Source organism: Strix aluco, chromosome 14 (genome assembly GCF_031877795.1).
Source record: "Strix aluco isolate bStrAlu1 chromosome 14, bStrAlu1.hap1, whole genome shotgun sequence".
Classification (NCBI taxonomy): Eukaryota; Metazoa; Chordata; class Aves; order Strigiformes; family Strigidae; genus Strix; species Strix aluco.
Genome location: NC_133944.1, coordinates 16,669,698 through 16,813,876, shown reverse-complemented (window position 1 = coordinate 16,813,876; position 144,179 = coordinate 16,669,698). Strand labels below are relative to the sequence as shown.

Here is a 144,179-nt window from a genome sequence, read left to right as displayed (position 1 = left end):
TGCTTATAGCAGATACGCAGTGGGCTGAGACTTAATTCATTTTAGCTTCTGTTGCTGCCAGTCTTCTAGCATGACAGCTAAAATGCTGTACAGTGCCCCCGCTCAGGCCCCAGCCCAAGTGATGCACCATGTCTCAGAAGTGGAGTGGTGCCTGTGCAGTTCTGAAACACGACCTGCTGGGCCCTCTAACACATGCCACTGGTATCCCCTCCGAAGTGCATGGCGATCTACTCATCCAGCTGTTTCAGCTGCAGATGCTAGGGAGAAATATATATAGCCCCACCTCTAGCCTTGTCCATCATAACTAGCATATTTTAAAGGAGATGGGAAAGGGACAGAAAGTCACAAGTGTGTGTATGCACACAGTGTGGGAAGGAAATGGGTATCTTAGGTACTACTCTGATTTCTATTGACAGCTCTGTTCCGTCTATGGTAGTACCCTGGGCTTTCTCCTGTTTCAGTTTTACCTTTACAGCGCTCACTGTGATGTCCCTTCTCTATCAGGACTACAAGGTGCACTGTGTTCAACTGTCAGCCACAGAACAGAGCTTTTCCTGGCCTTTTGCAAACAACCTGCGGTGCATCACTCTGCTTCAGGATGGGCTCTGTATTTATCTGTAGGATTCCAACACCCAACTAAGAAAGCTGAGTAGGTAGAATCCGGATGTTAAAAACACTTCATCTGTGCTTCTCCCTCATCTCTAGACTGGCACTGCTAGCTACCCACAGGCACTTTTATCTCTTAAACCCAAGTGAGAGTGTTATCCTTCATATGCCCCCAGTTTTGAGCCAGCAATCCCAGTGCAAAACTAAGTCAGTCTGCATAAAGACACCCTCTCCATAGTCCTCACTCACTGTGAAGGAGACAGCTAAATACAACATGCAGCAGAATGCACAGTCGTACAGATCAATACTGTCATTGCTTCTCTTTATTCCTTGCCTGTCCATCTGCTTTTTCTTGTCTTAGAAATGGCAGCTTTTGGCAAATGGACTGACTTTTTGTCCTTTCTTTGAACAAGATCTGGGGTTACCAGCCCACAATTAGAGCTCCTACACAGTACAGTACTCCAGGTGACAAGCAGTAGCCCAGAGAAGCACAGACAGGTTACACACACCAAACGCCTGCCTATTACTAGCACATGGCATCTGCTGTTGTGCAGAGGCCCATGGAAGGCCTATGTAGCACTGCAGTTTCATCATACAAGATAAGGGTGCAAGTGATGCAAGTCCACAGCAAAGGGATAAATTTCAGACACGTGGAGAATGTCTAATATAAATAAAATAAACTGTATGAATCAAATATTTAGCTTTTGAAATGCTAGCTGTTCCAGATGTAAAAATCTAAACAATTATCCCTGAGATAAGCATCACAAAGTATATTTATATTTCCCCCTAGGTTTTATTTTATGTTCATTAATATATACAACATTTTCCTTTTTAAAAATACTTTATGAGCCACATGCTCTCCCTGTGTACTTTTATGGAATTGCTATTGGAGTTGGATGAAACTGCATTTGCATTCGAGGCAGAACTCAATTCACTATAATCATGCCTAATTTGTTGGAGCACTGAGTATTTAAATCAGATTATTATAATGTTTACAGCTCCCACAACCCCCAAATTGCATGATAATTGTCATGTCATGCAATTTATAGCTATGCAGACTCTGCATTAAGACTGACAGAACCATTGTGTATATCATTAGTGAAACATTTGTAAATCTGAAGAAATTATGAGGAATCCAAAAGAAAACTGAGGAGCAGTTTCTTGCTACCATGTGCACGATGCATTTTAAAGTAAACCCACTCCATTTCACTACTGAAAATGTGCAGCCTTTCTGCCATTTGAGATCCTAGGGGAAGGCTTCAGCTGACATGTTCAGAGGTTCAGGTGGTAAGCAGCCCCAGAGTAAATAAAAACTGTCAAAAGTTAAAACACTCTGCAAGCACGTATTATTCTACTATTAGGCATGTTTACTTCCTCAGGTTTATTCCTGATATCAGACAAAAATATAAGGACTGGATTGTGAGGTATTCATAAAGAAAGGAACTACTAAGTACCTGGACAACGACTTGCATGCTGCTTCAGTTTCAGCTCTGCTTCCTCTGTAGAAGCAGCATTATGTGGATTTCAGCAGCTGAATTGCAGACTTGTAAGCAACTATGTGACACTGAAAGAAACACACCTTGCTCATTTTACACCACTTAGCAGAGTGTGGTAATGCTTCATGATTCTTGTAGATGTCACTATAAAATCATTAGAATAGTACTTTCTTAAGTATGGGAAGTTCTTTCTTAAGGGAGGGAAAAGAAATGACAAGAGAGTTATGGTTTCTGTCCCCAAACTATGTTTCTCACCAGTAGAAAATGTGTACAGCTGCTAGAAACCCAGTGGTGATGCCACTGCTAAAATTCTCTTCTAGAAAGCAGGGAGAAACGTGGCCCCTGTTTTCCATTTCTCAAATGCAGATCCCACTCCACGGTGCAATAGCTGCTGCTCACTTCCCGAGACACGCAGCCAGTGGTAACACCGTGTTCTCCTTTTTTAACCAAGTAATGGCAAATTAGCGGGGAAGAAAAATGAAGGCACTGTAATGATCAAAGAGGAATTTTTGCAAAACGGCATGTGTGGTTGGTTGCTAACTGAAACACAATGTCAGTGGTTCTTTTTAAAGAGGAAGCAGATTCTCCTGTTACTTACGGAAAGGCTGATGGAAATTTGCATGGCCTTTGAGAACAGTTGTTTTGGAACATCCTCTTTGAGGGGTCTCAGGCACACTGCTAGCAGTGAGATGGAGCAGTGGCAGAAGGGACTTCCTTGTGGCTTGTAAGGAAAACAATTACGAGTAAACCCCTGGAAGGAGGCAGATTCTGTATTATCTACGTGATATTGTGGCAACCATGTGGGCCAATGAGCTGAAAAACAGGTGGTCGGCAGCAACTGCCAAATCACCATCTTGACCTCATCAATAGCCAATAAAGAAATAGAACAGAAACAAGTTACAGATGGCAAATAACTAAATAAAAAGACATTAAGCTGCCAAGAGGAGCTCTTCTGAGGAGTAAATTGGCCCTAATACTACCAGTTCTGACTAAGAAAAATCGATTAAATTGTTTGCATAATCTACTGTATGTATTCAGTGTATGATTCATATGCCCTAGCGTTCAGAAGATAAATAGTTTGAAGTATTTAGATGGTCAATGGTTATCAATAAGGCAAATATTATTTATAAAGATGTAAATATATTTTCATTCAAGAAAACATAGTCAGGGAGACAGAAAAAGAAATAGGTCCTAGAGATCAGCTTGTAGCAGAAGTTGATCCTAAAACAAAATGGAGAGTGGGTAAATAGTAAATAAAAAAATCACAGTCTTAGATTATGTTAAAAATCAAGAATGGAAGTAAAACAACTGTACAGTTTTTTTAGAATTGAAAAAAATTCAAGTTCAAACACACTTGCCAAATATTCAAAATTTAAATTAACCTATGGGACAGAAGCAGCAGACAAGCATGGCCATTGGGATATGTTACAGGAAAAATCTGCAAGATAAATTAAATACAACAGCTAAAGTATCCAAGTCTCTTGTGAGCCTGTTAGATAACCAGCATGAACGTGGTGGACAGCGATATCCAGTGAGCTCAGAAGCTCCAAAAGATGAGGACAAAACATTAGGTTAATAACAGCCATTTACAAAAGGACAGAAACTAAGCGCCCAGTTGGCATACAGGAAGTTGTTAGATGAACACATTGCTATAACAAGTAAGCAAAGAAAGATGAGAGCTAACGATGGACAAGGTGGCAACAATAGAGTTATGACAACATTGCTTCACTAAAATTTATTTGTAAAACAGAATTAAGCATTTCATGCTACATTTTTTTTTAATACAGCAATTCAAATAGAAAAGGAGTGGAAGGTTGTAGGATATGTAAATGTATCCACAATGCCTTAGGGCAGCTACATCAAACAGCAAATGGAAGCAGTGTCCAACTGTATTCCCAGGAGCTAAGGCAGAAATACCAGATCTGGGAAAGTATCCATAGATGTAAACTCTATTATCAATACAACACACAAGATAACAAGTCTTCAGAACTGCTTCATGCATAGAAAAGGTGATGCTGAAGATCTGCCTGGCCTGACAGACTTACCAGACTTACCTCCCTTCAAAAATCTCTGAAATAATAATATTTATTAAACTCTTCTGTTAACATGGGTTTTCTTGCTGGTTTGTGCTTGTTTGTTTGTTTCACCATTCAGCAGAAACAAAACAAGCTTGGTAACTAAGTTGGGGGGCACTGTTAAAATTCAATGGTAAATGAGAGCCAGTCTCAAGAGCAACCAAAAAACCCCTAAAACAACCAGACGCAGGAAACATGGCACAGCATTCTGCACCCGTTGGTTTGCCCCAGGGCTCCACTTCTGCCTGACAGCTGAGCAGGGACAGGCAGAGTCCCTGTAGTAAATGCCAAACTCGAGCGCACACACACCACAGCCCCCCCATTTCTGTGATGGAGAACAGTACGATCTCCATTAAATCACACAGTCCAGTCTCCCTGCGCGCCGTCCAGCCTGGCATTGTAGGAGCTGGGTGCTTCCAACAATGAGCAACCCCACCCTGGTGTTTATGTGAGCGGCTAGGCTGCCACCACCGCACTGCCTGCAGTTCTCCCTTTGCATTTTAGTGATGACATGACAAATCTACAACACTCCTAAACTGAGGTTAGCCATTGTAGGAGGCCATTTCTGCACGGAGCTGTGCCACAGCTGTCAGGTCAGATTGTGAGCACTGCTGCTGGCCTGGGATCAGACTAGAATGGTGGCCATGCAGACAGACTTCATGATTTATAGACATTCAAAAGCACAAACAGTTCCCTGCAGCATGTCATCTCCGGTTCCATGATGCCTCCATGTATCAAATGTTACCATGCTCAGAAGTTCTCTGATTTCCTTTTAAAAACAGGTAACTACTTCTTAAAGGTAATTACTAAATTTTAAGTTTCAGCAAATGTTTAAAATACAATGTGCTGTAGAAGCTCATATAAACTGCACCTGTAAGTGACATCTTTGCAATACTCTTGTACATAGGAGGCTCAAAGCTATTTCTTGCCAGCAGCAGTGATCCACAGACTTTAGATGTTGTTAAAAACCTTACAATATCAGCAGGGCAACTGCTGCCTCCATTAGAAACATGATACTAAGATGCTGATTAATACCAGGAGGGGGCTTTAATCAGCCAAAGCCATATGCTATTTAACTTAAGATGAAAGTGCAAATGATAATCATTATTTCAGAAAGGATGTATTTAAAAGAAGAGCAGAACAGCAAGTGGCATCTTTTTATCATTAGAGCTTCTTCATGCAGCCCCTTTTTTTCTAAAGCTTTATAAGCTTTTATGAACATCTGGATCATTTCTTCATTATATAGGCTTCCAATATCATTATGTTTGATGTAGCATTTTTAGTGGAGCTATGCTAAACTTCTAAATATACAATTAATTCCTATTAATTATAGTTTTCAAACTGGTGAAATTATCCATCATTAACTTAATCACTTGTATTTTATCTTAAAATTGTATTCACTCTTTTATAATCCCTACATCTAAAGCCATTTCTTCCCTAGGCTTTGTGTGATGTTTTGCATGCTGTTTGTATAAAGGTTGCCAGCCATTTTCAACTGCTTGTAGAACTGAAGCTGCCAGCGGCAGACCATTTTAAAATAGAACCTAATTCAGCTTAGTTGTTTTACCAAGAAGTGCTTCAGAGAGAAGGGAAAAAAAAAGAGGTGAATTTGGATCTGTAAAGGGCAAGACTTCATTAGACCTGATGAAACTTTAGTGCTGTATTCCTTACACCAAGGCGGGGGGTGAGGGAAGCTTAACAAGAGGAGAGTAAGGTAAGAGAGTTATTCACTGGCTTCCACTCCATGTGGCAGTAATTCAGCATGAATAGAGCTAAATGATTTGGAAGTCTGCATCCACTGTATCTGAAGAATGAGGAGCATCTTTAATATCAAGTTACAACACATCTAAAGAAAAAAACATCTCCAAAGCTTTTTCTGAACACTGACCTCACTTTAGGCTTATTCTGTGACTTAAACTGGAACTTAAATTATGACACCCCCATTAAATGCCACCCCCAGTTTCCAAGTCTAAAGTTGGATGGATGTTTCCTTTTCTTTGATATAACATTTGCAGAATGAAAAGAGAAAGAATCAGAGGGTTAAAAGCACCAGAACAGACCTGCTTAGTTCTTGTCAGCCTGCTTTCAGACACTGGAAGTCAGAAAGAGTGCAGCACTGATGAGATGCAAGTATCAACTTTGTGGGGTGTGGTGTGTCCAGTATGCAATAACCCTGTTGTTATCATTATTAGATACTTAGTTCTCAGCACTCCTTCTTGCAGAAATACCTGGAGTGGGAGGTCAGGCTGAAAACAGGCCACGGTTTTCACTCCAGTCAAGATGTACTTAAGCCCTTAAGCCCAGTTTGCTCTAGGGCTCTCTCCAACCAGAGCCTCCACAGAACAACAGAGCATGGTAAATTGGGAACTACGCACACTCCAGTACAGCACAAAGTCTGTGCAGCATTGCAGTCCATCCCGATAACCCAAACTTCCTTGACAGCACATTTTGATTAGAGCTGAGGTCCGTAGAAAGCTGTCCACCTTCTGGACTCTTACCCCATCACAGCCCAGAACACACCTCAGGTGCCTGGTTTATATACACCTTAAGGAATGAAGCCATTGGAAAAAGACAATTGTATTAAAGGTTCACCATCCTGAGCAGGTTTTTTCTAATTCCATCACATTTCACTGTTGCAGCTTTTTCTCTGCTGGACCTGAAGAAGCTTAAATGACATTCACATGCATCTTTTACAAGGAATGTAGTATTATCCTGGTTTTGTGCTAAGGGCTCACAGAACGCCTCCTCTGCTTGAATTTACCTAAGAACTGTTAAATACATCAAGAGCACGAAGACCTCTAATTCTCAGAAATAAAGCTGTCTTCTCCTTGTCTTTGCTTTCACTGGCATTCTGTCATAGCAAATATTTTCTGTAACTTCAATCCTTTAATTCAGTTGTCTCCTATAATTTCAGAGACCTCTAGTCACAGCTCTGGATCTCCCATTCTTCTATTCAGGTTATTTAGTGTATTCCTCTCTTTATTCATGATACGATGTGATATCAAATTATCATTTTGGACTCAAGATTCCTAAAAGTAATACTTTTTATTTACAGTTCCAGCTGCCTCGGTATCACAGAACTATGTACTCCTGCTCTGCCTGTCTCCTGGGCTCCCATTTTGGGAAGCTAACATACTTAAAAATATTACAAGGAAGCTGATTCTACGTTATTCTCCCTCTCTTCCATCACATGTTGGAAAAATCTTTCTTCTGTCAAAAAAACCCAGCTTGACTGACACTGAAAATTCTTGTTCCAAGAGAGAGACTGAGCAGGAGCTAAAGTTTGTTTTATTCCTTCTGTAGTGAGACAAGGTTGTTGTTGGTTTTGAAAACTTGTGGCAGCATGTGAGACCCAGCAGCAAAGCTGTGCCGGCTGGGGATGGAATCCTTCAGTCTGTTTTAATCGTTTCTCTTTTTCCTTTCAGCTCCTGCCCCTCTGCTCTCATTTTCACTCCCCTCCTCTGAATGAAAATTTTAAAAAGTAAGAGTCAGGCATCCAACCCATGGCTCACCTCCAGGTGTGCCACAATATGCCTGCTCATCATAGGGGCTGCTTTTGCTCCAGAGGGCAAAGCTTTTACCTTTGATCACTCCAGATGTATTTTCTCCTCATAATAAACTGAAAATTACAATCATCCCTTTTGGGTCTCCGACAGCTCATTTGCCTATTATTTCTTCAGTAAGGCATACAATGAATACAGTGGTAAAATGCTACACGGTCTAATGCAGGTTTAAACCAAAATTCAGAAATGGTGAAAATGAACTGTCTCTCCACAAGTGAATTAGCTGCCAGGTGCTCCAAGATCAAGACAGCAACATCCAGATCCAACAGGACTGGAACTTACAGTTTACTTCAGAAGTTTCTAAATTAGGCTAACAAGGATGGCCCAAAGTTGACTCTTTCTAGTTCTGCATAATGTACATACCTCTCCTTTGCAAATCACTCCCAACTAAACACAGAGAGCAGAATACTCCCAGTTGCTTCTAGGTAATGCAGAATATGCTCATATGGCCACTTTACAAACTTATCCTGGAAAAAGAGACCATGGCTGATTCGAGAACATAAGGAATACTGGATTAGGCCAGTGGTGCATCTAGACTAGCATTCTGTCTCCAGCAATGGAGAAGTAACCTTTAAGCCCAACACTTTATTTCCTGTCTTTTAACAGTTTTCAATAAAATAACCTGTCCACCAACCTCTTGGCAATGTCGTTTCTTCAATAACCTTTTGTGTGGAACCCTGAAAAGGGTTTTTTTGAAAATCGAAGTATTGATGTGCACATGCTTATTGACACCTCACTGAACTGCAGCAGGTTAGGGGCAGGATTCCCCTTTTCAGAAGCTCTTGCCCAGTGCACCACGTTTCTCTATGGACTCACTGAACTTTTTCTATATGACAGACTGCCCTCACTGCGCTGTTTTTCCCAGGATCCCCTCTAGAGCTCATTTTGTACTTCACACCAATTGAGTAAGCTTAGACAGAGGCACTCGGATGGAGTCTGACATTTCTCATGTGCTTCAGGCTTAGTGTACTCACTGACTGCCACAGCTAGGGTTTGAATGGTCTCTGAGCATTCGTACAACCCACAGCACGCAACAGGCTCAGTCCATTTAGTGGTGGTCAAAAAGCTTGCAGCTCCACCTAGTTGTATGATATAAATCAAAAGTCTTGTACCTTCACTGCTGCCCCAAATCAGTCACTTTTGAAGCCCATTTTAATTTTTTCATGGCAAGGATCTTCAGAACTATTACACAGAGCCTTTAAAAGATTAAGGTGCTTGGCTCCTAATGGTCCCTTTGCTTACAGAAGTGGTTGGGGCTTGCAGACTAGGGGATTCAGAGCAAATAAACAAAACAGCCAACTTAGTCAACAGCAGCAAGGACTAATGACTAAGAGGCTCAGTTTGTACCAAGACGCCTTGAGCTGGAGTCCCAGCTCTGCCTCTGACAGGCTGCAGGGCCCTTGGAAGTCTTTCTATATCCACTGTGCTCTGTAATTATCTTGCCTGTTTAGATTATGATCTCTTCATGTCAGTGATTGACATGATACATTTGTACAGTGCCAGTAAAACAGGAGTTATAGCACAGCCCAGGTTAGGACCCTGAGGTGCTGCTTTAGTAACAACATGCATGCTCCTCTTCTGGTGTTGCAGTAAGCCATAGCTACATTATAATATCCACCTGCTTTGGGCCATCTGGTATACATAAATGTCCCTGTGTCTTTTTACATGTAAATATAACTCTTTGAAGACTCTTCTTATTGTTACCAGTCATTGCTTGTTAAGTGCTGTTAGAGTTTTCTGCACCATATGAGAGAGAGGTGGATCCAAGGAGCCTTACAGTCCAAGCAGAGCAGCAAACCATTTGGAGACAACGTGGAGCAGATGAGCCAGGACCTGCTTCCCATTCAAAGTGTTCCTCAGGAGCTGACTGCACTGCAGTTGCAGCAGTTTTTCAGGGAACTGGCAAAGGGGACAGTGTTTGTACAGTCGGTTAACAGTCATGGTTTTGAGCATGGAGGGAAGCTGCAGGTTCAGGAAGCACAGTGCATGACACTGTGCTGAACAAGGAAGGAGATACAGACAGAACGGTATGAAACGGGCCAAAGGAACAAGAGGAAGGACAAAACAAAACCATAGCTGTTCTCTAGGGAAGGACAAAACAGATCAAAGCTCTTAAGGTTAAAAAATTAAAATTGATATAAAAGGAATTAAATGGACAGAAAGTTTCAGAGCATGGGGGGGAGGCTTTTGGTTGTCACATACCTTCAGCATCTCATATATGTCAGAAAATGTAAGAAAGACCCATTTGAGACCCCACCTTTTTCTCTATTGCACAGAGAATCTGCTTTCCTCTGACAATGGCCCTGAGTTTCAGAGCTAGAGTAGGAAAGTGATTCTATAACAGACTATTCTACTAGCAGGGATTATATTTGCATAAGATTTGTATGAAGCACCTCCCACAAGTGAAGCAGAATAGGTCTTTTAGGCCCAACTACAGTACACACGGTACAAAAAAAATCATCATCATCATCACTGCTTTAAGCTGAAGCAGTGTAGCACCCCATTGAAGAATACTGCCGTCCAGCAGCCCGAGAGAGAGAATGTGCTTTGAACAAATTAATCCACTGGTTCTTCTATCTTTTCAAGATTCAAATGCCAAGATCACCCCTTACCTGCCAGTTCTATATCAATTCACTGTGTCTGGAGAAATTGAACTGAGAGAGGATCATAACAAAATGAGGTGATTAAGCCTCCTAGAACAAATACAGTTCCTTCTGCATAAGTGCTGAGGGGTAAAACTTTCTTACTCCCAAAGTCTTTTGAGAGTCCTGAAATTCTTTTCTTCTGTGTTGCATTTTGAAGTTGTTCCCCACGAATATCCTTGTCAGACAATACTAACTCTCCACCTACTGACTGTCAGTAGTTTTCACAGAGATGACTTTTAAAAGATTCAGAGCTTGAAAGCTAATCTCTCTTCTCAAAAGTTATATTTCCCAGCAAATAGTTGGATATCTACCAGACAAATAAAGTGAATGTGGATGTCTCTTTGTAACAGTTCAACCACAAATATAAAGACTGTATAAAATTGGGACTTAATTTGACTAAAAACATACTTGGACAAAATAGTGTCAGTTGCAGCCTAGAGTAATATGTAACTGCAAATTCTTTAAACAAAAAAAAATCTGATTTAAAAATTCACTTCTGTAAATGCAATATTAAGGTGATGCTGTTCGCTAGAACCAGAGTTTCTATGAATAGGGGATCAAATCTGTCAGCAATTTACCATGGCTTACAGTGAAGAAAATATCTACAAAGCCATGAGAGGTGCGATGGCTGCGTTCAGCCTACCAGATTGTCCCTAACCCAGCCTGGCTATGGCTGAGTGCTTTTATGACAGCATAGACTCGAGTACACTCAGCGGCCCAGATGGGTTTTACAGGCTGGGCTAAATTCCACGCTGTGACAGCTTCTCTGCTACCTGCACCAGAGGTAACTAAAGTGAACTTGAGGGTATGTAGGATCCCCTCACTGCACTAAAAATATGTCTTAAGTCCTTGAAAATGTCTTGGGAATATTTTTGTCATCTCTTTTCTACTACACTCTTATTCTTTTTTAGAACTGTCCAGTTCAACTGCACTTCAGATTAGGCCTAAATTTTGAATGGCAACAAAAGAACTCAGCTATTTCTTTTAGATCTTAAGGAGAAAGATCTCAGATGTTGCACACCAGCTTAGCTCCGGACACATTATTTCAGCTGCTCCTATTGCTATGGGTAGTCTGTTTGACCTAATGAATCAGATTATTAAAAAAAAAAAAATACAAAAAAGCATTTCTTTCACTGTGCAGCTGCAAGTAAACCTGAAAGCACAAGATTTGATTGCTGAACTTTGTAAAGCTTGATGCAAAAATAAAGAAGCCACCCTCTATTTTTCTGTTCCTATACAACAGTCAGTTTTAGTTCTGCTCCTGTACCCACTGTTGCACAAAGATCTTTCTTGCTCCCATGATCTGTTCAAACCCCAAAACAAGGTCCTGGATCTTTGGAAGGGGAATGCTCAGTGAAGCTACCTGTGAGCAGTGGCATTCAGTAGGAATTTTGCCAAGAGCTCTCCAAAGGGTAGTGCAGTTGTACAACATCAACAGGGAAGCTTCCCTATGCTTGAACTTTCTAAGGCACTTCTTTAATGGACATGAAATCCACAGGTTGATGATAAAACTCAAAAAAATCCAAGTCCAGAAAAATTATTTAACAGCTGAGTCTTAAAATTATGCCAGATCTCACTTTTATATATCCATGAATCTGTAAATTAACATGTATCATAGCCAGCTCACACTATGCACAATCAGATAATCTCTGTTCACTTTTGTCCCACCTTAACTGAGAAAAATATATTTTGGCTGTTGACTTTGGACTTTCCTTGAGCCTCTTCCACACCTAATCCTCTTCAGCCAAAAAAGTCTCAATCTGGCAGGGAGATCTGGATGAAAGAAAACATCCTCTCTTATCCAGATTTTTTGTCTCTGCAGATTGTTTTGTTAAGGCAAAATAGAGAGGGAGAAGATTCAAGAAATACAAGAGATGATTCTTCAGAGTCATAGATTTTCCAGAGAAAATGTAGGCATCCTCTCTGCTAATATTGTTATCTTCTCAGAAGATGTCCCACATGTAAGAATGAAAACAGGTAAAATACCAATGTTCCCATTATTATAACTCACATTTTTCTTTTATGAGTTAGCATCCAAGGCTGCAAAGTTACCAGGGAGTTTTGGGCAGCTCTGAATGATATGTTTTCTTAAACAGAAAAAGTCACCCCATGTTTATGCATGTCTCTTCCCCATCTTCAAAGTTTTAATAAATATTATTTTCTTATCATTATTCCCAACCAGCAGAAGACTGATAAGAATTTAAGTGCCTTGACCAAAGCTATGGAGTTTTACCTCATTTCCCTTGATTCCTGTGGATATCCATTCCTCAGCTATCACACATCAAACATCCAGTCATCTGTATTTTCTGACAAATACTTCTGATCCTAATTGGCAAGTTTCATTTTAGTGTCATACAGGTTAATACACACAAAGGGAGCCTGTCTATGTCTGGAAACCCACCTTTATGCATTACTTATTCAGATGCCCCCCACCACAACAGGCACCCATTGCAGGGTTTTTATGCCCTGTTAATTAATCAAAACTATTCTGCAGTCTCATTCCAGTTTCTAGTAGACAGACAGTAGTATTAAGACATTGATATATTTCAGACTCAAATCCTGCAGAGCTGCTGCCGCAAAGAAAAAGACTGACTGGCGCAGAGCCCGAGCTCCCTTTGCAGCCCCTGTGGGTGCTCCCTTTTCCAGGGCAGCACGCCCGGTGCACTTGCTCTGCACACAAATCCAGTAAAGCACACACGGTTCATCAAACCAACCCTTTCACCAGCCTCAGGAATAATGAATAGGAAAGATAAATCCGTGCAAGCAGCAGGACCATACAGTAGTAACACCCTCTTCTACAGCCAAGTTTCTAGTAACATCATGAGATGTTCTGTGACTGAAAAATGTGGGGTTTGTGTCCAGAAAGTACCTTCCCCTTCATCCCAAAATTGCTTAGTGTCCCCAGGCAACTATCGCTCCATTACAGTCTCTAGATCATAGGTATGAACTGAGTTAAATAACTGACACCTTCCTTTGTTTAGTTCAACATACAACTTTTGCCAGTGTTGAGACACTAGGCACCACAAAGCAACCCCTATCAATTTCTAAAATATACCGTGCTGGTTTATACTTTCCTCTCTGATGCTCTTCCCGGTATTAACTCTGTATCTTCTCAAAATTACACATTGTCAAATTAAGCACAGTGGGTGGTGCATCTATGATTGTTAAGTAAAACCATTGAAAGAACACTCATTTCTTATAAAACAACAAGGATTTTTACAAAATTCCTGTCTTGGTTCCACACTTTAAAAAAAATCCACTTTTTCTTAATCTCTTAAACTTGAGCTAAGCAGAGTTTTAAGGTTTGCAGAGCTGTTCTCCAGCTGAGTGTTTCCTTTTAGATATGCACACCTCCTTGTTGGACATTCATTATCAAACCTTGTGTTTGCCTTTTATCTACAAGTCCTCTTCAGTGTTCAGCATAAACTACATGGACACCTTGCAGATTGACATTTCTTCATTCATGCTTTACCTTAAACAGCATGCGAAGACATCAAAGAAGAGGAGCCGACTTTGATGTTACAAAATGAAAAACGCCTCATGATTTGCCAAGACCAGGGGAACTTGTAGTTTGCTCTTTTTTCCCTTAAAGAAATACCACTGCTTTCCCCATGAACATGTGAAAATCTTTGCCATTTTCACCAAACTTGTATAAACATTTTGTTCCCGGTAAAAAACCAAGCCACATCTCATTGCAGTCTGTTAAATATGGGCCCCCATGCCTAAACTACAGTGGCTTGAAGGAACACACACACTTTATTTAAAGAGCTTGTTTTGCACCTGTGATTTTACACACTCCAGGTGTCATGACCCCCAGAATCACCTCACTAATCGTGATAATAAGAGTGCATGGTCTCTGTTTTTCATTCACTGGTCACTGAGAGGGATTAGAGGACCGTAGTCATTCCTATGCTGTAGATGAAGAAACTGTGCAAAAAGAGATGTTATTTGGTTGATAGCAAATAGCAATAAAAAAGGGCAGTCCCAATTCCAATGTGGATGCTTGACGACTCAGCTTACTCTGGTCATGAAATCAAAGGCAATGGTGCTCAGCACCGCAACGGACTCAAAAAGTGCCAACAACCCTAGGAGGAGGCCAGGCCTACCTTATCAGAAGGTGCTGCACACCACGATAGGCAAGACTTGATTTGGTTCATAATTTATGTTCCTGTTGTTATGAATATTATTAAGGGAGGGGTTTTTTGCATGTTTTCTTTCATTGTTTGAAGTGAAGAGCTACCCTGTCCTTATAAGGACAGTAGGAATGTGCATAATTAGTCCAAGGCTTGAGAAGAGAGACATTCAAAATGAACATTTGTTATTGATTTCCCAGACTGCAGTGGAACTGAGAAGAATATCATGAGAGGAAAATATATGTAATTAAATGTGATTTGTTAGAATGCTGCCTAGCTAGGTCATTGCATATGTATTACTTGACTGCATTGCTTCAATGTAAGCATACAGTTCTTCTCCCTGGTACAAAATCCTTTGATTAACCAGCCTCCCTTCATTGGTGGAAGGGGCCAGCCCTTTTGTTGTTTTGCTGCCAGCAGTGTTGCTTGTGCTATTTCTTTAAGACTCTTCATCAGATGTGGTTTGTCAGGAACATGCCTAGACTATAAGTCAGAATAGAGCTCATTTTCTTTGATGTGCATTTGTAATGTGCCTGCTCTGCTCCAAAAGGAGGGGAGTGAAAACTTTGGTCACACTGTTAATCTGCAGGAACTACATTTTAAGCAACTGGATGCGAGTAGACTCTGCACATACTGTAGTGTCAGCTACTCCTTTAAAACAGAATTTTATCAATAATTGGTGCCAACACAAGAACATATGTCAAACATTCACCACAATTGATTCAGCAGGAATGTGTTTAGCACAGACTTTCGGCTGTAAAGAGACCTTTTATTTTCAGTTCAGGGCCTGAAATTTTCCAAAACAACATGAATAGCTACTTCACCTCATTTCTTGCTGTATTGTGCTTAAAGACCAGCACAGATATGATCAGTTTGACTATTTGGCTCCAGTGTTATAGGTTTTGCACTCAAGGCTTTTACCCTTGAGCAAGTGTTTTGCATACCAAGAAAGTCTGAAAGTGAAAGGGTTACACTTCCTTGAAGGTCCACTTGAATGACTGTGAGAAGAGAGCCAAAATGGTAATCAGATCCCTATGAGATCATATTGAAAGCAGCCATGCCTATTTCACAGAGTCTTCTGATGTTGCAGGGGTCTGTAAAACATTTAATCACCGGAGTTTCAATAAGTTGAGATTTGTTGTGAGTACTGTAGAGAGCACTCGTCTTAGATAAAATGCTGCCTGGTAATGCTCTTACTGCTACATGAGCCAGAATGCAATCGAATATCCATGGTGATTTAGCCTTGCACCGTCACCCCAGTGAAGGGGATGCAGGATTTTCACAGCTACATAGCAGTGGATTAATATAACTATTCATTACAATTCATGGGAGGCCTGATCCAGCTTCTGTCAGACTCAAAGGAAAAGATGCCATTTGATTTTACTGGGAGTTTGGATGAGGTTTTTGTGTCTAATCCCGTAACTGCCCTCCACTACCACAGAAGCTTCCCCAGGACCCTGTATTACTCTGCTGCCCAGGTGGCACCTGTATGGCTGTTGGCCTGCTCTTATTACCCAGTGCAGCCCAGGTGATCCTAATTCTGTCAGACAACTAATCATTGGTACAGAGAGTTTTAATAGCTAAACTTTGTCTACCTTGCTTTTATTTTATTCAAACCTGTGAAGTTCTGACTGACCTAGAAAATTAAGTCTGGCATAAACCATGTCGATGCCTGTCTCTGAAAGAAGTGAATGAGTGGGATTTTGAAGATGGCTCTGCAAAAACTCACAGATGTGATTGCATGTGGATGAAACCCAAGTAGCTTAGCTCACAACGTACCATCTCATCTGGCTCAAAGTTTGCAGGGAGCCAAGAGAAAATCCTTGTTAGCCTATCTTCATTAAACAGCAAACAACCATTATCCAGTTAAGCTTGCACCAAACAAACCTTTTATTAAACCTAGGTTTTGAGAAAGCCATTCTCCACTAATGGATATGGTTTGCAGCTTACTTCGAAAGATGCAGGAACCGAGCTAAAAATGGATCAAGATTCAAGAGCAAATTACTCACACAGGTCAATCCAAATAACTCCTTCTCGTTTCTTGCAAAAATCCAAACCCGTGGACTGTCAATGGACCTTATAACACTGAAGAAATCTGAAAGGTAGTTAATGTCTCTCAAGTGGTTAAAACAAAACAAACACCTGAGCTCATTTTATGCGACAGTTTCTATCTTTGCTACCACTACTGAGCAGCTGAACAAGCAAGTTTGTAGGTAGCAGGGCTAAATGATGGTTCAGCATATGGTTATATTGTGTTCTTTTTGTCTATACAAACAAAATACCCATTAGATTGAAAAAAAAAAAATGAACACAATGTGCTTAAAAATGCTTCTTTTTGTAGCATAGTTGAGATCTTATAATAACCGAACAGGAAAAATTATCTGGGCTGCTAGAGCCAACCAAATAAAATGGATGCCTCTGATCAAAGAGCACTGAGTTTTCAGAGGTGGCTCTTGAAATATGCCAGGTTTGAAAATGGAAGCCTCAGAGCATCAGTCCTATCCCTTGGCTGACAGGCACTTGTGGAAGAACGGAACAGGTTTTCCAGCAGATATTTTGAGTGTCAGGAAAAAAAAGAAACTCGTGAATTAATGCGGATTTTGAGGAGAATGATATTGTCTAAAAATACCATTGTTAGTACAGGGGTTTTTTGACAGATTTGGCAGATTTCTGCAGCACCTTCTGACTGTATGAAGTTGTGTGTGTGACTTAACCTTTTTACTTCTGCCTTTTGGAGTTCAGTCTCTGTCACTGTTGCCCTCTGCATTCAACTCCTCTGTAGACTCAGTGCTCCCGACACTCATTGTTATTCTGCTCTCCGCTTTCAACATTATTCCAGTGAGATTCCCTCCTTGTCAAAGTACTGACTCAGTCTCTCCTACAGGACTGTCTGTTGATCTTTAAGACACATGTGAATCTTTCTGGTTTTGCTTGTTATTAGCTGGCCAAGAGTGCTGGGATTAAAACATTTAACAGAAAAAATGTTCACAATGTTATTTATATGTCACTTATAGCAATAGAAATATAACAACAATTTAGTGCTCTGCTGTGCTTAAAGGTTGTACATTATTGAGAACTGTTTAGCAGCATCACATTCACTTCCTTTCACCCCCCCTTGCTGCTAGCGCCCAAGTACCATACTACAGCACCTTTTTCAGGCTACCTATCAGATGTTGTTGAAAAGAGTTGTTTGGAGGCATAAGGATTAGCCAGGGGAAATCCCGCATGTTCCCTTTGTTCCCCAGGCCAAACACTGAAAAGCACACCATCTATAAGCCATATTTATCCTCCTTTTTTCTTGAGCCCAAAATAAGGCCTGGTCAAATCACAAATCACCATAAATACTCCCATTAAGCATTAGCTTATTCTTAAAGAAACAGTTGCCAGTACCAACTCAGCCGCAAGAAGCCCTTCTCAGTTTTGTAAAAGCTGTGTAGTGGCAGACTAGAGATGGAAAGGTAAAAGAAGCAGATTAAATTCTCAAGCAGCAGTTATGCCAGTTTAAGATGCCTACATCCCAACACAAACTATGCCTTTGTCTGTAGCAGCAGCAGTACACTTCTCTACCAGTATCAATGCATTCAGGCTAGGGAACTTTCCCAGTCTGAATGGGTCTTATTTCCAGACATGGTTTCAGCCAGGCCCCGGACTTTCTGAGCTGCAGAGGTCTGGAAACAGGGTCTGTAGCCCCCTGCAGCTAGGCTGCAGCTTCTGCTCCTCCTGCACTCCTCGCAGCCTCCTTGCAGTCCTGCCAGGACACTCTGACACCCCAACATCTCGCTGGAGCACACTCGATAGCTCCCCAAGTGAAAGAGCAATCCCCTCCTCCCTGCCTGAAATCCCATCCCCTACTAGAAGACTAAAATACAACCACTAACAAAAGTAGAAGGCTAAATACTGTGCAGTCAATAAGGGCAAAAAGAATCATCAGAGTTATAATAGCAAGACTATCACCCAGCACAAGGGACTGGGAGTTTTGGAAAGGTCAGGATCACCAGTTTGCTGCAGGCCTCAAGACAAGCTCTGACTGCTGAGAAGCCTTGAGAAGTAACTTCTCAATGCTCAGTTTTTTTATCACATCCCTTAAACACATGCAGCACTGGCTGCTGCCAAAACTGTAATGCTAAGCTAAAGTACCTGCTAACATTGCCTATTTCGGTAATACTTATTTAGTGCAGATTTGGGACCTTTACGAGGCATCATGATCTCTGGAAATTTCATAAATAAACCGGTTCACTAGTAGCCTAATTAACTGATCTCATGTAGCTGTAACCCTTGTTAAGGAAACTGGTCCATTTCCTCCACAGTGGCAGATAACAAGCATTACACAGCAGTGACCCGAGCACTTCTGTCAAATCGTTCCAACGTCTCTGAAACCTTCCAGAAAACAAGGGGTATGTTGTATTTTTTGCTTGGCACTACAGCTGTAGTAGATAGTACAACTGTAATGTCAGACTCTCATTTATCTCTCCCCAATTGCACTAATTGTTGCAATTAAGGAGGAAAACCAGTTCATGTATCTTTAAAGACCTAAGAAGTGCTATTGCACTTTGAACTATTACACCCTTTAACCTAAAAATATTATCTACACACTAGTCTCCTTACCTAAGGAGCTCAGAAGTAGGAACTAGATGTGTAAACTCCTTCAGCAGTAAGTGAAAAAGGAAGAGAAAAAAAATTTAAAAAATAAAAAATCAATCTAGAGAAAAAAAATTTAAAAAAAAAAATCAATCTACTGTAAGTGGCCAATACAGCAAATTAGAGCTGATACTTTTATTGCTAATTGAAGTACTACTATATCAAACAAAATGATTAAAGACTTAACTGGGTCTAACCCTCTATGAGTAGAGATATGAAACTCAATCATGATAAAATACATAAGCAATTTAGGCTCTTACTGTAAAGAGCAGCAGTCACTTTATTTGATTCGTCAACAGTACAGCAGCCTTGACAATATGTTCTGTACGTTACAGTGAGGCCTGACAGCTTACAGGACATCAGGTCTCCCTTGCATGAAGATGTAGCTTTGTTAATTCATAATTCCCTCAAGGAGTCTGTTAGTGTGGATAGCAGTTAAACAAGTGTGGGCTGAGCATGTAGATCTCAAAGAATGAAAAATGGGACTGTTAAAAGATTAAACGAGGAATGCTTCAGAAAGAAAGGTCTAAAAACTCAAGGTTTCAGCTGAGAGATGCAGTGTGGAATTAAAATAGAGTTAAATTTAAATTCCAGAGTTCACTGGAAACTGTACTGTAATAAAATAAAATTTGAAGTCAGCCCTGTGCTTCTAATTGAAGCAGCTTAGCAATGCAAACTTAGAGCTGACTATTACACATAGAAGAAAGAGCATCTCTTCGCACTCAGAATTTTCATCTTTCAGGCTCTATCTGAGAATCATTACAAGCAAAGGAGATTCAAACCTGTCACAGCCCTTCTGCTTTACAATTTATAACCTGCTGCAGAACTACAGCCAAGACTTTCTCTCGAACTTGCTAGAGCAGTTCATGGGATTACTGCCCCAAAGTGTCCGTTCTGAGTCCTGTTGGAGCATAAGAGACTTTGAAACATCACAAATTCATTTTCTATGTGGAAGTTGGTTTTCAGATTAATTTTCTTCTTCATGTTTATCCTTAAGGTAATTTTCTATTCAGAACGCTGAAGAAGAAGGGGGTTCTGGCTCATATGCACTCTCCATCAAAAGTTACCAGAGCTACAAACCAGCTAAGAAGCAAGCTGACTGACCTAATGAAGAGTCAGCTGGGGCCCCCTGAAGGAAAAAAGAAATGACTGGAAGATCAGAGAAGGAAAAATAAAAAACTAAAGTTCATACTGTTGTGCTAAGCTGGTCAGAACATGCCCACTTCATCCTGTTTAGGGTGAAAGTGTGTAATATTATAGCTGGCTGGGGAAAAAAAAAAAATCAGGAAAGTAAATTCAAAAGTTCTGAATGTTTTTACGCTTTTTTTTTGTGACAGACAGCACTGCTGACAGGCCCCACTTGCAGACAACAGAAGTTGCAGTCACTCCCTGGTTATGAAATGGCTCCGTGTCCAGGCTGCACCAGTCACCATGAGGGCGGCATCGACAGAACAAGACTGTCTGAGAACACAGGGTGTGAGGGATCCCCTGGCAGCCACAGGGAGCGACAAATCAAGTGGTTATTTTCATCAAAGTGATAGAAACAGAGTTGATCAAAACAAGCAGAAGGCACTGTTCTGTTTGGTCTGTACACTTTGTACACTGCCACTTGGGAAGTTAATTAGTCCGCATGCTTCATGTTTCTATCTTTAGACTGATGGCATACAGCTGTTCTTTTCAACATTGCTGCCTACTGCCCTATCCCTGCTGTTGGGGTACGACTGTAAACAAACTAGGTGAGATTGTCTCAAGTTTAACCCTCTGCCAGCGTGGCCTGGGCTTACCAATGAACTGCAAGCCTGGAAAGATGGAGTGGCACTGGGAGAGGGCCTTCATTCACCCTGGGGAGAACAGCCGGGTGGGATGCCATCGCGGCTGGAGGCCAGACTTTTGCCTGATTAATCAACCCAAACAGCACCTGCTAAAGGTGTCTAAAGGCAGGACCGTTGCTGATTGCCTAAAACATTAACTATTGGTCCAAATCATGAGGTAAACTGTTTCATTACCTCATGGGAGTTTTGTTTAATTGCGGTTAGGGGAACACTGCCTGCATGGGGATGGATCCCACAGCCTCACTGCGCTCATCCCATCACAGGGCCACCCTCCAAAGCTAAAATGCCAAAAAAAAAAATCTACCCTTTTGAGGGCAATCATACCTGTCAGGGGGAGGGGGAGGCATTTTGAGTCACCGTCAGCATGAGGTAAGGGGGCAGAGCTGGTGCTGCCCAGGGGCTGTGGTGGCAGCAACTGCCGCTTCCCACCTCAGCTGAGCTGGCCTCCACAGAATCTGCAGGTGACTTTCTGGAAGGTTCTGCAGAGGCCACCTCAGCTAAGGTGGGTTTGGGGCAGAACAAGTCCCAGACATGAACATGTGTCGCAAAAGTATGAAAGGTATTTCAGGGTATCGAGGCCTGGCACTTTCCCCACAAGATCTCCTGCCATGACAGACAGTGACCAAGACTGTGCAAGGATTTAGGAATTAAAAAATCCAGGACTGAGGCTGTTATGGCCTGTTCAGACTGAAGTGCAGGAAAGAAACATCTACTGAAGATGCCAAGCTGGCAGTTGAAGTCAAAACTTGAGGAAAAACTCAGCAATGAGGCGTGAGCTCCCACTTCTGGTTGCCTATGTGTTTAGCATCAAGATGAGCCTTAGCACCCCTATGCCCAGCAGTCACAGCGCAGGAAGAAATACAAAACTGGCTTTATAGTCTGAGTCTGCCAACAGAGGAAGGGAATGCACCTCTGCACTACGTGCATTAAATCAGTGTCTTCAAAATCCCTTTGCTTCTGTCATTTCTCACACAGGGTGTCAAAGCCTTGCACTTTCAGCTGTGACATTCGTATCTCCCAGCTGGAATGCAGCCAGCAACCCCAAGCCTGGCCGTAACCACCGCCAGTTCAGACAGCAACTAATTTTTCTGAGCAGTTAAGACGTTATAGGTTCATCTACTCCCAAGATTTACCATATCAGTATCCTCCCCCTCCTGTCTCCCCCCCATTAGTTTTTGTCTCTTGTAATCATTTTTTCTCATATCCTAGAACCTCCTGCTTCTCTACATTGACAGTGATGTTAACATCAGGTGCTGCATATCATGCCACACTCATGAGTTTTACATTCCTATAACATGGCAGACTTTGATACAATTACAGCTTGGCTACATATCTTAATTTATGTTACAATATTGCTATAGTGATATCGGAGACAAATGTTTAATTCACAGAACCTCAGTTTTAAACTACAGTCCCTGAACGCAAACAGCAGACTTCAATATTTTTTCATCAATTTCTTAGTTCATAAAAATCAATTTTTGTAGAGTTTTTACACTGTACATAAAAGACTGTGGCATCAATTAGCCTTAATTCTTTTTTTTTTTTTTTCTTTTTTGGAAACCTCTTTGTAGGAAAATCTCATATTTCAGCAATTTGCATTATCCACACAATCTGCTTTGAAGTTCTAAGTTATGGTAAGAAAAGGATCCACTTATCTGCACATAAAAAATGTTCAAAGCTTATAAATTCCCTGAAACAGATGTACATTATCATTGGATTTGCCTTTCTCTCTTTGCTGTTGCATGGCTAATAGAGTTTCATGTGCCCCCTCACATCCTCCCCATTTAGCATCTTTTCTCTACAGAAGCATGCACCCTACTGTGCCAATCCACACTTCAAAGATTTCTGTCTATCTATTAGAAACAAAGCACAAAGTGAGAACATATGGCCCCTTTTAAATTTCCCACATTTAAGTCAATATCGTTTCTTTTCTCCTTTGGCAAAGAAACATAATAAGGTTTATCTTCTCCCTTCCTAAATCTGCTGGCTCTCTCAAACTGCTTGTGCCAATTCAGCAGTTACTTTGCAGTATCAGACTTGGCAGCACATATGAAAACAAAATCTCTAATTTTTTAAATTGCTTTTATTTCTTCAGATCAAGAAGATGCATTTAAATGATGAAAAAGGACAAAATGTAACTGCACACTTTCAGATAAGTGGATTTTAAACCCATGAAAGGGCACAGCAGAGAGTCAACAGCAAAAAATTGTCTTGCTCAAGTTCTTTTCACGGTGACATCTTTCCAAACGTTTCCTATCACTGACTAAAGGGATGGAAGAGCATTTTGGAATCTTACTTACTGAGTATGAGTATCTGCTTGTCCCATGTCCCAAAGCATCCACAGAAACTGGCTTTGAGGGGTGTGATTAGGCAGTACGAGACACTGATGCCCCTCTTGAGAAAAAGAAACAGTTACTTGCCTCAGAATCACTTTGGCTCCTCAATTTACTGTGTCAGGGTTACAGACATAGGGAACATACCTCTTGTGTGCCTGGAAGCAGAAATTTCAGACCATTGCTTTGGAGTGACTCCATCCTGCACATCCTTGGGGAGGTGGGTAACAGGGCATGCAGGAGGCTCATGGTGAGGTCTGCTGTTCAGAGGATTTCCTCCACATTTGTGGGCAATAAAAGCAGTATCTATATGAACAAAAGCTCCAGGTAAAATAAACTTCATTAACTGTCGTTAGAAAGATCAGCGGACACATAGTATCTTGTGAATGCTGAATTTATGATTCAGTCATAAAGAAAGGGGTTGCAGTGATGATTTTTTAGCAGAGTAAGGCATGGAAGTCTTGCCGCACTCCTGAAAACACTATGGCTTACTCCTTCAATTCATAATCAATAGCTAAAATTACTCCATATTTCAGACTGCTAAGCTGCCAAGGTTGTAATCTTTAAATTAATTGATTTTAGCATCCATTTATTAGACCAGGAAAATTCTTGTAAAAACCTGTCCCTGATCAGTGCAAGCTATAAGTGCCCCAGGGTCCTGATTCCAAGCGAGTGCAAATTCAAGTACCTCTGTTTACATCTGCTGATCCAGTAAAGTGCACAAAGTTTCCATTGAAACCCGTGGAAGTCACATGTGCAGAGCCATTGAGGACTATGGCCTTAACAGACAGCATACTCAAACAACAAGAAGTTGTGATTATAGACATGAAAAGTAAAAAATATTCCCTGAGAAGGCTGTAAAGAGACAGGAGGAATGTGAGGCCCACAGTGCTGCTTTCTGCTTCCCTTCATACTTTTGCACTTACTGGAAACTTCGAGTCTCTAATTGAGCTTTTCCTCCCCTCCACTCCTTGCAGGGTGAGAGGGTTAATTGCTTTGGACTGGAACATTACAGTTTTCATACTCCTGCTTCTTAATGGCACGCTGAGTATGCAAGGATGCCCTGAGCAAGGATGGAATAAATAGCTCCAGACCCCATGGCCATGGGTATCTATAAAGCACCGTATCTATGACTTTAAAAATCAGCACTGGCCAAGTGAGACCTTAATGCTAATTGCCATAGCATTTCACTGTTTATCTTAGTTGAACTAGCATTACCAGTCCTGGTTGTTAACAACCTCAAGTGGCACTTTATTCATCTATCAACAGTCTTATCCTGTGAACAAGCAAGCGAAAAACTATAAACACCCACTCCAAAGTCACTTTATAGGTTTAAGCTAAAGCCCACAGAAAAAGACCATTCACAGAACTTCAGTGAGGACAAAATACAACCTCCAAACCAATGTTTTAATCTACAAAGTTTTATTTGTCTTTTTAAACTTGTAAACCATAAAAAGAGCTTATCAAATATCTGAAATTAGTACAAGAAAAAATGATGACTCATATATCAAACTGCATTTGAAGGTCCAAATTCCAAGACATGCACGGGGCTCTTCTGGCTTCCATTTGTGAAGCTGAAGACAAATTTAGCCCAGTTTGTTAGGTGTTTTATTAGAAAATTCACAAAGCCTCTATGTGCTATACTTTGTGAATCGAACACAATGGGAAGGATTAAGTGCAAGAATAAGCACTCAGCACCAGAAGGATCTGAATCCCATACCTTCAACCACAAAGTACTGGCTCACCAAAAGAGTACATCTCTTAGCTGGTAGCAATTACAGGCTGCTTTGTCTATATGGACCAGGCACTCAAAGGAAAACACAAACCCCACTTCATAGGCATGTCATGAAAAACAGAAAGCACAGTGCACCGTAATTACCAGTATGCCTGATATTATTAGTGTTTGCCCATTGCTAAATTTATGAAGACTCTTAACATTATGCCTTCAACATTCTTGTGAACTTTCTGGAACCTCCTACTCTCAGGCCCTGAAATACTAGGCTGATGAGACAGCCGATAAGGTCCAGTCTGCCATTTCTTGTGATATAAAGATTATACTTTGTGTCAGTAGATTTCACAGGCATAGTTAGTGCTTAGTGTTTAGAAAATCAGGACAGACACCGAAGCTTTGGGCAACATTTGACCAACTTACGCGTGTTTGGAATCAAACAGAAAAAGAACTGATTCTAAATATTGAAAACAACTGTAGAAACACCTCCGCTTCTGGAAAAATTTCCCTCAACTTGGACAGGGACTCAGGAAACCAGGGCATCATTTCTTATTCTGCCACAGCCCTTGTGGCAATTATCTACAGCTTTCCTCCCTTGCGCCTCCCATTGCACACTGGAGGTTGACCTCTTCTAGAAAGTCTTTCAAGCTTTCCTAGTGAAAAGCATTTGTGAACTACTATTGCTGGTTTATGAGCATTAAATGTACCATAAGAGATTCAAAAAAGTAATACAAATATAGCTTCTCCATACAGTATTTTCCTGCCTCTTGTCCATCTCCCCCCACCCCTCTGTTGGACAGTTCTGTGCTATCCCTACACTTCTCAAATCTTTCCATCCTTCCCTTGCCAGTCTTTCTTCACAGCTCTAACCCTCACAGTAATCCATCTGAATAGGCCTTAAAGTCCTGCTATTTTAAAATTAAGAAATTAGAAGACCTCATCCATATAATTTCTATCATTTTAGCTCAGTAGGATTGAATTATCTAGAATTATATAGAAATATAAAAGTAAATTAAAGCAGCATTGAAAACATCATTATTTAATAACTATAATCCAAACTTCAAATAAGATGCAGTTCAATGTCTACTGAATAATTTCAATATAAAATTATTTGCTTTTCTACATCTGTTCCTTTTAGCCCATTTTGAGCATGTTTTAAATGTACACAAGCCAAAAAAAAAATCCCAAAACAGTCCCTTCCAAGTCAGATCAACTGAACATCTGTCAAATATGCAAAGAAAATAAGTTATTATGTGATAAATTGAGGCTGGTTTTGCTGCTAAATGCATTAGAAAATAAGAGAAATCTTCTTCCAGAAGCTATTTAGAAAACACATTTAAGTTCAATTTTTATTTTATGGATTTTCAAACATGTTTCTGCTTGGTACATTTAAAAAAAAGTCTGACAACTAACAGGATGTTGAATATGACTTGCTTCCCAGCAAAACCATGAATAAGTCATGTTTGAAAACATATTTTCAGATCTTGATGAACTGCATCAAGGTAATTAAAGGTGAGGCTTGATTAGCTGACACATTTCCAAACATGAACATTCTTGCTTGTACTCCAGGCAAAAATTATGATGAATGTTTTTCAAATTTTCTAGCATGATGAATTTTTCTCAAGTATAATCTAGGCCCCAAGGGGCCTAACTTTCCTGTTAATTGGAATACAAATGAAATCTGTCATTCAATAATTGACATACACAATGACAGATGGAGAACAGTAAGCATTCATCATATCAGTATATTTATGTGGCAACTTGTAGAGTGTTGAGCATACACAGTACTTATCCCTTTATAAAAGACCACCTCTGTCGGAATCCATCTTGTGCCATTCACTAACTCCTACCAGAGGACACACACACACACATATATATATATACACATACATATATATATATACACACACACACACATACACCTTTAAGGTACTTCTCCAGCTGTACTTTGCTGTTCTGTGCTCATGATGACTAGAGTAGGAAGGCAGCTATAGAGGTCATATATGTGGCTTTTTAATTTGGTATGGCCTTAAGGGGCTGGTCTGCCAATACGGCAGGAGAACTTGTACTTCATGATCCAAGGGCAGAACTGGGTCTTAATTTCTAACAGCGACTAAATGACGTGTGGATGTTTCAAAGACATTTGGAAGTGCCTTGAGGTCCTCCAGTGACATGAGTATAAAGCACAGTATTTGCTGCTAATCTTAATTAATTTACCAGCTTGATCTCTTACAGTAAACTTCCATTTAATATTAGCAACTACAAAGCCATCAGCAGTAAGATGCATAAAAAATAAATACTGAAATCACTGTCTGAACATTACGTAGACTTCAAACCCACATTCCTGAAATGAAATTATAGGCACTCTGAAGCCAGTGGGAATCTGGCAGTCTCACCAGAGATTTCACTGGGTCAGAGATTTTACTTCACTATCCTTAGCTTAGTTTACTTTGTATTGGGTGGTCATGAAGTTGTGAGAAGATCTTAGCAATCCTTTTCAAAAATCTGGCTTCCCAAAAATTGCAGCTGGTAGAGGTAAGCAAAATTTTTCATTTGAAATTTTTTCAGCAAATAGTGCAAATTTTGGAATCATCTTCCACTTTGCTGAATTGCTTTGTGTAAAAACAGAAAAAATAAGTTAAAAGGCTGGAGTTTTCATTTTAAATGACTTCATGCCGCTCCATTTTACTTTTAAATAGTAATAATACACTCAACTGATTTTTTTTTTCCCTTGGGAATGAAATGTTTTGTTTAACCAGAAACTAATCTATTTTAAATTTTGATTTAGCCACAGTTTTGAGCAACTTAAAATTATATATATATACACAGATATATATATTAAAAAGTTTTCAGAATTAACAAGCTGAAAAATCAGTTACACAACACAGGTATAACAGTAGGGGACAAGAAATTTACCTTTGAAACTTGATAGTTTATATATAAAACCAAAGCATACCCAGTCCATACCTTATGGCCTGATCCTGTTCCCAAAAATGTTAATGCAAGCTCTTTCATCAGTGGGATCTGCAAGCACTGACAGCAATTGCAATAAGCCCCTGAAATCCACAACAAGAAGAAGGAAATATACTTTCTGAACTAGTAAAACTTTAATTAACAGGGGGTTCTCTTGGCACAGTTTTGCTGTTAAATAAATAAAGTATTTAGTCAAAACCATCTATATTTACTATACAAAATACTGAAAAGCAAACATTTTTAAAAGATACGGAAATTTAAGGTTCTGTGAAAAGAAACTGTGCTACATGTTATTCATACTTAATGCACGTAACACAACTGCAACACAGTATTTAGATACTGTATGTTCATACATGGCTGGTGTAAAGTTTTAGTATGGGGATGCCACGTTATTAAAATGTATTTGTATTTCACAGAATCTGCGCAAGGTAAAATTTGTCTTTTGAATCTCCAAATATAATAAACCAAACCAAATCAATGCAAGGTTTTAACCAATGGTCAGTTGTGTTACATTTCAGAGTCCACTTGTCACAGCTAGTACTGCACACTTTTCAATCAGATGGGATTTTGTAACTGGTGCTGTTATCTTTTCCAGCAAAATATCTTTGGGTGAAAGAGCATTTATGCCCCTTTGCTGCCCTTTCTTAGAAAAACCCACAGTTCTGAAAGCACTCTAGTTTTCCAGAACGTCTTCTGGTTTACAGAAAAAATCTGCATTAAAAAAATTGACCAAGAAACAATTCCCACCTCCCAGACTTTCTGGCAGATGCTCTACTGAAAAGAGAACAGCTTGAATTACTTATTCAAAACAAATAGCATGGCATCCCTTCTTAGATGGAATGTACACTGGTGTGTTTGCATGCGGTATAACATAAGTCACTTGAATACATCAGACTTTGTTAACACTATAATATAAATAAGCTTATTCCTTCTACTAGACATATAAATGCCTTTTTTTTTTCAGTCCATAATTATATATACATTGAAAAAGAATGATACACAAGCAGCAAAAAAGGCTTAGACTAGAACAACTCAGTGGTAACTAACCAAATTTGTGGCCTTTTCATATTTTTAATACAGAAAATTCTGCATATAAATATTTTCGGACTTTAGGAATTTTAAAAATAAACAGAACAGTATAGTTGTCACACAGATCAAACACATTTTAAAAACATTTTTTTTAGATTTAACAGAACACACTGTTGACAGCTAAAAAAAAAATAAAATAAACCAGATTTTTTAAAGAGGACAGTAAGTCTAAACAACTGCTGATCCAAGGATACAAGAGATGGACCTAATTACCATGAAGCAGTGATTCTATTCCAATTCCACAAGAAGGCAAGGCTTTCCACTTTTCTTTAAAAGTTGATGCCTCCATGTTCTTAGAAAGGACATCCCTCTAAAACTGGTCAGCAGTAAAGTAATACCCCATTTTGGATTGATCAAAACTCTAGTCAGAAAAAAAATACCCTACTCACGAAGGGCTTATAACAATGTGGGATAGTTACATTTTATAATATATACTATAGACAAAATACCACAACATTTAAAATAATTAAAACCAAAAGCAAATATGTTTATAGAACAATAATGTGAGGAGTTCTCTACTTTAATGTTCCAAAAGCAACGTAGGTGTTTTTCAGTCACTTTCTACCTGCAAAATGGTGATCTGTACAAAACCCAGCTGAATGTATTATAAATCTGGGCCCCACAGAAATTAAAACTTTGATGTACTGACCCTTTTTTTCACTTTTTCAATTTGCTTTTGACCTTCAAATTTCTCAGCAGCCAGTAAGGTCTTGTGAGTATGGTCTCATTCTCCTTCATGGAATGGAAGCCCTTTAATAAGGAAAAAGTAGAAGAGGCCAGAATGATTGTGAATGATATTTTTTTACATGTTGAATTGTCTCTAAAATGGGAAAAGCACAACTTGGTAGGTGCTGGGGAAATTTAAATTGGAGGCATCTAAGAAAATGCCACGGCATATGTTTCTAAAAAGTCACTGTTGTGGAAAAAAAAATATTATAATGTTAATATTCAAACCACAGATTTCTAAAACACAACAAAATGTACCTGAGAGTGTGCATATTTATATATATATATTTATATTTATATTTTATATATATTTGCCAACATTTAAAGTGAGAAAGTATATTTTCCTCAATTCTTTCTCAAAACAAAGAACTGTGGATTTAAACAAAACAAAAACCCCAAACAACCCCTCTCCTTCTCAACCCCCCATGAATGATACTTACGGCCCAAGCACTAAAGTCTAGTGATGCTTTTGAAAACCCCATTTCACATCCTCCTCTTTTCAAATGGTTACCCCAAACAGAAGGGAGAGTAAGCAAGAGAAAAACCAAAAATAAAAGAAGTATATTTAAATATTACCCAGTATATAACAGACTGTACTGTGTCAGTGAAGAATCTCCAAGAAAATAAAAGTGTAAGTCGTACACATGTAGCTCTGTTGACAAGTATAGCTAATATTTTCTTGTAATTATAAGATAATCTGAAAGGATGTGAACACAAACAGGCTACATGAATGCAGTATATTAAAATTCCCCCCCTGTAGCACATTACAATCAATAAAAAGAAAATAAAATCTGAATAATACTAGAGGTAGCAGCTGTTTGTATTTTCCATTATTCTGAGTATCTCTGGAGTCCAACCCTTCGAACATTGCTCCCCTGATAAAAGGCTTGTGTGCGATCAGCCGACATACAGCAGAGTGGTAAGCTAGATGTCTGCAATAGTGTTTGAAGTATCTTTCCTACTACAATGGAAGTAGTACTTGTAAAGAAGTGCGTTGACGACCTGTATTAAATCACAGCTCAAAAAGCTATGGCTGTTTGCTGTTTTACAAGCCACTTTTAAAAAAAAAATAAAATAAAATCCACAAGGTGTTTAAGCTATGCAGTTCCACAACATATAAATAGGGTAAGTTTCAAGAGTTCCATATAACCTCTAAAATATATGCTAGCTGAATATTAATGGAGTAACAATAATATTAATCATAATAATGCCTTAGTTCTGATATCACAAGAACGCATTTCCTTCATATGGGATGATTCTTGGAGGATGTTGGAGGGATCTCTTCTATGTCTGGTAGAAGTGATGGTAGTGGTGGTGGTGCTCGTGGTGGTGGTGGTGTTCATGTCTTTGTATCATTTGTCCAACTTGGCCTTCATATAAAATGACTGTGGGCAGGTCTCTCACATGTTCCTTTTCCACAACTGTCCCTGGAGACTGGAAGGTTTTGCACATTTGGTGATTCTCCTTTGCCCTCTGCTTATGCTTCTTGTGAACCTGTTGAGATTGCAAGGGGAGGTACGGAAGATTCTGGCCCACCCGTGCACTTGGGGAAGCCATTGGCATGGGCACCCCTTGAAAAGGTTTATTTCTGACTGCCCTTCCAGGATGCACAGGGGCAACGTTTTTGCCCTGGGCCTTGGGAGACCTCACAAAGTGCTTGTTTGAGTCCTGGTTCCGGAGCCTCTGTTGGATTTCTGCAATCTTGGCGTATGAACTTTCAGCCAGATTTATGTGGCTTGTATCCACCACTTGAGATTTCCTATGGTGAGCATGGAAGGTTTCAGGTTCATGAGAACGGGATCTAGTCTGATTTACAACTCTGCTTGGTGGGTCATGTTTTTGAGCTGCTGGAGGAGATCCTAGGAAATAACAAGCTGAGTTAGTCATCTAGTATTTCAAAGTTTTAATTAGTAGAATGTAGTTGGCAGGGATAGCATTATCGGCAGAGTGAATTCTTCCTAAGGAAGGGAATGCAATTATAGCTGTCTAGTTTAATTACATTTAATAATTCTGACTAGTAAATAATACACACGCAAATATACGTACAGATCTATATAAGAGTGACTATATGTGTGTGTGTGTATAAAAGTCTTTACATTACCTTCTCTTGGTCATCATCTATCTGAAATTCACCAAAATAACCATGAGTGGAATAGTAAAATCTTGGCAGAGGTCAGGGAAAGGGAGGAAATCCAAATCCCTTTAATTTGGGAACAGAAGCCAAAATTCCAGGTATGAACCCACATTCTCCTATTTTTGGGTCAGTAGTGAGTACAAAATATGTGCTGGTATCATCTTGGGAATGAGCTCCAACATCCAAAAATCAGTCCTCGCCTCACCCATAGACTAAACCTAATAATTTAGATGTAAAGATTGTTTCCTAGGCTCACCTCCAAGTTTAGCTACACAAACAAGTACTTCAAAGCAGGCTTGCAGCACATGAGCCACTCCGTTGTGATACCACCTTCACCAGTAATTACCTTGCAGTATTCACAGTCCTATTCCTTGTAGCAAGTCACTACAGACAAATCACACAGGTTCACAATTCACTGCCCCTGATGTGGAACATGCAACTGAAGACAAAAAGGTTGCAACATAAATTAGCAAATTACCTGGCCCAAACTTTGATGTGTAGTTTTCTATTCCTGCAAGATCCAAATAGTGGTTTCTCCTTTCAATGTTCTCATCAACACAATGACGATAGCACCCACTTTGCTCTGGATTGTTTTCACTCTGGTGATATCTGTCAGCAGGAAGCAAAATTACAGTTCAGCAGAGCTTCTTTAAAGTTGTTATCACCATCTGCAAACCAACAACTAATGGCCTCTTTGAAGTGACAGGAGTTGCTCACAAAGAAACAACAAATGCTTGAAATTCTGGATGACCAGATTTGCTAAGTCAATAGTCCTGAACTGACTGTTCTTTCCCCTCATACAGATCGACCCTGAAGTTGCAAAGCAAAGGAGACTTTCAAATTGCATCATGCATGTAAAAACAAATAAAAATGCTCCTAGGGTTTATTACATTCTGTCTTAGGGCCAAACCATTCAACTGATTCTCCAATTTGGACATGCCAAAGAAAACCTGCAGTTTGATTCATAACTGTTCCCACTGCGTCAGGAAGCACTGGGGTACGCCTCGTGTCAGATAAACATTCATGTGTATCTGCTTCAGAAAGACAGGCAACAGCACAGGTGTAACTAGAGAGAGCCTGAGAAGAGAAGGTGTTGGTACAACACCCAGAGATAACCACTGCTTTCCAAAATACAATTAATAAGGTCAGATCAGCCGCTGGCTTCAGAATCTCGACTCCTTTTCCTGCTCAGCTTTGCAATTTTATTTATAGCAGAACTATTTCCTGAGAATAAATATCTGAAATACCATTCATTTATGAGGCGGAAAAAAATCAGGCAGAGGTTTACAGTATTGTAGCCCATAATGCCGAACAATTTAATTCAGCAATTTAAATGGATGTCTGCAGATATGAATAATATTTTTCAATATAACAAACAGGATAAGCAGAAAATTCTTAAGTCACTGCCTGTCATTCAGATAGTTCAGTTTCCAAGACCACAAGATAGGCTTTTTGCTCTTTCTCTGTGTGATTGCACTGATGTCAAGCTAAGACCAGAATTTGGCCTTGGTATCCTACACCAGTTGCTAAATATGGGCTCTGTACTGTATGGTGCCCAGCAGTCCGCTTTTAGTCTATTAACACATTTCCAGGTTTCCAGAGGCTGCTGATTCCACTGAGCTTTGGGCACAAACTGCTTTCCTGGTCTAGCGTAGTACTGTTCAGGGACATTACAGAACTGAGGCCCCCGTGTCTCTGTCAGACACAGGTCTACGGTTTCTTTGATAAAAGTCGCAAGACTTGACCTACCTGGAAGATCATTTTTGCTCTACTTTGATAGAGGTAGAGTCTCCTGAGTGGAGGAGAGTCTGCCTGGAAAGCAGGTAAGCTTTAAAGACTCTGAGTCAGCTTTGAACTCCAGAAGTGACATGGGGTACTGTCAAAAAAGAGGGAATGTCCAGATAGTCTTTATTTTTTGGATACATAGCCAAGTCGGTACCTTTCCTGCCTCAGACACACCTTTGCAGGTTGTTACACTTTAGCAGAAAACATAAAAGATCTCTGGGGCTAGAACCTGGCTAACTGAAGTTGCCAGGCATGAATTGCTATGGAAACCACTGGGACTTCCACACATGTGCTGAAAACAATACACAGTTAACCCAGAAAAAAACATCATTGGGCTTGATCCAACACCATTAAGCAACACTGTATACAGCACTGTCTGTTGAAAACGATGTTAACAGGGAACCCGGTTTTTTGTTACTGTAATAAATTCCATCTCTCATCAAGACAGTGAGGAAAAACCATGCCAGTACTGCCACAGCCCCGCATTCTCATAGCTTTCTTACATGCAGGATGACTTCAACAATATTCATGCAAATATAAACAGTGAAGCAATTATATACTGATGAGAGATGTGCTCCACTGTCAAAGAGAACTTCGAGTACTTCTGAGAACTGAAATGTCTGGCATCCAGCTCCACAATGCTCTCCTGCATACACATGGGAAGATACAGGCATGCATCACCAAGCACAGCATGTAAAAATATGCAGCATTGTTACTGTTTTTTGGTTTGGTTCGGTTTAGGTTTTGATAAAAAAAAGGCATCTGCTTAAGTGTTTGCGGAGCATATGAAAGCCCTTTCTAAAATTCCTATGCTGGAGTGCCATCCTGATGGTAATAAGCACACAGAATATAGTAGGTAAGGGGAATAGAGCAGTGACAGAGTGCAGAGTAGGACATTTCCTGAAAGCTATGCTTACTGGTAATACACAGTTTAAGCCCGTCATGAAGAAATGACTTAAGCAGGAAAGAGAGAGTGAGAATGTGTATCTGTGGGTAAAAGGAAGATGTTTTAGAGGCTGGTTGCATCATATTTTCCCTGTTGCACTAAACAAAACACAATCTAGAATGGCATGAAGATACTCAATCTACAAAGTTGCCTGCCAGTGCTCTTCCACCATCCATCTTGTACCACACATGCCAGACAAGCTAGCTGTAAATCTAGCTACTTGATCTTGATACTTGTATTAGCCTTACAGGTGAAAACTCCTGCCTGTAGCTTCCAGCAGATGAAAAATCTAACCCACCTCCCACCTTCAGGATAAAAACATTTCTATCCATTTTATCTTGAATATTAATCACATCTTGCCTAGAATTCCCAAGTGACTGAATCTGTGAAATGTGTGCACTGCTCACAAGTCCTCATTCCTGCATTCAAAAGGGAAGCCTCTGCATTAATATCATGAGATTCTGATGTGAGCCTTGGGGAGCTTTCCTGAAGGTTAGCAATTTGGCCAGAGTGCACAAACACCCCTGCAACATACACAGTGTGAACAGTTCCACATTTAATGAGATGCAACAAAAACTGTCAGATGCTGACAGTTGTCTGATGCTGATCTACTCAGCTCAAGATACAGATTTGTTCTGCCTAGGAAGCCTGTAACCAAAGGGATAAGAAGGACAAATGCAGCAGAGCCAAGATTCTACCCCAATATTGGATGCCGCTATGACTGTGGATTTAAGTGGAAATGGCTGCTCTTCATAAAACCACTACATTTGCAAAACCAGGACTTTAAGGTGGATGGGAGGGGGAACTTCAATCTGAAAGGGGATTTTTGCAATAGATTATCAAACAAAACCAGTCCATTAAATTCACACATCTGCTAATGGGCAGAGGGAATCTGAACATCACATCTAAGCCAGCAAGCAAAACCACAGAGTATTCTTTAGTTCACAGAAGATTTTGTACAGAGTTGCTAACAGAAGATTAGAAGTTATTTTAGTTTTCTTTTAATTTGAAATTTGCTGTACTGGGATTTACTCACTGGGATAAGTCACTAGCAATTTTCCTCTATCCAAAAAAGGGAGGCACTGTGTTGTTGTCATTTTTAATAAGACTGAATGCTCCTTCTCTGATAAATTTATTATGTATTTGGACAAATATCCCTAAATCCAAGGAAAGCCAAAAGTGGATTGTTTTTTTAAATTTGCAGCTGAAGAAACAAACGCAACTAATCATTCAATGTCATTTCAGCAAACACTTCCCTCTGCCTTAGCATGAAACATAAAATCCGAAAACAGATCAAACCTATACATCAAGATGACCTGTTTGGAGCAACTGATCTACACTAAAATGCGTCAAAATTATCTGCTTTTGATTTTTCTATCCATTAAAATACCAAATTCAGAAAAGGAGTAGCACACCTACATGTGACTGAGAGACTAACACTTTTCTTAGCTGTAAAAAAGTTTAATACTTGAAAAATACATTTCAAATTATTATCACAAACTCTGAAGTTCAGTGCAGGTAATATCTATCAGGTAGGCAGGACTCATGATAACAGAATAGATATACATGATTACCCATTTTCAGAGGAAAAAGGCCTGTTCTGGACTGGCATCCAAAATAATATTGTACATTCTGTTAGGGAAGAACTAAAAGCATTTTTTTATCTAATCTGTAGATGGCTGCAAGTGTACCCACAGCTCTCCATAAAAGGAACCACTGTGCTTATGCTTTATTGGAAATGGGTGCACTCTGAGTCACACAGGCTGGATTCTATTGAAAGACAACAGACAGGTATTTTTTCAAGTGGTGAAATGCATTCTGAAACTTACAGGAAAAAAAAGATAAAATAAATTATCCCAATTTTCCTGCAAGATTACATTAAATAAACTGGTTCTAAACAAGCAGGCTAATTCCTACATGGGCACTACCTAATAACTAGTTCTATAAGGGAGAAGTCAACCTAAAGCTGATGTGGCAGTGGGGAAGCATGGTTTCTGGCAGGTGGGAGTCAGCAGAGATGGCCGCTCTGCTAAGTCACTGTGAGGTAAGAAAGAGATTAATTTACTTCTCCTACCAAATATACAAGCACACTTTGCAAGTGGAGTGGAGACACCCCACAGTCGCTATAAGCCAGAACCACCTCAGCAGAACAGAGAGAGCATGGAGCAGGCAGCATGTTGGAAGCTCTTGCTTGTCGCTTACTCTGTGGGATATAGCCTATGTAGACCACTTGCTGTAAAGCTGATTGTCTGCTGCTCTGCTGCAGGCTCCTTTCTTTCCTCCTGCTGGGTACTGTACACCCAGTGCTAGCCCAAAGCTGCTTCCTTTAGGAGGAAAGGTGGTAAGGAGAAGCAGGTCTGGTTATGACCTGGTGAACAAGATTGACTTAATACAGCTTGGAGCTAATCGAGTTGACCAGTGAAAAAGATGGGCTGGAAGGAGGACAGAGAAAGGCAAGAGCTGCCCTCTATGAAGATGTAAAGGTTTTAGGACACTTGTAGCCAAAAGGCTGTGCTATAAACTCCACTAGTAGGCACAATATTTGCAGATAGCATCTAAAAAGATACAGCATGTCCTCCAAAGAGCCAACAGAAGAAAATTTGAGTAATGGGTGCTACATATTTGCCTTTTTTTGGTTTTAGTATACAAAGCGTCCACCCATGGAATCTGCTGATGGTTCCACAGTGAAATCAGTGGTTGAGGTTTTCTCAGAGGAACTCAGTGCCTGTCAGGAGACAGGGTTCTTTCCCCTTACCTGAGAGAAGCCCGCTGCTTCTTCTCAGAGCTTCTCACTTCTTCATTAGGTTTGCTTTCAGCTCTATGCCTGGCACTCTGCAAATCTGCCAAGAGAAAATACATTATTCTCACCTTACTGTCCTTGCTAATCAGCATAACTAATGTGCTACATTGCAAATACATTTTTTCCTTGTTGGTAGATCAAGATGTAATGTATCTTTTCGTGTAGTCTTCTCAAAAGTGCTTTTGTCTGCATGACAGAGTCTAGGCAGATGTAACCTTGACTGCAGGACGTTAGTCAGGGCTAGGCTGCAAGCCATGTGGCAGGTTAAATGGAGCCACATTCACACTGATATACTTGTCCCTCAGGAGGGCTCGGTAGTTTGGAGCTTGATGCTGTACGAATGCATTACATAGCTCCCCAGCAGTGCCATTTGCTTATGTCGGCACTTGACTGAGTGGATGTATATATTAAAACTGAAGTAACAAGGCTGTCCTTTCGGATAAGGTGCCCACATTTTCCACTGAAGTATTACTTTAAATACTTTTAAGTATTTTAATTTAGTACTACTTTACCTACTGAAGTAATTATGCTGATACAACTATTATTAGAGTGAATATAAGGTGAATAAGTCATCAGAGTATAAGCCATTTTACAATGGCAGACTCTGCCAGTACAGAAAAATGTGCCATTTTTATGCATAGATACATAGAGGTTGTTTATGCTTAATTGTTTGTTCTTATCCAGCAGCAGTGACAGCTATGCACTTGAAAAAAAAATTTTATACCACTTCACCTGTTTCCACACAAACTGAGTGTTGTAGTATCAGCAGAGTTAAAGTGGTACAAGTCAAAAAGGCCTTAAATCTGCCTTGCAGTACACAAAGACACAACATACACATATGGGTTATTGTTGCTTCCAAAAAGAAACAACCAATCAGGAGAGGGAACCCTAACGTGCTTAAGAGACACTGAAAGGAGGGTAGGCAACTTTGCAACCAAGATCATAAAGCAGGTTCATGGGGCTTAAAATACCCACATAATTATTTGCCTTTAAGTATATATTTATTTGAATTAGCAAAATACGAAGATGGGTTTTTAAGGGATTCTTGAAGGTTTTCGTACTTTTTCCAGTGGCTGATTGCACATCCTTACCAGTATGATTTAACAAGATACTCTTTTTCTTCTGGCTGCCATCTGGTGCCACAGTAAGTTTCACTCGCAGAGTTTTGCTGGAACTAGGAGAATGGTTTACTGATGCATCAACTACCTCATAGATGGTATGAAGCAAGCTGGTAATATCCTATAGTTGGATGGAAACACAAAAAGACACACTATTGTGAAAATGGTATGAAACCTACAGCTTTGATAATTATAACTATTTTGGACTTGGGACTATTAAATGCTGAAATATCCTCAGAAGTCACTGAATTTAAAAGAGCTGAACTTGCACAGAACCTTACAGGCTTCATCAAATGGCCTAAGATTTATGAAATCGGGCAAGCCAGATCAAAATAATAACAAGAGCGCAAGGTATTCAGGTTTTCCAGACTATGAATCAGCAAATTGTGTTCTGTCTTTTCTTTGACTTCAACAGAACTCAGGGATAACCATTCATACTGTGCTGAAAATTGGGTTCACATGACCAAAATAAATACAGCAATTGAAGAAAATCTTGGACATTACAGTCTTACTAATTCTTGGGGTTTTTTTCTTGGGATAGTTAAATAGCTGATTATATAGGGGAAAACCAGTAAGAGAAGTGGCAGAACTGTAAACCCCGTCAGGTTTGGAAATAAATGATATCTGAATGTCACTCTACCATACGCATTTTGGGGTCTAGATTATTTTGGAAAATTCAAACCAGTTCTAAACTTACATTTTTGAACAGCAGAGATTATCCAGTCAGGCCTATTACAGAACATTCTTCACACATCTCTTTGAAGGCAATGGGACATGAATAAATGCTTACAAGTGTGGCTATATCAGAAAGAACACTAGCCAATTTTAATAACCCAATTGTTTCAAACAGGAAAAACACTGTTTAGCAGCTGGCGATGCTCAAAGGTCTCTCAGTTTGATCTAATCCAGCCAGGCTCAAATAGGGTGCTACCTTAAGCTTCTATCATGGTTTAACCCCAGCCAGCAACTAACCACCACACAGCCACCCACTCACTGCCCTGGTGGGATGGGGAGGAGAATCAAAACCAAGTAAAACTGTGTTAAGACAAGAACAGTTTAATAATTGAAATAAAAATAAAACATAACAATAATAATAATAATAGTAATGAAAAGGAAGATAACAAAACCCAAGAAAAGACAAGTGATACACACTGCAACTGCTCACCACCCACTGACCAATGCTCAGCCAGTCCCCAAGCAGCAATCTGCCCCTCCTGGCCAGCTCCCACCAGTTTATATACTGGGCATGACGTCATATGGTATGGAATATTCCTTTGGCCAGTTTGGGTCAGCTGTCCTGGCTGTGTCCCCTCCCAGCTTCTTGTGCCCGTCCGGCCTTCTTGCTGGCAGGGCATGAGAAGCTGCAAAATCCTTGACTTAGTATAAACACTACTTAGCAACAACTAAAAATATCTGTGTGTTATCAACGTTATTCTCATACTAAATCCAAAACACAACACTATACCAGCTACTAGGAAGAAAATTAACTCTGTCCCAGCCAAAACCAGGACAAGTGCCAGGACCAAAAGGAAATCTCTTGGCTCACTGCTTTTCCTCAAAGGGATTTCACCCAAATTGATCTTGGGCACCAACCTAAGGCCAAGGCATACTTAATCATTCTAGGCTATAAAGATCCCACTCAATCTATATCTGAGAATTTCTCCATGTTGCTCTTCCTATTCCCTGATCTATCCTAGTACCTAAACCCTTTCCAGATGCCTGTGAGCAGAAAGGAAATATCTGAATCATCTTTTGTTAAGTATAACTGGTTTTGAGGATTAAGTCAGGTCTATAAAAATTCAAAACTTCTACAATTTTTCCCTTGCCAGGGGTCACACCCATAACAACAGCAGCATGAAGTTTCGTATGCCCTAATGGGTCCCAGCACTTTACTAGTCAATTTGCCACACGGTTCTCTTTATCTAACCAGCTTTAAAGGTGACATAGAAATAATAATTGCTACTCACACAGAATTTTGGGAAATACTGATCTTATGGCCAGGAGAAATGATTTTACAGTAGATGATTTTCCAACTCAATAGGCAGAATATATAACTAAATCCTAGAGGGTCCAGACTTTGTCTTAACATGTACCCTCTCTTAACTTTTCCTGACTCAGTGGAAGTTCTCCAGACTTGTGAGTTCAAGACAACATGTTCATAAAAAGAGAGCAGAATTTGCAATCTCTCCTTTGTTTCCCCACTGATATATTTTTTCTATCATTACCACAAGCGTCTCTATTCTGTTACTACCATGTCAGTAGCTGCTTTCCATTCTCTTGACAAGAACCATGGTCTAAAGCTTGAATGAGGGAAAGACTGCTCAGTGACAATCTGGTGGACACCTCACAGCTCTTTAACACATCTCACTTCTCACACATCCACCCTAATTTGAAACCTAGGCAGACCTTTAAATAGACACAGCCATATCTGAACAGCCAGCTTGAAGGGCTGGATTTTTATTTCACCTATGAGAAAAACCCAATCAAGCAAGAACACAGACAAACAAAACATATCTGTTGTTTTATACGCCCTCCATAAATTATGTCCTAGGAGCATTATGCTATAATCCTACAGCTTGATAAGCCAAATCTTCCCCTTCAGCAGAATATTTAAGCACCATTTATTCTTAACAGGGCTTTATACACTCAGCACTTTGGTGAATGGAGCCTTTCCCATACATTCCTTAACAAGTGTTGGTTAGCCAGCATGGCATCTTTCCACACAAGGCTACTATCAAGAGGTTATTATCAACTCTTTCATTCACAATAATCTGTCCTCCTTCCTTTTTTCAGCTACACTAGATGTTTGTACAAGCTGATCATCTAGTCTATTTTAACTTCAATAGGCAAAGACAAAAACTCTTTACTCCCACTGTCCTTTTACATGAATTTTTTTGCCAGTGATGAGGTCTAACTTGCTAACTGGCATACAATCTGCCCCTTGTGTTCTGTGAGGGTCTTTCTCAACAAGCCGCTTGACTCAGCAGTTGAAAAAGTACTCCCAAACGCTGTCAAGGAAGGCCAGACACAGCATTTGTGTGACACATACTTGGCAAGTCAGAAATATGTGCGCACACATATCGCGTCAGGACAACTTACATCTCTCAGCCAAACAGGCCCGAATTAACCCAAATTAATGTCCAGGCTTTAAGAGGCTGCACAGAGGTATCAGGACACTTTGTGGCCTCATACTCTGCTGCCTTTGCATTTCATTACATGTTTAATACCCTGCCTCCTCCATGACAATCTGAACTGCTCTGCATTCTGGCACTGAATGAACATGGTCATCAGACTGGATATATACCAAGATCGAGGTTAGGGATATCCATAAGTAACCACTTAATGCTTATGCTGATCTTTTAAATACTGACAACAACATTTTTATTATAGGATCCATTTACTTGTGGTCCTAATTTGAGGTGGGAATTCTAGCAAACTGACAGTTCTGACTTGGTCAAACAAATCTGCTTGGGTCATTCCCTACTCTGTCATCTACCAAGGTCCTGGCTGAGTACGTACCAGCTACAAGGCAGCTTGAACCTCCTGTTGCTTTCCAGTTATTGCTTCACAATTATAACATGCAAATTCCTGAGGCACTGATCTGGTAGGAATGGTCTTCATCACCGAGTTCTGAACTGTGACTAAAACTACCTTCTCACAGTCCTTTTTCGGCAGCTAATATGGCAATGGCTTCTTGTGAAATTAATAGTACTAGACCATTAACAGATATGTAACAAAATTTGGATTTCATAGTTATGTCTGTATCTGCCCCCAAAAGAATTTTCATATTCCAGGAGACTGAGGCAATGTATGCTTCCCTTAAAAGCTGTCCCACTGAACATAGTTATCTGTATTTAAAATTCCTTAAAGAACTGCCTAAAACCATTGAGACAGCTCTACCTTCTACATACCAGCTTGTGTGTTTCACTGTCCTCAAGAAATTTAGCATCAAAGATCAAGAATAAAAGCTTAAACAAAAGAACAAAAGTTAAATTTTCCTCCCTTCTGGTACACCAACCAGCATGTCTCATGGACCACCTACCAAAGAATCTAACTTTTCTGCACAATGGATTACGATTTTTACTAGTCACATGATTTTGCAACTGCTTTGCTTAAGACTGCTTGGCACTTCCCGCACAGAAGTTTCATTCCACATTTCTCAAATTTCCTTCCTTTTTACATGAAAAATAAATAAGAACAAGATTTTTCAGTGTCTCCCGTTTTTCAAAAAATATCATTTGCTCCTTTTTTTAACTGTAATGTACTTTTAAACCATTTCTAGTTAAAAATCATTGTGGCTTTTTAAACTAGTATATTAAATGGGTAAAGAGAAATAAGAATTTTAAAAAAATATATATTTCTCTCCATTATAGCAAACGGATTATATTTAGAGAGGAAGTAGGCTACATGAATCTAACTTCTGAGGGGCTTCTACTGTGCAGAATTTCTGCTGGGATAGCTAGTTTAATCAAGTAAGAAAACTGAAACTATGACATTTTTCCTCAGAGGAAAACAAATGTTTGCTGGGTAGTATCCAAGCAGCCAGCACATGCCATACCCAGATTTATTTGTGTCTTGCTTATTGAACACCACAGTTGTTTTTTCCAGTGCTGAAGGATTTAACAGTGTTAATCTGTGTGTTTTTCTCATCCTATTTTATCAAGCAGCTAATACAACATAGTATATTAAAAAGAGCAACTTTAATAGGTTGTCAGAATACTTGCACTAGAAATATTAAAAAGCAAACAGTTAAAGCCAGACACGTATGGTGCACTCACACATGTATCTGCAGAACACTTTACAGATCTCCAGTAGGAGTTTAGCAGGAATTTAGAACATTCAGAGAAACTAATGGGCCCGCAAAAACTAACAAGAGCAAATTATACTGAAGTATTTTCATTCCTTACAGAACTCATGTGACTGAGAAAGTCCCAATTACAGGTATTAATTTTTTACTTCTAAGGAACATTAGTGGTACAGGAGTGACCCTATTTTTCCTGTATTGGTGTAGCTTATCATCACAGAACTATCAAACTAGAGACTCTGTAGAGGAAACTAAGAGGCTTTTCCAGCAGCATTAATTTAATAGAATGAGATATTTGCACAAAAAAACCCCAAAACAAAACCCAAAACAACAACAACAAAACAAAACCAAAAAACAAGAAACCAAAAAAAACCCCCCATGAGTTTAATAACACTGAAAGAAAACATTCAGTTTGATTCTTTGTAACTTGTCTGGGAGACATGTCTTTGGATCCCCTCAAAACCAAAAGAGAAATTCCTATTTTCTCTTAATATTTCTCTCTGACACATATCCAACAAATCTAATGGCTGAAATGATGGCCCCTCTGATACAGACAGGCACTATTCCTCTATCCGTTGGTTCCGCTGCTCTTTCTATATCATGAGTTAATACAACGTTGACAAACAGTGAAAACAAGAAAATTTCAAGATAAGGGTCAGGCTGATAAATGGTATCCTCTTTTTGAGCCAGTATCTTTCCTTAAGTCAAAGATTAGGTGCTGAGTTCTGAATGCAGAAGTAACCTCAAACATTTTCACTCATTACAGAGGATACAAACAAAAATAACTAAAAAGGGAAAGAAAAAAAAAAAAGGAAACATAAGAGGAAAAAAATTGGGTATTTAATGTATGATACAAAGAACATCTTTAGCATTAAAAATGCATGAAGAGAAACATCAATATCAGTTCATTACCTTTCCCTCAGCAAAAGAAAAGTACAAATGTCTCATTTGTACTTTGTTTGTAGTCTGATTTTTACATAGAGCAGGATGTTTTTATTGCAACATCAGCTTTGTTTGATCACATACATTTTTGAATCATTCTTATTTGGAACCTGAAAGGAGCTTCACTTGCTATCTACTCAACAACCACTCTAGAAGAAATTCCTTTTTTTACTCCTGACAAGCAGCTTTCTTGTGTGCTTATTCCTGTGCAGCCACTCACCAAAGAAACTCAATTTTCCAAGAAAGAACTGATTAAAAAAAAAAAAAAGAGGCTACTGTTTATGTAGTATAATTACATTCAGAGAGCTCGATATAAAACCTCATGGATCAAAACACATTAGTTCAATTATCCAAGTTTCAAGTCCGATTACAAATATCCGTGTGAAGATAATTACAGTGCAGCTGTCAGTTCTAAAAAGGCCTGTAGTATATAATGAATTGTCCTCTTATGGTTTATAGAATGAAGGGAAACATTATTAGCCAAGTTTTGTAATATACATATTAGAGCAGGAAAAGTTATCTCCCACTGCACCAAAAGGACTGAAAAATAGTCATCTTCTATGACAGAAAAAGCAGTAGTTTAATAATATACAGTAATGCTAATTTTATAATTTGCCATCCCAATAATTATGCTTTCATAATGGGTGTATCTCTTCCACAAGCATGACTAGATCTGAATTTCTAATTATAAGGACTATGGAATAAGTCATACAGGCTCTAGGAGGAAATCAAAGCAGTATTAAGTTCTGAAGATGTTGCTAAGATCCAGAAGAAATTTCACTAAGATGGAATTTGAATGCTCTTGCGGTGATCTGCCATTGTGTAAAACCCAAGGGAAATTTTATCCAGTAACTAAATCCATATCTTATTTAGAATTTTCAAACATTTTAATTAAAAAAACATTTAGTCCACTTGTAAAATTGCACCCCACCTACATGTCTCTTACAAACTTAATTTAACACTGTGCATTCCTTTGGAAACTCTCTGGACATGAAGTCCAATGTTTTAAACACAATGACTCTGAATCAAATGAAATGGATGTGGGTGGGCAAGTCACTTCCTTTTACAGTGTTTCACTTTTCCAACTTGAAAAACAAGAATGATAAGGCTGACTTCTTTTTGTAAAGCACCTCAAGGTGCTTTACAAGTCAGATGATAGAAATCTGACTTAAGAAATTTCATCTATCTGTTAAATCCAGCTATAAATCCAGGATACGTTAAAGTGAAATTTTCAAAGGAGAAAAGGTCTGCACTAAGCTTTTCTCACCAGAACACTGGACCTTTGTTTAGAAAAGCCGATAGGTTCTGAAAGCATTTTCGTCAGCTCACTAAATAGCACGGGTACCGATCAGCCCTCTTCCTCAGCCTGTCCATTCTGTCCCTGACCCAGCAATATGCTTCACATACTTTTAACTCAAAGCATGTGTCCCATTCATTTTAATTGAAATTATTCACATGTTTAACGTTAGCCATCATTAAGCCCTTTGCTGGATCAGGAGCAGAGCTGCTTAACAAATGACAGTATCAGGCCCACTATGTTGACTGCCAGTTGCTTAGGGGCTAATAGAGCAAGAAATTCTGTGTTGTATGAAGAGACTTTTTTGTGGCCAAGATTATCTATGAGCTGCTATCGTTAGTTATTCTTGCACAGACAACTCTTAAATTGCATCTGTATTCAACAGAAGACACCCAACGACACGGATTATACAAATGGCACTGGAACAGCTTGCAAAAGTAGTGTGTAACATAACTGGGAAACTCTGCAATGGTGCATACTATTTGTTTCTATCTTTGGTCACATATAAAGAGCTGAAAATTATCATCCTATTTGGTCCCTTGGTTAAAAGAATTTTTTTTGGCACAGGTTCAAGTCTGAACGTAGCAACCTCCAGACCTCAGAGTAGTATAATTTTCAATCCCTGCACAGATTTGGTTTCAGTTAAGCTGCAGTCTGCTCTTGTAGCAGGGAGAGGTAGAATTTGGCTGCAACATATTCTCCAAGTACAGTCAAATTAAGCTCTTTGGTGTACCACATAATCACAAATAATTATTGTATACATACTTAAAAAGCATAGTCTCGTTATGTTCAGCACATGGAACTCCCACTAACATTAATGGGAATTCCATGGCTGAATGTAAAGGACACCCATATGCGTGGGTTTGGGTTTTGTGTGTTTTTCCCCTGTTCTTTCAGAGTCACGATAATCTTGTAATGAAGACTTCGCCTTTGGGTCTCTAAAGATCTAGGTTCAATCTGCCACAGGTTCTTGTGAGACTTCAGGCAAGTTATTTCATTTTTCTCTGTTCCCCATACATTAACAAACACAATACTACTTCCTCACCTCACCCCGCCTTCCCCTTGCCCTCTCTCTATATCTCATCTTCCCATTTGAAAGTCTGGACTTGGCCTGTAACTTTTCATCTGGTTATTCTCTTGCATGAGGGGCACAGATTTCATTTGACTATTCAAAGCACTATGAGTAGAAACAATAAAAAAATCCTAGTAATGATGTTCATATACATGTTAAAAACCCTGAACAACCACCACATTTGGCAGTTTGTTCGTAAATGTCAAAAGAGATTTGCTTCAGTCTTCTAGGAAAAAATTCTGCCCTCATTTGGTGTCTAAGGCCACTACACTTTCAGTATTTACCTTATTCCTTTCAATTAGTTCTTAATAATTTTCACAGACACCAGTGTAGCAACCAAGAGAGACAAAACCTGCCAATTATCTGAAGGCACAGGAGGCAGTAAACACACCTCACAAAAAAACCCAATGACAGCACATGGCAGTAAATCACAGTAAAAGACATTCTTCTAGAAGAAGCATCATTCAACTTGGATAGAAATAGTTCTGTAAAAGGACTGTATTCTAATCTATACATCCTCTTATTTGGCTTCTTATTTGCACAGGAAACACGACTTGAAGACAACCTGATAATAAAAAAATACACACAGGTATGCTTTGACGGCCATTCACTATGGTTCTCCACCAAATATCGTCAATGTTATTTATACTTGGAGGGAGAAGGCAGAGATCAGCCTAATATTCATGAAAACAACAGAACAGTATAGTTAGTTCTACTGGAAAGAATGTCAGAAAGCAACCTTGCTATTTGGTTAGCTTAACTCCGAAAAGCAGAATAGAAGCCAGAACAATATACATTTGCAGGGGTTTATTTTGACAATGTGTTTAGTTGTTCTGTTGTTTCAGATATTTTTCCTCCTCAAATGCCAGTACTATTTTTTAAAGACTAATCCCAGATATTAAACAACAACCAGCTTAAAAAGTGGTACAGTACATCTGAAAACAGTAAACTACTGGTGGGATTTTTTCTAGGAGGGAAGGGTCCATGGAAACTGCTGTTTAAGTTGGCAGGACACCTCTATTTCATAAAAGAAAAAATGTTCCTGTTATAAAACACTTCTCTTGTTAGCAAATGCTGCACACAAAGGGGCAGCTGTACTTTGCTTACCTCGCGTGTGACTCTTCCGTTGTTATCAAAGTCATACAGTGTGAAGGTCCATTCTTGCCTGTTATCTTCCTCTACAGACACATCACATTGCAATTCCTAAGAAACATGCAAAGAGCAGCTGATTACCTAAAGCAAAAGGCCTGTTTGCAGAGGAGACTCTCTGTAGAAGGAGGCTGCTTGCTTTCCTCCTTCCTCCCTCCCTCCCTCCCTCATGGGAGGAAGCTTTCAGGATATGTCCTGGGGAGGCCTCTGTCCACCACAGTGAAGGAGTCTCATCACAATCACATGATAATCCTAACTCCCTTGGGCTAGACTTTGGTGAATCTGCAAGATGCTTTCTACTTCACTGTAGAAAACACAAAAAGGTACAAGAAAACTTCTCCCTGAAGCGCTTGAACTATAATAAGATTTCCCACTAAAAAGTGAGAAAGAAAATTCTGCTTAATTCAGGAAGAGAAAGGTAACAGAAATAGACTCACAGAACAAGGCGGTACACCACAGTGCCGGGAGTAGTCATTAATATAAAGTGGACACATGGCACAAATCCCCACCAGCGAGGCCTGTCCTTGACACAGAAATTTGATACCCAAAGGTTGTCAGAGTTAGTGCAGTACAGCCTCATGCCACTGAAGCTCCTGAAATGGAGCGTGCCTAGGAACTGGCAGGTAAAAACTACCTGGGAGTAGTGCCTGGCCCTCATTTTAACTGTGCTTCTGTTAGTGAGAGTGTGATCTGTGGAAAGCCTGAAAGAATCAATTTGTTAAAGGGGAAAAAAAATCCCCCAAACCAAAACCAAGACTTCAGTGAAGAACAAAGGATGCACTTTGACTGACTCCAGTCACCTGGGTGCAAATCGTTTGCTTTCTCTCAAGACCTGTGCAATCAGAATTATCCAGAGCCACAACACGGCAAAACAGAAAAGTTACAGTGCAATTAAAATGAAAGCCACTGTATGCAAGTAAAATAAACTGCTCCAAATAGCTTCGGCATGATAGAGCTCAAAATACCTGGTTGATCTTCTGACTTGAAACCAATTCCCTACAGCAGTTACTGGTACCCCCTGTCCCCTGCTGAGTTCAAAGGCAGTCTTCTCTCAGTTGTAACAAGCCCGGCTGAAAGCTGCCAAGTGCCCCACACTCTACTGTGGAAACACAGTTTCATATTACATAAACATTCCCGGCACCTTTAAAAGCCAAATCACACCACCTCAGATTTAGACCTCTTGTCTCAACACTTGCGTTTCTGATTCTTTTATACCTTTGAAACATTTACCAATGTCTTAGCTTCTAGCTTACATAGCTGGAAAACTTTCATTTGTAGAACAAGAGCAAAAATATCAATAGTTGGTTTCTTGCCACATATTAATACTTCCCTGTCCCACATTGCCTAACATAACATCTTTATGTGAGGATGTGCTCTGCTTAGTTAAGAGCCATGGCAACCTTCCCTACATTAGTCATGGTGCCTAGTACCAAGTGCTAACCTTTATGGCATGCCAAGAACTACTTGGGAACAAACACAGACTTTGTCAGTACAGTGGAGTTCCAGCTACTCTGGCACCAACCATGTTGACAGGTGTCCTCCACTGTTCAAATATCAAGGCACTGTTAATTGCAATTTATCATGCCTTTCCTGTCTGCAAATGTCTGCTACTCAAGGCAGAATATAAAATGTGCCTAGAAAAAGAGTTATCGCTGTGCAAAAAAAAAAAAAAAAAAATTGCAGGAAAAGTCCCTTCCCCCCAGAAGGCACACAAACACCTAGGAACACCTGAACTGCCTATGGGAAAGCTAACTCCTTCTAATCAGCCTTGAAACAGTAAAAAATAAGTCGTACCAGACTACTAAATCTGCTCTAGAGAAGGAAACAAACACTCGAGCCATGCTGCAAGGTGGCTGCATGGTCTTTTAAATAACAATTGAGGAACGCAAAGCTCATTAATGTGACAGGCTGACAGCACTGAAAGGTAGAAGTTTGCCATGTCTGCTGGAGTGCAGAGAGATGAAAATTCGTGCTGTTTCTTGCCGGTACCAGAATATCTTCCGCCTCACCAAGACAGACAACCCTAGCTGGATGACAGCATGTTTCAATACTCATATTTATTAAATCACTCCCTACATAAACAAACCCCGCCAACTACACACAATGTCTGGCAGTTTTATGATGTTTGTAAGTCTACAAGGAAACAGACCATCAGACTCATTGCCCTCCAGGATCCTTTTCCTCCTGCCATGTGATCAGATGGATTTCCCAAGTAGCAGGTCAGGGTTGTTTCACTTTGGAGGCCCAGGCATAGAAGACATGATCATTAAAGAAGCGTCACAAACATCTTTTACACGAGGCAGACTTAACCAAGTGCAATAGTCCACGAAATTCAGTCTAAAGGTTTGATAACATGGTAGCTGGAATAATAAATTATTAACAAAAGTATCATAGATAAATGCCTCTTCTTACTGTACATTTCAGACCCTACAGAGGAATGATCATAATTTGATCCTCCCCAAACCTGGAAATAAATCTCACTAATCACCTCATAAGGAGCACCAATAGTAAGACACTTGTCTTGGTAACACTTGTGCCAATTCGGCTTCCTCCTGTACCCATTACAATCATTGGGAGCTATATACATGCATCAGAGGACACTATTTGGTCCACAGGTTATTCTTCTACCATAATTATGTCAGCACATGAAACTTTAAAATATAGAGGACTTACTTCAAATTTCAGTTGCTTCTTGGAACCTGTGCGTGTGTCACTTTCTTTTTCTGTTTTCTTTTCATCTCCACTGCAAACTCCATCTGTCTTCTCTGGAGGCAAAGCCACTGCGAAAAATATATTTAAGAAAAAATGCTTATACAAAAATGTCAAAGCAGTCTTATATTTGCAAATCTGTCTTTATATTTAGGTTGAAATTGATTTCAGCAAACTTGTATGAGAGGATCATTATACTTGATTTGCTTTTGTGTTCACTATACATCTGGGATAATTTCAGCAGACAATCTACCAACAGCTTTTGGTACACTGCCTCTCCTACAAACATCACCAGAGTCACACGAAGTTCAAACACAGTATTATAAGAATATAAATCAGCAGAACTGCTACTGTAAATAAGTTGAATAATTTGCAAAATATTGAAAGTTTGTGACATATTGCAAAAACATCAGCAGTGAATGAAGTAATGAAGCTGAAATGAAGTTCTCATTCTGTTCCAAATTCCCTCTTCAAATACACACAAACCTTACTACCTTCCAAAAAGGTAACACTACTTGCCGAAAAGGTTAAACTGCATTTTTTTCAAGTATATATGAAGTATATTTCACCGAAGTTTCAAGTTGAAATATTATGCTTTTGCATAATTCAATAGCACTCATCAATAGGAGCATCAATATTAACATCTATTACACATTTATCACAACATATCATAACATATATCAGCTATATAACAGAAAGATATATATACTTCTCATGTGGATTAGAAGATAAATGCCCAGGAGCTTAACAGTCGTGCCTTTGGCTCCTGCAGAGGTACTCAGCCTTGCACATGACTAAACCCTATATCTGAAGTAAATTAATTCTATATTCATTAGCATTATGAAAATATACAGACTTTTTAACCCTACCCTCAAACTTTTTAGATATGATTTTTTTATACATCCACATACCTCTGCCAACGTTATGCCCATACTTCATTAGGCATAGCAGTAATCCTGTCTACTCCCCAAAAAATAGAAGATAATGCGAGAATGTGGGTCTTAAAAGTCAGCATTTTTTCTCTTGCACTGCAGCATTTGCATGTACCCAAGGCCTTTATCCTAATACTATGTAAGAATCGTTTCTTGGGGATGCCTTTCTAAGTAAGTTAGTGCCGGTTCAGTAAAGTCAGATTCCTTGCAAAAAAGGACACACGATCCCCTTGAGTTCAGGATAACCCATTTCAAACTGGGTTTACTCTGTGACTCTCCTGGTGTTTGGCATTACTGAAGTGCCTCCCAAGCATTCTCCCAGGAAAGCAAGTCACTAATGTGCTAGGAATTAGGATATCGTGTTAACCATTTTCCAGCATTTTCTTCCATATTTAAGATAGAACAATTAGCTAAAAACAAACAAACAAATCTACCCTAATTCCAAAAGCTAAGATTTCTGCCACAACATTCACATTGCCACACTGCAATATACATCACATTTTCTAGTCTTATTTCCTTGTTTAGATTTAACACTATTGTATTACCTTTCTTTTTGGTTTTCAAAACTGTGGCATACTATAAAAGATACTGGATGTGCAGTAAAAAAAGAGGGAATGAGGTAGAAACCCTAGCCTTTGGAATTTCCTGACTTTGATACTTATTTGCAGTTTTGATATTATACTAACGCCAGCTTCCCAACACACATATGTAATTTGCATTGTACAAATGCACACAGACATGGCATTTATCATACGCATATCGACACACTGATACACTTTGATTTCTACTCCAAACTATGTTAGGCTTCCCTATGCTAAACATAAACTAAGCAGGAAGGTCAGCTGAAGGAAGAGAAAGCTCACTTCACAGCAGTTTCTTCCCTTGCCCTTTAAAACCTGACGTTATTTGGATGAGTAGGGACTCTTTCTTAGGAGGCTTTTGTATAGTGTTTATCATAAAGAAAGCACGTATTAAAACTTTACAATACAGAACTTTGATGTATATCTGAAGGAGGGCTTTATGCTCACTTTGTCTGTAAACAACTCCATATTCCTAGAAGTGCAAAGCTAATACCACAAAAAGATCCCCTCCATAAAACAAAAGACAACATTTGGTTGTCTACCTTAGTCCAGACTTCTTGTTTCCTTCTAAAATCAACAAGAAATGAAAAGGTAATGTGGGCCTTCATAGCAACACTGCCAGTGGTTCTTCATAACTATCAAATATGCCCCTAGACCTTCAGTGGCTCATCTGTATCAGTGATCACTTTTCTCACATGAACAGTTCTAACTAACGTGGCAAACATCTGTATGAGGGACTTTTGCAATCCCTCACAATCTCGCTGTAGGGAATGTGAAATAAATGAAAGCTGGGATGGTATGACCCCTAGCTTTGCTGGAACAGTGGACAACCAATCGGAAAAAAAAAATCCACCCCTGTTATCACACGTACTTTTAAATGTACAAAGGCACATAATGGCCAAAAGACTTCTACAGTTGTCTTATCTGTTAAGGGATAGCATCCCACACGACATTGGCATGGCAAACAACATGAGGCTGAGAGCACTGAGGAACAGATCCTGCACAAGGTGACTATTCCCTGCCACAAAGCTCTCTGTTGGGTTTTTCTGGCAAAACGAAGTGTCTTACAGAGTGTTCTCTCCCTGTCACCACCACACTCCTGCACTGTGCTGAAAACTGCCGGCATGTGCAAAGAGCACCAGAATTCCCCAGTCACAGGGTGCTTCAGAGAGGAACGGCACAGAGTTACCTTCTGGTTTCAGGAACTGCCCTTTCACTGGCACGTTTAATAATCTTTCTGGATGTACAGTTTGTGTGTTCAGATAAGAAGCTTTCACTTTAATGTATAATTTATGTATCAGAGGAAAAAATGTGCTCTGACAAATTAGTCTTCTCAAAAAACAAGAGTTCAACTATTGGGGAAGGAGGGGATACATCTTGCAGTACACTCCTTGAGAGAGTTTAAATACTGTATGCCAGAAATTATCCTCTTTGAGCTTCGCTGACCTTTGATCTGAAGAACTCATTGGCCTTGCTGCTCCAGGGAATTATCCTTTGAAATCAGTTGCTCATTTTGGAGCTCAGATGAAATGGGGCAATCTGGTGATCTCATCCTGATGTCAAGTTTCATTCAGCAAAGAAAAATGAAATCTAAATGAGGAAACTTTAAAGGGGAATATGGAGGTATTAAAATAATATTTATGAGTGATCAAATAATGTGTCTGTGCATATATTCTCTGAACATTTAAAAATACATACTGGAGTATGACTGTTTTGTCTGGGAAGAGAAGGATAAGTGTTTGGTATCTTGTTTCTATACTTAGTTTTGACTATTGACATGCGCTCAGTTTCATGAAGGATACAAACACATGCTGAACCTACTTATAAATAAAATGAGAATGTCTGCTTGGGACAGTTAAAACTGGCAGCCTGTAAACAGAGATCCACCAGTGAGCCACATGCCAAGGTTCAGATATATTCACAATGTGAACTTCCTTTCAGCTCTGCCAATGATATTAAAGTAGCCCAGACAAGATAGTTATCTCAAAGGAGTGGGGAGAATTAATAGATTTGTGTTTCCAAAGTCTAGGGCATCAGAAATAGGTCCACGTACAATACATCATCTGTGTAAAAATACTTACTTACCTCCCCACTCACATAACAAGTCCTGACAAAGAGAACGTGCTATATAGACAAATACAGAGAAACCTACCCTTGTTGTGGGAATCCACAACTGGAGGGGGAAAAAAAGTATATTTATTGCTTCTCATGGGAATAACCATATGCTCTCAAAACCAATGTTCTCTAACAGAATGTTTCATGAATTGAAATACTGCATATGTTTTCTTTATGATGTTCTCTTTTCTTGTTCATTATTAATGGTCTTGTATTCACTTCTATAACCTTAAGACACTATAAAAATGCGTCTGGACAATATTTGAAATTGGAAAGACAATAAAGGAAAAATATTAACTTGGAAAAATTGTGAAATACCATTCTTTCATGAAAAACAAACTGACTGGCTTAAGTGTACTAGCAGATGTTTCTCTCTAAGATTGTTAATTACTACCACCCAATTGCTCATAATTGAGGTGGGGGAGGAAGACAGGGAGAGAATGAACACCAGTTTAAAGGTATTAAGACTCATCCCTGAAGAATTAAGGTTTTTTTCAGGGGTTTATTCATTCCTAAGAAAAGAAGGGGGTAATAATTCCAACTGCTCCTTAAGAATCACCAAAAAAACCCCCGAAATGAGGTAAAACCAATCGCTGTGCTGTGTGTATTGAATGAGCATAGAATACTAAGCTTCAGACAGCCAAACCATTCTTCACTCATCTCCATCCTGCATCTGAGAATAAGGGGGAGAAAAAACAGCCAAAATACAGCTCCAGTCAGATGGAAAAGTGACTGTTTAAACTTTCACCCTCACTCAGGTGGTTTGTCATTTCAGATTTCTTAGAGCCTCATTCAAGCAAAGCACCATGTTCTTTAACAAATTCTCTTCCTTCTCAACATAAGGACAGTTTTACTCTGTTTTTCAACTGTACTTAGCATTTTAGCCAGATGGATTAAGAGGATCTTGTGGCCAGAAACAAAAAAGGATGCAACTCTGATGAAAGTTCAGGTCTAAGTTACAGCTACCAAGTCCAAATTTGCACAGCAGTTAGGAGAACTCGGGCTAAAGATCGCAGGGCCTTGACTCAGAAAGCAGAACTATGGGAGAAGCTAAGCAATTCCACAGTGATAAATTATGACTGGACATTACCAGTGACTATTAGCTTAACATCAGGGTCATTACTGTGCAATTTTTGAGAGAAAGCAGAGTAAAGGTAAAATTGGAGAATTGACAAAAATGCCACCTATGAAAGTCAGCATCTGGCATACATGAAACCAAATTCTTTGAAGTGAAATATTATTAGCCTTCCCCTCAAGTCAGATAGGCTGGATTCCACAACAGTTCCTTAAAGCTACTACCAGAAACAAAGGAACAGAATTATCTGTACGTGGGGAAAAACAACAAACCACACACTAGAACCTGAGACTTGTGGGGAAGTAGGATAAAAGGAAAATTTAAAAATGCACAGATGTATCAAGACAAGGAGATGAAATCATAAGCACTTCTTAGAAGCTCAAATTGAACTTCGGTAGCACTATTTGACTGGTGGAATTGAGCATCAAAGAGCTGGTCCAAGCAAGCTCAGTAGTAAAACTCCTACTGATGTCAGTCAATAGGGTAAGAGTTTCACTTCCAATTTACACATCTAGCAGACACAGCAGAACTTAAAGTCAGAGACTATGAGGACCAAAGAGATAGAAAGAGAATTAAATGGTTGTTTTTCCTGGAGTCTCTGATGTCCAAATTATCTGGTTCTGTCAACATTTTTTTCATTGCAAATCAGGTTTGACATGCATAACTGACATTCTTCACTGACTGCACGACAACCACGAGAGCAATAACTATATTTGAAAGTCCAAACTGAGAAGTTGTCCTTTAATTAACAATTACATTCACATTCAGATTTCACTTTTAAATTCTCCTGAAGGCCACGGATTAAGAAATATCACCCCCATTAAGCACACAGTTTGGTTTTATTCCACAGAGTTGATTGAAATATATCCCCAACAAAGATAACTCTGCTTGAGCAAAGGCCCTCATCTCCAGCAGCAAATGAACATAGACAGAATAGGACCAGGAAGGGAGTAACATTCCTGTTCCACAGCCACCAGAACAAGCACAGAGAAAAACAGGCTCATCCTGGGTCAGTGCCAAAAGCGTGTATTCAACTTTCTCTGGCTGAAAGCTGAAGCTGATGAATTAGACACACCCTTCAAAACAACAAAGATCAAGCTGCCTTCCCTGAAACTTACTGTAGGGAAATTAATTGTCCATTTTAAGTCTGGTGGGACAAGTCATAACCAATTTAGCTAGAGCTGTACTAGTAGTACTTTGCACTAGTCTGGGATGGGTATTTCAACCTGAAAATATGGAGAGCAGTCTTTTTCTTCTATTTCACTATTTCCTGTTGATGGTCACAACACAAATTAAAGGCTCAATGGCACACCATGAAGTAGAAAAAAAAAGATTCAAGGTGTCTCAAGACCTACTGCCAGCACCCAACGAGGGGCAGACAGGCACAGAACAGAGGGGTAATGACTCAGACCATGTGATGGCCTGCAAAAAAACACCATCAAAAGCAGACAACCAAAGTATGTTTTAATCATTCAGGCATCAGATAATGATTCTAACTGACAAGTCACCACTAGGACATTTGGGAACTGCTAAACTGAAATTCACTCAAATGTTCAGACATTTTCTCTCCTGAATAAAAAGTAGTTAAACTCTCAGGTCTGTGCAACACCACGTCCCTTAAAACTTCAATTCCTTTTGCCAACCCCAATAATTTGACACATGTAAGTAAGAGTATTTCCAAGCCTTGATACAGAACCACAGGTTTCTGTCTAGGTCTGGTGTCTTTTTTTTTGGCTGCTGGGTTGGGGGAAAAATTTTTTACTATCTCCTTACCAAAAAAAGTTTTGTACTAAAGATGCATATACAAGGGACAATACGGTCTCTCTCTGCTAGCTTGGGTGTAACTCATACATGCTTAAACACTAAACCTAGATTTCTCACACTCTCTCTGGAGTGAGTTTGCTGAAGGGAGGGAGTTTGTTGAATTTTGCCAGATTATGATTCCCTTTTCCAATTAGTTCCCCAACTGGCTGTATTTCATCAACAGCAACTGCCAGATTAAATGCCTTACTTGACCATCTTCACCCAATACACTTTGATGTTCAGTTCTCAAGCTTCAAAATACCTTTTGGATGAAGATCAGACAGCACTAAACAGAATTACTAATTAATTAAGCAAAGTTAAATTTTAAACACTGTTTGTTGTGCTAGCCAAAAGCCTGAACAGAACAGTCTTTTTTTTCCCCTTCCTCATCAGAGATCAAAGAAGATAATTTCTCCCTCCCCTCCCCTATCTTTAAAAAAAAAAAAAAAAGGGGAAGGGGGGGACTAGAAGGAGAGAATCTCCATAAGTTTTGGTCAGAATAGTTCAGGATGATACCTGTAGCAGCAAGATTTGTGTTTGATCAGCGGGCATATCAAAAGCCACATTAACAAAATGCAATCTGCTATCATTATCTGTACCATTTAACATGGGTAAGTACTTCTTAAGTGAAAACTGTCACTGTCATATGGACCACTTACCATTTTCTAATCGCATTATGTGTTTCTAGAGCTCTGAATGGGCCTGAGAAGTGTTGAAGTCTGTTGCTCAACAGTGACAGATGGGGACACCAACTCATTTGTAACTTAAAGCAAAAGAAGACAGACCTCTCTTCTCTAAAGATGGCCATACACTGATTTTGGTTAGTAACTGGTAACAATTTTGCTTTTTAAAAATTCCTTCTCAGTGTAAGTTGCAGATATGCATGTTCACACAGGATTTTCTGTCTTAAATTTCCTTTGTCTCTTTGGATTTCTTTCCCCTGAGATTCACAAGAGAAGAAAAAGAAGAAAAAAAACTCAACCACTACATAACCCTTTATTCAAATGAAGACTGAGTAGGTAATGTTATTAATAATGTAGGCTTTGATATCAACTCACTCCCATCTAACTTAGATGTTCAATGTGAAAATCATGTTTCCACCACCTTTGCTATGGTAACAGGGCCTCTAAAGGTATCTGAACTGTAAGATTCATTTAATCAGAATTGCTTCCCATGAGGAAGAATGTCACTCTGACCCCTACAAAGCTAGCCTTTTATAGAGAGCAATGTTGTGGACCTGTACTGTAATGTTATTTTGGCTGTGATCAATCAGTTGCATATCTGACAACTCTCTCACAGTTAATACTCAGTAGCAGGTTCTGTATTCCCAGCCTCAGAGCCCTACATCTTACTCAGAGAGGTGGGAGGAAGGGAAATTGATCCACAACACAAATGAAAAGCAATATAGTGACTAATAGTCCAGCATACACATGTGTATGCACAAGCATATGTCTCTTTTCCTTTTCATATTTATACATGGTTGTATGGTACTAAGGTGATACATCACAAACTGAAAAACATGCAGAGAAATAAAATTCATCAAGGCTTGACCCCACCACCTTATTTAAAGACTAGAGAGCACACAGGATCTCATCACAAGAAAACACAGAGTGATTTGGGTTGGAAGGGACCTTAAAGATCATCCAGTTCCAACCCCCCTGCCATGGGCAGGGACACTTTCCACTAGACCAGGTTGCTCAAAGCCCCGTCCAACCTGGCCTTGAACACTGCCAGGGAGGGGGCAGCCACAGCTTCTCTGGGCAACCTGTGCCAGTGTCTCACCATCCTCCCAGTGAAGAACAACTTCCTTACATTTAATCTAAACCTAGCCTCTTTCAGTTAAAAGCCATGATTTCCACAGAGCAAATGCAGGTAACTGCTCACCATTATTAATAATTATACTACAGCCTAAAGACCACAATCTGAGATGGAAGCCCACTGTGCTATGTACCGCTCAAAACGTGGAAGATGAGACACTTTGGAGCATCCCTCCTTTACAGTAGGATCCAGCCCTTCCTACTGCTCTAGAGAGCCCATGTGTTTCACAGCTGAAGTCAGCTTCCCACACCCTTTGGTGCAAAATGCTGTAATATCCTCCTAGACAGTGTCACTGTGAATTTGCATTCAAATGTAGTGTCTTGAAATGTTGGTGGCAATCACTACTGGCTAGTGGGGCCTGGACAGCCACCCCTCCAGGGGCACAGGTGGCTTAGACCAGGGCAGGCGGGGGGTGCTCAGTGCAGCTCCCAGAGGGTCCTGCAGCAGGAACAGAGAACGCCCTCCCCTGAACACCAATTTGCCAAGAATATCCTTCCACACCTGGATGGCTCCACTCTCTGTAAAGGCTCATTAAAATAATTTAAAAAAAAAAAAAAAAAAAAAAAAAAAAAGGTCTGCAGCTTCATGCCTCCAAATGCTTAAGAGGGACTATAACTTCTTCTTAAATAAATCTTTTGCACACAGAGTTCAGGGCTGCCTTGACTCCCCTCGGCCACTGCCCCACTGGTGCGGAGTCCTGCACACAGCCCCAGCTGCAAGGTACAGCAAAGCTCTCTGCTCCTCCAGAGCCCTGTGAAAATTCCTCGGGTAGCAGCTCTTTTAATTCTGGATATTTTGTTTTACAACTACTATTCCTTCCCTCTCTTTATTACCTTTACAGTTTTAAATCCTTTTTGGTACAAGGATGGGCACTTTGTATGACATATTTTACTGGTGAAAGGACCTGGATTGCTGGATCAGATTTTTAAAGCAAGAAAAGCCTGATTACTGGTATTTTTAATTTTTTGGTAGGCTGGGGGTTGGGACTTTCCATCTAACAAGAGCAGCTGGACTCCAAGCTCTTTCAAGAGCAGAAATGTTGCTTCAGGTTCATTTCCACAGCCCCATAGTGCTGCATTTATTATTTGCTTTTACTCACAAACTAGTTGTGGTTACAAAAAAAAAATCCTCTTCCAAACAAATGACATTTTATCTTTTTCTCCACAGGAGAATAAGGTTGACTGCTACTTGTGCTTTGAGGTTTGGATATGATTGAGATGAAACATCTGTTAAGAAAAAAGGTGTGGGGGGGGACTTTTTTCTGCTAAAAATATCATGCCTTTTTTTTTTTTTTCCACCAAACTTGAAACATGTGATGAAATTCAACTTTTAAAATATAACCCTGGAGCTACTTGAAACTATAAAAGTCTCCTCAGTATCTGAGGCAAGTCAGAATTTCCACTGTTCAAGCTGGGCTTTTATGAAGAGCAGACTTTAGAAAAAGCTGTAATCTGTCTAGGTAACAAAGGGCACTTGTTCTGCCTGGTGAGGTAAAACTTTGGGTTTCTGTAGCTACTGCAGCAGAAGTGGAGTTGAAGCACACAAAAGCACCCTGACTGATACACACTTTGAATTTGGAACAGCAACTGGCAAAAGCAATATGCTTTTCACTGAAATTGCCTCTATAAGTCTGCATGTACACGCTTGTGTATTTGTAAGGTTCAGCAGGATGACAGGTTGTTGTGTCTAAACTATCCAGCCCGAAGGTTCAGGCATCTGTCTAGCTTTACATCTATCTAGCCATCTATATAAAGCAATGGCTCCTAAGTTTGATCCCAGAAATGCAAGAACTATTTAATCCTGTCATAAACTGTATCCTCACATGAGACACTCTGGGATAGGGATTTCAAACCCTACGGGCAGGAGAGAAGGGCCTTACAGGAGCATGCACATGGGATCTTAACAAAAGCCTATTGCAGAAAGCTCCCAAAAACCCAGCAAAGGGAGCACTCTGAAACTGGGTTGCCTGGCTGTGTCAAGGTCAAGTCAAACACAAGAGAACTGGCAACTTTAGGAATATTCGGGAGTTGCAGCAGGACATATTGCCTATTAAATACAGTATTCAAGGTTTCTAAAAATGAATGTAATGTTTCATGTAAAGGCAAGGGATTTGAAACAAATATATTGTCTTCTGAAATAGCAAGGGCCAAACTGCTTTCAATTACAAGAGCACAAAACTGGAATAATTCCACAAACACCAGCATGAGAGTATTATCTGACCCCAAATCTTTGCCTGGAAATATGCTCTAGTTTCACATGGGTAAAAAAAGAGAGTCAGTCACAAGAGAGTCAGAGAAGAATGGCATTTTGACTCACTTTTCAAAAACATGTTTAATAAAACCTCCACGAACTGTGGTCAAAGCTACAAGAAAAATAACTGGTAATAATCGTTGCTGGGAAATTAAAAGTAGAAAAGAACCTTTGTTCTTCAAGTAGAATAAATGAAACCACTGGTATTCATCATGTTTCCAGAGAGATTGTTTTCAAACTCCTGACTTGTTCCCATATTTCATTCTTTGTTCTTGGTGGTGGATGTCCTGGGGCAAAGTTCAAGTACATTTTCATACCGCTGCACATGTACAGTAATGCAGCTTTATCTCTGTACCATACACACTAGATCAGCTGCCTCTCACAGATATGCCTAAATCCATCAGTTTGCCAATGTCTATCTGATGGTAGACCCTGCCTCCCAGATTAGCTGAGGCAGGGGCGTGGGACATACAGACAGATGTGGCTAGCTGGAACCCAGCCATCCCGGGTTGGTGTTGACAGGCGTACCCACGCAGTGGGCAGCCGGAGCAGCGCTGTGCACCAGCCTGCATTCCTGTGTGCTCAGTGCAATTGTTACCCAGTCTAAGCTAGATGAACAGCTCACCCAGATATGCCTACACATGCTACAGTTCCTTCCTCCTCTGAATCACAACCTTGACAGCCCAAGGGAAACACTAGTGACCAAAACTGACTTGGTGAGTCCCAAGCCCAGCCCTTGGTGAGGCCCAGCCTTTTCAAACCTCATGCACAGAGTATGAGCCTCATATCACTGGCACCCATTTCTCACCCCACTACATGGTAGCTTTCCTTGAGCTTCACCCACTGATGTGAACAACCACTTGGGTGCCCACGGTCTGCTGCCTCAGCTCTGCCATGATGCTTCGCTCACTTTTGGGATGTGGAAGGCAAATGCAAGAGCCCTCCTGCCTTTGATGAGAACTCCCTAAGCTACATCCTTTTGCCCTTTGACTCTCCTGGTTCCCACATGCACCCGGATGGTCTGGCTCTCGCATGTTACAAGAGAAGCAGCTTGAGAGATTTGCAGACAGGTTTTTCAACAGCTATACCCACAGGTGACTTTTTGCCTCCTATCTATCAAACTAGTTCACAAGTACCCCAGAGCTGGGAGTAAATGAATATTCTTATTGTTAATTGATTCTTTTTTTAATGACCACTCAGAAACAGCATTAGCTTCTCTGTGAAAAAAGGAAAAGTTGCCAGTCTTAGGTAGAGGGAAAGAGTATGGAAAACCAATATTGTTATAAATACCAAGATGCATATAATATTATTTTAAAGCTTTCCATGTTTAACATGTTCACTAAGAATCAATTCTGCTTTTCTGAGGTGCTTGTTCACTTCCCTTTTCATTACCTGGGTTTTCTACTGAAATATTTTTTATACATTACACACAATTAAATTAATACTAACATTTGGCTTTCTTCAGCCACCATAAAGAATTGAGAACACTTGTAAGTTTGGAAGGTTTTCTTGTGTTCTATACTTTAAAACCCTTTCTCTGTCATATTGTAAGGGACAGAAATGGACGCAGGAAATCCCAGGCTCTGTTAGCAGCTTTGCTATTATGTCCCTGAACCAAATATTCAACTTGCTTGTGTTCAGGAATAACAACTCTCCAGCAGTGTAGAATGATCTGAATACAGAAATCAGTTTGAAACTATTACTTACAGCAGGTATGATCTTCCCAGTCTAATGGAGAAGATGAGTAACTCAGAACAAAACTCTTAAACCATAGACAAAACACATCATCTATGAAAAACTCTTAGGCAGCTGGTAGGAGCTGGTGGGTTGTTAGCTAAAGAGAGCAATACCCTACATGCAGGGGGAACAAGCACGGCACAGGCAGCAGAGCACATACCCTCTGCACAGCAGTGGCTCAGTGTGAGGAGGAAAGCTCACCCTCCAAGGTGACTTAACAGCCCACTTTTCACTGCCTTTCTGTGCTCTGCTTGCCAACATGGGTGGGAGCTGTTAGACACTGTAAAGGTCCATTTGGAAACACCTGGAGACCACTAACTCATTACATACAGGCCGTGGACAACCATTGGATGGCAACAGTCTTTCATCACTACTGACCTGGCTGCACTTGAAACAGCAGCTCTAGAAGTAAAAGCTTCTGATCCAAATACCAACCCCCCTCAACTGGAACAGCTAATGTTAAGAAACACTTGTACAATTTTATATTTTTTTAAATATTTTTTTTTAAAGTGCCTTATGCCATAAGATTTTCCTCCCACTCATGGCAAAGAGCCTACCTGCTTCTTATAATTTCCTGGATCTGTGCATGACCACAGGAAAACTTCTGCTAATCCTACCAGTCTCATGTTCTTTGGTGACTTTTATTCTAACTGCCAAACTAAGCAGTTTTCTCTTGGCACTCTCCACTGCTCTTTCCCCCCCCACCCCCCTCATGTTCTTTGGTCCGCCTTCCAATTCACAGTAACTAGCTTATCAGCTTCCAGCCTAGGCAGGGACTAGCTGTTTGTCAGATAATGGTGGCTGGTGCCAGTGGGTCACCCTGAAGCTGAAGGTATTTTTCAGAGTAGTTTCATGTCATATTGAGTAGTAGGAAAGAGTACAGCAGAAACCTCTTGACAGACGAAAAAAATACAGCCAGTGAGCAAGTGATCACATAGCATATACTCATGTATAGCAAATCTATGGTAAGTGCGTAGGATTAGCAACAAGTCATTAAAACGCTGAGTTCCCATACAACATCCCAGAAAGCCCACCACAAGAGCACTTTTAAGGTAGAATTATTAAGCCTCTGTTTGCAGTGTCAATAACGAATAGGTATTTGGTTTAAGAACATGACAGAGAAAGGACCTTCATTTGTTGCACCAAGTCTGCATCAACTAGATAGGTAATAACAACGGTGCTGAGATAAAGCAACTTTGTTCGTGTGCAAGATGCAATCTATGTCTTTTCTATAGATACACTGGAATGTCATGTATGTAATACATAGAAAATTATTTAAACCTTAGAAAATAAATTAAATAACCATCATAAGTGAACGCATAACTTGAAAGAAGCATGCAGTTTGAAATAACTGCCTGATGTTATCCGTTCATAGCTCAGCCTAGCGCAATACATGAATTTATTACAGCTAAGAGATTTAAAAAGTATAGCAAAAAGTGTCTCACATGCAAATGGATGGTTAGCTAAAACTAGTTAAAATACTTGTTCAAGTTTTCCTTTGCTGACAAGTATAGAAACAATTTGAGCCCAAGTACCGTTCCTTGTCACCCTTCCTCTGAGTTGACAGCCCAACAGATATTCTTCCAGTTACCAATTTTAGAAACAACTTTAGGAACTAAAGTCTTCACTGAATTTTTCCTGAACGGAGAGACAGAAGAGAGGGAATGATCCTGCAATGCATGAGAGCAGCCTTTCTCCAGGGTGCTGTGAGGGAGGCACGCTCCACCCCATGCCCTCCCCTGCACCTGCAGCCCCAGGACGGGGGAAGCACCGGCACCTCGGCAGCACTTGCGTGGAAGCCAGCGTGCTCTCTTCTCTGGGCTGGCCAGGACATGTATGGTGGGGGAAGCGTGTGCAGCTGGGAGGGGTCTGGGAAGGTTGGCAGCGTTGGGCATAAAATCAGAAGCCTTAAACCACTGGTTCATTTTTTACTATTGGTTCCTTGTTTCCTTATCAGTTCTTATTAAAGTAAAAAATAACAACACAGCTCTTAGTGGTGGAACTCTTTTAACCACACCTCAGCTCCCACTTGACCACAGATTCCCTGGATGCTGGGTGGAGGAAGAGGTGAAGGACTGAGTGGACATACTAGTAACATCTTGAAAAACATATAATAATATTAAGAATATAATGAATTATTTTTCTGCTTTGCTGAATACAGCATGCCTTACTTACAGCTTTAGAAATTCCATAATGTCTTGTAAATGTGTGAAAAGTGCTACAAGTAGCTCTTTTACAGATATGACAGATCTTTTTCAGCAACAACATGTGCTTTGAACTCTGCTGGAGGGCTCTCTAGTATTTATGGGCAAGAAGATGGCCTGAATAATTTCGTCCTTTCTGATACCAGATGAGGCAACATCTTACACCTAGGGATTTGGATACATCTGGTTTGGGAAACATATCAAAAAATGGGTTTGTTGACAGGTCAAGCTCTGTCCCTGCTTTCAGCAGGACTTTGGATATCATGTTCAGATAAGGCACCAGGAAGGCCTGGATCTTCTCCAGTTTTCTGTTGAGAGAATAATAATCAAGACATCACCCTCAACTGACAAATGAAACAGGGAACAGATTGTTATCAGCATAAGAGACAGCTCCTCTGACAGGTACAGGACTAGATTGATCTCACAGAGATGCAAGACTTCTGGTTAGTAGAGACACTTAAATCATACTTTTCAGGAGAACAGTGACATGAGAAATCACATTATCACATAACTTAATTGGGGTGATAGGTTAGGTGTCTCCTGAGCTTAAGAACTTCACCTTGAACTCCAAAAGGCAGCTAAAGTAGACAGGTATATCCCACTGGGCTCTAAAGAGCTTGCATTGAGACAAGCAGGAAATTGCCTCTTTTCCACAATCAGTCTGTGTCAGAGGGAGATTTTCCTGCTTCTGGTTCAGATGTCACAAGCAGGGAGAAGACAGGCTGCTCTGAAAAGCTTCTAAATGTTCAAGTGATAAGATGGAGAAACTCCAGTTCACTTCATAAAGACATGGAGTGGTCAAGATAAGAAAGCTCTCCTGATCTACTATGTCTGTGCTAGTTCTTGTGACTTCTTCCAGAGCCACCATCAGATCAGTCATCCAGTTCTAGCGACCTACTATTCTATCTAGGGACAAGGAAGAGAAAATGCAAACTCTTTTATCCTAGACATGAAGAGTGATGAAGCACATGCTTCCTGTGCAGAAACGGCTGGACAAGAAAGTTCAAGCACGAGAAGCTTGTGGACAGCCACAGCAGATTGCACAAGCACTCTAAGTTAGGCAAGTAGAAGTCTGAAATGCAGTGGGAAAGCACTACTAAACTTGGAATGAAAGTTGCAAATGAATCCATTACAGAACGTATATCCATTATGCCAATTGTTGAGTTATTAATGAAACAAGAAGAAAGAAGAGACTGAGGTTTTCATTGGTGTCTCTTATCTAAGGCAATCACTGACCACGTAAGAGACAATAAAAAAATTTCAATTTAGTGACTTGCTGAGCAGCAAAATCAAAGGCAGGTGCTGGATATAATAGACAATACTGGTCAAACTGTTTCTTTCTGCACAGCACTCAGTAAACAGTCGCCACTATTGAGTTCTAACCTCTTGTCATGCAGCAACATTGAGTCAACAATCCGCTCTCATGGCTTAATGCTTTTGATGTTTACTTTGTTCTTTCTATAGTTCAAAAGAAAGAACTAATGCACCAGTCCTCTTACCAAATACAATCTTAATCCCAGAATCCCGAGCCTTTTGCTGTTGGCCAGTTAAGTCTGTTAAGACGAAAGGATTTGATCAAGCTTTACATAACAACACAGAAGTTAAATCCAGCAAAGAGAGTTCTTTTTATCTGTACTGCTCAGACGGCTAAGAGGGGGGAAAAAAGAGAGGGAGGAAAAAAAAAAAGGTAATGAACTTGGCTATGTAAAACAAAATAAGGAATTCAATTATTTCTTATTGCCACTTTGTCTTTTCAGTGAGAGTCTTCTAAAGAACTCAGATTCATTCTCCAGTAAAGTCTCTGAGTGTGAAGGCTATAACTTTCCCCTAACCCAGAAGAACTGTGGCACCTGCTGTGCTTTTTTGCAAATCTGAGAAATGTTTCTTTTTCATTTTTTTTCATCTCTACCGTGTATTTATGAAGACAGAATATAGTTCATTGCTTAGACACTTGCCTGGTACTTAGTAGAGCTGGGTTCAAGTCTTTGTTTTGCCATTCATGTCCTTTGTGAGCTTAGCCCAACCAACCATGTTTCAGTGTGTTACAGCTCGTCTCTGAAACTAGTTATCAGTGATGTTGATGTTATCTGATGATACATGAATGTATAATCATGCAACATGTATGTTACACCAGCACATATGTAAAGATTGTGAGATAGCAAAATAAAGGTAGAACAACTATTTTGATGGAAAGATTAATTTACTTTCTAGAATATTAATTACATTTTCACACAAAAGATTTCTTTGCAGAAAAGAACTACAACGTGGTCATCTTGTACCAAAGCCACACAAGCTGTGCCCTAACAAAGGTCTCAAATCATGTTTCAGCTTCACTTTATGCCAATATCACAATTTTATGCTAGTACTATCACAATCATCCAAAAATATTATGCCAGTAAAAAGTATGAAGTTATACAAAAAGGGCAAAACCATTCTGCTTTAACACACTGCTTCTAATATCTGTTAATTATAAGAAGGTATTCGATATCCCATTTGAGAGGGAAGCGGGTAACAGTGTCCACAGCATAGAAAGCATGGCCTGGAGGTCTGAGAGCAGAAGGGATGAGGACCAAGCCTCAGCAATCTGCATGTGTTTGCCTGAGCACTGGGAGGGAACAGTTACCTGCCTTCCAACTGGAAAGACACCACAGAACAGCTCTTCCCTGGTGACAGCACATGAAGAAAGAACGACCTGCTGGTATCTAAATCTCGTCTCCACTACTCAGCTACTTCATAAGAAGTTTGCTATGCAAGACAATTCTACGCAACAAAGGAAGAAATAATTAGAGGCAAGGAAAGGTAGAATGAGACTCAGAAAAATGAAATTATTCACCTCACTGACATATAATATCCCGTATTAAGTAAATTCTCCTATAATTCTGAAAATTAAAAAGCCACCCCTTATTATATTTATGTCCTACTATGAGCAGAAAGGAAAATCTATGGTGAATTTAAATACTGAGACACTTTTAACAAACAGTGACTCCATCACCTCAAGTATATCTTGCTTTTGTGTGTAACAGTATCCTAGAAACACCAGCTGAAATTGAGCTCCTATACAGGCACATACAAGGGAATATTCTTTGTAAACTACAGACATGACAGAAACATGGGATTCAAGAAACACAGTATATTAACACATTTCACAGGTAAGGAACGGGAAGACAGACATTCTTAACATAGAGAATCTTTCAAGTTCTGTTTAGACAGAAGTCTCTACCACCAGAAACAGATGACTGGATTATAAAATGACAGAAATTTCCAAGTTAAGCCTGACACGGTTCATTGCTCTAAATAAGTTGGGCATATTGTTTCCACTAACCTATAATGTAAATCTAACACATAGCCCATGCAACCACTTGTTAAACTAGTTTCCCAGAGAGTTTCTGAAGTCTCATTTCCTTTTTTTAAAGAATGAGCAACTATGTCCTCAAATTAATCTCTTCCGTTCACCAACCCCCACCTGCCCAACTGAAGTTCAAGGTACCTCAGATGTGTTCTTTGGCACACAGAATACAGTGTCCATACTCAAGATTCCCAAAGGCCCTTCCCACCACAACAGCGATTCCATCTCCACTGCAAGGAGAGGCCTGATCATAGAGGAAGAGATGAGATGAGCCTTGGAAAGAAGTTATCTGAGGCAATAATGATTCCATTCATATTCAAGAGAAATGTATTGAGTAAGAGTCTCTGGACTTTATTAGAAATTAATGCAGGAGTTTCTAAGTCTGGTTTGTGTAACACAGAAGGGTGTGCAGCACATCACAAAACCCAGCGCTAACATTTTCAGTGATCGCATTTACCACCTCTGCTGGGGACAGTGATATTTACTACTGCTACCAATGCCAAGAGAAGTACCCGGAAAAAGGTTGAGACACCTTGAATTAAAACACTTGGTCCCTATGATACAACCGGATGACTTTTTTCAATACTAGGAGGACAGTGGTAAGAGATAGAGAAATACTACCTTATTCCCATCTTAACAGTTTTGCCAGGCAAACGACACATCAGTTTATCAAGAACTGCATTCTCATACATGCATTCTCACACTGTCTTGTTCACTGACTTACTCCGATATCCCTTAATATTAGCCAAGAAATTTTGTTCTTTAAATACCTTCTAGATGAAAGTGTTCATCACCAATTGTGTCTCTGTAGCCTTCCCCAGATAAATCCTGTTTAAAAAAAACAAAAATTAATGACAAATATACTATATACAAAGTGTTGAGGCGTTAAGAATATGTATTTATTATCACCAGGATTAATTTAAAATGAGAGCACAAAGTTCTTTTCCAGGGAAGAAGTCAATCACTTTATTAGTGCTAGTCAATGCATTTGGTGCTATTTTACAATGCTCTGGACATACTTTAGGACAAAAATTTAATGGAGATTAATAGATTGTACAGGGGAAAGAAAAAAGAAGTGTTCATATTCTAATCCTTTTACGAAGTAGATTAGTATTTAGCATTTCAACGTTCTGTCAATCAAGCAAGATAAAAAACTCCAAATGGAAATGATAAAGGAGAAATAAGCCCTTCACTACCCACAGAGGAATGTTATCACTTGGTTCCACCAACAAACAGAAAACTTTCATATGCCAGAGGTCACCCAAGAAAAGCAGATACCAGACTCTAAAGAGCTGCCTGATCCTTCAGTCCCGAAATTAATGAAATTTTGTCAGCCCCAGTATGTCTACAGCAATACAGAAGCAGATGCCATAGATATGCAGATGATCTTATCTCAGACCCAAAAAACATTTCTCTAATGGTGATGAAGTAGTAATAAAGGGCATCAGTGGGATTTGGAGATAATCCCCCTCACAAAGACCCTGAAGAGCATTCCTACTCTCTTATTAGCAGACCCTTCCAGCTCCATCCCCCCACCCCAGCTAAACCATAAGCAATGAAAGCTATCCTCATGTGTTGCCTTCTCCCACTCATTCCGCAGGCTCTAGCATCACCGTAACGTCACTGACCCTACGTTATAGTCTGGCTCCCTAGATTCTCCACAAACATTCTCTGCCACTGATAAATGGTTACAGTGATAAAGAAGGATATGATCCTAAAAAGCTGGTGTGCTGCACTCAGGGCCATTCTAACTTTACCTGCAAAAACACACCAGGAACACATAGCCAGCATTCTTAGCATCAACTTGTGAACTGGAAGTTGACAGTACAGAGCTTTTACCACACCATAAGAATACCGGAATAACCTGTGAAAACTTATGTCTGGTTGCATTCATTAGCTTTATTGTTAAGTAATTTTATCAGGATAAAAGCAGTTCACCTCTTTTTCTTGAAAAACCTGACAGGTTCTTTTCTGCCTACCACATGCCCAAATGTTATTCTTTGAGATTAGTTACCAGAAAGTAACTAAGCCACAAAAGCATATCTTAGGAATTCTTCAGCGTCAATTTCTGCAGCAGCATTTTAAAAATAAGATTTCAAAACCACTACCGGATAGCTAGCCCAGAGATCCTGAAAATATTGTTCTGTTCATGAGCAGCTACCCTGAAACAAAGTTAGAACTCACAGGCCAAATTGCTCTGAGAAATGCTGGCAACCTGGCCCGGAATGCCAGGGTTCTGCGCAGCACAATGTTGCTATAAAAGCTGTCATTCTGAGTTTAGCTTTCCAAGAAGCAAAAACTATTTTGTTTCCTTGAGTTTTTGTTCCAGTAAAAAAGGTCTCTTCTTTTGAGCATGCGCTGATTAATATCAATCATTACCTTAAAAATTATTGAAGAAATGGACAGTGAACGAAAAGAAACCATTACATGTTGGCGTAAGTTATCACATTTCTGCAACAAGATGGTCTTTCCAAGGTCTTGTAAAACTTTGTATACTTCTGTTTGATCAAATTCCCCCGTGTCATCATTTTCCATGAAGCTCTGAGAGCGCCACCTCTGACTGCTCTCGTAGATTATGATACGCATAGAAGTGACTACATAGGCATTTATGGACCTTTGCTCTCTCCCACAATGCTAAATATTTAACTATTTTGGTTTGGGGTTTTTTTTAATTGAACTCAGAATTCCTGCTCCCTCCTGCTCTCCTGGAGAAAAAATATTGTCTGTTAACCTGACCAGAAAATATGCAATGAGTAGGTAAAATTTTACTTGTGATGTACCTTTGAGAAGAATACTACCTAGCTGGTAGCCTTCATCTCTTGAATTTTTAGCAAAGCAAATAGTGCATCTGGGTATCAAATGTTGCCTGTTAAAATGATGTCATTAATGTCATCCTCTACAAAATCCACAGGTCATTAATTTTTATAATTTTTCAAAAGACATAGCTTAAGAATGAGCTTGTTGATTGTTACATTGTCGATGTAAAATGCACCATCAAGTAACTCAATGGAAAAGAGTGGAAGACACGTGTGTAAAACAGCAGTGAAGCATTAATATTCATTAGTTAGCTTCCTTATTTTCTCACTTTTAATCATTACATGGGTCTTAAGTAAATATGTTTTATATTCATCTAGTTTCAGTTCTTCTTTAGCTCCTAGACATTTAAGTTAAAGTAGTAACTTAATGCAAGCAAATTTCCAGTGTTTCCACCTTAAACAAAATTATTATAAATTACCAAATTCTAGAGAAGTGTTTTTATGATGTTGAACCATGATGTAACTGTTAAATAGCACATAAATTGACAATCCATCCTGAAACTGATGAGAGTATTGTTTGAACATTTTAGTGACACATTTAAGCAGAACTCCTCAGCTCCCATTCAAATGTGTTGCTCTGTGTGTGTAAGATTATGACATGTATCATCTTTGATAGACAGAAGTGTATCTGTGAAAGGTGTGGGCAACTCTAAGATTTTACAGGAAAAAAATAAGGGAGAAAAAGAAACTATATCATTCATCTTATTATCATTAACTCCTCCGTCAAAAAAACCCTGCAAGTGTTACCTGAATATTTTTAGTGCCGCTGAGATAAATGTCACAACGTGGATAAATACCAAAATGCACCTGCTTGAGAAAAAGATCCTGGACAGTGTATGTAAACTCACACTCAACAGGAAAGTACAAAAGCTGAGCAAGCATCAGAAAAACCAATCCTGACTGCAGCTTATACTGTACAATGGAGTATTCTCCCAGTCACCTGTACAAATTGCCTTAATGTGAATAAAACAGTGCATCTACCCCCAGAGACCCAAATTCAGAAAACGGACTAAGGCGAAAGGGTAAATGTGTAAAACGTAACTTGCAGCTCAAGAAATTCTAGTGGGAAGCAAACACTATTGCCAGGTAGGAGTATTTGAGACTGAGGAGAAGCGTGTTTGAGCATAAAGGAAACACAGGCTTGAGGGGATGAAAAAACCCCGCAGCAGCTCTGCCGTTTGGCCAGGCTCTGCGGCGTGGGCCTCCCCGCGCAGCTGCCGGAGCCCAGCCCGCGGCAGGAGCGGTGCCGGAGAGAGCAAAAGCAACAACATTTAGGTCATAGGTAGTTGTATATCACTGTCCTGACACGATGTTTTAAATCACAACACTGCATTTTCAGACTGGAACACTGAGTCATGAAACAACCAAAACCAGATGTACCCTGTGAAATACTATATAACTGAGGTCAGCAAGCACTTGAAAGAATAAAGAAAAGAAACGTTTACGTAGAAGGATTATTTCAGCATGCCGTTTCTATAGGTTGCTAAACAGGAACCCATCTAGAGTAAGTGTCTACCTCACCAGGAGTTTCCCAGATAAGTAAGTTGGCCTCGGTTAGCTACCAACACAAATCACACTGAATGACTAAGACCCAGGCTCAAACATCTGCTTCAAAACTCTGAACAGCTGGCTGCCTGGCCTGGGTAGAAAGGACCTTGTATCCCATATATCCCATTCTGATAGGTGCCACTGCACTCGGCTCAGATTTAAGAGGGTGGGGGTGGAGAGAAGAGTTAATTAGTACAACTCCCTCAGAAATGCTGCTGAGTATATACACAGGAGAGGAAGAAAAACAACCTTTAAAAGCTCCCACACCCCAGGGCTTCTATTTGGCTGGTTACAAGTCAGGCAGTCGTCACTCACTTCCCACCTTTGCTGTGCAACCAGACTCCAATGAATTCTACCTCGCTGGGAATTTTAATTTTTTAACCTCAATGTCAGCCCTAATCACCCCGTGCAGTTTTCTTACTGATACATCTCTGGAGACTAACGGCCAGGCACTCACTCTGGGGCTTCCAGCTATTGACTTCCTTTTCACCAGCTATCTGAAAATGCTGCCATCCAAATCCTCACTCATCGTTCTGCCTACATCACTATATTCCTCCGATGCCTCTGCTGGCTCCCTTTCTGTTTCTACACTGAGGTTAAGCTCCTTGTCCTCACCTTCCAGGCTCTACACAGTTGAGCCCCAGCCCTACCTCCTAGCCGCTATGCCCACTGACTCCTTTCATCTTGATCATCAGTATGACTCTTTCTACCTGTTCTGGTTCTGCCTTTTCATGCTGCTCTCCGTGACACTCAGCACATAAGAGCCAAAGTTACAGAATGCAAACAGAGTGTGTATTTTAGCAACCCACATTCAGACTAACATGGTGTTAAATACAGTTTTTCTTTTGGTATAAGTAGAGGCAGCTACATCCATAGATGTATTAGATATATCAAAGAATAACCTTTGATTTAGGTAGGTTATCAGGATAACAAGCACATTTTTAAAGTTTGGACCCCCCTACTCCCTGTACTACATCACAGTCAATACTGCGTTAATTAACATTTTTCTAGAAGGTGTTGCACTTCTCGAGTAGAAACAAGTTGCTATACCTCTCCTTCTTCAAACATCTCATTAAAATCCTTTGATATAGCCTTAAGATACTAAATTTTCCACATTTTTGGCAAAAAGTATGCACACATTTCCTGGTTTAGTGAAGTTCTTATCAAAGTATCATATCCATCACTTTCCGCAAGTACAATACAAGCAAAATGACAAACTGTCAACCAAGAAAACTTTCCTCCCTATTTTTAACCATCTGACTGAAACGTGGGGCTTTTTCTCTCTTTATTCTCATATTGATGCAATAAAGTTCCAGTACTTTTGGAAAGAGCAAAGTTGAAGAAATGCGTTTCACAACAGGACTGCAGGGGACAAGATATGTGGTAACTAACATCTTGTGGAGCAGATTTTATAATGGTTTTAAAGTAGCTGCCAACAAGAATGCTGTGTCACCTATGCACAAACTTCCATGTAGACAAAAAACGATACCAACAAATAGAGAATGAGGATGCCCGTTGGCCTTTCACCCAATGACTGAGGGCTCAGTCAACTGCTAAGTGGTTGTTATCAATGCTTCAGTCTCACTTACAGGAAACAAGTTTCCAAAATAAGTCAGATTTTCATATAGCAAGTCCTTAGCAGATTTTGAAAACCTAGTCTCCTGAAGAGGCTTCAGGAAACCCATCCAAACCCCAAAGCAGTCATTATTATTGTTTTACTTTATTTTTAACCTTGTCCAGACTTGAAGAGAAAGATGTAAAACACTTTTTTCAAAAAACAGTTGATGGGAAGAACTGAAATTTCCCATGAACTAGAAACAGAGCTATGTCTAAGTATGATCAACTCAAGCCTAGTCTTCACTACTAGGAAACCTATTCACACTTCAAAGAATGGCATCATTTATTTTAGGATAATGCAGGTGAAAGTACATTCAGTTATTTAAGGTGATCATAATTCTTACAAATATAGCTTTACAGACAGGCTTAAAATTCAAAACTTAAATAAAATTAAAGAAACAAATAAACAAGCTACTTGTAGTCAGACATACTTGGAGATGACATTTTGCTAGGTTAGCAGCTTCCATGCATACAAATGCATGCAGTCAAATATAAAAGTGGACAATGCATTTTTTGGGGCATGCATTTGGGTCTTTCTGCATTTGGAAGTGAAGCCCTCATATTAATATTCTCTTTCAAAAATGCTTGAAGATCCCTCTCGTAAGCCTTTTCAATAAACCATACACTTCTGTATTACATTGTCCTATTTAGGACAAGAGCTTCTTTTCCTTCCCTGTTTCTAAGTAATCTATATATCTAGGGCCTTTCACAGATAAAGTATATATTCCAAGCCTCACTATAATGAAAACTGAAACCAGGCTAATACAATTAAGAATTAAAGCATATACCATATAGAAAAACACTACAGAGCAATACACATTTATGCCTTGGTTTAAACCTAATATTGTTTCCCCTACATCACATTTTACTTTTCCTTCTGCAGCCATGAGGTTTTACTTTTTCTTTTTGAGTTTGCCACTCCAGATAATTTAGTAATAAAGATAACTCACTAGGATTCAACTTCCTGTAAAGAATGTGTAAAGCAGCTCACACATGGAGAAATCAAGGTGACTTCAACTTTTAGACCAACATTAAAACATACATTGCAACTGCAATAATGCAGTTTGTTAAGCAGACACAGCAAGCTCAACTTCTATAATGTTTTCTTTCTCTGAATAAGAACCTGGTGCTTTGTGATCCATTACAGACAGGTTTTTCTTCCTTCACCACGCATGGAAGCTTCTCTCAGATAAAATTTCTTATATAATATAATCACAGCAAGCAGAGATGTTAAGAAAACAGATTTCTTCTCCAGGATCTCTGATAGATGATCTTGGATGTGTTTAGCTGCTGCAGTTTAGGATTTTACTGCCTTTATCTGCCATGATGGCCTTTATGTCCAAAGTTACGGTCTTCCTAACAGAGACAGCAGAGCACAATGGGTGTAGCACAACAGATACTGAAATTCATCCTTTGGTACCTTTAGCACAAAGTTCACACTAATACACCAGCTCAAAAACTATGATGGTGAAGTGCACAAATGCATTCAGTTTGGTTGCCTCTGCTCTAGGAGCAGTAACTCCCAGCCATAATAATATGGTAATAGTGTTTGAAATCACTGCATCTGTATCCACCAATCTCACAGAATTGGAACCCCTGCTGTCTCATCTCACAGAAGGTGGCTGTAGAGCAATTCCAGCTGCTGGTAAAATACTGTGAAGATAAAGACAGGATAGCAGAAAAAAACAGTCACAAAGGATCGTGGACTATTAGAGGCTTATGAGGCAAAAAATATCCCCAGTTTCTTTATATCCCTGTTACAGACCCTCAAATGGGTACAAGGAGCAGTTGTACGATATGTTTTTAAGGATATCCCATGCATAGGAACACAAACATGAGGCTGTTGAGGAAGTGAAAGTGCAAAGCAGATGGACACTTACACAAAAGCCTTCATAATGGACATCTGAACAAGAAAGAAAGGAAACGTGGTACTTTTTGCTCCAGGTTGCTTGCAACATGCAGCTGAATCTCTTTTGTCCCAGTCCAATACCTGGAAGAGTCTTTCTAACAGGATAAAACACAAACCCTTTCTTCATTAATCTGATATATTTCTTTTCTCCAGCCTATGAAAACTGGGTAGTGGCAATACTGAAACATGCTCTTTGCAGGTAGCTTTTTCATCTCTGTTGCAGTGGGTAAATGAGCATTCTCTTTTAGTGGTCAGCCACTGCAACGTGCATTCAACAAAAGCTACCAACCTGCTCATTTAACTTGAATCATAAGATTCCTATGTGCTGTGGAAGATAAGCATGCTTACAAATATGTATCTATTTATATCTTGTATACAAAAAAAAAAATCTATAGAAAAAAAACCAGCAGTAATAGCTTAAAATACTATGGATTTGCTTAATATTACTTGTAGCTAGCAAAAAAGCATTAACAGATCAAATTATTCAATGTACATTAAGACCTGTAGATAGTCAGAAGATTCCTTTAGGGGATAGTTTTATTTAGACTATTCCAGTTTCAAGAGAGAACATTACTGTTTCTATGTTTTCACCCTGCATTTTAGGGATATTTAGAAGCTCTTGCTAGCTGTTACAAAGTAACATCTTCCATTAACACTATTACTGGAATTCTGGAACTATTATGGCTTCGACTTTTTAAGGTTATAGGGTGAGACACAGTTTTTGAAGGACTTTGGCCAGATAAGAGGTTATATAATTGAAAGCAACTGTATGAATAGACATGGATTCAGCAGTTACTTTCCAACTGAAGGGTCCAACCATCTCCAGCTAAAAAAGATCATCAGTCTTTGAGATTAAATAGGACTGAAACAAGAAATCACTGCTATTTGCTATATTTAAATTCACTTTGAAGCTACTTCAGAAGGATAAATGAACTCACTCTACAGATTCATCTATTTACCTTACATTGTTCTTCTAGCTATCCTCTAATCTCTTTGCTGATTGCAAAATCAGTTGTCCCATGTCCCCTGAGATCTTACCTTCACATAGATCATAGTGATGAACAAGTCTAAGGACATGAATGAAGGAGGACAAATCTTCATCTACCTTCCAGCCTGGAGAAGCTCGATAACTCCTCCAAATTGCTTATTTTGGGCTTCTTCACCGCAGCAGACAGATGGGCGTAGCTATGTAATAAATCAGATTTTCTGTTCAACCTCCTTTCATGATAGATTTGGTTACCAAGAAACTCTTTAACAGACTTAAGTGCACTGAGGTGATTTTACCCAGGCATACTCTGGGAAACAAGCATGCAGAAAATGGTTACAGAGCCTGACTACAGAATAACTTGCTCATTTAAGATGTGATCACTGAAATCAAGGTTACTCTCTCCACCAACTACAGCTGTAACATACTGCGTTCTGAACCTTTCTTGTGATAACAGCCTGTGTCTTCCTACATAACTCAGGTTTTCATACAGCACAAGGGCTTAAAGCTCTTCTAGAATGATAATCAATGGTCCTCTATTATGTTTATAGCTCTAAGTCTTTTCCTGCTAATGGATGACGTATATTTATGCAGCTGGAGGAAACCTGGATTCAATAACTGCTCCACCACAGACTCACTGTGTGGTGCAGGGTAAGTCACTTAAATCTCTCTGTGCCTTCATTTTTCAACTGTAAAACAGAATTCTTGATGCCCACCTTTGCAAAGAGCTCTGAATCCTCAGGATGAAAACATACCCTGCTAAATAATATTACCTTGTTAGGAAGCACAGGTGTGTGACCCTGGACACATATGCTAATGGTGATCCATAAATCTGTCAACAGGAGGTGCTGGCAAAACAGATGGTTCACATTCCTTTTTAAACCACCTCTTTGTCCCCAAAGCCCAGGTATGTCAACTAATCATTTTATAACTGGTCAGGGTTTTAACAGGCCAGGAAGTCACAGTGAAGCACAATGCCACCAACATTATGGCTAAAAATGGAGCCAACAAGAGGAAAAGACAGACATAGAGGCTTCTTTTACTCTTCTCCTCTGCTCCCTGGCACGTAGGACAAACACTGTAAGGCTCTGCAGAAAAAGATAAAAGAAAAAGCAGAACCCGTCCCCACACATTCCTGTAAGTAGTGCAGCATCACTGATCATGCCTGAATGCTGATTGATGCTGTGTACATAGAAACAGACACATGTTTTTTAATGACAGGCAATAAAAAAACCCCACAGACACACCATTTAAAAACCCGATTTAGATGAACAGTTGCATGTTGATCCACAGGGTCAGGAGGATTACAAGCAAATAAAAAGTTCACTTTAAACGTTTATTTTATTTTTTACTTAAGAGTTACCTCTATTATTATCTCAATAGCTGAAAACTGAGCACCCGGCATTTTCCTTGAAAATGTTACTGCAGCAACAAGGGCTGTGGCAGGATTTATGCTGCAGAGGCTGGGCAGGCTGCTGGGAGGGAGCGCTTGGGTGTGGGGACAGGAGGGGAGGGTGAGCGGGCTGGCGGGCAGGCAGGCAGGGAGGGCAGGGCAGGGCAGGCAGGCAGGGAGGGAGGTCAGGGCAGGCAGGCAGGGAGGGTAGGGAGGGCAGGGCAGGCAGGGCAGGGCAGGCAGGGAGGGAGGGTAGGGAGGGCAGGGCAGGCAGGCAGGGCAGAGCAGGCAGGCAGGGAGGTCAGGGCAGGCAGGCAGGGAGGGTAGGGACGGCAGGGCAGGCAGGGAGGGCAGAGCAGGCAGGCAGGCAGGCAGGCAGGGAGGGCAGGGGAGGGGAGGGGAGGGCAGGGCAGGGCAGGGCAGGCGGCCGTGCGGGACCGTCTGCCACGCACATTCCCATAAAAGGAATCCCAGGGCCAGAGGACCACATCAAAGCTGCGGAGTTTAGCAGATTTCCCCTTCCTCTCCCCCTGAGTCTTTGAGACGGAGACTTCATACTCCAGAATTTAATATCTTTTTCCTCCCTCCCCCCATCAGCCCCTTTGTCTGCGTCTCTGTTCTCTAAGAGCTAACAGATGTTGATGCCATATAGTTTCAAAGAAAACTTTTGATGCCCACATAACTCATTACAACTAATATATTCCAAGAATGCTTGTAGCTCGGGAAACACTGGGGTGAAAAAACAGAGGAGAGGGGGCAAATGGCTACACTGAATAAGCCTTGAGAGAAAATAAATAGTTCACTTCAAAGTCATCAGGGAATTCTTTAACAAGCTCTTTCTTCCGCAAAACACAGAACAAATTCAGCTGAGTCTAGAATTCCCAAAGGAAAAAAATAAAATCAAACCCCACATAAATGGCAAACCAGAGGGAAGCATCAGAGAGGTCGCCCGGCTCACCCAGCAACAAAGTGCAGCATTCTCGAGGTTCGATATTCCCAAGCAACCTGCAGTGTGCCAGGGCACAAAAGCTCTGCTGAAAAGCGGAGACTGTCAACAATAACAATACAGAGAGCCCTAAAAAAAGCTAACACTGTCCCTCTGCATGGAACAAATGCAGGCAGCGATGAGATTGCTCAATTCACAGAACACTTTAGTTCAGCCTTACAACATATGCAGGAGGAGATGTCACGAATGTCACCGTTATAGAGAAGAAACATTTGCTCATTTAGCAAAAGCAGGTGATTGTATTTTTCAGGGCAGGCAGGTCCATGTTCTTAGCCGTTTTCTAGGGTTACATCTAGGATGCGACCCTTCATAAATTTTTCTAGCAGGTCTCCTCCCCTTCCCTGCTGCTTCAGCACACAGCTGCATTCTCCTTTCCGTTTGGTGAGAAGCCCCCCAGGAGTCACCAGGGGTTGGTAGGGAGAAGGGTTGAGAAAAGGGGGGAGGGCGAGAATGTGATTACATCAATTTCCACAGCAGGAGGATCAGATTGCATCATTGTACACAACTTGGGGCCCGCTCTTTTATCCCTGATGCAGGCAAATTTCCTATTGAAATCAGTGGGAGACTTGTCTGTGCAAGGACTACAGAATCGGGTATTCTGTGATCACAGAATTAGAAAGCAGTAGGAAGCCACACCTGGCAGCACCTCTCTCCGTGGTGCCCGGCCCTCCGTCAGGATGGATATCAAATTAAAACAAATGAAAATATAACGATGTTAAGTTCCTTCTCCCTCTCATACACAGACTCCTAAAAATCCACCACTGCACTTATACTACTATAAAAGTCTGTATAAAGGTCCTATCAGTGAACTGCAGGTTTCACACAAAACAAGTAACAATGAGAATGAAAATATTGGGGAGGGGGGGAGTTCTACAAAGACACAGATGGGGGAGACAGGGGGAAGCTAATCTGACTACAAAATCGTAGGCATCTCTCATCTAACAATTAAATGTAAAGAGTTTTAAGGGTCTTAGACAAACAGGTATGCTCTCCTGCTTGGGTTTTTTTCAAGGGTTTAGATGGGAGAGGAGGAACAAAACCAGTCAGCCCTACTTCTGCAGCAGCAACAATGCATGGTCTCTTTTTCTGAAGGGTTCAGATACAAACCATAGTACCATACCACAATATGAGGAATTATTAGTTTTTCACTGCTGGCCATTTCCAAGCACCACACTTTACATCCACACTCATTTGTATAAAAATTTGCCTTGTAGTAGCTCAGTAGTCTCCCCACTTCAGCTGCTGCTACTCCCATGCACACCTTCTTTGCAGAATAATTATCCCCCAAACACATCGGTAAACAGCTTAGGAAAACCAGAACTAAAATCTATCAGGTTTGTCCATGACAAAACGTGGTTCCTTGTAAAATGATTCTTTATTATCTCTCCTGCCTCACTGTTTGGGGATGGATCATTTCCTCCAGGGAATAACAAGGAAGGAGTCCTCAAGCCTTGTGGCTTTCTAAGTAAAATACTGTATTACTGAGGTCATCCACCACATTTCAGGGAGGCAGAAACTTCAGCAGGAGAACAAACAGAAGAGCTGCTCAGGTAACTCAAATCTAGTCTGTGGACTTGGAGATTTCCAAATGGCAGAGCAGGGCCAAGACAAAAAACATCACGAGAAGACAGGGGGCATCACAGAAGCAGAAAGCGTTACTGAGCCCTTAGGGCTAAATGCATGAAATCAGAAGATTTAAAATTCTATTCCATAAATTCAAAAGCTTACTAAACTCTCCAAATAGCACACCTGTAAGATCTGGGTTCCAAGTTTCCTCAAAACACCCCAACGCATCCGGACTAAGAGGGCTATTCAGTGTGTGGAAAGGCTGAGAAGCCCCACCAGTAGAACTACTTGTGTGGTGGCTGTGCTGCAGCAATGCTCCTGTCTCCGTCAAACGGCAGGTTCTGAGTGACCAGCACGCAGCACTCAGGCCAGGAACCGCCTTCGGAGTACACTGTGTGTTTTGCCCATGTTTTTTACAACTGTCAAATAGCACATTGCAGTGGGGGCTAATTACATGCTCCTTCTGTCTCACATACACCAAAGCAAGATAAAAAAGAATCCCAAAGTACACAATATAAAATAAATGTGATGGCCTGATTTTAGTTTCAGCTGAGCCCTATTGTGACTATTTTGTGACAGCAAAATAATCTGTCCTTTAGGATGAAAAAATATCAAATGATAGTTCAAAGAAAAAAAAAAAAAAAAACAACAAAAAACCCTACAAAAACTTTGTAACTACTTTGTACCTGTTACCTACAGTGGCTATTGGCAACAAGAGCTGGAGTTGCCCAAGCATAAAATGAAGCACAACAGCAGCAGCACCACGACTGAGGCTTTACATTAAAAAATACCAGGACTACAATCTGAGGTTCCTCCTAAAGCTGGTGATGCTTTGCCTGATTAAAGACCTAGAAATCTACACCTATAGCAATACTCTTGATTTTATACCATGTTTCTGCTTTCTATACTCAAAACATTAACTACAGAGGAACTGATATATCCAGTACCCTTGCTGGACTCTCTTAGCTGTTTCTATACATTGAAAATTTATATCCAATAGGCTAAGTTGCTTCTGCTGAAATTTGACAAAGAAAAAACCAAACTTCTAGATAAGCCAAAGCACAAATACTTTCAAGTGTATCTCCTTCAAATGGTCTCAGCGGTAGGGATGCAGCAGTACTGACTGCTCTCAGAAACTCATAATTCCTCAATGTCTCAAGCAAATTAAAAGCAATTAAAATTCTTTAAATTTTTCCCAAACTTTTTTTTTAACTGTCAATGATACCATCAATGTATTTTCAACTGTGTCCCCCTGAACACTAAAGGTCCAGACAGAAATCTTTCAGATGTGTGTGGTCTTCCTCAAACAGGACTTCTGCTGATACACACAGGAACTGTGCTACAGATAGGAAGAAAAAAACAAAACTACTTCAGTCTGCCATGATGAAGTAGATCCTCATTTTGATGCAGCTCTGACATTCTGGACAGGCAAAACTCTGAACATTGGGCCATTGGTACGGTTTTGTCTCCTGAACTGGGCAGAATGATGCCCAGAGACATCCAAAGACCTTGGAAGGGCTTTTATGGCTGGTTTTCACCATTTCAGGGAAAATGTTTGGTTTTCTTATTTTGTGTGTGTGTGTGTGTGTGTGTGTGTGTGTGTCAGTGTATGTTTGGTTTTGTTACACTGTAAGAAGAACAGAAACTTTAAGGAAAAAAAAGATTAATTTTGCCAAACATTATGTTTTCTCTCAAGAAATACTGATAGAAGAACATAATCCAGTCTCACAGAATATATATGCAGTCCCTTAGCCTGAAACAAAGGGATTTATCTTGCAGTGACAGCACCAAACCTGGGTTTCTGAAGCACTATGGGAGCTAGTATTTGTAGGACTTCTTTCAATGCCTTTTTTTCCCTTGTTCCACTATCTCCATTAACAACCATTACTGTTAGCTATTGCTGTAGAGTGGTATACTCTAGCAGAAACCACTGCCTGTGCCTCCCAGTGCCATGAAGATCCACAAACCCTCCCCTGGCCCAGGAGGATGCACTCCAGAAGGTATGCAGGGATTTATTTCTTGCCACCTGCAAGTGCTTGCAGTAGAGAAGACCCCACCGAGCTTTACTATCTGGAGATCTCTTGTTCGCTTCTTGCGGTGACAAAGCTCAGAGAAAGATGAGTGCATGGGTCTTGGGCAACCAAACTGTATCTTTCGGTCCAAGTTTCACAAGTGCACGGGTACTCTAAGATCAACTCTGAAGGCCAGGGATCCATCTCCAGGCATGATGTTTTGTATGATTTCAGATACAGTGCATGTATCTCACAAAAGCTGGCCCTGGCGTCAGACTTCACACAAAATGGGAGAGGCCACAACCAGCACTGTGAGAAGCCAACCGAACCAAGGATAATGGATGTTGTCAAAAGCTGTAAGAGCACCATTTCCACGTTCTGAGCTAGGGCTAGCAAGTGCTCAGTGTGTTCCCCTTGGAAGGGCACAGCCCCCCTTTACACAGCTGGCATAGGAAACACAACAGCATGACTAGCACAAAACACTTTTGAGAAAAGTGGCATCACTTGGGATCAATAGACACTGTCTCTTCCCACAGAGGGTGGGAGAAGGCCAGAAGAGAAACTTAGGGTACTTCAGTTTCATCACAGGTCCACAAAGTCTTCCTCATGTGGCTGTAACTAGGAAGTGACATAAACTGGAGTTTTAGAGTCTTATCAGGTTACCATCCTGTCTTACTTTCTTTTTTAAACCAACTTAACTCCATCTTTGTGGCAAGGTTTTGTACTCATTTGCTATGATTTATAACATCTTATTTAAACAGAAAGGCCAGTGGAAATCCTTTACAATGTTTATACAATCTTTAATATTTTCCATGAGGACCAGACACATTTGGGAGGGGAGGGAGGAGGGATGACAGCAGAATGCAGATTATATGCAGAACAGCAGGCTTGACTGACCCCATGCAGCTATTAAAGGGACAGCAGCATCTTAAAATTTACATTTGCCCAGGGAAGTTTTACCTAGTCTTATGCAAACACCTGAAAGGCATTAAAGGAGGAAGGAAACCTCAGCACTTCCAGTCAGTTCACTTTGCTCACTTGACTTTACAAAGATTGTTTCCTTCATTTTTCGATGCAAGCCTGTTGGTCCATTTAATATGCTCCAGTATGAAAGATGCACAAAGAGGAATGGTGCAAATAATTATTAAAATAGAGGAAAATGACAAAGAGACTTTATTACTCCAAGCTACCTTCATTTAAATTTTTAAATATAAACTAGGAGAAACATTTCATCACAGTCATTACTGGCATCTCAGTTAACACTGTTATTTTAATGTCAAATGTTTTTTAATGCTGCTAATTTTTAATTGCTTGTATTTAAAGAATGAAAGAAAATTAACACAAACAGAACAGATCTCTCCTCTCTTGCTAGGCACAACTCTTTAACTTCAGTCAGAAGAATCTGTCAGGCAGCCCAGATTGCATCAACAGCTTCATAAGCTCATGACACACCAGCAACATAGCACAAACTGTTGCCCAAGCTGTCCTGGCAAGACATGCAAGCCTTGATTTTGATCCCAGTTTTACCCTAGTTTCACATTTCTGTAACTGCAGTAGAAGAAAATCAGAGTGGCTGGAAACAGAATTGTGCCTTCACCTCTTGCTGGAGCATTCAGGACCAACTCATTTTATAGTCGGCTATAGCATCAATATCGATATCACAGGGATTTTAACTTAAGTTGAAAACTCTTCATACTTCTTCCACAAGCAAAATATTAAGAACCCTGCCCTAGAGAAAGATGAAAGAAGCCAATCTCCCCTTTAAATTACCAAGCAAGCCTGGGCCTTGACTCCTTTTTCAATAGGAAGTCAAAACGTCTGACTTCAATCAGTTTGTATAAACCAGCTTTTGTTTTTCCTTTTACCCAAATGACTCCACTCTTAAGGATTTATTGTAACTGGATTGCTTTTCTACCCAGCAGGGAGCTGTAGCACTAGCAAAGCTGTTCCACACAGTAGGTTTTCCGCTGATTGAATTTCTAGACTTTCAGCTCTTCGGAAATGTTTGCTCTTGTACAAGCTGTCAGAGGGAAATTGTGTGCAGTCGATTTTGTCTCAGCTAAAGCCAGGCGGGGTTCCATACGAAGCCAGCCAATGCAGAATTGAAAGAAGGAGGATCAATCAAATTGCAAAGGAAAAAAAGGTCTCAGCACAAATAAACAAAAAAAACCCACCCCAAAGAAACAAACTACACAACAAAAAAGGGCAGGGGGAAGCAGATGACAATGAAAACCATTTCTGCAAATGGATGCACTCAAAAGAACCAGTAACATCCTTTCTTAAAAGGAAAACTTTTATTTAAAAATCACTAAAAGAAGGGCTAGGAGCCATTTCAAGAAGCTGTTCCATTGAACATGCACAAGGACAACACCATTATGTTGCTTCAAAAACAAGATGCTGTACAAACCCTCATCCTTTGGAGCAGCCCACCCTACCAGTACTGCCACTGTCAGCACCAGGGTCACATCACCTCGTGGCACAGCATACCTGCCACAGCGAGCACTGGAGTAGCCAGGCCTTTTACACTGCCTACTGTGCTTCTGCGTGGTTCTCTGTAATCAGGAACACACATTGGGAAGATGTAGGAAGCCATTGCAAAGCACCTCTGCTGCCTTGCTTGTCACAGATGGTGGTGGGTGATCTAACAAGAAGGATTTTTCAGCCATCATGTTCTCAGTATCTTACAAAGACTATAGAGTCACCTCCACTTCAAGTGCGCCGTAGCCATTACCTTGCCACACATATGGCCTAATGGTTCAAACTGCTGTCTCTGCACTTGAGGTTTTGTTATTTAGAAATCTAGTAACTGACAAGGGCAGAAGTGCACATAGGGGCCAACACAACCAAAGAAGTCAGAAGCTGCAAGCAGAAATTAGGACATCTGTATTAAAGATCCCATAAAAGGATCTCAGTATAAGCAACACTGAAGTGTGGTCTGGTCTGCAATAGATCACATTTCTAACTCAACGGCAAGGACGAATTTTGGTTCTAACTGCATTACAGGGAACAGAAATTCTTTTAGGCATAAGTCAATACTTCCAAAAGACATAGTAACCCATGAATGTGACAGTACAGGTCAGTATTATACTGGGAGTCTCTGCCCTGCTTCTCATAATTCTCATTATACTTCTCATTGTCCTACTCTGTCTGTTAAGTGGTGGTGGTGTTAGTGTTTGAATTAAATTGATGTTCTTTTTCTTCCCCTAACGAGTCTATCTTTTGCCGGTGACTATAATGGGTGAGTCATCCCTCCCTGTCCTTATCTCAATTCCCAAGCCTTTTGTTGTATTTTCTCGTTCCTGTTCCTGAGGGGGAAGGGCTGAGTGAGCAGCTGCCTGGTGCTCAGTTGCCCTCTGGGTTCAAACAACACCACCTTGCAAGAAGGCTTTCTTAGAGCATGCCAAGCGTCTGCAAGAGTGACTGGTGGCAGAGTCTCAGTGAAGGTGCAAAAAGTGAACTTTCAGTTTACTGTGCAATGTCTTTCCTCAGAAGACACTCACTATGCAGTGAGAAAAGATGACATCTATCATGAAACAAGTAATGATAATGAGGATTTTTGCCTCTATTCTTCCCTAGTCAGCTGCCTTCTATTAACAGTGGTTTTCTCTCTCAGTTCCCACCTTACTTCACCTGTTAAGTGTAGCTCAGTGATTTTCCTGCTGGGAGTGTGTTCAGACACGCTTTCCCAACTCAGCACACTGACAGCCTGACATTCGTGTTCCTAATCAACAGTGCACCTCGACAAAGCCCCGATGATGAAAGGAAATATCCTGGCTCCAAAGTCTTCTAAAGGGCCACCTGACTGACAAAGGCATTTGCACCACTATTTGCACCATATTTAATGAACCTCATTATCTAAACAGTTGTCTGCTCATGCTCATCACTAAAGTTTCCTCATTTTTTTGTTACCTCTTGGGAGGCTACAGTTCCTCTTTGACCATAAAGAAAAACATTGCAAACAAAAACGAAAGAAGGCAGAGAGTAATTCCTGATACACAAGAAGGAAACAAAAGGCTGCAAATGACCTGAAACTTTGATCAGTCTTTCTTCCTGATGATATTAAGACTTACTCCAGCTGTCCCAGCCACTAGTGCTAACAGTGCCCCAGTCCAGGGCTGTAACCATGTACAACAGCTAAATAAAGTATTGCCTTAAGATAGAAATTCATTCATAAATCCCAACAAAGGTTATTACTCTCCGATTAAAGATACACTGGCATTTTCAACTAAGTGCAGATTCGATTTAGAGGGACACAGACTTTAAGATTCAATCTTGCAAATGCATAACCTTCAGTGTCTTATGGGAAAAGCAGAACAAGGATTGGTCAATTCTCCCAACACAGACTGAAGAAGCTCAGACTGCCTGAAAGATTTCTTATCTCATTATAATTTCAATCAAGTCTTCTATTGTAAAATTTGATTTGTGGACACAGGGTTATACGAAGTGCAAAGAATTTTTCTGGAGCTGACAAATGTAACTGAAGCAAGGTAGGCAGAGCTCCAACACACTTCTCACCATCACTTATCCCTAACCAATTGCTTCATTTCTTACATATAGGCCACTTTCAGGTCCTAAAAACAGAGGACAACAATACCTGAACTGTCTATCAAAGCTAGTGTTTTTCACCATGACCAGCCTTAGAGTTTTGTGGGTTTTGCTCTATTAACCTACTTTGAATAAAAGCCTGCCTTCCTCTTTGTCTAAAAGAGAAAGTTATGAAAGGGAGAAAAAGGAAAAGAGAAACAACTGAGTGAAGCAAGATGACATTTGGGGACTTTGGAAAAGGAGGACCACAGCTTGAAGCCTTGCTGCTCACCTCCACGCTCTCCCAGCTGAGCCACCAATAATCTTATCATACTAACTTACCTATGCACTGCACTGGAAAATACATACCTTCCTCAAAAGGTTAAAACAGAAGTTTGAGCGTATGAATCACTCTACTCTGCAGTGTGTAATTATACAATATACACATTGTGGATTTGCTACTTCTCCCATTTAAGTAAACGGAAGTTTTGCCATTGATTTTAATGGAAGGAGACCTTATTTCCATTATATAGCATAGGCCGTCTGCAGATTAACATCCTAGACTATATGTCATGCCTTGCAGGTCTCACTTTAGACTACAATTGTCTTTCATCCCAAACAAACTGCTGTCAATTTGCCTTTATTTGCTTTAACAATTGTCTTACAGTTATTACTGGAAACTACTAACTGACTTCTTTTGAAGGCACAAGGCAGTTTCACATAGAACGAAGATGGTGATGACAGAAGATGATAAAGTAAGAAATTTAGGGGAAGTTACATATATATATCTCTCATTATTTTTAAAAACACAAAAGACGTTGAGGTTGGGTGAACTTAGAGACAAGGTTTAACTGCACAAGACAACTAGAAAACTGATGCATAGAAGAAATTAAAGGCACTCAGTCATGGAAACCTTTGCACAGACACTAAAGCTTTCTCAAATGAACAGTTGTTTTGAAACCAACCTGACTCCTTAATGAGTAAACTGTACAGTGTGCAGGATCAATCATCTAAAATGAATGCTTAAAAACAATGAAAAAAGATCACAGTATTTGTAATAGAGTAACAGCACATGAAATATCATATCACGCTAATACTAATGTTAATTATCCCTCATTAAAAATAAACTTCAAAGTGGGACAAGAAACCTGAATGGTAATATAGGCAAGATTTAAAAGTAATGATAGAAACTAGGCTAAGGTATATAATAGAATATGCAGTGAAAAGGAAGTAATCAAAAAGACTAAAGCAAAACAAGGCAAAGAAGCAAGGACTACAGCAGGAAAGAAAATGGGATGGGTGTAGAGAAAGAATGTGCCCAGATGTCTTTATACCCTATCTATTCAGGGTCACAGCCCACAAACATTTAACACCTGATGAAAAGACTAAAGCCATGGCCATTGCTGTGAATGTCAGTGACCTGGGTCTAACTCTTAAAGACATTCCTAGGTCCGGAGTTGCAGGGGTTTCTCTTCTGAATGAGCACATGCACGTGTATACACACACGTGCAGCTGCAGGATTTAGTCATTAGTTCACAGACCTTTCAGAGTTGCATTTTTCCTTATAATATGGCTTCAACAGCCATAGTCTTATGCAAGTGAGAATGAATTGCTGGGAGTGTGACAAAATGGGGTGCAACACAGAGACAGATATCCAGTGGAGACTAGGATTTCCGAGAAACTGCGGACAAATTCTACTGCTTATCTGACAGAGACAAGATGGGCTGCTGGCTGACACTTCAGAAAGCGCTGAGAACACTGCCCCAGTGAGAAAGGCTCCTTTAACATGTAAATGAACTTTCCTCAGATCACATATATATAAAATAAAGTTAGGTATCAACACCTAACATATACATGGAGCTGCCTTGAAAAAAAAAAATATCAAGAATTCAAAAGAAAACTGGGTATGAAGGAAATAATTCTGTGGGTGATGTCTTTCAGTGAAGCTCTTCTATAACTCTATATCATTGAAAAAAGTCAGATAATTCTTCGTCCATCTTACATTTCTGAAAACAGTGTCACCCTGCTGAAGCAGCGTGGCCAGCTGACAGCACAGTACTTCACCCACCCCAGCCTCCCCTGTGCTGCCATGCACTGTCTGTGCTACCTGAGCAACCATTTTAAAGCAATCCTCAAAGTTTCTACATGAGCTGCTCTTACATCAGTGTTTGTAGTATAGACATCCCCCTCAGATCTGTTGTACGAGGCAGAAAGGAGTAACTGTCTAAGACATTGCTCAAAGGTAATAATCCGTAACAGGGATTCTAGAAAACAATTAAACAAAAATCTGAGGAGTGGGAAAAGTGCATAGAGGTAGGCTAGGAAAACACATGTTGTGATGGAAGTAAAGGCCCTGAAACTTACACTAAGCTTATGGGAAAATGCAATGCTCAGACATTCATTTTAAATCTTACTTGTACAGTTTTTCTAGCGTCTCTAGGGCCAAAGCAGAAGCCCGAGCAGCCTGAGCTAGAGCACAGTGTCCCTAAAAAGGCATCTGCTGCAGACTTACAAGCTCTGCAAATGAGGCACAGAGGGTGTGCCGTGCACAGGAACAGAGTTTTACACAACTTTCTGGTCCATTTCAATTGATGAATATTGTAGACTCAAATATTGCAGGGAAGCCTAGGAGGAGAGTGTCAGTTAACATGTGACAAGCTTTTGACTTCAGGAAATGTGAACGCAACCTGGCTTAGATCATGAAACACAGTGGCTGGAATAGTTTTAGCATATCGGTTCAAAAATTCTTTGCCCTAGGATGGACTGAGGTGTTTCACATAGGCTGGCAGTATATGGAGTCTGCACTGGAGTCTGAGGTATTCTCCATTTGCTTGCGTTGTACTATTAACAGACGATTTAATTTCAAGTTTCTCTGCTTTTATGGCAAATAACTATGCATAGCCAATATTTACCAATTGTAATGTGGCAGCAGAACCCTTGTTGACAGCTTAATTTTGTGAATCTCTTACACAAAGCCTGCAAAGCAAACTTCGCAGCTGCTGAGTTTGTTATGGGTTGGGTACTCCTTTGCATCCTGACTGAATCCTAAATGTGCCCAATAAAGCTCTGTTTATTTTAGCTAGGGATATTTCCATAGGCCTGTTTTGATGGGCAGAGCTCCTTCTCCTCTGCTTTGGTGTCTTTTCCATTTAAGAGTAACAAACTTGAAAGATTTAAAAATAAATAAATAAATGGAACAGGAAACTATCATAGCTTCAAGATCTCACTTTCTGAGTAGAATTTAGGACAAGAGGCAATACTAACAAACACAATTTGTACCAGACTTTAAAGCCTACATGTTCAAGCCAATGATCACACACATACACAAATTCATGCTGTGAATTCTCTCATAAACTTGCTGGAGATAACACACAAAAGCTTGTTTAGACACCTTTGCTCTTTTTTTTCCTAATGTATTATCACTGTATTTATTTTTGTTATGCCCTTGCACATAGAGCCTTAGCTCTCCGCTTACAACGTGCGTTCTGCTCTTCTCACCAAAGCAGGAAGGGAATCAAGGAGAACACAAGTTTCCTAATTATACACAGGGCAAGTCACCACACTGTGACATTCAGCAGCAGTCATGCAGCCCTCTATGACCAGGGCTGCATTAAGCCTTCTGATAACATACTGGATCAGGTAGGTACGTCACTCTGGACATATTAAACTGTACTGAGAGAAAACAGTAGCTCCTTTGAAAAGAGTTGGTGTGCACAGAGGTAACAAGGCTAGCTGTGTAGTTCGGTACGGGCAGCTGTCACAAGCCCTCCTTGCCTGCTCGACCTAGGGAAGAGCATAATGCAGCCAAGGAAAGAACACAGTTCAAAGGCCCAAGTCTGAAAGCAAATACTAAAATAAAAATTAAAGGAAAAATAAGAACAAAGGAATCTTAAGCTGGTTTGTCTGTTTTTCAATTTACACAACTGTAAACAAATTCAGAAGTTTATTAGTTTATAATGCTTTTTGTGGTCATGTAACTCAAATGTGAGCTTTGATTTAAGACATGGAATTTGGCAAGAAAGGAGTTTCAAGGCAGCTTACTCACTTTCTCATTAAGAAGATTAAAAAAGAATTCAAAATATTTAACTTTGAGTAATAAGGTCTGTACTTGTGTAGCAACTCATCTTGTGCTCATGCACATCCCAATTCAGTACTGCACTTGCTTAACTTTAAGCATCCAAATAATCTCACTGACTTCCCACATACTTCAGCACACACTAAGTGCTTTGCTGAAACAGGGCCATGATCAGATTTAAACAGTGTCTCTTAATGAGGATTTACTCGTTAGAATAAGAGGTCTCTAGAAAAGCCACTAAGCCTGTAAAAAGTTAGCCATTCACCTTAACCAGCAACTTTTAATCTAACTTTGCCTTTAAATAAAACTGTCTTGCATACAAGGAAGGAATCTACAAAGAGTTATTTTAAACAGAGCATTTCAAGTTCAGCTAAATGTGGGAAAAATCAGGGCCTGGACTCTTAACTGTATCCGGACTCGCTGTGCCTGTATGTAGAAGGCAGCAGCATATAATCCGTTAGTACACCGCAGCCACTTGCGCATTCAGCGTTAACTCTGAACGTGCTGTCTTGCTTTTGTAATCCAACAGGCAGCATCCATGTTTTCTGGCCTAATTCTTTTCAGTTATGATCTTTTCCAGATTTCAGTTGTTACTTGCATGCAAAAGGAGTTGAATTCAAACCTCTATGCTATGATAGGCTTTAATTGCATACACCACATACTTCTAAACACTAACCTTACTCATGAGCAGTAAACTGAGAAATAACCTTACTTTGCCTTGGGGGGAAAAAAAAAAAACCCCAAACCAAAAAACAACAACAACGAAAAACCAGGATACAGTTAGGAATAAAGGAAAAAGTAGCTGAAGAAACACCACCTAGTTCCCCATCTCCAGCTCAAAGAGAAGGCCAACATTTTACACTGAGAACATTCATGATTTCCTTTAAAGCAGGTTTAGATCTTTGTCACAATTACGATTATTCTGCTATTGCTTTAGCAATATGTCTCCCTCTTGCAGTTGCTACTGCAAAAAAAGTCTTTATTTCACAATAAATTACCCTAAAGAAATCACATATTCCCACATTCAAACATAGCAATGACCATCCATTTACCTGATTATAAAACATAAGCAAAGCCACAGAAGCGATTTGTAGCCAGTACAGATTTAAATTTCCCAATGGCAACAGGGGAGTTTTGCCTGAGCTGGTACATCTGCACTGCTCAGAGGGGCTGCTCTGGCATTAGTCAGTCCCACAACACTACAGGTGGCACAAGTTTGTCTGCAAAAGAAAGCTCTGCTGGATTTAAACTGGAGGCTTAGCTTTAAACCGAGTTAAACTGCAAAAAGCTATATATGCACGTTTATTTTGTGTGGCGTATTTTTATTTGGCTTAATTGATTCAGAATCATGTTAAGCCAAACAGAAAAGAGAGCCAGAGTCCTTAATGCCCACAATAGTCTTCACCATTCAATCCAAATTAAAGTAGCGATTTATTTAAGCTAGAGTTGTGCCACTCTTGTGTGTGGACAAGGCCAAAGTAATCAGGTGTTGTCTCATCAAAATCCCAGCAAACAGTCTGAGCAGAGATAATGGAGGGCTCTGCTCCCCGCCACAGCAATGCGTGAGGGAGGCTCTGCCAGGCCACAGCTCTACCAGCAGCAACTTGGGGTGTATGGGAGAGGGGGAGAAGAGGAGAGAGGGAGAGCAGCTCCCTGCTAGATGGGGCTGGCAAATCTATTTCTGCACCAAAGAAACAATCCCCTCAACGTCCCTCCAATGTGTTGTCGAACCTGACCTGTGTGAAATTTGAGAACGGATATAAATCAAAGGGAGAAAAAGTAATAAAAAGCTCCCGGCAGACTTGATGACATGTTGATAATGTTCTCGTCCTGGAGTCAGGGTGACACCAGCCCAAAGATGATATATAGAACTAAGCCCACATACCGACGATTTACTGGCCTAACGACAGTTTTCATTGATCAGAGGCCAACAATTACTGGATTCCTTCCCACTGCCTATTTCAGTATCAGGCTCTGGCGTACAATCAAAACACTAGCCCTGCTTCTCCACAGTTCATGTGCCAACTTTGCAGTGGATGCTCAAGCCAAGCAAGAATGATATGCAAATCTGGCAGGTGTTTGGGGCATACCAGTGCTGCTCAAAAGCCCAACCATAAAAAAGGAAACAGCAGAAAGGCTAGGGGAGTCCCGATCTGCTGCAGAAAGGCTGCAGGCTCTGTACAGTACACAGTAAACAGGTCTCAGAAACAGGAGATGGCTTTCAGGCAGTAATAGAAAAGCTCAATTATTTTTGCTCAGTATAAACAAAACACATTCTTTATATCCCCTCCAGATTGTCTAAAGGCCTCTCTTGACACTAAAGCTTATTGCAAAAAAGAACAAGAACTTACAGACAAATAGAGCAACTGGTGCTGGTACCAATCATGTAATGTTCCTTTGTTTTTTTGTTTTGCTTTGTGTCTTAAAGTAGGGAACCAGTAGAAAGATATTTCCTTCCCAAGTGTATGGAAAATGGATGTGTCAAATTGAATTAATATCTTCAATGGCACATTCAAATGGCCATGATTAAGCTACTGGAACGAGATGAATCAATGTGGGAAAGGTGCTGGCAAAGAAATATTTTTCCAGTATATTACTGTCTCTTACAGACAGGCAAGTGCATGTAATTTGTCTTGGTCTATCAGGATTTACTGATCTGTTCCTCAGCCAGCATAGGGGAATGCTGTGAATTTCCAAAAGCTTCTATCCACCCTCTTTGGGACCCAAAGAAGAGTTGGGAAGGGCTCCAAAGAAACAACTCCTGTTAAACAAAGTAATTGATAAGATTCCTTACCATAAATTCATGAGATACACACATTTAGAAACTACACAGGAGCATAGACTACAGATACAACAGCATCTTTGTACAACACTCTTTAAAACTAGTGATGCCACTAAATACTTTCCTTCTCTCTTAACGTTTTACCCTCTTCTTTCTGTTAATCTTTCTTTTAAATCTGATTTGGCCAAGTTTTTCAGCAGAAACAAAAGCAGCTCAAGAGTTCAGAAAGAGAAATACTGTTTTTAGGAGCACAGACAATAGAAAAAAATCTTCTTATGATCAATATTTGAAAAAATTACTTTCTGCAGTTTCATGAGACTTCAGAGTTGGGTGATTAATTTAAGGGCAATACAGGCAGAAGGACATATGGTTTTGAAGAAACTCAAAAGGTTGGGGTTTTTATGTTATTTTACATAATATTTGTGTTAAAATAAAGCCATCACTAGAAATACATTTCATCTTGGGAGAACAACAACAACCACCCAGGCCCACCTGAAATTTGCATACTTCCAACCACATGCTCTTTTCTTAAAAAAAGGTTAATATAACACACTTAAAATATTTAACCCTCTTCCACTAAAGGGGAAAGGATGAAACTACAAAGGAAAAATGAGGAGATTGAGTATCCAGAAGATGCTACAGATACTCTGAAAAGAAAGGGAGTTTTCCTCTCTTCAAGAGTCCAGAAGGTTCAAACACAAGTAGATTTTTATAAAGTATTAATTTCTATGTAAACATATTGCACAAAGACCCCCTGAAAGTAGATGAGATTGACAGCCTTTATATGCTCCCCCTATGCAGTACCAGCTCTAGAGTTCTTCCTTGCTGCCTCAATTTCAAACTTCACTTAATATGGTATTTTAGCTTCCATGTGTATTTACTCTTTAAATGTGACAGTCCTGTAACAATATTTGCATCGCAGCCATGCCTACATGTCCTGGCAGTGAGCTGGAACCCTCTCGCACTAAACGCTGAACATCCATTTAAATGAGCCTGTGAGTGTTGACCAAGCTCCTGGCTGTCCTGTGTGCAAGCAACTCCTTGTCATCCCACGCAAAAAGCATTCCCCCAGGAATCAGCACCACCCTGCCTTAACTGCACCAGATTATCTCAGAGGGGAGCAGCTCTACATGAGGCTCTCTAGAGACAAGCCACTGCCAGGGCAGCACAACTACTAAAAATACATTTATTTTTTGCCAGATGGGTTGTTGGAAAGAGCTTCTCTATCTTTTCCATACTAAAGGAATAAATAGAGAATGGGCAGAACAGTACCAGAGCCTGGGGAATATGCTTTTGTTTTCCTTCTTAAGAAAGGGGCAAGTATTATTTGATGGGTCCCCATGGAATACATGCTTCTTTCTGCCTCTTCTCCATTCAGCTGTAGTACTCATCTGGGTCTTCTCTCTCCTGCAACTGCTGAAACCACCCATCTTTAGCAACAATATTGACAAAACAAAATTAGCTCCATATCTCTGACGGTTTTTTTAATTCCTAGAAAAGCATTATTTCAGCAGCAGTATTTCAATGTGGAGGGAGAAGGTGACACTGGTAAACACTTCCCATCAGCAACTGATACTGAGGCTCATTAATCTGAGCTCAGAAATTAAAGCAAAGAAATGTTGGCCCTCAGCCCCACCTGAAATGTTGAATCTGCCTGCCTGCATCACACGTTTACTGGGGGGAAATACAGAACAGAGCTCACTGAGAGGAGTGCCACCTTTGCGTTATGTCTGTTTGAGCAATTCTCAGCATATTTTGACCATGTATACTGAGGCCACAGAAGGTTTTTTAGAGTATGTTTTCCCCCACCCTTTCATATCACTGTTCTTCCCTTGTTTTGCTAGCATTTAGATGGTCTGGTGTTCACCAGCATGCCCTCCTGGTCAGGCAAGCATCTGTTTCAGCTTCAAGTGGTCTGTGGGGGAAAAAAAGCTCTTCTGTTCAAAGAAGCCAAATTATTACCTGAAGAGGGTCCCCAGATAAGAACATCTATATGCAGTAAGTAGGCATGTTTCTAAATATCATATTTTTGGAGAAGAGATTAAATAATCTACAAATACAAAGATTCATACCACATACTTCAAATACTAACCCTACGAATCAAGGTTATAAAGTTCCTTTTCAGATATAACTCTTTCCCAAGGAACCTGCTTTATAATTGCAAGGTAACATGGTAACTGTATGCTGTTCACTATATGTTAAATGCAACGATAGGGTCAAATGACACTATATCAACATATTTCTGTATCTGTACAGAGATAACACCGTGGTAAATAGGCAACTTCCTCTTTCTCAGTTGCTCAAGGTGCCACACTCCCAGAGGTGCACTGCCTCTGGCAGTTTTTTAGAGCCTCCTGTGTTGGATATATTTGCTGTGTTTCACTGATCTTTGATGAATCTGAATTATGATGGTGGACTATTGTATTGCATTGCGTGTCAAAATCTGGTTAATAACGTTAAGTTTAAATTACATCTTTAGCGACATATGAAGGATTTACAAATTTCTCCTAAACAGCAGAAGACTGTTTGGTGCTGTTTCAAATTGTCCTGGACATTTACTGCTCATGCTTCTGAAATGTAAGAGTACTGTGGCAGCGACAAGAAGCTCTGGTGTTGCCTGTAGACTAAGGCAGATATTAGGACATTACACTCAGCAGTACTCTGTCCAAAACTGGAAGGTTAGGTTAACTTTGCAGTCAGGCAAAGGAAGTTTATATGGAACATACAGATCAAAAATTCCACAATAGCACTTTTCCACCCCCTTCAGTTAAAGCTTTTTTTGGCTGATGCAAGTGAAACTTTTCAGGCTTTATTTCAGAGGATGGATTACTTAGTGTAAGTGTGTGGAGTAAAAGCACACGAAAAGCTAGTTGTCAGCCTTCAGAATTTGTTCCTGCATCTTTAACTTGGCTAGTCTCTCCCTTTTCTCCTCTTACCCACTGTTTCTATTTCTCATTTCAGATCTTAGCCTTTTCGCCAGATTAGCTTCTCCTTTTTTGGACAGTTGGTGGATTGTGTTTATGTACAAGAGTCAACATACATCAAAACCTTCCAACCTGACAAATCTCACAGACTTAAAACATATGCCTAAACTGAGAAACACAAGAAATAAATTTGCAGAATTAAACTTCAGTTTAAGTAATTCACCAGTCCAGCTCCTTTCACTTCACCTTCATCGTCCCTTTCAGCTGATGCCAATAATTTACAATAACACAAATGACAAAAAATAGGTCTGTGTGGAATGGTAGTAAATATAAAATTAAAGTGAAGGACAGCAGAAACATAGAGTCAAGGTACATTGTGTAAGTAGGATCATTTAATTTTCTCATTTCACTAAGTGAATGTTGCACACAGGGCTGATCTCTGAAGGTAGCTGTGAAGTAAAAAAGCAAATTTCAAGTATTTCTGCTCTGTCCAAGTAATAACTGAGTAAAAGGTATATAAAATCCTTCTCGTTCATGACTTGACATCATCAGACAGGCCAAGTTTCTCTGTACTGCTATACTGAAAAAATAAAAATCAAAGCAATTCTCCTTTTACTAAGGCCACCAGACTGCACAGCTGGGACATCTTCTGGATCTGCTACAACCTACCTGCCCAAGTGGAATTTCTTCCCTTTATTAATCTCTCCAGCAAGTGGTGGGGTGGCCGCTATATTTAGCCAGCTCATGCAGGACTGGCTCCCGCTGTCTTCAAAAGGCATATCAGGTGCTGACGCCTATTTTTAAACAGGACATCTAAACTTCCCAAGTGTGGTGACCCGTGAGTTTGGACATTCTGCTTTTAATCAAGTGAGTTAATTAACTACAGGGCTCTAAAGGAAAAAAAGGCATCAAAGAGGAAGACCAGGCTACAATAAAGCAGCTCAAGATCTGAGTGATAGGAGCTCCTCCTACTTCAAGCACAAGTATTCAGGAAAGGCGCTTTTTTTTTTTCCCCTCCCCTTATCTGTGCCACTAAAATACAGGCCAGGCTTCTTCCTTCCTGCAAGAGGCTGACATCATCTTTTGTTCAAGAAAGTCTCAAGCACTGGTATTACTCACTCTCAAGTGAAAAGTTATTCAACAGACAAAATCTTGTCCCTAAATACCATGCCATTGAGAAGATAATAAGAAAATATTTAATTCCATGACTGAAAGTAAGTACAAACTGCTTTACAGACATTAACAGAACCTTGTAAAATAAGTATGACAACTAGCTGTGGTAGTAAGCAGTGATGACAGGTGATAGGATGGTACGGGATGCAGTGGGGGTGAAAAAATTTAAAGGTATTTTCAAGACAGATAAAGCATGGCACACAGAAGTTACAGAACTCGAAAGGATCAAAGAACCCAGGACTTCTTATAACCTCACCTACTTTGTAACCATTGGCCAATAACCCTTTCAAAGCAGAGTGACAGGGATATTACTCATCCTTATGCTAGTTACACATACGGTGAAAAAGACGCTCAATATTTTGAACCATTCTGGAAAAAAAATGTACAGCTTAAAGTTGTTCAAGTTATTTACACACACACTTCGTCCTACTGGCGCACATCTCACCTCTAACGTAATGGAGCTGTTATTTTGACCTGTGCTGCTGGGGAAAAAGCAAGGATTTTCTGTCTGTTCAATGTAAAAAGCAGATAAAAAGAGATATGGGATAAGTCATAGTCCTAGCACAAGGCTGAGAAGTACTGTGAGTGCTTATCCAGTTCTGTGACACACAGGCAAACACTGAAAACACAGAGAACAAGATGATCAATGGACAAAAATCCTCTGTCTGTAGAGGAGATGCACCCACTGTTGATAGTGGGTGTCATGTTCTGGTCCTTGGGCCTCTGTTTTCTCTCTCTCTGACACATGCACACAGAAACACACTCTCCCTTAAACACCCACACTTAAAGTGCAACAGAGGCCAAGCTTCACAGTCAAAGGTTTCTAAATCTACCCCTTTTCAGATACGTGAGATTAATGCTTGCGTGTCGCTGCTGTAATTTGAATTTGCTCTCCAGCTTAACGGCCTTCCTTAAGGCAGCAATGAATAAAGAAAGGATAGTTGGCAGCTTTCCTATCTCCTTTTTCTTTCATCTGCTCCTCTTCTTTTATACATATACGTATGCTCTCCGGGATTTTTATTGCAGTTTTTCTTTTGGTAAGTTTCTTCCTTCTCAGCCACTGAACATGGTTGGGTTTTTTGACTTCCCTGAGAGAGGGTGACAATTTTGGACACAGCAGTGACTTCCAGCACACACAGTGGACATGAGTCTGTCCATGGAAACCTGATATATCTCCTCTGGTTAAAATAGCACAACTAACTGTAAAATTTCAAAGCGGCTAGCCACTGAGCAGCTAATCCTACCTTACTTACCTCCTGCTATATATTCAAAAATAACAACGTTCTCAATGCTATAAGAAAATTCTCACCCGTGGTCTATATATAACAGTACCACCCAGAGGAGCCGCCAGAGACAAGGTCTCATTCTGCTCTGCATAACACAAACAGCAAAATAGACATTCCTGCTCACGTGGCTTACCAGAAACAGTCTCAAGTGTTAAAACTGACCTCACTTAAGTCTCTGTTTCTTTCCACTGATGAAAGGAGACAGCATGACTAGCTCAGATGTCAACATTTACCTTGTAGACATCTAAAGTTAGCTGAGATGAACTGAGTTCAAGACATGACAAGTACAGAGTACTCGCACAGTGCCTCAGCAGTTGTGACAAGGGGTGCTAGCAAGACAAAGGGTAACCATAAATTAAATGCAGACTCTGCACACAAGTCATATAAAATCTGGAAGTTTTCCTACGCCCATTTTATTTAAGTAAGATAACAAAACTATTACCAAATTAATAATGAACTTCCTATTTGTAGAAGCTGGAAGTCTTAGAATAAAGACAACTATGGCAATTTATCTGAGCAGGTACTGCAGGTTTTGACCCCAATACTGAGTTGAGCATTTGAAACTTTTCCAGTCTAGTTATAATTTACAAAAGTCTTGATAGCTCAAATCATTAATGAATCCAGAATAATTTTCTGTATTGTGTCACATACAGCACATTTCTCTTTATTATTCATTGTTATAGACAACACTCATGACTCCAGTATCCTCTTTATTGGTGCTTTGCTCTTTTTCCTACTTATTTTCACTCCTGACCTCTAACAGTAGTTCTGCAGACGAATCGCAGCATCACTGTCATTATTGCTTGACTCAGTATGCGTATTGCTTAAAAAAAACCACTCATAACACCCCCATTGCAATGAGGTCTGATTCTCCCAGACAGCTTTTGCTGATATTATTGTATGTTTAGTTTTGTTTAATAGCCTAACCCTAAGGTACCAGTCATCAACTCATTTTGGTCAGCCTCATTTCTGGGCAATCAAGTCAGCTATTTAAACAATATGTTTCCACTTCTCATCTTCAAGGTAAATTACTTCATTGGGAAGCAGAGTATAGTTAGCAGCATCTGCTGTGGTTAAATTAAATGCAGGAGTCAAATTATCTCTCACTGTTTTACAAACACTGAGCAATTTTTTTTGAACTAACAAGATGACTGAAAAATTGTTATATAATTTAGGAAGAAAAATCTTTAATTAAAGCAAAAAAGGAAAAAAACAACTCTCACCCCTATTTGGTTAGAGGTACTCGGGCACTACACGTTTTCTGGCACACCCTGGTCTTGCAGTAAGGTAAGAGCTCAGAGGCTAGCCCACTATTCACCCTAAAAAGTAAAAAAAACCAGCCTGCCTGATTTTTACATACATCCCTCAAACTGATTTGAGCAGTCATTCATACCTGTCACAGAGAAAGGATTATCAAACCTCGAACTTTAAAATGAGGGTGAACTCACACATACCCAGTAACCTGTAGAACTCTTACAACCCAATTTTCTTCTGGCCAACAGCTCTTCTCAGCACTCGTGATATTCATTCATGGATCCGATTTAAAAGAGAACTGTTGCCTCTAGCAAGTTTAGTCATAGGAGAAGGCTGTAACAGACAAATCTACAGCCCCATTCAGCAAAATATCTTCCTAAATGAAAATTCATAAAAAATGCAATCCTTAATACATTTTATAATATTTTTTTATTGATTTGTGTGCGCTTTTGCATTTGTTTTCAGTTTTCCTTTCATTGTGTCAATCATGCAAGCAATCAGATGTCCTCATTAAAAATTAATAAGCAAAGCAACATATATGATAAAGGCAAATTCTGGAAAACACACAAGAATTTACTTTTTTAAATGTATTTATAAAATGCTGTGCACATTCATATACATATACAAATTCAAATTTAAGGGAAACTGAAGTGCAAAGGAACGTCTCCAAGTGGGTATAATCCTGTCATGTAGGATATGGACTCTTGGAAGACATTGCTCTTAGGATAAATCTGTGGCCTTTTCCACTGGTAGTTATGATTCTCCCATGTGATATCAAATGTTATGTGAGCAGATTTGGACAGACAGCCCTAGTTAAACCTTAGGAAAGTGAGAACGGGTTTTCAAGTGAGGGCCAGATTGTATTTGGTTAGCAGGTTTTTAAAAGCATGTATGTAAAAGGATACTGCTGCAAAGGAAGTAGCCCAGCTTCAACTCCCATTAACCCTTGACAGGTATGACTTAAAGCTGAAATCTCACACCTTCCCTGGTTTAGCTCTAAGTGCTCAGATATGTACATAGATAATTCTCAAACTCCCAGGGTTTACAGTTCCCAGCTCCATCTAATGAAGAAACTTCCTCGCAGTGTTTATTTTTTGAACACACTAGCAAGCCTTCCCGTCTCTTAAGCCTCTGAATGACCATTTCAGCAGGCTACCAGTTCATGTCACACTGTAATGAGCATGAAATCTAACTATAAACCACATTTGGCCAAATTCATATTAACAGAGACAGGGGAAGTAAGGCAGGCATAAGGGAAACCCAGTTCACAGCTGTGAAGATCATAACTAAAGTGCTACATACAAGAACAAGATTACATTTCCTATCAAATTCCATAGGGATTAAATCATCAAAATAATTCTGGTAAGAAGGACAGTTAATTCCATTAAACAAGTCTGATATATACAAAAAGGAGTCTATTTCCTCTAAAATGAACAGAACATATGAGAGATCCAAGAGTATCTTTCATGACTAAGACAACACAGCAATTTATGATCACAGAAATGCAGATGATTACACAATTAAGCAAACTTTGAAAGTATCAGTTGCATTTTGGAAGTGTCTAAAAATCCAAATAATATTCAGACTCTAAATACAACTGGAAGATATATCCTGCCCTACACAGTCTTAATAGATGAGAGATGTAAGTAAACACTGTAGTGGAAAAAAGATCCAAAAGAAGTGAAACTACTTATTCCCAGTCACATCAGGGTTCAATAGGAGACCGAAAATAGTGTAGAAATCCCTCCATCCCATCTCCTGAATGATGACCCTGAGGCTGTCTATAATTAAAGAAGTACGATAAAATGTTCTACGTAATACTTTCTCACCCTTCTTTAATGGACACAGACACAATGCCAGGCAATTTCAGCATTATTCAAAGAAAAGTTAAACTTTTATTCTTTCTCACATCTCTATATTGGCTATTGTATGCCTCTGAGGAAGGCAGAGAAAAGGCAGACTCAGGTCTAGCTTTGGTGGTGCTGGAGCAGAAATCTCTTGTGGTCCTTTGCTCTAGGACACAGAAGAAATTCTGTTGTTTCTCAGAGAGCAGAGATGTGGACATAGATGAACATGGAGAGCAAAGAGCAGACATGGAAGAGGAAGTGAAAAAGGAATGTCCAAGTCAGGCTTGGAGGTTAGAGGCTGAGTTGGAAAAAAGAAGAATTAGAAAAAGTGGGGAGAGATAGGAAAGGGAAATATCAAAGACCTAATAGAGTTAAACAAAGTATTAGCCCATGGCTTTAGGAGAACTTCTCTTCTTAATACTAGGCTTCCAAGACAACTTCAGCAAGGTGTTTTCTTTTCTGTGGCACATTTTGGAATGATATGCCAGTAACACCAGGTTGCTGAAAGAAGCAACTTTGCACTGAGGAATGAGCAGTGTCACAGTAATTGAGCTGATGGAGAGACCTGCTGTCATACTGCTAGATATAGTGTTGCACTGTAGTGCAGGGAAGGAATAAGAGGATGAAAAGCCAGGGGAAACAGGCCCAGCTCCGGTTCATTCTCTCTCCATGGAAAGTGGTGGTTTACCTTAGAAAAGTCAGGATGGCATACAAGCATACGCTGGCCCGTTCTGATCACAATTATAGACATTCAAAGAATACTTTCTTTGCCAGACACAGTAGCATTCTAATCATCCACACCAACCACAGTTTCAGACTATCACGCCAAATACTATTTAGACACAATTAATATTATTAGTAATAATCTCATCACCAAATTAACGTGAGCTTCTGCCTCAACGTGGACATCACACTCCTTAGGAACAATTAGAGTAAGTTAAGAATACAATAACCAGATTTTACATAAAACATAGATCAGCTAATGCATTCATTTCTTCATCAATCACATGGAATTGTTTATTGCCTCCAAGAGCTACAGTCTCATCCCAAGGCAACATCTAATAAATACACTAATACGTCCATTATGCAAAGATCTCCTTTGCAGGAGGACGAGCACTGTCCTTATGTTTGGTTTCATAGTCACCAAGTTCTGTTGGTCATTAAGACATGTTCCACCCCAGAAAAAGGAATCGAAGATTATTAACAGCAAAGACATAAGTAAAGAGAAGACTTACTACAGGACAAACTAAACCAACAACCCATTATCTTCTTTTTGATGTTTAACTTGGGGTACGTGAGAAGAAAAATTAATACAAGGTGAAATAAATAAACCTTATCTGCAAAATTGTTTCTCACTGCTGTCAATTTAGAGGAAGCAGACATGCAAAGCCAGCCCATCAGCCTAGCAAGATAAAAGCTGAGCTATCTTGCTACAGTCTCCAAAGCAGCAACTCTTCCCTGACACATAATAGAAGGGTTAAAAGTTTGAGCAGCAACAGGAGCCGCACACAGCTTGAGACTGCTAACTCACTATGGTAGTCTGCCAAGCCAGCTGAGGGAATGGTGTGGTTTCTCCATGGTAAAAAGAAAACCAGAATTTGAGTAAAACATGCCACAGTCTCAACAAGTGCTGCCAGAGAAACAACATGAAGGAAGAGCTGGAATCTGAAATGATACTGGTACTCGGGCTGAGTTCTTGCCCCAGGAAGAACCAGGAGGACTACGACTGACATGGAAGAGAAGTTAAGAGGACAGGTCTGCAAGTCAGGGGTAAGGGCACATACTTCCTTGAACATGACCAAAAGGTTTTCCGAGAGCTGAGTACTCCAAGTTCCCACTGCTTAAATAAACCAAGACCATGGCTATGGCTTCCTGAGGGAGCAGCTTCTAAAGTTCATTTGGAGTTTCAGATTGACCCAACCCAGGAACTCCAAGCCAAACTCAACACTTGAGAAAAAAAATTCATTTTCATCATACACACAGAAACACAGCTAAACACCCTAGTAAAGCTATACCCAGGAAAAGGTAATGATCTGTCAGCATCTCTACAGGGTAGGATCTCCACACAGAGGTGCTGGGCACTGTTTGCTGTGAAGTGTTCGTGTGTGGCAAACCAAATACACATTCTTGGCTTCCCTCTTCACTTCCCAGCTGGTAGCCTGCCTCCAGCTCCCTCCAAGCAGTGAACCACTGCAGTGACCAGCAGCTGCAGCCCTAGCATAGCAGTCCAAACTCTATGCTGTCACTCCAGCAGCTTCTTGCTCCATAAGCAAAAAGTAAAGATGACAAAAAGGAAAAGTGAGAAGTAGAGAGGAAAAAAGAAAGATCTGAGGAAAGGCAGGTACAGAGGAAAAAAAGAAAAATCAGACATATGACACAACCACAAGGAAAGAAAACAACTAGTTCAGAAGGAGCAGGGAAGGCATAAGAGTACACAAGAACTGAAGAGGAACAGTAACAAACAGGTATCTTTTGCTACATAGGGCTCTCCACAGAGATGCAGAGAAAATTTTTGCCTCTAATTAGAACAAACTGCTTCACCTCCACGAACATCAGCTCCCAAGTTTCTATCTTAGTTGTACCTTCCCACTTATCCTTCCATATGTGTGTGCTATGCAGCAACACTACTGTGAAAGTTGAGCCAACTTACAAGTTCAACAACCTGCAGCCTCCCCCCAGCATGCAGCAGTGCTGCAGGCAGCGGGCTACAGCTAGAAAATGATGCATTATAGGCCAATGGGAATGGTTGGGGTTTGGTCCTTTTGAAAGGGCTTTTTCACCTGGTATCACAGCAGGAGATGTCACAGTCTATTACACAGATCTCAGATACAACAGAACAGTGTATTCATTTCTATACTAAAGAAATTGCCATGTTCATTTGGACATGCCTATTAAGTCTTAAGAAAAAATAAATTTGAGCAACTGCCAATTTTAAAGCCTCCTGTTTGATAATAATTATTTTTTTTTCCCCCAAGTAACATAATGGGCCTAATCCATATTGTGGGCAAGTATCCTGTAAAATTTAATTAAAGGCCCAAAGCTAGTAAACAAAGTGATATTATGACACCAGAAATATAACAGAGATTTGCAGGGTTTCAATGTAACTCAAGTCACAGGTGGCTCATAGTATGTGATCTCGTACCCATTTGCAGCAACTACCCACTGTACTTTTTTTGTACATGTTGCTCAGTGGGGCTTAGGCCCCTAAATGATTCCTGGAGGAGGAGATGAAATCATTATCTTGGCGTACTCTAGCCTTCACTAAACAAAAAAATATTTCCATTTTCATCCTTCGGGATTTCATATGCCCTGAAGTTTGATGGTTAAGGGTACTGCACTAAGTACTAAGCCAGATCATAAAAAAGGTTCAGGCTTTTCTCCAGGGAAATGTTATGCTGTGATCTCACTGTTTTCCCAGATAAATTTCATTGCATTGTTTCTTTTGCAGCAGTTTTAGACCCATGTGAATGCCATAGCCAATACCAGATGTGCCTCCATGCACTTGCAAGAGAGCTCTGAACAAAGAAAATCCAGGAGAGCTGGAGTTCTGCTTAATGAGAACAGCCCTGGGACAAAGCTTTAATAGTTTAACTAAAATTACATTCAAAACTTAATTAGCAGAAGCTCTGAACTCACAAGCCGTGGCCCATGAGCTCTAATACACTAATTAGCTAAGACACCCTTTAAAGCCAAGTATAGCTAAACCTTCTTGAAGAGCTGTCACGAGTCCTTGGATCTGAGGCAACATTTGTGCTGCACATGGGAAGTTCAGCATTATTTCACTATAATGCTGTTGCATATACAATTATTGCAGGCCCTAATTATTTTGGGTAACAAACAAACTATAAAATGTTCATAGCATATAGTTCTATAAACCAGGAAAGATCAAAGCAGACTTTAAATATGGACTTCCATACAGTAATGTGAGCCAAAAACCTTGGAGAGCTGGACAGTAATTTTCAAAACTTCAGAAAAATTACATCTTACTGAAGGATAAAAGAAAATCACGAGTAACATATGCATCTTTTTCTAAAAATCTTCCTGGATCAATCAAAGCATCCAGAAGTTTATTTAGATAATTTTCAAATGGTGGTTTCATTTTCCATCTTCTTTGCTTATTTGCCATAAATGAAATATCTGAACAAAAAATTGCTCAAACTTTAGAAATAAAGATTCGTTTCAAACATGCAAAAATCAGATGTTTCATATTTTTCAATAAAATGTGTCATTTTGTAAAATTAAGTTTTATCACACAGTGTGTCTATTTTGACAAATCATACTGCCTGTTAAATAAAAGTCACAGTAGGATTCCAAATCAGCTTTGCACTGTCCCACTATCTTTACTGATATTATTTAAGCAAGATTACTGGTTTCAGTAGGAAATTTGGTTAAGTCCAGATTTCAGTATATGAAGGAATACTGCAGGAATTGCAGAACATCACATGAAATACATGTATTTGTGTTGACATAACAAAAAGGTATTTTGAACCTTTGCCAGGGTTTTTGTGAAAGGGAAATATTTACAGTAAAAAAATCTGTATGTATTTCAGCTGTTGCAATAAAGATTTTATTATTATTATTTTGTACTTGAATTTCCACGGCATACCAGCATTATATCATGGAAGTTTTCAACATGCCTGTATCAGACATACAGCATTCAGTGAATTGATTAGATCAGTTCAGTGCATTATACAGTGGAGAATGGCAAAGAGAAAATTTAAATCAGGAACATCAGGACAATTTGTATGTATTAAGGAGACTATCCTATGATCTTAAAGAAGATGAACAAAAGGAAATTTTACCCTCCCATGACAGATTTCCAGCCAGTGAAATCCATGGTGCTCAATTTTTTTACCTTTGAAGGACAAACACAGATTTGGATCTGTTGTGCCAGGGCATTTCAGTGGTTGAAACCTGATGATTCTATGAACCGGCCATTAGTTTTCCTTTTCTGAGGCCTTGTTTTTGCTGTTGAAAAGGTGTGTTTCTATATTTTAGGATAACTAATTTAGGCTGAAATCAGATTTCTACCCGAAGATTAGGCAACAGAACACCTTTTCAACAGGAAAAATGAGTTAATCTTCTCTTCCCCTGTCCCCCAAAACAAACACACAATCAAAAACCCTGAAATGTTGTTGGATTATTTTATTTTAATGGATCTTGGTCAGTTTATAAACGGGCTTGTATGGCATGGATGTCTGTAACAACAGGGGATAACCTTGACAACCCAGAGGCTTACTCCAGCCCTTTGCCTCATTTTTTCTAATGCGTGAGACATCCTAGACAGACATACAAGGTTTCCAAACACAGGGCAAACTAGATAGAGTCACCTCCTGGCTGCCACTGACCTTGTGTAGCCAACCCTCTGGTAAAGATGAAGCACCTTATCTTCACTGTGCTCTTACCTCGAGATAGCTCATACAACTTCATAACCTGAATTTTAAAAATACACTTTCAAAGGAGTGAAATTCGCTGTATCCCACCTGTCAACACCAAAGAGTAGCAACAGAGTACAGTGTGCTGTAGTAACTACTCACCAGACACACACAGTGTGAAAACTTCAGTTCTCCATATGAGGGTCCTGGTACTCTATCTGATCAGAGACCCATCAAGTCTAATTCAACACAGGCAACAACAGCTCAGCCCACCCCTGCGGAACAGACACTGGGCATCCATTCTGCTTTCACCAAATGCAGCAAAGAGTACCAGGCAAACATCAAACATTACACATTGCAATAAATCCTGTCACATGATGACTATTGTTTTACACATGGAACTGTATAAAACTCACACTGACACAAATCCATAGCATATAGCTATTAGGATGGTTACCATCTACAAGACGTGTCCTTTCCAGTTTTATATAATGTACATGAGATCCACAAAACATCAAGGGAATCTTAACCAGGAGTGCAGAAAAAGTTACTCCCAACAGGTTGAAACTAATAACAACAAAAAAAAGGAGTACATCAAAGTACTGTATTTAGTTCTGCTTGTATGTGTAAAGCACTAAGTCTTCCCTTGAGGACACAGAGTTGTGATGTCTGCTCCTGCACTGTACTGCTTCCATTAAACCCACAGAAAGCGTTCAGGCCTCATGATAACTTTGCAACTGCTGATCCAGTAAGCCGCTTAAAAGACTCTTGATCTCTCAAAGCAAATTTTTTGCTTCCAGTTTCAAGTTACATTCCCTATTTCAAATTACTGAAAAAAGGAAGAATCAAGGGAAAATAAAAATCCAAAAATGAAGAAAAATTAAGAGACATGCCGGCTGTCCACAGAAATCAACCAGCAAGAATTCAACAGCACACTATTCAGATTTCAGTCCATCCTGTTCAAGGTAATATGTGGACAGCAAAATGAGGTTAATCTTCCCCTTTCTCCCGTACATGTAGAAGGGAGACTAGCTGGATCTGCAACACAAAAATGAGTTTCAATTGCATCCACAGGACTGACTGCTGCTGTGCAGTCCTAAGGAAATGCTTCATATCACACTGGCAGAAAGAGATCAAAGAAAACCCATGAGGTTCATCACCCTGGCTCCCTTCCAAATCTTCTTTAGCCCCAAAGAAGAGATAATGCAATCTAAAGTTGGTTTAGATTTTCCAACAACTGTCTAGGAGGACTGTCCCAACCAAGAGGGTACTCCACAGAGGAGCTGGTGAGCTATCAGGGGCCAAAGCTGGGGCAGCAACCTAGCACCTCAATGGCTACAATACATCCTAGCTTCTTTCTCTTTCAGAAAATAATTCACTCAAACCAAGAAGCTCACCAGAAAGATATCTAAGATTTTTTTTCCTCTTTCCAAGCTTCCAGTGAATTTCCTACAGATGGAGAAAATCTAATCTTGGGCCCTGAATCTCCAGTTTGTTTGTTGAACTGTTTGTTCTGTAGACTATGTCATGAACAACACACTCTCCAAGCTAAATGCAAAGTAAATTTATTAGTGGCTTTTATTTCTGGTAAGCATCTGGTAAAGGTTAAAGAAACTCTTAGAGGACCATTAAGACACTAGAAATGCTAGTTGGCTATGTGGTATTTCTATTCATGAAGCAGGACAGCATGAATTAGAGAGTGCCTGTGTCCTCTCAAACTCAAGTGTTTCTTTCCACCCCAGGTGAACAATGAATGAACTGCTCTATAACAGTGATGCCCTCAAAGGCCCTCTAGTAATTTCATTTATGTAATTTACATTTCACTTCAGTAATTTTCAATAAGACAGAGTTGAAATAGTTGTTATTGCCAGCTATCTCGTTCCTGCATGTTATGTGACTAACAGCACTACTTCCTAATATTCAGATTTGCTTTGTCATTAATGTAGTGCAAAAATTGCACAAGTTGTAAGAACAGAGATGAGACATAAAAGCCTCAGGCATGTTGAAACAAATGCCTCCTTTTCACACATTCACTCCCAAAGGGAGGTACTGTGTTTGTGTAAACGTGAAAAGAATTTGGCTCATTTTCACTTTATTTAGGCCATAGGAAACCAGAAGGTTGCAACATTTGGATATTACTGTCATGTTGAAATGATGAGCGTCTGGGGGAAAAAAAAAAGACTATAAATAAAATATATAGTGATTGAAGTCAATGGGAATTGCACATATGCATCCAAGGACTTTATGTGGCCCATAAAATGGAAAACCAGCATCAGCTACAACCACAACAGAAATGTACATAATTTGTCAGGTTCAAATGCAAAAAAATGACAGTGCAAATGGAAATGACAGAGCCAGAACACTAAAACCTCAAAGAGGATCTGCAATAGACTTCAAAACATTTACAGAAATTACAGAGAAGTATCCTTGAAGATAAACAATTGCGTATAAGCCTGTTAATATAATTAAGTCCTCCAGTGCAAGAAAGGTAAAATAGAGTACAGAAGTTGCGATGTGAAAAAAGAGATTTATCACAAGTAGTATGCTCGTGCTTAAGAAACATCACCCCACTCCAAAAAAATCAAACCCTATTCTAATTAATGGTAACCTATTGCCACCTCTTTCCTCCCCAGCCAGCACATGCCCACACCAGGAACAATTTCATATTTCTCCAGGCACCAAAGCCAATCATATTTATGCTGTGCACAAATCCAGCAGGTTACCATGCCAGATAGATTAACAAGTGATGTCTCTCTGATTGTACCAGCCATGTGCTTTTATGCAAAATATGGCTTACAAACCATGCAGCGTGTGGAATGAATTGATAATTTAGCAAATCTGCTCTCTCATGAATAGTTTTCAGATTTCTCTGTGAGGCAAAGCATAAGCAAAGTCCTTTGGCAGTCAGACAATATACCACTGAACTTTATGCAGTCAGAATAGCATTTAAACTATAGTACAGGCAGAGCTTCATCTTTCTCCTTCAAATTGGGGCTTTAAAGCAAGGCTTATTCCTGGATGACATTTTTGAAAGCAGCGGTTGGTAGAAATAAACTTACAGCTGTCCTGCTTTCAGAGCCTGATGAGCTCCTGTTGGAGGTAAGGATGCTCCTTCAAAAACCAGGCAACCCTCTCTTCTGGGAAATGGAGGTGTAGGGAGCCATCACTTCTAGTTTACACTACCAAGTGCCTTTCCAACACTAAAGTGTCAAGACAAATACTGTTTCATTTTAGTTTAGTTAAGTCTATTAGCTATACTCTTACCTTCAGATCTCAAAATATCTCTAGATACAGGATGACTGTCTCTGTCCACCAAGAACTCTTGTCAGTCTATCAAATAGCTAGTTAAGGCTTTCTATTACATAAGTCTCAGCTCTGACAGACACAATATTGTGGCTTCAACCCCCCTCTTTCAAGAAGGCATTCCTACAGGTATCGGGGCTCTCTTTTTTGTGTAAGGGATTCAGACCTGGAAAGAAAGAAATTTGCTGGGATTTATATTCCCTTCCTGTTTTTCTGAAGCTTTTGTTATTTTGTCTTTATCCTTCACGTCTGATGATTTGAATATCACTATTCTGACAGACACATCATCTCCCTTCTTACAAGGGTTTCTATTACTCTTTCTACTTTGAACTGATCATTCTTATTTAAATGCAACATTTCAACTACAACTTGTCTAAAAAGACAATCAAGACTACCTTTCCTGCCTTTTCTTGTCACTTGGTAGCCTGTAATACTCAAGGGCTTCTTTTCCAAAATCTCCTTGAGTTACAGCTCCTCATTCACTTTTGGAAGGCTCAAGGTTGGATTAAACCTCTTATACTGCTTCCTGTTACAATCTTAAAAGGACTCTTTTTTGTCTTACATTACTTGTTTTCCATTCTTCGTATTCTTATTTGTCATTTGCATTTCAGTAGCAGCTGGAGGTCCCAATGAAACTGTAGACAACAGTTTGCACATTACAGCACTGGAATAGAGGGACTCTGCCCCAGGAGTTAAAAATTGAAAGAAACAAATAAAGGATAATAATCTTTGTGGGAAGGATGAACAACATTTAAAACACAGAAACACGACCTGTCCGAACTTACAAGGAAGTCTCCAAAAGACACAGAAAGTGAGGCCAGATCTCCTAAAACTGAAAGGCTACCTAGCTCCTCTATCTGATGCTATTTTCCAGGGCATTTGTGCCTATCTGGTCTATTCAACTATGCGAGAACAACATATAAATGGCTGTCATTTGCCTTTGCACTCTCCAAAACCTGTTTTTTCCAACTGCCAAAGATGGAGTTGCAGTAGATTTAAAAGCACTCAATTTAAAAAAACGAGTGAAGGGAGTTAATTGGAATGTATGATCTCCATTTCCATACAGCAGCACCTTAAGGTACTGAGTGGACTAAAATGACAGTCCAAGAAATTTGATATTAAATACTAAACCAAGAAAACACATGCTCTAAAGCACAGAACATCACTTCTAAGCTAAGATGAGATATTATTTTTCACAAAAATACATTTATTGCTGCATGTCTTATATAAAAAAAAAAATCTCCAAGAACCCCAGCCTGGAGCATATAATGGTTTATGCAACAAATACTTGTGAAATGCCTACTTAAAAAGTTAAACCCCCTGGAGGGCTTGTGAATCTTTTAGTTGTAATGTACCCCTGGAGGATTTTATTTTGTATCCGCCTAGCCTGAAGTTAAAGAGTACTTTTTGAACATGTTTGCTTTACTTGAAGCTAAAATCTGGGTTACTTGGGGGAGGGCAATGGAGAGTCTAATAAATCTTACAATATACTTCTTGGCAAGAAAACTACTTACTGGTGTCATGAAGAAACAACTTTACTGCTCTCTAAAGAAATATTGGTTTCAGAAGTTACTATTGTATTCAAGACACATGGAAGCTGCATTAAATCAAGTTGTGAAACATACTGTGGGTTATACATGTTTTTAAAAAAAAAGTTAAATCCTGAAACGGATCCTGACATATTTAAAAAAGAAAGTTTCTGAGGCTTCCATAAATTTTGAAGGCGGAAGTTTAAAACTTGGGTGTTCCTCTCCATAAGTCACATTCCACAAGGAAACTGCTTGATTTTATGTATATACTTTTACCATTCAAACTTAGTGTTTTTTGTAAAACTTCTATTTTCACCATTTAAAATTGTGTATAGGTATGCACAGTAAGCATGAAGATCTAGAGCACGCTTGCTCTGAGAATAAATATCAAGAGCCCTAGCTGTTGGCTCACAACACTCCCAGTTACTTTCTTTCCCAAACACTGCATCCACAAATGGATCAGCTAATTAATCTAGACACAATTAATTAAGGCCACCAGCAGCAGAACAAAATTGCTTTGCCAGTTGCCTATGCATCTGGATCTCCTCCCACAAGCTGCCCAGAGAAAAAAACTGGGAGGGCAAATCTCTACAGAAAATCAACTGTAAAGAGAATAAAGTGAATTTAGGCCCTTTGAAAGAAAGCAGATTGAGTAGTCAATTTATCCTCAGAACAGACTGCTGAACAAGGTTATGTTCTTCCATGCTGCCATGTTCAATTCTGTACTTGAGGGACCATCAGTACAAAGGAAACAAGGTGAATTCAAAGTCCCTGAATTTCTATGCTTTCTGTTTGAAGATACCTACTAGAATGTGAAGCGAGAGCAGGTGCCACAACTATCCTTCTGTGGCATATTTGGTAGACTGTTAACAAAAAAATGTTTCCTTGGAAGTGGCATTTGTAGCTATATAGCTAGCTATGAACCAGAGCTCTCTTTCCTCACATGATTTATTCTGGACTAAAGTTAACTCAGTAAAATCAAGACAATTTAAAAAAAAAGAAAAATAGATCTGCAGATGAGTTAGACTTTGATGCTTGCAGTCTATGGTACTTCATTCCAAAATACACCTCCTTTCCCAAGCCTATATATGGAAGACACAGTCTGAGCCACACTGTCACAAATTGTCTTGTTAATCCTCTGTTGAATGCAGAGTATATTGCCAAATATATAGGCCAAGTTTGCTTTGGTTTTTTTTAGACTTTGATTCTAATGATAAAGAAAATTATTGCTACAGTTGTTAAAATGCATCCACTTCTAGACCAGAACTGGAAGAAATAGTTCCTAAGAGGTGCAGAACATTTTAAATGAGTATCATCTTCCTCAATGTGACTGGATTCAAAATGATATAAAGAATATTTTCAACATATATATTTCATGCAGCAAAGATTCCTTAAATGGGAAGAATGTTTCCCAATTTAGCCTACTGTTTGGCTGCACTTTCTCCCTCACCACTCCCATGGCACCGTGTCCAGCAAAAAGAAGAGAGGAGGGGAGAAAGGACGGACGGAAGGACGGACGGAAGGAAGAAAGAAAGAAAGCCCTCAAAACCCCAATGCGTGCCTTTCAGTTTGTCACATTGTTTCATGTGCCATGAAGGGTGCTGAAGATTTTCCACAAGCTTTCCAAAACATCTCACTTCCAATGCATCTGAGCAGTAAACTCCCTTACTGGCTACTGAAGAATGAAATTAAGCAAATGGCATATTTTTAAAGTTTCAAAATCCAAAGTAAAGTTTATTGGGAACTTCAATATAATTGTCTCAACTCTGCAAATTAGAGTGAATATTTAATGTTACAGTGCTACCACCACAAAAGGCCTACTTCTTTTGATAAAGACACTGATTTATCTCAGTGTCCTAGGAGGGTGAGGCTGAAATATTGCAAGAGAAGCTGGCTTGGATCTAGGTTTCAAAAATGACAAAAAAATTATCAACCCTCAGTTCTTAACTGCCTTACATTAGTCTTCAAAGTTAAAAGGGGGATTAAAAACATCACTAAGTAAAGCAAAAAAATACCAGACATGCTGGATTTCAAGCACAGTCCAATTTTATCTCCTAATTATTTAAAATGCAAGCTGCCAAGTACACCAACCATTATGACAAGAAAAATCTGATCCAACACTGCAACAACAACAACAAAAAAATGTTTATCAGAGAGGTCTAAACCACAGACTTGTTTTGTAAACTTTGAAGCAATTTCAGAACTAGTGCATTACATCTCAAAGGAAAAGATAAACCCTCACTCACATTTTTATATAAACAACAACAACAAATATAAATGGATCAGCAGTCTTCATGCAAAAAAAATTAAAAGTCTTCACTGTCAAAGCCACAAGACTTCTTATCAGGGACATTTCCGCTAATCTAAGTGCAAGTAAAACCCTTGGCAGAAGTGTCCTGGTTTGTGTGTGTCAAGAGGGAGGAGTGAAGAGCCAAGCTGTCTCTCAAGGGCTCAGAGCATTCGCTTGCTCCTTACAAGCAAGGAAACCATTTGCCTGCTTCAGGAAGAGTCTTGCAAGACAAGGGTTTCATCCCCTTCAGAATCATCTCGGGTTTCCAAGAATTTTGCATGGAAACCTAAGTCAAATTGCACCTGAGAACTAAAGACTAAACAGTGAACCAAAGGCTTTAACATGTGAGAACGAGACACAGGCAAACACATTTAAGCAGCAGGGAAATTTCATGTTCTTACCCTCCACTCACGTTTTTTCAAATGCTTCTGGAGGATGAGCTGGCTCAGCAGATCAGAAAGGGAAACAGTGTCTTTCATTAACAGGCTGCTGTTTCAAATCCAGCTCAGTCTTAGGGTGGCTGAAAGTTACCATCCAATAGGTGGCCAATGTTAAATGAAATAGCGATTTCACTTCCAGTTTCTGTTAAGTAGGTGTCTGCAACACAACTGGCAGTTTCACCAGACAGGCCAAGCTCTGGCTCTCCAAGCCACGACCGAGGTGTGCTGGCAGGGCAGAACAGTGGCTCACACCTGTTTTGTGGCAAAGGACTTCATCTACCAGTGCTGTTAAATATGAACCAGGAATGAGTGTGTGTTTTTAAAAGAAAGATGAAGAGGAGAATTCTACATACATGACTTTTTCCCGATTAATTCCAGCCACAGAACATATATCTAGTGTGTTTACACTATATAAATTATTATTACATCAAATTAAACTCGATACAAACTCTTAAATTTTGTTCCAAGCTATAAGTGAGGAGCTGTAGGACTTTGCCATCTGATACAGTGCTGCTATCGTGGTTTATGGAGCAAATGACTAAAAGCTAGGAAATTTTACTGGATGAACCTCAGCTGAGTACTTCAGGCTAGTCTCTCAACATTAGGACATCTGAGAGTATGGCTACAGGGCAGGCATTCCGCGGTAATAGCTCATATCAACACTTCCACTGAGGTAAATAAAGGCATAAACTGCCTCAAATTACCTTGTGTTTACCATGGGGTATAAGGGAATGCAGACAGGACTCCATGGAGCAGCCAACTACTGGTGTGTCCACAGCCTCACTTACCCAGAGACCATCCGCCCCAAAACTGCAACCAAACTCCCACATCAGCCTTCAAGGTACTTGATCCTGAGATACCTCCACCCTAGCCAGGCACAGTTTCCTACACAGATAAGCTGGGACGAGGTGGGATTTAACTCTTCCAGCACTTTGCCATTCCATTCTTTGCCTGGTTGCCAATACATACTCAGTGCAGACAACTTTAAGCTTCCTCTTGACATTGGCTGTCCCTATATGCTTAAAGGGAAAGGCAAGCCACCACCCAAAAGAAGAGTCCCCCAGGAGAAATCAAATAATTAGCAACACGTGTTTTGGTAGAGAAAGGTGCAGTGCACATGAAGGAAAATTCTGGAAAAGCAGTGAATTAGACACTGTTTCTTCAGCAATATTTAGTCTAACTCAGCCCCCACATAAGTTAACTTTTGCACTGACAGAAGTACACTGTGTAAATTTTTTAAGAGTTTTTTTTCTTTATATCCTATCCAGCATCTTCTCTTGAGAGTATTCAAAAGAGCTGAAAAAGGGCAGTATGCCCTCATGTCACTCTACAGTAGCAAGTGTCTGCTGAGCCACAAGAGTTAGAATTACTATTTCCAAAGCTGTGTTTTCACCTATGTGTTATTGATGACAATGTTACTGATGGCCCAATAACAAAGAGAATAAACCCTACATTGTCACAACTGTGACTATATATATATATACACACACATATTCAGGAAAAAGAAGGTAAATTTAAAACAAGTATTTCAATAAGTGAGTGTTAGAAAATAATATTTTTCCTCCTAAATGCATGGATAAAGAACCTTTTGCTAGTCTCTGAATTTGGCTTTCACAGCTACATCATCAAGCAGTGTCTTACCCAATAAAAATATTTCTGCAGAATTTAATAACTACATCTATAGCACCTTGTCTGAGATTCAAAAGCATTGGAAATTAAAATATGGCAAGAGCAGAATTTATGACAACTCTGTGAAGTAATGTCTATACATACATTCCCTCTTAATGTCATGATTAATTTACTGCTAGGTCTATACTGTAACAAACTTAAAAATAAGTCATTGGTTCTCCCCCAAAACAATGCCCACCCATAGAAGGCAAGCTTTTGGGCCCTGTGCCTGCTGAGCTGTTTTCTGCCTACTGAATGATGGCAACCAGAATAAAAGTCAACAATGCTCAGATGTGTTAAAAGCTTCAAGCTCTTTGCAGCACTCCCAATAAGCCATAAGCAAATGTGATATTGCAAAATGACTTGTCATCACCCTCTTCCTGCCCTTCCCAACACATACATTCCTCATGAAGGGATCTTTTCTCTCCAATAGCACCTTTGAGATACTGAAACCTTACTGCTCTAGTATTTTATTTCTGCCCTATAATAGGAAATAGCAGGGGAAGATGTCTGCTGTTACACAGATAATTCTATTTATGAACTGAAAACAACTTCCAGGGTTGGCGTTTCCAATGTATTTATTATTTCAAGGACCATTAATCCTTATAACGGACAGAGCTCTGAGTTACAACTAACTGCTGTCAGCATAATCTGCTAAAGCCATGTCTACAGTAACAGCAAAGAAACAGCACTTCTTATGCTGAATGGTATCACATACAAGACATTCACTGAAAGAGAAAAAATCCACACATCTCAATTTTGCTGACATAGATGCACACGATTATTCTGTGTTTTCAGTAGAAGAAATTGAAATGGACTGAGTTCAATGGACTCAACTTTGAAGACCCTTTTCCATTACATACTTGAGAAAGGTAGAGATGTAAACTGTGCAGTTTTAAGACTTCTGAGAGAAAATAAAACCTTTACCATTTTCCATTCAAACAGACCTCCATTACCATGTCTTTACACCCAATCTTTCTTAAGTTCCCCCATCACTATTCCTAATTGTACTCCTTCACAGTTCTAAATAACCTTTTTTAAGCTTCAAACAATAGAGACTAAATTTTCATTTGGTCATCGATTCAGTATTATTTACTAGCATGTTTACATACAGAAACTGATTGCAATGGGTGTTCCAGAATAGCTGCTGCACAAACACTCTGTATCACAATAAAAGCATGTGTAAGGAAGCACATAAATTACTGATAAGTAAAAGTACTTTTTATTCTTTCACTCTATGTCTGTAACAAGAAGTCTCCTTATCAATTTCCCTATGTACACATGAAGCAAATAATTTGCTCTTTCAGTTGTCTTAGCTCAACCACCCTTGGCTCTTCTATGAATTTCTTCAAGATCGCCCAGTATCTTTCAGGGGGTTTCTCTGTGAACAAAAGGATATTGTAATGGTGGCAGAGAACCATATATTGCATACTGCTTGCGTGATAAGATCTCTACATGCATGCAAAACACTACCAGACTCGGATTGGCCTCAGCATCTATGCTGAAACACGTGGAAGTTCACTACACATGCTTCTACCCGCAGATCTAATAAGGCTGACAGAGGAGTACTTGCAAATTCAACAAGGAATGAGAAACAGGGAAGAGTAACAAGACTGTAAATCTATGCTAGTTTCTGAAGAAGCAATGTCCCCTGCAATGCTCCAAAAATGACAACTCAGCTGCGGTTGCAGCCTGAACTCATTGAAATTTCCTACTGATTTTCAGTAAGTCCCTAATGAGGGGTTCAAAAAGTCACCAAAAGGAAAGAGGATTTCTCTAAAGGTCACACACATTCAAATGCTTCTAAACAAGTGATTATTTTCAATCCCAATCTCTTTGGTATCAACTGGAACTTTGCCTGAGAAAATGGTTTCAGGACTCTGCCCATTGATTTGTTTGTACAGTGGTACAGGAAATGTGTAAATAGATTAAAATTTATGACAAAGTGCCAAACATTTGAGAACACTGCTATACTCACTTCTGCAACATTCCCAACTACACAATTATGACTGCCAGAGCCTAACTCTACAGAAATCAGCATTAAAATCCTCTCTGAAAACAGACGCCATGCAGAATCTGATGGGCTTGCTTGCCATCATCTCAGGACCATCACACATGTTCACACATTACCAGCCTTTGCTCAGAATGAAGCCAGTCTGAAATTACATTAAGTGCCACACACCAGGCTACAGATACAATGGGTGACAGTCCAGGAGAAAGCATGTTCAATGCCTAGCTTATTTGTTCTGTTCACATTTTGGTACTCATTCCTCACTGCCATTCACAAATTATGTCTTCTGACAAGAATTTGGAGCCTTAACCTCCCACTTCATAAACATACTGCCCAGTCAGACCTAGCTAACAGATCTGAGCAGACAGCTCTTCTACCCAAAGTGAGAGTTGTTCTTGCAATTACATTAGGCTCAAAGTGAAAAAAAAAGTTCAGCTCACTACAAGACCTAAGTCTTACTGTTCACCTTTCTCACTTAAAGTTCTCCAAAACCAAGGATAGTCCTTATTCAGTTTAAACCTCCTCCCATCTATCAATTAATTTTGTTTGCTTGAGTAATGAAATATAACAAGCTATCAAAGCTGAAACAAAGAAATAAAAGCTTTCCTAAAAAGATAACATGATAGGATATTTACTTTCATCTCTGTAATACAAAATCGAGTTTTCATTTCGAGGCAATTTATGAAAGAGAAACATTATTTTTCATAGACAATTAACATTTGCAGCTCTACTACGTCTAGTCAAGTTGTCCTTATTTGCCAGAATATTCAGAATTTGCCCAGCAAAAGAAATTATCCGACTCCAGCAAAAAGAAATATTTTCTAAAATAAAGACATGCTTAAAAAGCAAGACTTGCACTACTAGCAACAGCTCTCAAACCACATGGGTAAATTTTAACATTTACATCCCTGCTAACTAGAGGCAGGCTTAAACCAAAACCACAAATATGGAGAAAGTCTGAACCCAGATCAGACTTTGATAGCTCACACCCCAACTCTTAACAATGGCTGGAAAATGCTTTTCAAAACTTCTACAATATTTGTTCCATACACAGGAAATGAGTTTAATAGTACATCTTCGGGGATTAGCTTTGTTTAGCTGTCCAAGCCTTTGATGCAAAGTCTGTAGATAGTATTGCTTTAGTTACTATACAGAAACAGACATATTTCCTGATGGGATGCCTCCCTTGCTCACATGGTCGTTCACCTTAATCCCTGCTAACTTTATAGGATGCTATACTGCACGTATTGGCTGTAAAGGAAGTGCTTTATACATGTTTCTTGGCCTTCCTCTATTCACAGCATGAAAATGGTGAAGATAAATATATTGCTGAAGCATGGGAATTGGGAAGTTGGATAAAAAGCATTACATTCTTACAGAGGAATTCTTCATTTCTAGACAACATAAAGCAGCTCCCAAGGATGAATTTACTGCTTTTCTGCTTCGGCACAGTGGGCTGTATTATGACCCTATAATCCACTGCGAGCAAGGCAGCAGCTGAGAGCCGCACTGCCCCTGGAGCTGTCTGAGAGATCACTATGATTCACTGAATCACAGTTTCCTTTTCAATTTCCCCACTGCCTCGAGGAAGGCAGCAAGCACTGCCTCTGCACTGTCCTCTTCCCAAAATGATTCTGCTCCTGAGCTGGGCTATGCTCCACCGTCTTTCCACTCATAAATAGGCAAGTAAGGAAGTAGGAGATGTGAGGAGAAATTCTTTAAGCTCTAGAAATACATATATGCGACACATGGTTTCTTTTAGCAATCTGTACAGTGGGTATGGTATGGTTAGGCAGTAGGTATGGCACATACTTGCCTCAAATGTTACAGTACGGTGTGCTGGCCAATGCAAGATGGCAAAAGGATTTTTGATGTTCCACACCCAAACGTGCACCCTGCTAGTAAGACCACCACGTGGCTTTGTTTCTCCACGAAGACTTAGTTTCTGAACAATGCAGCATTTAAATCAAGCTAAGGCAATAGCTGTTAAAATAGAAGTATCTAACACATACCTGAGACCTGAGGAACTGGAAGGGAAAGAAGTACAGGGCAACTGCTGAGAAAGTGTGATCTGTGGGCAATAGGTGGCAAAGAAAACTTTAAGTCTCCAAAGGGAGTAGGAAAAAACCCAACAACAAACACCCATATCCAACACACAGACAAAAGTACGATTTCAGCCAGACTGACCAAACTCTCCAAAACCACAGAGCTGCTAGATTAAAACCATCCTTACAATTCAATATTGAGAGAAATCATCCTTAAATACATAATAATGGGTTTTGAGATGCCATTAAATCCTCTTTAGACAGACAGAATTTGCCTGAATTCTCTTCATATTTATAAGGAGGGGGGAACAGGGAAGCTACAGGCTGGGATGTGCCTGGCTGCAAGCACACAGCTGTAGGGGTGTGCTCACTGCTGCCAGGCTAGCAGGACAATAAGTGCCTCTTCAGCACCATACATTTAACTGTACTCTCTATTGTTTAAAAGAACAAATGACATTCGAAGCAGAGAATTCTGTGGCAAAAACTAAAAAGCTTGGGACTATCCATCACTACCCATCAGTCACCATTTCTAAACATGACCGTGGGCGATACATCACTGCCAGCACCACAAGGAGGAGGGAAGAGGTGTTAATTAACCTGTAAACCTGCTCCACTTTGTGCTTCAGATAGTACAAAGGCCCACCAGAATAGGAGGCATAGTTCACCCTCATTATAAGGCTCTCTGTTACAAAGCCAATGCAAACAAAAGCCTACTGCTTTGACTCACCACTCCACTTCAGTTCATTGTAAACATTTTGACATGCATTTCACTCATGTACAAACTCTGCTGCTCTGAAGAATAACCTTCAAGAGAGGGTAACTTCATTATTCAAGCAAACACCAGAAAAAAAACGTTTCTCTCCCTGCAAAGCCTCAAGTCTAGCTGGTGCATCAGAGCTCATCTTCAGTCGAATTTTTAATGAACATTTTTCTGCACCCTTTAGCTATGTCTGTGTAGTCCATTTCACCTAGTAACAGTGGTAAAAGTCTGGCATTCTCCTCATCCTATATTATTTACCTATTATGATTTATACATATGCTAGCCATACGCTCTATCCCCACATTCCTACTAATCTTGCACTGAATTTATATGTTTTACAAAAAGCAAGGTACAGCAATAAGCAGGAAGTCTACATCAGTTGAATGCACGTGTCCTTGGACAGGCCTCCACAAGGAGTGGAGATTCAGCTCATACATCAAAGACATGTCCCTTCCACCACCTTCTAACCTTGTCCAAACTCTCGTTCAGATGAGTGGGAAGTAAAATGTCTTTTTTCTCCATATGTTAAAGCTGCTTCAATTAATACAAACTTTTTAGAATTAGACTTCTTGGGCCACTGGACTGATGAGAGCTGGACAGTTCAGAAAGGCCCCTTCCCAAAAGGATTTTAGGAAGATTACTGTAGAGCAAAAGAAGAAACAATATAAGAACGTTTTTATGCAGAGAAGGATTATATAAACTCCAAGGGGAATTGAAACATTCTTTTTCATTCTTATTTTCTTACTTTACTCGGGAAAGTAGGTAATAAATACCTGGCTTATTCATAAAAACATAGCAATGACTTAAGTGTACAGCTGGCATTGAAGTTCTTCATGAACTTTAAATTCTGTGTACCTCCACAGCCTATGTAGGTAAAAGGATAAAACCTATCCCCACTTCCCTGACGGGGAAGTGGGAAAAAGTGGGTAAAACTGTAGTTTGAATGAGAAGACAAATGAGACTAAATGAGTGGGAAGTGCTTAGCTATCTTGGGTCTCTGTAAGATTCATGTTTCAGCAACTTGAGAAAGGATATACAGCTAAAGCTAGGGTCTAGACTAGAACACATGGCTCCTGTGTCTCATTCTTAAGCAATAAATTTGGAGTTTCAGAGACCAGGTAGCACCACAGCAATGGCTATGCATCTCTGACCACCCACATCACAAACAGCTCACAACTTCACATCCAAGCCCACAGACCAGTATTCTAATCTCTGATGACTTCAAAGCCTACCTACCTTGTGATTCAGAGTGCTTAAGAAAGCTGTATTTAACCTATTACCCTATCTCCTCGAGTACAACCGTGCTGACGTCCTACCCATGAAAATCCCAACCACTAAGTAGAGACCCAAGGGGCTACACTAGTCAGCCCAGAGAGCAAAGGCACACCCTGTTATCAGAGATGCAAGGATTGCACAGTCAGCCCGTGTCTGAACACTGAGAGCTTTAACTTAGAAGGGATCTTTCTGCCATATACGCCTGTATATAAAATATGGTCCAGCACCACTTGTTAATAGATAAATCTAAGAAGTGCTGCACTAGAACATGCAGCTTCTAACAGACACAAGAGCTACCAGTAATTACTATCACAAGATAAAAATACAAACAGAAATTATTTTATGATTGAAGTAAAAAGGATTAAGGGCACAGCCCAGATATCCCATCTATACTGTCTGTACTTCTGACATGCCCATTCTCACCCCCTCCCCTTAACAACCAAGTCAACAATTTTGTTATATCCTATGCATGCGAATCCTACATTCATTTCTTTGACTGTGTCCCCAATACCAAATGAACCCTAATTTTGCCCTTTCCATCCTTTACAAAGCCTGTCTACATAAACTGAACAAACACTCCATTCTCTGCCACTTTTTTCAGGCCTTCTTTCAGAGGAAAAGTCTAGCCATTCCTTTAACCAGCCCGCCCTTGTCTTCTTTCTTATGAGCGCATTTTCACCCAGTCTGAGAGGATTGCATTTTGCTCATTCCCGTTTGATATATTTATTGTGAGACAGGATCATATGAGATTGAAGGCCCAGAAAACCCCATGCTGTGTACCTTGCATAAAATGTACTTTCTCTTACACTAGAAAAAAGCTTACATGACATATATTTTTTATAAATATATATCTATGAAATTTTGAAAGTAGGCAAAAAACATTATAATATCATAAGGCAGCAAGGAATACAAAAGAAGAAAAAAACCACAGTGAATAGAATCCTTTTTTATAAAAAAGAAAACTATGCTTAACACAAACTCCTTCATGAATTCTCTTTATACTTCCAGTGACATGAATTCACCATTCTGCTGACACTGTTGCTGACGCTACTGAAAAAGTCACTCAAGAAGACTCATTTTAAAATAAAATTTTACAAGGAGAGGAAATGGGGATTTGTAATGGAACATTTCCTTCTACTTAATCACAGCATCGTTACTGTGATGGTATAAAGCCCACTTGGTCTTTTTAATTGATTTAATGATAAAGACATAACATTTTGGGGGTAACTGCCACAAAGACACCCAGTTAAAAGAGAAAAATCTTAAATTATAGTTACCAAAAAAAAATCCCCCCCCCCCCCAATTATTTAATACCAACAAACAAGAGATTCTTGCAGTAACTCTGTGTTTCTAATACAGTTATTAATTTTTAATAGTACCTTCAGATTCCATTGACTCAAATCACACTGAGGAATTCTTAAGTATTTACAACCATCAAACAGGAACCTTTTCAGCTCTTTGCCCTTAGAATCATGACATATAAACTTTCAACTTCCATACAGAAGATATTTTTAAAATGAAGAGTGCATTTCCCAGAATAATGATGCTCTAATACCAAACAGCAGCTCAGTTATTTTGTGTGAAGAAACCAAAGCCCTTCTTACACAATTTCAAAGCAGCAGCTGTGACTTTGGAACTAGGGATTCATCCTGGCCACCTGCTTTAAAACTAGCCAAAATAAATGTAGTGGGAAGGTCCCTGTCGATAACCATGGGATGGCAGGGTAGCACAGGTTGTTTTCCGTTAGGCCTTAGGCCCTAGACATCACTAACTTCGAGGGTCTCATCTGGATGAGGACCTTGGGATCCAGCTGCATCTGAAAGCTGGATTAATTATTAAGTGCTAGACTGCAGTACTGTTACTCACAAGGAGCAAAACTTCATTGCACAGCTGAGACATATTGTTCACAGCATGCCATTCACAGTATGATGTTTTATTCCCACAGCAGATGATCCTTTTCAATCACTCGGCAAACAGAAAGTATTATGGTCTGGCTTGTAAGGTATTGTTTTCTTTAAAGAAAGGGTTTGTTTTGCTGTTGGTTTGTTTTATTAAAATATACTCAAAAACATCAGTAACAGTAATAACAGTAAATTAAAAATGGTGACTTTAAAACCTCAAACCAGCCTACTTTTTCTAGCCTTAATGAAAGCACAAACATTGCGAACACCAGTGCCCACCAATGCAACTTACTCAGTGGAACACAAGACCTTCCCAGATTCACAACCATAGCTAATGCAGCACAGTGTACCTCGAGATATTTCAGGGCCTAATCCTGCTCTGAGCAGAGTTAATGGAGAGTTAATGGACTTCAACATTTGGCCCACAAAGACTCAGTCGTTTCTAATACTCAGAGAGTGTATTTCACATTAACCTGAAAATAACTCCCTTCAGAAAACTATACTACAAAATACTACAGAAGAAAAAGAAACCTTTAATATTTAAAAACATATAAACATGTTCCTAAAAGTATATTTTAATATAAACATTGCTAAAGAGGGAGGGAAAGAAAAACAAAAAAACAAACAAAAGAAGAAATCAGGGCATTGATAAACATACTAGGTTCTTTCCACTTTCTACTCCTTTTTGTCTTGCTTTCCCCCTTTGAACACCCCTTGTATAGAGGCACATTGCAGACAAAGTAACCTACTGTAACACTAGCAGTGCTGAGGTGGAAATACGCTCTTCTCCTTACGGCCAGCAAAGGACCCACACTTTGATCTTCAAGGAAAAGCCTCTGGATGGTGCAACTCGAAAGGCTGCTGCAAGTTTATTTCTTTTTTTTTTTTTTTCTTCTTTTCCTATAAATTACTGCTCCTTTTGATGTCTATTCTTGCTCTTAAAAAAAATACACACATCAGGTTAAGATGAAAACTGCCCACACGACAAGTTTGTGTTTACAAGCTCAAGAGCAAGTTTCACTTGAACACAGGTCAATGCCACTTTAAGAAAACATCACATACCAAAAAAATCACACATGGTTAGAACACATCACGAGCAGAGAGGAATTGTGGACTCAGTCTGTGAGGCACCGAGCCAGGCTGCAAAGCCCTTTGAAGTTAGAAAAACATCCTCTGGTCAGAGCACATTTGTGAAACCGTGGGACAGGCGCTTTAAACAACATTCACTCCGAGATCACCTGCGGTGTGCCAGTGGATTGGCGCCTGTGTAACTTCAACAACGTAACCCTTTATATTCCACAAAGATCACTCACTGCAAAATCTGTCCTATCAAATAGCATACAGTCAAAAAACCGCCTGGCAAAACCTGTACCATTTCACCCTCTGTACATCACAGGCATGTGAAGTTCAGGTAAACCCTTCTGTAAGCAGAACTCGGTCACCAGAAGAAAGGCCGCTCTCCCTGGACATGGCAGCACTGGCACAGAAGGAAGGCATCACCCTGCAAGAAGGGCCACTGCAAACCAGCTGCACAAAACTTACAATGTTGTTTGGTGTGCAGCCAGGTATTACACAAAATACTCATTATTCGTCACCATCACCATGAGAAGAAAGATTCTTGGCTGTGGATGGCTAAGTCCAGGTAACACACACTTCTTTTCCACCTCCCATTTACAAACAGCTGAGACTGAACATAAGGAGACTGCTTTTTCAGCTGAGTTACTTCCCTCCGCCCAGCTCTTCGGTCAGCTATTAGCACCCAGCCCGCTGGCATCACTAAGCTATGCCAACACAATTGAAAGCCAAATGCTATCCCTGATCTGGCATGTCTCTCAGACTGGCACGCCTCTCAAAAGTCTCTGTACATATTTCTAACTGAAGGCAGAACTGGCTATCCATTCCTGATACTACTTGATATTGGAACTGATAGGCAGTAACAGCAGATTTTGACTAGACCCCGTGTCTACTGTGAGCATGGAAGAAGGAAGCCTCACCCCGTCTTTGTACAGGGCTCCTGCTGATATTAGGAGACACTCTGACTGTACAGTAGGCCAGGACTCTTTCCTTGCTTAAAACATGGCCCTAAAGGCATGACATTAGCATTTTTCTTGTCTAACCATTCTGTTGTTCTGTATTTTACGAGCTTTCCTATTTTCCCCAGTGGGGGTGAAATTCTCCTCATTTTTCGAGGAGACCAGGACTGCCAGTGTTGCCATCAGAAACACACATGAAGAGGGTCAGATTACTGTTGCAGAGCTAATAAGGGACCTCACAGTCTTTTTGCTACTCCCACAGCACATTACCCATTGTCTGGTACTCATTTACTGGCAAATCTAGGGGGCTTCCCACTACGGTGTCTTCAGTTTCTGTCTTTCCAAAATGGGGAAAATCAGAGATAGCCATAGAATTAAGGATAAATTGTTCTAGCAGAGGTTTATTCTGTGTTTAAACAGTACATGTATGTTCACTGACAAAGCACAGACAACATCTGCATGCTGCAGTCTAGGTAGTCCCTCCTGGATAACAGCAAATGTCCAAGGACATAGAGCTACTTCAACAGGCCTTACTTTTGTCTTTCATCACACAGTTCTCACAATTTTTTTTTTTCTAAATTGCATTAAAAAAAAGGAAATCAAACAGCATATCTAGAAAAGAGTGCCATAGTAAGGTTGATGACCAAAATCCAATGAAGTCTATGGAGCATCTATGAATACAATAATTCCTTTCCAAATGCTGGGGTTTTTTCATTCTTTTCTGTTACATGTCACCATGTTTTAATCCAAGAGCAACTGCCTTTCAAAGAAAAGCCCTGTACAACAGTTTAGGCAGGAAGAGATCTTATTTACTTCTTTATGCTGTGCATTAGTCCAGAGTTAAAAGATTTTGTGTGCTTCCTATTGGTCATAAATAAACGATTAAAACCAGCCTCAGAGTAGAAGGAAAAAAAAAAAAAAAAAGGGAATGAGACTGTGGTGCAATACTTTAACGAAAACGAACCAACCTAATTAGATAAAAGACACCTTCATACAATAAAAATGTGGTATTCTAATAGGTATTAAGCAGTGCTGTGGGAACAGCCTCTCTCAAAACATGCTTTTTAAACCTACCTGCAAAATTACATTGGTAATTACAAATGGGAATTTAAGTGGCAGCACAACTGGGAAAAACTTTTGTGAACCTGTCATAAAATGATCAGATAAACTGCATCTGCGGGGGAAAACACACTGCCATTCTACCAGCAATGTAGCTGCTAGATAAAAAGACTATTAGTCTCACCACTTGAACCTTCCTTCGTCTTCCACTGATGTGGCAGAGAACTCGATAGAAAACCACCGAAAGCAATGAGAAGTTTCCCCTCTATTAGAGCAGGGCTTTCGCTTCAAAACAGAACAGAGAAATATTGCAGAATTTTTCAAAATGATAAAACCAGGCTTACCTAACTGCACTGAGTTAATTAAAAATATACCTTTAAAAGTAATTTATTTATGGTATTCTGAAAAATGCCTTTTACATACGTATCCACATCAGGAACAAGACCTTGCACATAAGCTTTGCATAAATAAAAATGGCTTTAACTGAGATAACCTATGAAGTTTATCCTCAAAATAAAATTAAATATTCGAGATGGCTAAATGAGGCACAGTTTTTCCATGGGAAAAATATCAAAGTATTATTTATTTTCCTGTAAGTACTTGTTTTGAAAAGCCCTTCCTCCCCACCTGGGCTTCGGCTAAAAGCCACAATCTACATTTAAACAGTGTGTACGCTTTAGAAAACTATCAACCATCTTTTTTTAAAGCAGGAGCATATGAAATTTTTTGATCCACTTTTCATATAGAAAGTCTAGGGCTGACCATAAAGAAATAGGCAGGCTCCCAGTATAAACTTACCAGGATTACATCAAAGACCTTCCTCTAGGATCAGACGATTGATTTCTTCAATGCTTTTTAGAATTTCTTCCAGGATATTTTGGGTTATTGCCTTAGACCTTTGCTCAGCTGGAATGACAGATACTCTGTTTGCTAGACTATGATGTTCTCTCTTTATAGGGGAATTAGTGTCTGTAGTTTATACACACGTACGTTATGTGAACAGAGAGAGACTTGGAAAGTTCACAAGCAAAATTATTATTTATTGTTTCAAAATGAGTAGTTTATTACAGAAACACTGATACAGGCTTAACTGCAGCATCTTATGCAATACAGAGACTGCTTGTTACTCTGTGAGCTCAGGACTGGGGCACTCTATGCTCAGAGAAATTCCCGCTCCCCCAAACAGGCATTTGTTCTTTATATGCATTTAACACATAGGGCTTAGCTTTACAGCTACTACCTTCTTCACCTAACTCTCTTGAAACTAGAATTGTAAAAGATTTTTGCCCTAAAAGATAGGGCAATAAGAAGCAGCATAGTCCTTACCTACCACTATCAAATCTTTGGGGAATCAGACAGCAAACTATCTCCAAGGGCAATGCAACACACTACCCACCATTCTCCTTCCTCCCCCAAGACTAATCTGTCACCTCCATACTACTCATCATTCGCATCAGAGTATGGATCAAAAGATCCGAGGCTGCTCCCAAATCCCATTTCTCCTGCAAGACAGTACTTTGTTCTGTCACTTCCCTACTGAGTCTATCCCCTTATTTTATGCCTCACAGCATGTGTGGCTGCACCCCAAGATCAAACACCCATGCATGATTTTCTTTCACAGATCTTGAATCACAATGTTACACTTTAATAGGAACCTCAATATACTTAATCCCTTTAAAGCTGCCACAGTAATGCCCCCAAATGCATTAAATTCCACCCTAATCGCAAAACACAAAGTATTTCTCTGGATGGACAGTACATAGACTGTTCTGACCACATGCCAACACATCTCCGAGCTAAAGTAACATACACTGCCTGCATTTGTTAGTTTGAAGTCCAAGGATACATGGCTGAAAATTCCAGGCACTTTAAAAGTTCTCTGCTGCAAATTTTGCTCAAAACGTAACTGATCACCTCCCACATTTTAAGGGAGGATCTCACATTCTCAAGGATTCTCATTGCAAATGATACAAGAGACCGGTGCCACTGAGCCTGCACTTAAATCCAAATGCATTAAAACCAAAAGCAAGACTGGTAGATGGCACTTTTCAAGGTATAAGCAAGACACCCTTTCACAGTCACCTCAATGAGTTTCAGAGTTCCGCTGAATTTTCCGATTGAGAAGTGTTAGTGAAGAAAATTAGCAAACCATCAGAGCTTTGACAAAAAGCAGAAAAACTGCTTCCCTTAAGCCTTGTTTCACAAGTATTACATTTTATTAACAACAGCTTCAGATTTAAGGAACAACTCTTTCTCATGTACATTTGGCAGGGACCTTGGGTTGAACCAGGGAACCCCAGGGTCTTCTGTTATGCCTGCCAAGGGGTTAGTGTGGTGGGATCTTTTAGGTGTATTTTTACAGGGCTCTTCTTGGCCATTGAGGAGCTTCTCAAGCACTTGATGGCATTTCAGTCTCCTGTGGCCACAGTCTGGTCTTCTGAGGAGCAAAAGGATTTACTCCACCAAAAGTTTTATAAACTAAAACAATAGCATCATTTATTGCCCTACAATATACAATAGGCCACACCACAGAAACAAAACCAGTGGTACTCAATTTCACAGCTGCTACAGGACCTCCCAACAAGAGACTGCATCGTTCCCTTCCTCAAACTATTAGACTCTGTATGACTAAAACAGAAGTATTCCTCACCTACCATGGGCACATATTAGGTCATGCACATGTACAGGTACTAAGGAATCCGGCTGAACACTTACTTGCAAATATAAGCCTGCTGGAATGCCAACTCCCATGGCAAGCCAACAGACTGGTCCTTATTAAACAGTGACATGCGGTTACATGACAGCAGTCTATTTGGAAGACACTAACTATACGGGACTTTTCAACTCAAAAAAGGATGTCTCACACGTTCAGAAGTGTCATCGCTATTCTGCAAATAACAAGACAAAATATGTGCCATATTGCTCTGATGACAATAAATCCACAAGTTTACAAAAAGCAAATGCACTGTACGGCTGTACCCCTTGCAGAGAGACCAGGATAGCAATAGTTGAACCTACACAAGTCATTTCCCCTCTCTCTTAGATTACGCAGTAGTAAAAACATCTGCGCCAGCACAGCCCTTTCACCACAGCTAACACCACTGGCGTTCCACCACTGCAAGACAAATGTCATGAGATATTCCAACACAAACATGCTTTGCTGGCTCAGAAATCAGACACAATGAAGATTTTGCATTTGGAACTTGGTTAATAATTCTTGAATGGAATACAGTCCAACTCAGTCTCCCATAGCTGTAGTTACTCTGTAGGAGTAAATACAAGCTTAGTTTTGCTGCCAATGTTGGCAGATATGACTAAATAAATTCACAGAGAAAGTCTATTTGACCATTTCTTCACATTAATTTTTTTGAACTAAAAACTATACTTCATTTTCCATGAAAAGATATCTATAAATATCACATAGTATGAAAACTCCCACGTATTCAGAGTAACTAGTATATTAACTAGAAAAGTGTTTCAGTTACAGAAAAATACTTCAAGTATTTTATACATTTCAACATCTACCATTTACTTTCCAAACAGGTTTTGATGCTGACATTCACGAAGCAAAATCCATCCACAAGGGTTTCTGTAAAGGCCAACATCTGCAGCACAGGGAGCAATGTTCCATTTTGATTTAAATATCATCACCGAACAATTATTTCCCCAACTTTGGAAAAACTAACTCTTAGAAAGTTTCAATACTCAAGAGACTTCTCTTTCCTCTGTTCATAACTCAATTCAAAAGAAACTATAAAAGTCAACCAAGATCTTCTTCTGAAGGGTGCCTGCAAATAGGCACTTACCAAGCTTCTCCTGGGTCTTATTACAGATCTCACAAAACCTACAGAAAACCATTCTGTTAATGAATGCTGCTGTAAAGAACATTCCCATATGTCGACAATCATGTGCTACAAATTTCCCATTTTTGTTATAACCAAAGTTTTAGTGTAAAGTCTGGACTACATTATTTACATTTAAGTCATTAAAGAATATAACATACTGTTGTTACTTTTCATCCCAATTTACAGAAGAATACGTACTCCATAACCAGGGCCTTCTCATTCTGAAAAACTAAGGTTTCACTAAGCCAAGAGGGACTATCAGTAGCCCAGGAGACATAACTTGTATCACTTAGATGAGGACTTCATCCAGCTACTACACAGAATATGCTTCTTTCTTACAAACATAAACCTAAGTAACTCCACTTCAGAGGGGGCAAGAGAGAGAGGGTTGTTAGAGATCAAAAAAAGTTACTTTAACAAGATTGTTTGCAGAAACTTCATGGGCCATTCAGCTTTCCAATCAACATGCCAAATTAAAAGTGCACCACATTAAATCTGAAACACCTATAAAACAAGCCCTGATGAAATACAGACTGTCTTCCATCCACCTCTTCCATATGGCTCAAGCAAAGTCAACTTTTAATTTCATAACACAAAATATTTAATTTATGCTTTTCTTCATATGTCAATTTAACCTCCGGCACATAGCTTTGAAACCATGTAAGGATGCCTAACACTTTCCATATGGCAACTGAATTGTGGCTTTTAATTGCACCAACTGGTATCATTCAAGGATAATTCCCTTGGAATCCAGCTTTCTGCTACAGTATTGGCCAATTCACTAATCTCATCACCATGGCACTAATACTTTCAGAGACTCTTTGATTGTTAATATTCATATTATAATTTTCCCAAACCAGAGCTGTCAAGATATACTATGTGCACCACTAATTAAATTATCTTGGTTTGTTGGCACCAAATTTCAACACTAAATAAGATTCTGCTTCTCTCTCTTTCAATACAAAGTTTGGCAATTTTATTTTAAATGCCATACACAATATTTTGTGTATCAAAATATTTTTTTAGTCATACCAATATCTATCACTGCCAAGTCTGTTATTTCTTTTAATCCTCAGAGTCAATACAAATAATTATCTATACAATACTGACATCAATGTACTTGAAAATATTTCAGTTTAAAAGATCCCTGCAGGCAGTCACACAAAATAGCACCCAAAGAAATTTTAATTGCTCTTCTCACCGTATCAGTAAGGCGGCAGTCTTTCAAATGTCATTCTACCCATGAGATGACCCCAAAGTAGTGCTACAATTAAATCTTCCACTTCAACAGCCTTTAGGCCATAGTATATACATACCACTAAAAAAGTCTCTTTTCTGTTTATTATTTTCATTATGGATGAACGACCTACCCAGCTGTGTCTTCCATAAGGCTACGTATTTTTATATGCACACACACACACACATGCTATTTAACAGTGGGGGATTGGGAAGGGCTTTTTTTTTTTTTTAAATTTAAGAAAGATCGTGCTAGAGGAGCAGTGAAGTTGACACTGGCGTAGCCTCCTCTCAGTCATGCAAGGAATGCCCATTAATGTCACTGGCAGTTACAGGCACAGAACAAATGGAGAACAAGCCCCACCTCTGAAGCAGTGATGTGCCTCAGCATTTCATACGGTATTACTCCCAGACCAGATACTCAACTCTAATTAATATCAATTAAGGTTGAACATGAGGATCACTGGCACCAAAGAGCCCAGCAGAAGTGGTAAGCTAAAGTTTTTTCTATTATGCCTAAAATGATTACTTATAACTTGGTTCACTGTGAGCTGGTTTGAAATTTAATTAAAAATACAAGATTTTTTTCCAATCCCAAGCACAGATCTCAATGAGATGCACAAAAAACTAGTAAAATTTCTTATGGCTTTGAAGATAAAAGTAAATTGAACTAAGCAAATGTCATATTTAATATCGCCCTCTAGCATGGAACTACTTCTCAGTTAAATAAATAAATACATGAATATTTGCAAACAATGTTGATCTCCAAAAATATTTTGTAAAAGTAAACACACTGAATAAATCTAAACTTAAGAATTATACAGGATAATCCACAGTGTCAGAAAACCTTTCTGGGCACAAGTTAACTCATTCGTAAAGCAGCAAAAGAAGCGTATTCAGTTGCTCTAACAGATTTACAGCCCCAGTGGTTTCAATTAGCTTTGAAACTAGAAGACGACTCTGGACCTCATACTTTTCACGGATGCAACAGAATTCCTTTTTTCTTTAATTCTACATGATGTGGAAGGCTGCAACCCAGCCCTCAGCCTCCACAGTAATTAAAACATTTAGAGCAGAGCAGCCCCTGCTGGGCGGGTGGCAATGGTTTAATGAGATCAGAGCTCTTAGGCAGATCAGAAAGCTGTACACACACCAGAAGTGCATATTTCAGATACACTCCTCTTCCCCTGGCTCATGCAGTCACCCAACAATTTACTATGAGATCCTCTCAGATGACTGATGCATCTGGCAATAGCTGGACTCTGATTACTGTTCTTCCAGTGAAATGGAGGGGGGAAAACACAGATGGACGGGACACTACATGGATGACACGCCAGATGATGGAAGTCTACTCTAACCAAGAAGCTCTCAAACCTTCAATTCAGGAAGAAAAAAGGTGTATCCTTGAACCCTCCTTGTGTCAAACACCCCTTTTATGAACTAACATAAACACCTTCCCTCCACAACTATTGGAAATCCAATCATTCTAGAGAGGAGCATAAATGAAATTTTATTGCTTTCCTGTATAAGTCACTCATTCCTCTTGTAAAATGCTACATGAATCCCCCTGAACTTCAGTGTCATCTCCCCTGGATCACTAAGTTTATCAAAACAATTCAGTGTCCCTGTTCTTGAGGAAAACAGTCCTCCAATCACAACCAAGACAGAATTTTTGGCTTATATAGAGCAATCTAAGTCAAATTTCACTATTGCATTCAAGTTCTAATCAAAACTATTCAAATCTTTGAAGCTTCAGACTTGGAAGCAACTGAACGCTCTCCTCTCCCATCAACAGGTCTTTGGAATTACACTGGATTTCACCAAATACGGCCCTACATAGTAATGAAACCACCATCAACAAAACTCTGGTTAAGAATTCCTAGGAGGAAAATTATTTCTAGGACCATTATTTTTTTTTTTTAAACTCAACTGTATGTTTCTCTGAAGGCAGATATTTTCATCAGTGTTTGAGCTAACTCTTTCTGCCATAAATCACAAATGCAGCAATTAGGACCTTGAAATAGGTGGGGAAAAAACTCACGGGAAAAAACATGTTTTAATGAGAAGCCAAAGTTTCAGGTGTGACACAATAAAACTACCATTCCACAAAACCTTGCAAACTAATTCAACATTTCACAAGGAATTTTGAAGGAGAAGAGTCCTTGGTCAATTCAAGTGCAACACTACCACATTATTGGGGAATACACAACTGTCCTGCCCAATCCCATGTGACTAACCATTAGTTGAAGGGACTAGTATTTCTAATCTTGAGGTGAATGAAGAGCCAAGAGGTTAGGCTACAATTCGCTTTGTATCTTGGTATAATTATACAAAAGATCAAAGAGATCTCTGAAGAGAAACAGTCGTGCAATGTCAGTTATGAAGTCAATAGCTGTGACTCCATAATCCTTGTCAAAAAGACTGTACATATGGCACATCTGGTTCCAATGTAGGATTAGAAATGCATCCTTCCATATTACCAAAAGTTCGTATTTTAAAAGAACTTTAATGTAGCTGTCACAGTGTGTCTGTGACAGCATGACAATTAAACTAAATCAATTAGCAGGCTATATATGCATGCAGATACTAGTAAATATATTAGGTAATAAATTGCGAATATTTTCAAACATTCAGAAACAGCTCTATCAGGATGACAGTAAAAAGCCTCACGGGAACAGTGCTTTTAAACATACTTAAACCTATTTACAGTTTTATAATGTACTAAAACTGTAGACTAATTTTTTGTTAATGGCTTGCTAATTGCTGAGCTATCATGAGGAGCACACCTTGAGTAAGAAGACAAATGCTGTTCTACTGTCATTCCAGCTGAGCAGACCTCATTGAAGAGTTTTGTGAATACCAAAGTATCTTTGACAAAAGATTTTTTTTCTTCTTTTCAGAAAGCAAACTGTCTTTGAGGAAGGAAATACAATTCACAAAGCTAAAGTCAAGACTTTTTGAGCTTTAACTCTTGTATTTTAAACCTATGCTTAGTTTGGTTCTTTCCTAGAAAGGTAGAACATATCTAAAAAGCTTGACTCCCAAAAATGTGGATAATGAAAAATAATTAGAAGCACATGGTTTTACTCTTTGCATCTGCATTGTACATGTATGTACCATTATTAGCGAGAACTTCTTTGGACACATTGCCTCCAAGTAAAGCACAACAGAAATCACTTCAACCAACCATACCTGCAAGTTGAATGTGGTTATGCTCATCAAATACAAACACTGACATCACCATCTTACCCCCTTCACCTTACTTCCAGTGACTCCCAAACAATTTATCCTCCTCTAAATACAATACTGGTGGAATCTAAAAAGTCATCGTTAGCTTTTCCCATACTACACATCTTTTACACACTTTAACACCCCACCTAAAATGAAGTATTCTCCACTTGCAAGTTAATTTTTCCTGAGACATGAGAAGTCCAGACTTCTGACAATAAAACTGGTGGCTAACAAAGAGAAGAGCCTGCAGGAGGTTTGGTGGCCCTCCTCTGCTTGTGCTTTCAGAGCCACATTCCTTGCTGGGAAGCAGATTCCAATCTCCCCATCTCTCAGGTTACTTTTCCACTGATGAAGCTTTCAGGGCTTGATCCAAGGCTCACGGAAGTCAATAGGAGTCTTTCAGTAAACATCAGTAAGCTCTGGATCATACCCTGAAACTCTATGAGGACCATATTTAAGAATTGTTAAGTTTGTTTACCTCCCATCATGCCTTTTTGTTTAAAGAGACAACACAGGGGGGAAAAAAAAGCAACTTAAGACATTTCCTCCAGGCCAGCTTTACACGGGCAGACTGGAGGAAAGAGAAAGGGTGGAAAGCGACCAGTGTGGTAACAGCCAGGACAAATGACATGTGCAGTAACTCTTAGGGAGAAAGTCAGCCACACATTATTAGCAAAGAGCTAATAAATAACAATACACTCTTCGGGGACTTCTCCTTTCTTGAATTCCTCTGCCAAAATGTCACAGACAAACTTGTGCACCAGTCAGGGTTCACAAGCTTGCGCACACTGGCAGGGTGCTGGGCTTTTCCCTCAGATTCTCTGTTCCTGCTTGTGAAGGATTTTGTTCTCATCGTACTGCCCAGTCACCAGCCGACAGGTCCCCTTACTCCTCCGGCTTTTGTACCAGTACCAAGTTTGCAGCTCCTAACTTCATCAAAGGACTGAAGGAAACCACCCACGGGGCAGCCCCTTGGAGCAGCATTAGGGCAAAGAAAAGCCTGCCTTTGCACAATCGACCCTTGGGAGGGAGAGAGGGATGTAGAAAGCGCTTTTGGTTCTCCCTGTTGCAAAAAGAAGGGGCGGGGGCGGGCAGCGAGGAGCCTGACATACCCTGGCGCTGGAGAGCCTGCACACAGTCCGGTGCTGGCAGCCTTGCTGGAGTCCCGAGCTGCTGCCTCCGCTGCTGCTGCCCCCGGAGTATTTCTGCTTCACCATCCAGTCCTCCAGCCCTCTGCGAGCCAGAGAGGCGTTCACCGCAAAACTATCACCTAGAAAAGAGAAGACAATGCCGCCGCTGAGCCGCCCGCAGAGCCCGCCCGGCCCCGGCGGCCACCCCGCGGCCACCCCCGCGGCCACCCCCGCGGCCGGGGCGGGCACGCAGCGCGCAAACCGCGGCGGAAAGTTGGGGGGAGAGGGCAGGGGGACGGGGGCAGCCACCCGGACCGGGGAAGGCGTTCAAAGTTACTAGCAGCAAGGAGCCATCCCTACCTTCTGGACTTTCTCTGGGTTTACAAACGGCAGCTAGGCAGATCCGGAGGAGAGTGTGTGGGGGAAATAATAAAGAAAGATCATTAGACACCAGTATAAAATCATAGCCAACAAACCGAGTAAATCAGAACAAGGGGAAGGGGTTGAAGAAGTAGCAAGTGAAAGGAACTAACCATGTTTCGAGTGAAGTTTCCCCATCTCTCCGCATTGAGCTGCAGTTACGATTCATTTGACTGTTTTCAGTAGGGTCAGGTTCGCTTGTTGTTATTTCTGCAGACACATAAAATCCCAGCGTGTTTAGAAATCCATGTGCTTCGCTTCTCCCTTCTAACGCACAAGCGAGATCAAATCTTAGTTCCTCTCCTGCAGCACGGTCCGGCGTCCCCCTCTCCGCTCCAGCCTTCCTCCTCTCTCCTCTCTTTCCCAAAGACAGAGGCGGTTACAAAAGACCTTACTTCACCCACCGGGGAACATGATTGACACCTCATTGAGATTAGACCACTTGCAGGCAGCCTCCGCCTTCCCATTGGGCCGCGGCGGCAGATAAAAGGGGCGAGTGAGCCTTTTGGAGGCTCCAAAAAAAAAAAAAAAAAAAAAAAAAAAGGAAAGAAAGAAAAAAAGAAAAAGGAGCAGCCGGGGCGCGTTTCACTTCCAGCCAGGCACGGGCAGCGGGGCCGGCCCCGCTCCGCTCCCCGCGCAGCGCCGGGCAGACAATGCGCCGCGCTGCCCCCGCCGCCCCGGCCCGGCCCCGGCCCCCGCCCGCCCGCGGAGCCCCGCGCTGCCGCCGCCTCCTGCCCTGGCCCGGCCCGGCCGGGGGCTCCCGGGGCCGCCCCGCCGAGCAGCGCCGCCCTCCGCAGGGCTGCGCGGGCCCCCGCGGGCAGCCGGCGCTGCGGGGTGCCGCTCTGCGCGGCCGCGGGGGCCGGCCCCTGTGTTGGCAGGAAAAGCAGCTTTTCCACATGGGCCGAAGGGTCGGTCGGTCTCTCTGTCTGCCTGCCCCCTCCCTCCCCGGCGCGGCTCTGTCCCGGCCGCTCGGCCGCCCCCGAAGGACGCAGGAGGGTCCGGCCGCAGGACGCCCCGCACGCCCTGGGGGGTATTCGCAGCACACCCCCCCCGCCCCGGTACTGGGCTGCGGTGCGGCAGCGCCCCGAGTCCCTGGCTCCCCGCGGAGCAGCGCCGTGGCTGCGCAGGGAGGCAGCACGTCTGGAAAAGCGGTTGTTCTGCTGCCTCAGCCCTGCGAGCTGTTTTTCACGGGCATCTCCGCGCACACAAGTGGTCCTGCTGAAGTCCCTGTTCGTGCCAAAATGCAGTTTGCAGGGTCTGAGCTGGAACCCTTTCTCAGTGATTCAAAATGTTGGCAGCAGGAGGACAACGTCTAAAGTCTATCAGCTTTTTAAAATTCTTATTAATTGAGTAGATGAGATTTAAAAAGAATCTCACCTTCTCCAGTTTACAACTTACATATAGAATAAACTAGAAGGAAACTTGCTGTTTCATAAAGACAATTCTCACAGTCATTAAAAATTTGTTTCCTTCCTCTGCCCGGTCATTAGTTTTCTGTTTATGAAAATCACATCTCCCTTGAGATCCTTGTAGTTCAACTAGGAGAGATAAAAGGGAGTGCATAGTAGATTCAGAACAAGAAAAAATGAAGGCTTCTGAGAATTTTCCTCAAGAAACTACTAGTCAAACTATGTAGGGATTGACCCAGATGGGCCTGGTCCAAAAACTTCAAGGCCATATCTGTGCTTTCAAATCCATACGTTTCAAGCACAGGGAGGAAGGAGTTAGAATTGGGAGCTCATCTGAAAGAAAGATTCAAAGCATATGTAGTAACACTTCTGCAGGGAATTGGGATGGGGAGAGGAGGGTCAGGCTTGGAGCTCATTTTTAGAAGGAATTCCAAAGCACATGGATGTGGTGAAGGTCTGGTATGAAATGACTGCGCAGCACAGCCAGTGGAAAGCCATTAAATGAACCATTTAAAGCCAAATTGTTCTTTGGATGACTGCAAAGTCATTTCTCACATTATTTCAACTATTTATCTGTCTAGCAAAGAAAACACTTGCGTTGTGAAATGCAGCCATTGCCACAGCATCAATTACTTGTCAAATAGCTAATAACATGCATCTTCTGTGAATCTTTTTTTTATGTATTTTAATAATTTATTTGGCCCATTTTCTATATTCTGTATTTAAAGTGACATATTTGTTCCTTTGAGGATTGACTCTTGTTTTGGGGAGAAGAAAGAGATAAAGAAAATTATTTAGATGAAGCAGACTCCTTGGGGCATGGGCCTCACCTAGACTGTGAAAACTTGTAAAAACTCTCTGATGCATATTAAGAAATTTGAAAATTGTAATACCAATTTTATTTTCTCTCCTCAGCCTGGCACACACTCGAGTACTCTCTTTTAACTTCATCAGCAAATGTTTTATTTGGGGTATCACTTATCCTCACCATTTACGAGAAATAGAGAACACCTTAGTGGATGTGCCCCCCAAATGGTACGATTTATTAATTTATTTTGTGAAATGGTGCCTCCATCATTCAGCTCTTGGGAACAAAATGAGGCCTTAGAAATGTCATGAGTTCAGCAGGTCTGAACAAGCGACTGGGGGAAGGAGCCCTCGCTTTCACAGCAATTACAGAGGTCCACTTGTGTCCCAGTTATGGAGAGGAAGGGACTTGCATTTGTGTGCAGTACTGCTTTCACATACGCGACATTTGTTAGCATTTAAAGCGAGCCCTTGTAATTACAGTCAGTGACGTACCCTGCAAGACCAAGGTTTTCACAGGAGACCAAATCTGACAAAAGAATCCCGAATGTCGGTAACTGGCTCTGCAGACAGTGGGATTCATGATTGCAATGCTTGGGCACGGAGAAAGTTTTATCTACTCTTAAAGGGCCAAATCTTGAGATTCTTAGCATGTTTTTGCTCAGACAAATTCCAGTTGATTTCAGGAGGATTTAGAATAGTATAACAACTAAACAGGGACCTCAGGATTTGACTCAGTAGAATTATAATGATCCTCAAAACTACAGGGACTTGGAGGCACACAAAGCCTTTTGTTTTTCCTTCCATGGAGCCAGAAGTGTGTTAAGTAGTGACGTCTAGTAAAATATCAGAGTAAAGTACACCATTCATAAAACTGTACTAATGATTAAAGGGTCTCTAATTCAACCCAGTGACCCCAGTGGAATTCTGAAAGTTTGAAAGCCATGACGTAGAGTATTATTCATTGCCCTTTCTTTAGTGCTGACTACACTCTACTTTTTCAGAGGACAGAAAACACTTTTGAACCTTGATATAGCATGAACTAGTTGATGATAGGAAATAAATGTATCTATCTCAGCCAAGGAACAACTCAATAAGGCCACTCCAGGAATTACTTTTCAATATTCAATAGCATAGTAAAATTAATGACAATACTTGCAATAGCAAGAATTATATCATCAGGTAGAGTGAGAAGAACCCTGTGTGCACCACTGAAGGTTGTTCTGATGTCCTTACAGAGTGGAGTACTTCTATGCAATGATATCAGCTAAAACAACACATCTAGTTTGGTTCTGTATTTGCATACTAACTACCGAACAGTGGGCAAAAATAAATGCTAGCCTAGTATATGGTAAAGTAAAACCAGTATTGAAAAGGTTCAGATTTAATACGTACCTAAAGATAACTGAACGTGGTATAAGGCTGCATGAAAGCAAGTGTCCTAAAAACAGTTGTTTAGAGGCCAGGGTAGAAATACTACACTATACACTAATGGTGTACCCGGCTTTACACCGGTAAATTTAGTCAGAGATCACATAAAACACAGACCTACAGATGTAGCCTATCATAGCAAACATAAATACCTGATGGGATTCACCTCCTGGTTGTACAGGCTTCGCTGACACACTCAGAAAGTCCATACAGGCAGTGGGGAAGGCCCAGCCCTGCACAGCACACGAGCCACATGCCCGAACCACGGACGCCCACCACAAAGTGGGGCTCTGCTTAGTGCCCGGGGCAGGACGGCAGTGATGCCAACCCCCCCCCCCCCCACACACACACACACACCCCCGCCAGGCTGCTGTTTCCTACATGTAGAAGAGGGAGGAGGGCAAATACACATGATAGATGAAAGAATCACACTGATTTTCCTGTCTGGGTAATGGGGTAAGTGGTAGGATACTGCTTTCCAGTTCTTCAGCTTCATCTCCTTCCTTTTCTTCCCCTCTCCTGCCATCTTCCCATCCAGCTGAAGATGAAAGAAGTCTGGCATTGGCCTCCCAAGGTCTCAGATGGGTGCTGTTCTCTTCCACCTGGAAGTGGCACGCAGGTCATGCTAGACCACTTCCAGCATAAGTGAGGGTTGAACCATGCTTTTTGAAGTGGAAAAAACCATGTAATTCTCAAAAAATTGTGCACTCAGAGACATTAAAGTGCAAACTGTGCTGCTTTTCCTCTGCATTAAATAATCTATGTCTGTATTTTATAGAAGTGTTTTACAAAAAGGCTGCTCAGTTGTGAAAGGAAAAACATATATAATTGTACGTTTCTAAAGATGCTTCTGGTGCTCTCAGCACCATTGTCAGGGACAAGTCGAAATATATCTAAGCTCTTAAAGATTTCCAGGATCCAGCTGATACAGAATTTTGAACCCTGTGGCTCTCAAAATCACAAAGAGGGTCACAAACCACACTCAACCTCCATTTCAACCACCTTCCAATCCATCTCCTTTTACTCCATCAACAAAGAACTGCCCACAGCAACGATACCTCTTCAACAATTGCTTCACTTACCATCCTGCTAATGCATTTAGGGTCACAATCCTACTCTTGCAGGTATGACTGATCCTTTTAATAACATTTACGTTTTGTTTTGGTGACCATATGAGTGCTTTGATTGCTCATTCCCAACACATACAAATGAGATGCCTGTCACAAGACACTGTTTCAGCTTTTGGGTCTTTGTCTTTGGTACCTATGGTCTTGGCAGTTTTTTCAGCACTTTCGCCTCAGGCATTTTTGCAATCTGGCATGTCAGCACCTACTAGCTTTAGCAACTTTGCAGCCTTGGCTTATTTCCTCAAAGCTCTGGCATGAGTCTGCATTGTGGCATCCTTTCAACTCCAAACCTACTTGCTTCACAGGTTTTCTTTGTTTTTTTTAGGATGTCAGCAACTGCCCTGACCCTAGGGGGGGAAGAAAGACTGATCAGCAAGTTCAAACAGTGTCTGTGCAGCAGAAAGATGTCTATCACAAATGAGCACATTCACTACATCACTTGCCCTTCTGTGTAAGCATGCTGGATATTGCACATGCTCAGGTACCATGAGAAATTTTTTCAGGCCTTCTTCAAGATTATCGCTATACTTCTTCTGAGAGCCTGAGATGATCAGCTGGAGAAAACCCTGTCAGACTTCATAGTCCCGGACTGTTAAAGCACTATGGCTCCACACTCCAGGGGTTATAGTTTCCATCATCAAAGTATTTTCTCTCTCACCTCTCTTCAAAGCCAAGAAAACCC

General features: G+C 40.1%; 1 protein-coding gene across 1 annotated transcript; it reads right to left on the bottom strand.

Annotated features, from left to right (window-relative positions):
- Nucleotides 1-24,726: 24,726 nt before the first annotated feature.
- NKD1 (NKD inhibitor of WNT signaling pathway 1) lies at nucleotides 24,727-139,373 on the bottom strand. The gene is made up of 10 exons (XM_074839804.1): nucleotides 138,837-139,373; nucleotides 138,664-138,696; nucleotides 138,286-138,443; nucleotides 69,226-69,283; nucleotides 50,559-50,665; nucleotides 47,844-47,939; nucleotides 38,595-38,742; nucleotides 37,459-37,543; nucleotides 32,451-32,581; nucleotides 24,727-31,697 (listed from the first exon to the last, which is right to left on the bottom strand). Exons 1-10 carry the CDS (start codon nucleotides 138,859-138,861, stop codon nucleotides 31,123-31,125), a joined length of 1,416 nt encoding a protein of 471 aa, XP_074695905.1. The 5' UTR covers nucleotides 138,862-139,373; the 3' UTR covers nucleotides 24,727-31,122.
- Nucleotides 139,374-144,179: the final 4,806 nt, after the last annotated feature.

Bases quoted from the DNA above. Each gene is read 5' to 3' on its own strand.
- NKD1 (XM_074839804.1), bottom strand. From the start codon at position 138,861: ATGGGGAAACTTCACTCGAAACATG. The intron at 37,544-38,594 runs GTAAGGATGTGC...TTCTCTTGGCAG, and splicing joins TATCTTGTTAAATCATACTG to ATTTGCAGAGTGCCAGGCAT. The intron at 31,698-32,450 runs GTAATTTGCTAA...GTTATTTCCTAG, and splicing joins CACATCAAAGTTTGGGCCAG to GATCTCCTCCAGCAGCTCAA.